We start from the raw sequence: 144,179 nt of genomic DNA, 5'->3' as shown, positions 1-144,179 counted from the left end.
CAGGGCTGGATTGGCCATATACAGTACTGAGTCACCGAATGAATTGTGACCAGTAGTACATGAGGTCTTTCCACTGAGATGTCATATTCCTCATATCATGCAGTATTTATCTATTTTTCTTGTACTGAGTTTAACTGTTGAACTTGAAATGCCTACATTCCTGCACCATTTATTTTCATGTACTGGACTGTACCTGTGGAGCTCGTCACTACTTTCAGCCCAGAGGTTAGTCTTGTTACTTATTGAGTTGGTTGTACTCATACTACACTCTACACCTCGTGTGCAGATCTAGGTGCTTTCGGACATGGCGACTGTTAGACCTCAGTGTGTTACCAGTTGGAGACTATAAAGGTAGTTGCTTGGAGTTCGCTGACCTTGTCTCTCTTTCCTTCAGTTATTGTACTGTTCTATACTTTCAGACAGTGTTTGATCAGTCAGACTTTGTATTCATATTAGATGCCCATATACTCAGTAACACCAGGTTTTGGGAGTGTTTATATCTGTATTTGTGAGATTTTTTTCGCTGAATTTAAATATTATGTTTCAAACTTAAAAGACATGGTGATGTATTGAGATTGTCGGCTTGCCTAGTATTGATATAGGTGCCATCACGACAGGTGAGATTTTGGGTCGTGATACTTTGTGTGGGGGAACTTCCCCTTAGGATTGGTGTTACTTGTGATAATTGTGATGTGTAAGAGCCGTGTACGCAAGGTGACGAGTATGTACACTGGATAAATGCAGAAAATTACCCATTTTTAGCTATGTAAAATTCCTTCCATGCCTTAATTGAGTTACTTTAACATGTTATAGTCTTCATTTTTACTCTAATTTCACATGTCTAATTGTCTTATCTCTTACTTGCTAATTTCTCTACATGTTTAGTTGAAATCCTTGTTTCTCTTATTCCATATTCATTATTTAATGGTGGTATAAGGTCTGGGTGTTGAAACGTATGTGGTGAGATAAGGTAGGATTGATACGCATGGCTAGTAGGGGAACTACTAGAAGCCATGCAGTATGATAAGGTGGATAAAACGCGGAGTGCTATTTTGGGAAAAATAATTTTTCAAAACTAAATGTAAAGGCTCTTGTTGATTTTTCTCTATTTGATGTATTTGTCTTGGTTGCCTGTTTCTTTAACATGTAAATCCTTATTTCCCTCCGTGTTGTATTAACTGTCTTGACTATGCATTGTTAGCTTTCTTTAAATTCCTTATTGTTTCATTCCATTGTCATTATCATTATATCGTTATATATTTCATCTTGTTTCTTATTATCTCTAGTAGGGCTTTGACCTGACCTCGTCACTACTCTACTGAGGTTAGGCTTGGCACTTACTGGGTACCGTTGTGGTGTACTCATCTGCCCTCGTCTGCAGGCCTCAGAGTCCCATTCTATCATGTTCTTCCTTATTTCATTACACTATTATAGATAGTGATGTACAGGATTGTTCAGAACTGTTACTTAGAGCTTGTAACTTATATTTCACCATGTTTTGGGAGTTGTACGTATTGAGTTACAGATTTTATTTATGAAATTGCTGAAGTTTTGAGATTCTAAGTTGTATTTCAATTACTTCGCATGTTGTTAGGCTTACCAAGTATTAGAGATTAGGTGTCGTCACGACATCCTACGGAGGGACTTGGAGTGGTGACGAGTTGGTATCAGAGCTCTAAGTTCATAGGTATTATGAGTCACAAGCAGGTTTAGTAGAGTCTCGCGAATCGATACAGAGATGTTTGTACTTATCTTCGAAAGCATATGGAAGTTTGGATGGAACTTGGCGTCGTGACACCGGGCCCCAAACCCGGACTACATATGATTTATCTGGACCATAAAAAATAATCTAAGGAACATTGGCCACCGCCCTGCCATGACCGTTACTCGTTTTTAGTATTTTAGGCCTATAAATCGAAAATTCAAACCGATATTCATATGTTTGTGTGCTCTAGCCCACATCTTTCGTGTGGGCCCGGCCCCCCGACCCGAACCACATAAAATTTATCTAGACCATCGAAAACAACCTACGAAACACTGGTCACCGCCCCGCCATGGCCGTTCTGCATATTTTGGCATTTTAGGGCCGTAAAACGAGAATTCGGCCCGATTCCCATATTTTCGTGTGCTATAGCCCAGGCCTTCCGCATGAGCCTGGGCCCCCGGACTCGAACCGGATAAAATTTATTCGGACCATTAAAAATTACCTAAGGAATATTGGTAACCCCCCCCCCAATGATCGTTCCTTGTGTTTTGGCATTTTAGGGCTGTAAAGCAAGAATTTGGCCCAATCCCTATATTTTTGTGTGCTATAGCCCACGCCTTTTGCGTGGGCCCGGGCCCCTGGACCCGGACAACCCTAAATTTATCCGGACCATCGAAAATGGCCTAAGGAATATTGGTCACTGCTATACCGTTCCTCATTCTTTGCGGTTTTAGGGCCATAAAACGAGAATTATGCTCGATTCTCGTATTTGTGTGCTATACGATCGAAATGACCTAAGGATCATTGGTCACCGCCTCGCCATGACCGTTCCTTATTTTTGGCATTTTAGGGCGATAAAAGAAGAATTCAGCCCGATTCATATATTTTAGTGTTATAGCCCACGCCTTCACGTGTGACCGGACCCCCGATCTAGACCGCCTAATATTTTTCTGGACCATCCAAAACGACCTAAGGAACATATCGCCCCACCATGACCGTTCCTCTTTTTTTGGCATTTTAGGGTTATTCCCATATTTTTGTGCGGTATAGCTCATGCCTTTCGAGAGGTACTGGACCACCTATATTTTTTCTAGACCATCAAAAATGACCTAAGGAACATTAGTCACCGCCCCGCCATGAATGTTCCTCATTTTTAGCGTTTTAGAGCCATAGAACGAGAATTCGATCTGATTCTCTTATTTCCGTGTGCTATAGCCCACGCCTTATGCGTGGGCCCGAACCCCCGAACCCAGACCACCTAAATACTTTTCGTACCATAAAAACCGACCTAAGGAACATTGGTCACCTCCCCGTCATGATCGTTCCTCATATTTTGGCATTTTAAGGTCATAAAATGAGAATCTAGTCTCATTCTCATATTTTTGTGTGCTATAGGCCACACCTTCCTCGTAGGCTCGGGCCACTCAATACGAACCACATAAATTTTATCTGGGCCATCAAAAATTACCTAAGGAATAATGGCCACCGCCCCACCATGATCGTTCCGGATGTTTTTGTGTTTTAGGGCCATAAAACGAGAATTTGACCTGATTCCCATAACTTAGTATGTAATAGCCCATGCTTTCCGCGCGGTCCATTGCCCACGAATCCGGATCGCCTAAAATATTTTCAGACCATAAAAAATGCCTACAGAGCATTGGTCACCACCCTTCCATGATCGTTCCTTATTTTTTGGCATTTTAGGGTCATAAAACGTGAATTCGGCTCGATTCCCATATTTTCGTGTGCTATAGACCACGCCTTTTGTGTGGGCCCGGGCCCCCAGACCAGGACCGCCTATAATTTTTCCTCACCATCGCAAATGACCTAAGGAACATTGGTCACCACCCCTCCATGATCGTTCCTACGTTTTTGGCGTTTCAGAGCCATAAAACGAGAATTCAGCATGATTCCCATATATTCGCGTGGGCCAGGGCCACCAAACCCATATCGCCTAAAAATATTTCTGACCATCACAAATTACCTAAAGAACATTTTTCATCTCCCCGTCATGACCGTTCCTAAAGTTTTGGCGTCTTAGGGCCATAAAATGAGAATTCTGCCCGATATCCATATTTTCGTGTGTTATAGCCCACGCCTTCCTCATAGGCCCGGGCCCCTGGACCCGGATCTCCTAATATTTTAACATGCCATAAAAATGACCTAAGGAATAATAGTCTCTACCACGCCATGATTGTTCCTCGTTATTTTACGTTTTAGGGCCAAAACACTGGAATTCTTCTCGATTCTTAGAATTTTGTGTGTTATAGCCCAAGCCTTCCGCATGGTCCTAGGGGCCCGGGCTACTGGAACAGGACCGCCTAAAAATTTTCCGATCATAAAAAACAACCTGAGGAACAATAATCGCCGCCCCGCCGTGACCGTTCCTTATTGTTTTGCATTTTAGGGACATAGATCTGGAATTCCGTTCGATTCCCAGATTTTTGTGTGCTATAGCCCACGCCTCCCGCATGGGCTCGGGCCCCTAGACCAGAATCTCCTAAAAGTTTTCCATACCATCAAAAATAACCTAAGGAACAATAGTCATCGCCGCGCTATGACCGTTTCTCCTTTTTTACATTTTAGGGCCATAAATTTTGAATTTCGCTTGATTCCTAGCTTTTCGTGTGCTAGCCCATTCCTTCCGCATGGGCCCAGGCCCCCGGACCAAGATCACCTAAAATTTTCCTGGAACATCAAAAGCGACCTGATGAACAATAGTCACCACCCCGCCATGACCGTTCCTCATTTTTGATATTTTAGGAACATAAAACTGGAATTTTTTTCGATTCCCAAATCTTCGTGTGCTATAACCCACTCCTTCCATATTGGCCCGGGCCCCCAGACCTGGGTTGCCTAAAACTTTTCTGGGCCATCAAAAATAACTTAAGGAACAATAGTCATTGCCCGGCCATGATCGTTCCTCATGTTTTGGCATTTTAGGACCATAAAACTAGAATTTCGCCTAATTCCTGGATTTTCGTATGTTATAGCCCACTCTTTCTGCATGGGCTTAGTCCCCCGACCTAGATCGCCTAAATTTTTTCTTGGGCCAATTAAAATGACCTAAGGAACAATAGTCACCTCCCCTCCATGACTGTTCCTCATTTTTTTGCGTTTGAAGGCCATAAAACGAGAATTCTTCCTGATTCCCAGATATTCGTGTGCTATAGCCCACGCCTTCCGTGTAGGCCCGGGCCAATGGACCCGAACCGTATAAAATGTATCCGGACCATGAAAATCGACTTATGTAATATTGGTCACTGCCCCTCGATGACCGTTCCTTGTGTTTGGCGTTTTGGGGCCATAAAATGATAATTCGACCCAATTGCCATATTTACGTGTGCTATAGCGCACGCCTTCCGCGTGGTCCCTGGCTCATGGACCCGGATCTCCTAAAATTTTTTCAGACCATCAAAAATGACCTAAGAAATATTGGTCATCGCCTTGCCAGGATCGTTCCTTATTTTTTGGCAATATAGGGCCGTAAAATGAGAATTCGGCCCGATTCTCATATTTTACCTGTGCTATAGCCCACGCCTTCCACGTGGGCCCGAGCCCCCAGACCAGGACCGCCTAAAAAAGCTTCAAACTATCAAAAATGTCCTTAGAAACAAGAGACACCTCCCCCTGTGACCGTTTCTCGTTTATTGACAATTTAGGGTCATATATTTGGAATTTCGCCCGATTCTTAGATTTTCGTGTGCTATAGCCCACTCCTTCCGCATGGACTCGGGCACCCAGACCTGGATCACCTAAAAATTTTCTTGCCCATCAAAAGTGACCTAAGGAACAATTAACACCACCACGCCATGACCATTCCTCGTTTTTTAGCGTTTTAGAGCTACAAAACAAGAATTCAGCCTGAATCCCATATTTTCGTGTTCTATAGCCTACGCCTTCCGCGTGGGCCCAAGCCGTCGAACCCGGACCATATAATATTTTTCTATCCATCAAAAATAACCTAAGGAACAATAATAAAAGCCCTGCCACAATCGTTCCTAGTTGTTTGGCATTTTAGGGCCATAAAATTAGAATTTCGCCTGATTCCCAGATTTTCGTGTACTATAGCCTGCGCCTTCTGCATGGGTCCGGGCCCCTAGAACAGGATCGCCTAAAATTTTTCCAAACCATCAAAAACAACCTAAGGAATAATAGTCATCGACCCGCTATAACCGTTCCTAGTTGTTTGGCATTTTAGGGCTATAAATTTGGAATTTCACCTGATTCCTAGATTTTCGTGTGCTATAGCTCACTCCTTCCGCATGGGCCCGGGCCCCCGGACCAGGATCGCCTAACATTTCCCTAGACCATCAAAAGCGACTTAAGGAACAATAGTCACTACTGCACCATGACCGTTTCTCGTTTTTTGGCCTTTTAGGGCCATAAAACTGGATTAACGCCTAATTCCTAGATTTTCATATGTTATGCTTATGACTTCCGCATGGGCTCGAGCCCCCAGACCTGGATCATCTAAAAAATTTCGGACAATAAAAAAGTCCTAAGGAATAATAGTAACTTCCTCGCAATGACCGTTCCTCGTGTTTTGGCAGTTTAGGGCCATACAACTGGAATTTTGCCCGATTCTCAAATTTTTGTGTACTATAGCCCACTCCTTCCGCATGTTCCCGGTCACCCAAACCTGTATAGCCTAAAATTTTCCTAGGTCATCAAAAATGACTTAAGGAGCAATAGCCATTGCACCGCTATGATGATTTCTCGTTTTTTGGTATTTTAGGGCCATAAAGCTAAAATTTTGCCTCATTCCTAGATTTACGTGTGCTATAACCCACTCCTTCTGCATGGGACCAATCCCCCTTGACTCAGAACGCCTAAAATTTTCCAATGCCAACAAAAATGACTTAAGGAACAATAGTCACCTTCCCTCCATGACTGTTCCTCATTTATTGGCGTTTTAAAGCCTTAAAATGAGAATACGGCCTGTTTCCCATATTTCGATGTGCTATAGCTCACACCTTCTGTGTGGACTCTGAACAATGGACCCGGACTGCATAAAATTTATCTAGACCATGAAAATCAACCTATGAAATATTGGTCACAGTCCTGCCATAATAGTTCCTCCTTCTTTTGAATTTTTGGGGCCATAAATTGAGAATTCGACCTAATTCCCATATTTTCGTGTGTTATAGCCCACGCCTTCCGCGTGGGCCCTGACCCTGGATTCGGACCACCTAAACAATTTTCGGACCATCAAAAAAGATCTAAGGAATATTGATCACCTCCGTCCCATGATCATTCCTCGTGTTTTTGCGTATTAGGGCCATTAAACGAGAATTCGGTCTCATTCTCATATTTTCGTGTGCTATAGCCCACGCCTTTTGGCGTGTGCACGGGCCCCCGGACTATGACCGCCTAAAAGTTTTTCGTACCATCAAAAACTATCTTAGGAACAATAGTCACCGCCCCACTGTGACCGTTCCTTATTTTTGGCATTTTAGGGCCATAAATTTTGAATTTCGCCTGATTCCAAGATTTTCATGTGCTATCCACTCCTTCCGCATGGACTCGGGCCCCCGAATAAGGATTGCCTAAAATATTCCCGGACCATCAAAAGTGACATAAGGAACAATTGTCACCGTTGCGCCATGAGCGTTCCTCGTTTTTTGGCGTTTTAAGGCCATAAAATTAGAATTTTGCGTGATTCCTAGATTTTCGTGTGCAATAGCTTATGCCTTCCGCATGGGCCCGGGATCCCAAACCCGGATCACCTAAAATTTCTCTGGACCATGAAAATTACCTAATGAATAATAGTCACTACCTCGCTATGATCGTTCCTCGATTTTAGCATTTTAGAGCCATAAAACTATCATTCCACCTAATTTTCAGATTTTCGTCTGATATAGCTTGTGCCTCTGCATGGGCCCGGCCCCTAGATCCGGATCGCCTAACAAGATTTCGGACCATAAAAATGACCTAAGAAATATTAGTCACCGTCCTGCCATGACCGTTCCTCATATTTTGGCAATTTTGTGCCATAAAATTTGAATTTCGCCTGATTCCCAGATATACGTGTGATATAGCCCACTCCTTTCGTATAGCCTTGGGCCCCCGGATCCGGATCGCCTAAACATTTTTCCGGGCCATCAAAAATGACTATCGGAACAATAGTCACTACCTCACCATGAATGTTTAGAACCATAAAACTTAAATTTCACCCGATTTCCAGAATTTCATGTGTTATAGCCCACACCTTCTGTATGGGCCCGGGCCCCCAGACCAGGATTGGATAAAAAAAATTCGGACCATCAAAAACAACCTAAGAAACTATAATCACCACCCCGCCATGATCGTTCCTCATATTTTGGCATTGTTTGGCAATAAAATTGGAATTTTGTCCGATTCCAAGATTTTTGTGTGATATAGCCCACTCCTTCCGCATGGGCCCGGGTCACCGACCCGAATCGCCTAAAATTTTCTAGGGCCAACAAAAACAAACTAAGGAATAATAGTCACCTCCCCCCACGACCGTTCCTAGTTTGTTTTGTCTTTTAGGTTCATAAAATCAAAATTCTGCCCGATTTCCAGATTTTTGTGGGTTATAGCCCAGGCCTTCCGCATTGGCCTGGGCACCTGAACCGGATCGCCAACAATTTTCCCGAGCCATCAAAACCGACCTAAGGAACAATAGTCACCGCCCTGCCATGACCGTTCCTCATTTTTGGCCTTTTAGAGCCATAAATTAGAATTCCATTCAATTCCCAGATTTTCGTATGCTATAGCCCACTCCTCCCACATGGGCTCAAGCCTCCGGACCCGAAACGCCTAAAATATTTCGTGCATTCAAAAAAAAAACTTAAGGAACAATTGTCACCACCATGCCATGACTGTTCCTCGTTTTTAGTATTTTAGTGTCATAAAACTGTAATTTTGCCCGATTCTCAAAATTTTGTGTGTTATAACCCACTCCTTCCAGATAAACCTGGACCCGCCGACCCTTATCACCTAAAATTTTCCAAGCCAACAAAAACAACCTAAGGAATAACATTCACCTCCCCGCCATGACTGTTCCTATTTTTTTGGCATTTTAGTGCCCTAAAATTGGAATTCCGTGTGATTCACAAATTTTTGTGTGCTATAGCACATGCCTTTCGCATGGGCCCGAGCCCCCAGACCTGGATCGCCTAAAATTTTTTCGGACCATCAAATACGATCTAAGAAACAATAGTCACCGACCCTCCATGACCGTTCCTCATTTTTTGACGTTTTAGTTCCATAAAAATGGAATTCCGTTCATTTCTCATTTTTTTCGTGTGCTATAGCCCACCTCTCCCGCATGGCCCCAGGCCCCCGTACCCGGATCATCTACTATTTTACCGTGCCATAAGAAATCACCTATGGGACTGTCACGACCCAAACTGATGGGCCGCGACGGGCACCCGGTGCCTTACTCAACCGAGTACCAACATTACATATCCTTCTTATCGTACTATCATTGGCAAATGGGCCAAACGGGCTATCATGGGCTAGCCAGAATAAACATAAGGGAATACTCAATATAAGACGACCCAATATGATATAAAAACTTATACATTTGACATACGGGCCTATAAGGCCACAATGAGCACTCGTACACTGAAAATAGGCTGACAAGGCCATACAACCTTTCATATACATGACATCTGTCTATAAGCCTCTAAGAATACATAATTTTCATAAAGGTCGGGACAAAGCCCCGCCATACCAATCAATACATATCTTAATCATACTGGCCAAATAGCAACTCCGGAGCAATTGGAGCGCACCAACACCTTCCGCTGAGCTGATAGCCTACCTGGAGGACTCTCGACCTAGCTATCGGGACCTGCGGGCATGAAACGCAGCGTCCCCAGCAAAAGGGATGACAGTACAAATAATGTACCGAGTATGTAAGAAATAAAAATCAGTAAACAATAGATATGAGAGAAACATGGAGTAAAAGACATGTAAATCTGAATAACTCTATGAATCATTAATATTTACAATGCCATGCATATGCGTATAAATGTCATACCATTCATAGGTATATGCGTACAAAATATCATCAAGCCTCTGAGGGCATCCCATCATATCATCTCGGCCACTGTGGGCAAATCATCAACGTATACCAGCTGATCAGGTGGTGATGCGTATATAACACCGTAACCTTTTTCCATATCCCATATACATATAATATACGCGTATATAACGCCATCTGGTCATGGGTCAATGTATATGTATAAATACATAAAATGCATAAGAAGTGTGTTAATAAGATTTCTCAAAATGTCATAAAATCAATATGCCTTTCAGATAAACTTTATCAAATACGTATTTTTCTGAGACCCACGAACAGAAGATATAATAATAATTCACATGGGAAATCAATAACATAGGCACCCCTAGTACTTCTATGAATAGAGTCATTTATGACAGTTGTGTGTTTGCCCATTTCGTTTGTATCATATGAATCATGCCAAAAAGAAAGAAGGGATAGCCTTAACATACCTGAGTCGATTCTCTTGACAATCCCTCTAACACACGTTAATTGCGACAAAATACGTGACGGCAAGATCGGAGTAGGGAAAAATCGTATGATATTCTTGAGAAAGATTATACCGTGCTCTCTTAGAATTAAAAATCCCGTTGCTATTACGCAATATAACTTCGTATGAATTCCTTAATGAAGTAAAGAGAAAGAGATCTTTAAAAGTGGTGAGCTTCATCCATTCTTAGCAAGCTTAGCATCTTAATGAGATAAGGAACCTCTAAATTTGTTGGTTTTTTGTGGGCCCCACATTAGGAAATGATTTGGCCACCAAATTCTTTAGATGTGCCACATATTTTTAATAACTAATGAGTCATTGCTTGGGCTGCCACATTAGGCACCTTAAGCTTATCCAAAATTATCATCAATTAACCACTAATCTCTTGATTAACTTGATAATCTCCCACTAACTAATAATTAACCAATTACCCATATAATTAAGAATTATCTCAACTTACTTATAATACTACTCATTTTTAACACACTTTATATATCTTATTATCATGGTCATGTGGTACCTTGTATGACACTAGTCCATATATACAGGGTATTGTAGCTTGGACCGTATTTTATCTCAAAATGTCAAACTTCGACGAAATTCATTTTCCTCGATTCGCTTACCCTTTCACCTTCACGAATTTACTTATCACTTATTTGAAATAGCATAATACTTATAACTTCAAAATAATCTCATTCCCGAGCTTACGTCGATTAACTTACGACGAAACATTAACGTACGAAAATGCGGGATGTAACATCTCATTTTCAAGCTTTCATCAATTTACTTATGGCATACTTTCACGTACGAAATTATGGGGTGTAACAGGAATAATAGTTACCTCCACACCATGACTGTTTCTCGATTTTTTACGATTTAGGGATATAAAGTTGGAATTCCGCTCGATTCCTAGATTTTCGTGTGTTGTACGTCTTTCGCACAAGCCCGAGGGCACTGACTCCTGGATCCGGATTGCCTAAATATATTTTGGCCATCAAAAATAACCTAGGGAATAATAGTCACTGCCCTGCCACGATCGTTCCTCATTTTTGGCGTTTTAGGGCCATAAGACTAGATTCCGCCTGATTCCCAGATTTTCGTGTGCTATAGCCCATGCCTTTCGCATGGGCCCGAGCCTCCGACCTGGATCGCCTAAAAATATTCTAACCATCAAAAACGATCTAAGGAACAATAGTCACTGCTCCGCCATGACCGTTCCTCGTTTATTGGCATTTTAGAGCCATAAAACTGGAATTCTACGCAATTCTCATATTTTTGTATGTTATACCCCATGCCTTCTGCATGGGCCCGGGCCCCCAGATTAAGATTGTCTAAAATTTTTTCGGGCCATAAAAACGAGCTCAGTAGCAATATTCACCGCGCCGCCATGACTGTTCCTCGGTTTTTGGCGTTTTAGGGCCATAAAACTGGAATTCCGCCCGATTCCAAGATTTTCGCGTGCTATAGCACACGACTTCCGCATAGGCCCCGGCCCCCAGACCAGTATCGCCTAAAATATTCTCTGGCCATTAAAAATGACCTAAGAAAATATAGTCACTGTCCCGCCATGACCGTTCTTCATTTTTTGGCGTTTTAGGGCCATAAATTATGAATTTCGCCTAATTACTAGATTTTCATGTGCTATAACCCACTCCTTCCGCATACGCCCGGGCTCCCAGACCAGGATCGCTTGAAATTCGTACCATCAAAAATAACCTAAGGAACAATAGTTACCGCCGCTCCATGACCGTTGCTTATTTTTTGGCGTTTTAAGGCTATAAAACTAAAATTCCGAACCCGGATCGCCAGAAACAATTCTCAATTTTTTGTGTGTTATAGCTCACTCCTTCGCCCGAGCCTCCGAACCCGGATTGCCTATGAAATTTTTGTTCTATAAAAAATAACCTAAGGATTAATAGTCACCACCCTACCATGATCGTTCCTCGTTTTTGGAAATTTAAAGCCATAAAACTGTAATTTTGTCCAATTCTGAAATTTTCGTGTGTTATAGCTCACTCCTTCCGTATGAACCCGGACCCCCTCGCCTGGATCACCTAAAAGTTTCCAGGGCCTTCAAAAATGACCTAAGGAGTAATATTCACCTCTCCTCCATGACCGTTCCTTATTTTTGAACGTTTTAGGGTCATAAAACTAGAATTTCGTTTGATTTCCCGGACAATAAAAAACGATCTAAAGAACAATAGTCACTACCCTGCCATGACCGTTCCTCGTATTTTTGGCATTTTAGGTCCATAAAAATGGAATTCCGCCTGATTCTTAAATTTTCGTGTGCTATATAGCCCACCCCTCTCGCATGGCCCCGGTCCCCCGGACCCGGATCGTCTAATATTTTTTCGTGCCATCAAAAACGACCTAAGTAACAATAGTTACCACCCCACCATGATCGTTCATCATTTTTTGGCGTTTTAGGTCTATAAAAATGAAATTCCGCCTGATTCTCATATTTTTCGTGTGCTATAGCCCATGCCTCCTGCATGGGCTCGGGCCCTCGGATCCAGATCATCTAATATTTTCCCGTGCTTTCAAAAATGACCTAAGAAATAATAGTTATCGCCCCACCATGACTGTTCCTCGGTTTTCTACGATTTAGGGCCATAAAACTGGAAATTCGCTCGATTCCCAAATTTTCGTGTGTTATATCTTACACCTTCCGCAAGGCCCGGGGGCACTAGCTCCCGGATCCGGATCGCCTTAATATATTTTTTTCATCAAAAACGACCTAAGGAATAATAGTCACCGCCCTGCCACGATCGTTCCTCATGTTTTGACATTTTAGGGCTATAAAACTAGATTTTTCGTATGATTCCCAAATTTTTATGTGCTACAGCCCATGCATTTCGCATGGGCCCGAGTCCCCGGACCTGCATCGCCTAAAAATTTTCCGGTCCATCAAAACCTATCTAAGAAATAATAGTCACTGCCCCGTCATGACCATTCCTCGTTTATTGGTGTTTTAGGACCATTAAAACTGAAATTCTACTCGATTATAACATGTTCGTATACCATAGCCCACGCCTTTCGCATGGGCACGGGCCCTCGAAATCGGATTGTCTAAAAATTTTCTAGGCCATATAAATGACCTAAGGAATAATAGTCCCCGCCCTGCCATGACTGTTCCTCGTTTTTTGGCGTTTTAGGGCGAGAAAACTGGAATTCTGCCCGATTCATAGATTTTCGTGTGCACACGCCTTCTACATGGGCTCGGGCCTCCGAATCTATATCGCCTAATTTTTTTTTTGGGCCATCAAAAATGATCTAAGGAACAATAGCCACCGCCCTGCCCTGACCATTCCTTGTTTTTGGACATTTTAGTGCCATAAAACTGGAATTCCGCTCAATTTTTAGATTTTCATGTGTTGTAGCCCACGTCTTCCGCATAGGCACGGGCTCCCGGACCAAGATCACCTAGAATTTTTCTGGACTATCAAAAACGACCTAAGGAACAATAGTCACCGCCCCTCCATGATCGTTTCTCATTTTTTGCGTTTTAGGGCCTTAAAACTGGAATTTCGCCTGATTTTCTAAATTTTCGTGTGCTATAGCCAAGGCCTTTCGCATGGGACTGGGCCTCCGGACCCGGATAGCCTATAATTTTCACGGATCATCAAAAGCGACCTAAGGAATAATAGTCACCATCCCGCCATGACTATTCCTCGTTTTTAGATATTTTAGGACCATAAAACTGGAATTTTGCTTGATTTCTAAATTTTCGTGTGCTATAGCACACACCTTTTGCATGGGCCAGGACCCCCAGATACAGATTGCTCAAAAACTTTCGGGCCATAAAAACGACCTAAGGAACAATAGTCACTGCCCTACTATGATCGTTCCTCATTTTTGGCATTTTAAGGCCATAAAACTGAAATTCAACCCGATTTTCAGATTTTCGTGTGCTAGAGCCCATGCCTTCCGCATGGGCTTAAGCTCCCGGACCCAGATGATCACCAAACAAATTTCGGTCCATCAAAGACAACCTAAGGAACAATAGTCACCGCCCCCACATGACCATTTCTCGTTTTATTTTGGGCATTTTAGGGCCATAAAACTGGAATTTTATCTGATTCCCAAATTTTCGTATGCTATGGCCCACACCTCCGCATGGACCCGGGCCTCCGGATGAGGATCGCCTAAAAAGTTTTCGGGCTATCAAAAACGACCTAAGGAACAATAGTCACTGCCCTGCCATGGCCGTTCCTCGTTTTTTGGCGTTTTAGGGTTATAAAACTTGAATTCCGCCCGATTCGCAAATTTTCGTGTGCTATGGCCCACGCTTTCTGCATGGGCCCGTGCTCCCGGACCTGGATCGCCTAAAATTTTTCCGGACCATCAAAAATGACCTATGGAAGAATAGTCACCACCCCGCCATGACTATTCCTCGTTTTTTGGCGTTTTAGGGCCATAAAACTGGAATTTCGCTCGATTTCTAGATTTTCGTGTGCTATACGCCTTCCGCATGGACCCAGGCCCCCGTATCTGGATCGCCTAAAAATTTCTCGTACCATCAAAAACGACCTTAGGAACAATAGTTACCGCCCCGCCATGACTGCTCCTCATTTTTTGGTATTTTAGGGCCATAAAATTGGGATTCCGCCCGATTTTCAGATTTTCGTGTGCTATATATAGCCCACGCCTTCCGCATGGATCCGGTCCCACAAACCGGGTCGCCTATAATTTTTCCGGGCCATCAAATACGACTATGGATCTCTCTTTCAATAGATTTTGTGGGAAACTACCAGCAGTCTTGTTGAAAATTTTCAAGTCATGAAAATAATTGATGAGAACATGAGAACCCTAAGGTACGTTGGAGATCAATATATTGGTAATTTTAATTATGATGTATTTCTGTCAATTAAGACAAAGGGATCGGATCTTGAATATCATCAAGTTTTGATTGAAAACAAGATTATCAATCTCAGAGAATAGATTTAAAGGTTATATTCCAAGTACTATTGGAGATCTCACTGCACTTCATGCGTTGAAATTATCTCATAATAACTTAGAAGGTCTTATACCAGCCACTTCGTGCGTTGAAATTACCTCATACTAGCTTAGAAGGTCTTATACCAGCGCCAGTGCAACATTTATCAGTACTTGAATTATTGGATCTCTCATGTAACGAAAATTGCCGAGTTCTGCAACAACTTGCATCCGTCACATCGCTTGAAGTCAGAAGACAAGCAAATCCAAGAAAATGTTGTAACTGCTATTCTTAACCTTTCTATATATGACGACAACAAAGGGATTATAATGCTTAATTGCTGTCACAACGAAACCAAACAAATTATTATAATGCAACCTCCGAGAAGGATAGAAGCCAAGAAACAATATAGTCTTTTGTAGTGAATTTAGGTAATGTTAGTACAATGATTATTTGGTTTACGTATTTCAGACATGATTATTTGGTTTACGTATGTCAGACTCCAATTTAGAAACAACTAGAACCTACAATATCTCAGACTTATGAGATACCAGAAAATGTATGATGGAGTCGTGTTATATCGTATGTATTTCAAGCTATTTACTAGACCGTATCTGGAAAGGCTTCCATTAAGTATCTTCACCTTCTTCCTAAAAAGTGATCTCTGGAGCATAGACTCATAAACTAGTGCAACAATACCATGCATCTGCAAATTTATTCCAGATATATACCATGGATTTGCAAGTGTTATATTAATATATAATAGCAGTATGTAAGGATCGGAAACCCGGGTAGTACGGAATTTAGTCAAACAATGTTATAATGACAATAACAAAGACAATGCAAGTTGATAATAATGGTAATTAAAGCATATAAAGAAGGCATCAATTTAACGTGGTTCGGTCATTGTGACCTACATCCACAAGCGGAAAGAAATAATTTCACTATAGCAACAAGAGTACAAAAGAGAGCATAAAATTAGAGTAAATACTCTAATTAATTCCAAATATCCCAAGATAATAACCACACAAGATCACTCCAAAGAAAAGGTTCACGCAAGTATTTTTCAGCACTCAACTCTCTTATAAAACCTCTATAATGAAAGAAAGAAAAGGCAAGAGACGTTTGTCTCAAACTTAGGTGTATTTGATATGGACATTTGCTAGCCTATTTATAAGAAAATAGATGGTCATTGTATGGAATATGATTGGCCAGCAAGGCCTTTAATGAATGGACATAAAATGTCCAACAAGTGACCAATGAAAGACCATAGAAAAGCCAACAAGGCTTATAGTCTATGGCCAAAAGTAGGCCACGTATATCACAAATCTCCACCTTGGACTAGTTTTGGCTGATATAATAAAATTGCTCTTCGTTCTCCGCAAAAGCCCCAGTGGGCGAAATCATTCTTCATAAATGCCAATCAAGTTCACACAAAGTTTGAACTTGAAAACTGGAAGAGGCTTCGTAAACATGTCAGCAGGATTGTCTCTAGTGTTGATCTTCTGAACAAAGACTTTTCCTTCAGTAATGGTTTCTCGGATGAAGTGATATTTGATATCAATGTGTTGCGTCCTCTCATGATACATCTGATTTTTAGTCAAGTGAATTGGCACATTGACTATCACAAAAAATGGTAATACCACCTTGGTGTGAACTGAGTTCAGCAAATAGACCCTTCAACCATAAGGCTTCTTTGATCGCCTCGGTCACTGCCATATATTCTGCTTCGGTAGTAGATAAAGCTACTACATGTTGTAATGTAGTTTTTCAACTAATAGCGCAACCACCAATGCAAACTACATAGCATGTCAGTGATCTTCTTTTGTCAAGATCACCTGCATAATCTGAGTCTACAAAACCAACCAAAGTATTAGTATTTCTTCCAAACTCCAAACATGTGTTTGAAGTACCTTGCAAGTATCTGAGAATCTATTTCATAGCCTGTCAATGTGCTTTACCAGGGCAAGCCATATATCGTCTTACCACGCTCACTACTTCTGAAATGTCTAGACGTGTACAAACCATTGCATACATAATACTGCCGACTGCACTGGAATAAGGTACATGTGACATATACCTCTCTTCTTCCTCTGACTGCGGGGACTGAGCAGCTGATAACTTAAAATAAGTAGCAAGAGGGGTACTCACTGGTTTAGCATCTTTCATGCCAAACCTCCCCAAGACTTTTTCCAAGTACTTCTTCTGGGTCAGGAATAGCTTGTTGGCTCCTCGATCTCTTTTGATCTCCATGCCAAGGATTTTCTTAGCTGCTCCCAAATCTTTCATCTCAAATTTACTTTTCAACTGACTTTTCAAATTGTGAATTTCTATTAAATCCTTAGCAAAAATGATCATGTCATCAACATATAATAATAGGTACACAAATGAACCATCATTTAACTTTCGGAAGTAAACACAACTATCATACATGCTCCTTGAATAACCATGACCCAAAATAAAGGAATCAAACCTTTTATACCATTGTCTTGGAGACTGCTTTAATCCGTAAAAGAATTTCTTCAACAAGAAAACATGATCTTCTTTTCCTTGAATTTTAAATCCTTCGGGTTGATGCATGTATATTTGTTTCTCAAGTTCGCCATTTAAGAAAGCTGTCTTAACGTCAAGTTGTTCTAATTCCAAATCATACATGGCAACGATGGCAAACAAGATACTAATAGAGCTATGTTTAACAACAGGTGAGAAAAAATTATTAAAATCAACTCCTTGTACCTGACTATAACTCTTTGCAACTAATCGTGCCTTATACTTTGCATCTTAAACCCCTGGAATTCCATTTTTTTCTTGAATACCCATTTGCAACCAACAATTTTTTTTTCCTGAAGGCGGCTTCACAAGAGACCAAGTACCATTCATGTGGAGAGACTCAATTTCTTCATTCATTGCAATCAGCCACTTGGCTGAGTCGGCACCAGAAACTGCTTCTGAATATTTTGATGGTTCTCCAATTTCTTCAGTTTCCTCTGCAACTGAAAAAGCAAATGCAACATAATCTCTAAACCCTAATGGTTGTTTACCTTCTCTTCTTGGTCTATATTTGGCTATAGAATACTCCTCTTCTTCTGGTTCAACTTCAGGAATTTCAGCTTCTGGCTCAACTTTAGGAATTTCAGCTTCTGGCTCAACTTCAGGAGTTTCAACTGTATTTAGCTCCACAGTTGATGAGCTTGGCTCAGAAGAAATGCTAATCTCAACCTTCACCTCTTTTTGTGTACTCTTTCCTTTATCTATATTACAAGAACTAGAAGACTCTTTTCTAGGATGTAATATAGAGGATTCATTAAAGGTTACATCTCTGCTAATTATAAATTTTGGTGTCGTGGATCAGGATACCATAATCGGTATCCTTTCACCCCAGATGCATACCCAAAGAAAATATACTTTTTAGCCCTTGGCTCTAATTTTTCATCATTTACATGCATGTATGGAGGGCAACCAAATATCTTTAAATTAGAATAATTAGCAGGAATACCTGACCACATTTCCTCTGGAGTCTTAAAGCTCAAAGGTGCAGAAGGAGCTCGGTTGACAATATAACAGGCTGTAGAGATAGCTTCTGCCCAAAAGGCGTTTGTCAACCCAGCATTTGAAATCATGCAACGAGCCCTTTCCAAAAGATTTCTATTCATCCTTTCTGCCACACCATTTTGCTGAGGTGTTATTCTCACAGTACGATGTCGAGCAATTCCTTCATTCTTGCAAAATTCGTTGAATTCATCATTACAAAATTTCAATCCATTATTTGTTCTAAGCCGCTTAACCTGTTTTCCTGTTTGCTTCTCAATCAAAACTTTCCATGTTTTGAAATTTAAGAAAACATTACTTTTATTTTTTAGAAAATAAATCCAAACTTTCCTTGAATAATCATCAATGAAAGTTAACATATACCTGGCACCATCTTTTGATGGGGTACATGAAGGACCCCAAAGATCTGAATGAATGTAATCCAAAGTACCTTTTGTTCTATGAATCGCTGGAGATTTGAAGCTGACTCTTTACTGCTTCCCGAACACACAATGTTCACAGAACTCTATATTTCTGGTACTTTGATCATATAAGAGACCTCTTTTGCTGAGGATGGAAAGATTTTTTTTCTCCCATATGCCTCAATTGCATATGCCACAATTTGGTGATGTCAAAATCTGATTTATCTGATATTGAATCTACAGCAGCACCTGTAACAGTAGATACCAAAAGAGTATACAATGTACCAGATTTGCGTGATTTCATGATCACAAGAGCACCATGAGAAATTTTCAGAACTTCACCTTCACCTGTGTACTTACACCCAAGAGATTCTAGAGTGCCCAAAGAGATAAGATTTTTCTTCAAGTCAAGAACATGTCTAACATCGGTGAGAGTTCTCACCACACCATCATGCATTTTGATTCGGACTGTACCTTTTTCAATAACTTTACAGGCAATATTGTTGTTGCCCATCAAGACAACTCCACCTCCAATAGATTCATATGTGGTAAATATATCCCGATTGGGACACATATGATAAGAACAACTCGAATTTAAAATTCACTCATTGTTAGATTTGAAACTATTATTAGTTGCTAAAAAAATAGTTCCCTTAGTCTAATCAGCAGCTACACTTGCTTTGGCAGTGTCAGTATTTTTGTGCTCATTTTTCTTGTTTGTATGCTTTTCTTTGTTTTTCAATTTAAAGCATTCAAAAATAATGTGACCTTTCTTATGACAATATTTGCACATGACATTTCTGTATCTAGATTTTGACCTTGATTTATGTTTTTCACTACTTGAATCTTTTTTATTAGATCTACCTCTTATGAATAAGCATTTCCCTTGGTTCCTACTAGTTTTCCCAGTAATATCTCTATCTATTTGTTCTTTTGATTTCAAAATAGATTTGATATTTTTATAAGAGATATTACCCTTTCCATAAATCATAATATCTCTTATATGTTTAAACGACTGGGTAGGAAACAAGTAATAACACAGCTTGATCCTCATCTTTGATTTCAGCATCTATGTTACTTAAATCCATAAGAAGAGAATCAAAAGTATCAAGATCTGTAAGTATAGAGGTACCTTCAGCCATACGAAAAGTGAAGAGTTGTTGCTTTAGGTAAAGCCTGTTTTCTACTGTTCTTTTCATATATATGGTTTTAAGCTTTTCCCGTATGCCTTTGGCTGAGATTTCTATTGCAACTTCACGCAAAACCTCATTTGAAAGATTTAAAATAATACCTGTTTTTGTCTTTTTGTCTATGACGGCAAACTCCTCGTCCGTCATTTTATCCGGCATCTTCTCCTTTCCTTGCAATGCCAAATCTAAGCCATCGTGAATTAGGATAGCTTCCATCTTTAATTTTCACATTCCAAAGTTTGCATTTCTGTCAAATTTCTCAACATAAGACTTTGTTAGAGTCATTTTGGCTATTTAAACTAACCCAGTTAGATCTGGCACTAATACCAATTTGTTAGGATCGGGAACCCGGATAGTGCGAAATTTAGCCAAACAATGTTATAATGACAATAACAAAGACAATGCAAGTTAATAATAATGGTAATTAAAGCATATAAAGAAGGCACCAATTTAACATGGTTCGGTCAGTGTGACCTACGTCCACAAGCGGAGAGGAACAATTTTACTATAGTAACAAGAGTACAAAAAAGAGTATAAAATTAGAGTAAATACTCTAATTAATCCCAAATACCCCAAGATAATAACCTCACAAGATCACTCCAAAGAAAAGGTTCACGCAAGTATTTCCCAACACTCAACTCTCTTATAAAACCTCTATAATGAAAGAAAGAAAAGGCAAGAGACGTTTGTCTCAAACTTAGGTGTATTTGATATGGACATTTGCTAGCCTATTTATAAGAAAATAGATGGTCATTGTATGGAATATGATTGGCCAGCAAGGCCTTTAATGAATGGACATAAAATGTCTAACAAGTGACCAGTGAAAGACCATAGAAAAGCCAACAAGGCTTATAGTCTATGGCCAAAAGTAGGCCAGGTATATCACACAGTAGAACAAAAAGGCTAGCGCGGTGCACAAAACATCTCGCATTTTCGGAAACGGCCGGACCCCAAAAGTTGTGATATAGATAGTCTACCCTAACGCAAGTATTAGTGATTACTTCCACGGCTTGAATTCCTGACCTATAAGTCACAACCAGTGGCGGATGCAAAAATTCCGTTAAGGGGGTTCAAAAAAGAAAAGACGTTAAGAAAGATTGTAGCTTGTGGGAATTGAATCAATGAACTTACAATGGTTTTAAACCCCCTTGACCACTAAACTATGTTTTTGGGTTGTTACAAGGGGATTCAAAACATAATATATAAAGGTAAAAACCAGATTTTGTCTTATATATAAAATATAATTTTTCAGCGCCCCTTCCGCCCCCTAAATCTGCCCCTCGTCACAAAGAGACAAGTTTACTATTGCTCCAAGGCTCCCCTTAAAATATAATAGCAGTAGAATATATCAATATAAAACTTTAATGAGGAAGAAGGGAATAAAAACGGATCCCTAATTTAGCGGAACCTAATCTCTTAAAAAACATTATTAACAGTACGGAATTCCCTAATTATGCCAAAAATGTAAAATAAAATGCTATATTTAAAAAAGTCCAATAATTATGTGTATATATATTTAAACGAGTAGATTATGGGCTCAAACAAATTTCTACAACTCAACTAAGCGAAAAGAAAATGATATCACTTGGGGTGAATCATTAAACTAGACAAATGGAGGGGCGAAATCCTTTATTTTTATTTTTTTGTTTTATTGTTATGTAAATGGAAACAATACATAATTAACAAATCAAGCTCTTGTCATATATAAATATGTGTAAAATCCCTCCCCTCATATGCCTACTATTACATCTATGGCTTGTATGGAGAAGGCATGGGCATACTCTTAACAATACCGCAAAGAGGGTGGTTGTCAGGGAGGTTGTACTCATCCCTCAAGGAGCGAGCTGGTGAGAGAACACTAAAGTAGAGTTGTTGCCCTAAGTAGTACCTCTCCCACATCTCTGATCTCAAGTTCCATAGTCCAGCGTTGTCTAGGGTTGTCATCACCGCGGCCCATGAGTTTGGATAGACTTGGATGCTGTGCCTGCTTACTGCATCCACCAAGTTGTAGTTCTTTCTTTTCTCGGCACTCCACTTCCCTGGCTCGATGGCCACTGCGAAAAAGGAATATCCGTCCAAGTGATAGGTTTGGATGGTCTTCTCACGGTTCTCAAAGATGATCTCTACAAAGTTACGGAAGGTGGCATTCTTGATATTGGGGGCGACGGTCACCTTGTTCAGGTCGTCAGTTTGGGGTTCATCAGCCATGAGATCATACTTGAACATCTTCTCGGTGACTCCGAAGTATTCAGCAAGCTTGAATGGGGTTTCTGCAGCATTAGTGTGGGAGATGCCGTTCAAGGCAAATCGAAGCTTTCCATCTACTTCGCTCCTAGAGTTGACAATCTTGAAAGTACGGGTGATGTTGATCTGTCCGTAGTGGTAGGATCCTTGAGGGTTGGGGCGGGCAGCACTAGCAGTAAGGTTCCATCTGAAGGAGCGAAACTGGTTAATGGACCAAGCAATGCCTTGGGTGTTTTCTGGTGGAGGTGCTGGGAGGTCAGAAGATGCTGGTCCCTTACCATTGGCATATCGAATGATAGCCACGGAAGAGAGTTGCGCTTGCTTCAGGAACCTACTAGAAACAATCATGTAATAGTCCTTGGGCTCTTGATCAGCAGTGACCAACACCGAAAGGCATTGACCAACATGGAGGTCAAGGGACTCATACACGTTCTGCACAGTGTGGGATCCCTCCATTTCCACCAACTTCATGGGGTGGCCTTGAATCCTGAAGTTGACTGATGTCCTCATGCCAGCATTGCACACCCTGTACCTATAGGTCTTGCCAGCCTCCATGGTGAAGAGTGGCTCAGCAACCTTGTCACCGACCTTGACGGATTTTCCATTGATGTGGATGCCATCGGGTCTGCCAATTGTGCGTCCCCCATCTAAGATCTTCTTCAACGACTTGTAACCCTTGTTGTACCAATCACCCACAAATACGTTATATTCATCGGCAGGGTTATCAAAAGGAACGGGAATAAGGGCACGGCTATGGACATTGATGGCACCAAAACCACCAGCAGCACGATGCAAGTCTGTTGTGGGGAAGTAGAAGAAGCTACCGATCTGGTCCTTGACTTGGAAGCGGTAGGTGAAGTTTGTACCGGGCATGATCGGGCACATGGTTCCTGGGGTACCATCTTGCCACGAGTTCTTCCTTTGTTGGACACCGTTCCAGGTCAAGAGCAAGGGCTCATCTAGATTGTTGAAGACATTGACAACTATGTTGTTATTAGAGGTGCAGTTGATCCTGGGCCCTGGAAGTTGCCCGTTTATGAGGATGCCCTGTAGTGGCACACCCAATGGAGCAATTGTCCCGTAGGTGACATTCCACTCAAAGAAGAGGTAAGGGTCCTCAGCTTTCACCACCACAACAGAGAGGCAAACTAGCAAAGCAACAACTATCAAACTAGTTCTCTCCATGTTCCCTTATCCCTAATCTCACACCTTTTTCTTTTCTTTTCTTTTTTTGGAAATTTTATTTTGATTTTTTTTGGGGGGAATTTCTTTTTATTCTGACAAAGAAGAAGAGGGAATATTTCCTTGTTCTTCTTCCTTGTTTTAGTTGCTAGAGCTTGCATATTGTACATTCTCCTTGACGCCTTTTATACAAGTGATTTCCATCTTGGGACCATTCATTCAATTAACTACCGCGATGATCTCTGTGGCTCTCCTTATATTCTTGACTCCATTTTCGCGTTCCCTCTTGTTCGTTTACTAATACCTTATTTCTCCTTGCATTTCTCCCCTTAATTCTTTTCCTTCATATTAGTTCTTATTCTAATGTTGACTTATTCTTCTCGAAAGTTTTGCAAAATGAGTGGTACAATTCTCGTCTCGTTGCAATAGAAGTGATAGAATTAGTTACCACTCTTCTTTTTTTAAAGAAAAAGAACGTTTTCCAGTCTTTTTCTTTCTTCTGTTCCTATATGGAAGTATGAATAAATGTTTGAGTAAATTTTATGGATGGTCATTCAACTTTGTGTTCATTACGTAAAAGTCACTTTTTTCTTTTTGTTACATAAAAATCATTATACTTTGTGTTCATTACCTAAAAGTCACTTTTCTTTTTTTTTTGTTACACAAAAATTATTTTACTTTGCTATGTTTATCACAAAAGTCATCTTGACCAGATTTTATAATACTTTTACTTGAAAAGTCTATTATGCCCTTGACATTATATATCCTCTCATTTATGTAATGCCTTCTATATTATATACTGTATAATATATTTTTAACTAGGTATTTTACTTATAATTAAAATAACTTTAAATTTATTTTATTTATTATTTTTATAATATATCCATACATTTAATTCTTTTCACGACACTCAATTTGTTTAATCATAGCTAAACATGAGCATATTTTAAATATAAAAATCATAAAAAATATTTATTCTAAATATTTATTTGAAATAATAACAAACAGATTTGTTTAACAAATGATAATTTTTTTTATAGTCAATACAAATTTTTTTAAAAAAATCAAAGATAATTGTATTTAATATTAAGATTTTTAAAGCTTTATCTGTTAATATTATTTATTTGAAAGTGTTAATCTGATGTGTCATTGTGCTAAATATGGGTATTATATTTATTGGATTAATAAGTATAGCTTGGCTGATCATTAAAAATATTTCATTAAATATGGTTAAGAACGTGGACTTGAGATTTGTTCATGGTAATATTTACTAAATTATTTAATAATGCTACTTATATACCTTTAAAATTACCGTTAAGAAAAAATTAAATGTACGAATATATTATAAAAGAAATAAGTAAAATAGTATCATGTTGTTTTAATTATAAGTAAAATACTTGGGTAAAAGTATATTATATAGCATATAATATATAAGGTATTAAATAAATCGGATGATTTATAATATCAAGGGCGTAATAGACTTTTCAAGTGAAAGATTTGTAAAATCTTGTCAAAGTGATTATTGTGATAACTAGAGTATAGACAAATGATCTTTGTGTAACAAAAGAAAGAAAAGTATTTTTTGGGTAAAGAACATAAAGTTGAATGACTTTTATGTAACAAAAGAAAGAAAAGTGACTTTTGGTAATGAACACAAAGTTGAGTGACCACCCATAAAATTTACTCTAAATGTTTTCCTTCTTAAAAAAAAAGACAATCAGTAAAGACTAAATATTGGCATATGAAAATCCTAAACCAAACTCGCGCCTCTTGAGAGCTCTGGCAATAGGCGATTTGCGACGACTAGGAGTCGAAGCTCGAGCAGGCCTCACATGGTGTCTCCAGGCACAGGCCAGTCTCCCTTTGAGGCTGATCAGTCATCGTCTCCAACCCCACAGCCCCAAACAACTCCTAACAACCCTAATCCAATCCCTAACTACGCACAGTTATTACAACACAAGACAATTAATGCGCCCATGCAAACACTAGCTAAACTTCCCATAAAACCTGTCGAGTTGCTTCATGGTGAGCCAGTGGTGAAGTGGAAGAAGCAAGAGGTTAAACAATCCATCGTACAACAAGGTCTTCAATTAGCAGTTCTTGGAAAATTTTCCTATGGGAAGCCTGTCATCAGTGAATTACGCAAAGTGATTCCCATTCAATGTGAGATTAAATGAGCATGTTCGATTGGCTTAATAGAAGACAATCATGTATTGATAAGGTTGTTGTTAATGGAAGACTATGTTCATCTTCTTTGAAATCCATCTTTTTACCTAAAAACTCAAGCTGAGATGTGGCAGATGCGATGCACGAAGTAAAACCTTTGGTGGACACCTGATGAGGAGGCTCCCATTGCAGTAGCTTGGATTAGTTTTTCGGAGTTGCCACCCAATTTCTTTGGTAAGGAATGTGTATTTTTATTGGCTAGTGTTGTTGGTAATCCTTTACATGTTGATCTTGCAATACAAAATGGTACTAGACCTAGCTGTGCAAAAGTGAATGTGGAGGTTAACTTACTATCTAAATTTCCACAACATATTAAAATAGTTGAAGAAGGGGATGAATCTAGGCCAGAATAATTTAAATGGATTAAAATAAAATATGATTGCATGCCTAAGTATTGCAAGACTTGCAAGAAACAAGGTCATAATGAAGTGGAATGTTGGGTAATTCACCCAGAATTACATAGGAGATTTGATGAAGTTGCTGAGAATATTAACACTAAAAAAGATATAGTAGGTACTACAGCTAACACTTCTAAGGTGTTGTCTAGTGGCAAAGTATTGGGAAAGCCTATTCCTAATCCGGCAAACCAAGAATGGATGCAAAGGAGAAAGAATAGATATCAAATAGATAAGAATAGGCACATTATTGATGTTGCCAATGACAAGGAGGGTGATAAATTGAAAGGGAAGGCCAAGGAGGATGTAGAAGCAATCAAGAACTCTTTTGATGTACTGGAAGTTGAAGAATCAGACCAGGCTGTTTTGAGGATCATTGATGGCAAGGAAATTAAAGGTGCAACTGGAAAGAAGAAGCTGAATCAACTGGGGAATAATCAAAATCCAGTGCAAAAGAATAAGAAAATTTCAATTGTTAAGCAAGGAGAAATTAAAGAACAAAAATGTGTGAAGCAAGAAGCAGTTGAAAAAGTGCTGGATTCTGAGAAAACCAAGTCAAATATGGAGAAGAATGTGAATCCTACACCTACTAGGATTGCCAAACCTATGGGGAATGGGATTCAAAGTGTCGCTAAGGATAATGTTCCTAATCCTCCTAATGCTGGGATTGAGGAGGCTAATATGAGGGAGTCGACATTGGAGTGGGTGCATAGGCATTTTGGTACTAACAAGGAAGAGCTTAGACAACTCAATATTCCTGTGAACCATTCCTGGCAGGATATTCCATCTCAAACTCTTGAGGAATCAAATAAGAATAGGGAGATTCAGGAGGTTAACTCGGGGAAACCATTATGGAGTGATGGGGTGGAAATTATGGAGGAACAAACAGATACAAAAACAACATCAGGAAAGGAGGAAAGCATAGGCAATAGCCAAGAACAAGCAGTAGGTGTAAAAAGCTTCAATGCTACAGTAAACCCTAGTTTACTGGAAACTATGGTTGATGATTCTCAACAACCAAACACTCAAAAAAGTAATTTGCCAACTGGAGGAGATTTAGAAGAACCCAAGGAACGTAATTCAAATAGAAAGTCAACTGACGAAGCTCTAGCTAAGAGACAGGCCAATGTAATAGTAAACCCTAAGGGAGCTGTGGAGGTTTTGGCTACTGTTGAGGGTGATCCGGTGGAAATTTCAGGTGATAATCAATTGGAGAATGTTCCTACAAAGGTCCTAGATGATACAGTGAGGTCAAATCAAAAACCAGTTGATGGGAAGCTAGTTGATCTCAATGGAATAGTAATTCATGCACTGTCTGCTACTGTAAACCCTAATTTGAGTTCAGCTTCAATTTAAGGTGATGCAGGAGAATATGGGAGTCATGGAGAAGAATTCTGAGGCACTAAGGAAGGCATCAATGAATGATACACATGGAATTGAACAGGCTATAGTTTTGAAGAACACTTGAGCTATTAAAGCATTGCCAATGGCATGTGCTTCAGGTACTGGGGAGCTAATGCAGATTCAAATTAATGTACCATTGCAGCTACCTAATCAAATAATTCATGATATAATCACACACAATATGATTCCAGTTGATATTCAAAATGTAATGGTGGAGCAAAGGCAGTTTGAAGATGAAGGTGATGATGAATCAACAGCAGGTAATTTCAAAGATGTAGCTAAGGAGGCTGATTTATCACATAGGTTTAATGAAAAGAGTGGTAAGAAGGGGAGGAAGCAAGCACAGAACAAAGAGCCACTTCAACCTAAAAGAATTTTGCCCAAGAGGGCAGCCTCAACTACTAAATGATAATTAAAACCTTGATCTGGAATATAAGGTCTGTGAGAACCCAGCAGGCCTTTCAGAGGGTGATTAATATGCATAGGGAGTATGGTTTCTTCATTGTTTCTCTTATGGAACCATTTCGAAAGCTGGACATATTCAGAGGTATAAGAGAAGGTTAGGAATGGATGTTGCTTATTCAAATATTAATGGGAAAATCTGGCTATTCTTTGATAGTGTTGTGGAGTGGGAATTATTGATTGATGTTGAGCAGCAGGTGACTATCAAGGTCTATCATCAAGTTATTGGTAAGTATATTATGATGACTTTTGTTTATTCTAAATGCTCATCACTTGAGAGGTTGGAATTATGGGACAGCTTGTACTATCTTGCTAGTGACATGGAGTTACCTTGGTTGGTTAGGGGAGACTTCAATGTGGTGTTGAGTGAAGAAGAAAAGTTAGGTGGCCTTCCAATGTATCCTCCAGAATATGAGAACTTTGCATTTTGTGTGAACTCATGTGGTTTGTTTGATCTTGGTTATAAAGGAAGTCCTTTTACATGGTGGAATAGGAGACCTAATGCACAGTGTATTTTTAAGAGGTTGGACATGATCTTTGTCAATCTACCTTTCCAAAATCTTTTTTCTGATATTGATGTAGAACACCTTATAAGAACAGGCTCAGATCATGCACATCTGTTGATGAGTTGTGGAGATAATGCAAGGCAGTTTATGAAGCCTTTCAAATTTCTCAACTTTTGGTCAAAGCATGACACTTTTAAGGAGGTTATTAGATAGAATTAGGTGGATGATTTTATCGGGGATCCTTTCCTGATGTTCAAGAAGAAATTGAATAGGGTAAAGATAGCATTATCCAAATGGAGTAAATTGACATATGGTGACATATTCAAGAAGGTGGCTATTAGGGAAGATGTAGTGAGAATTAAGGAGATGTTGTTTGAGGAAGAACCAACCATAGAGAATAGAATTGTTCTTCAAAAGGCACAGGCAGAACTGAAGAAATACTTGAGCATTGAGGAACAATACTGGAAGCAAAAAGCAGGCATGACATGGTTTGCAGAAAGTGATAGAAATACTAGATTTTTCCACAACCATCTCAATGGCAAGAGGCAAAAACTACAATTGAAAAGGATCCAGGATGGTGTTGGAGGATGGATTGAATCACAGGAATTAATGGCCAATGCAACAGTGGAATTCTTTCAAAATCAGTTCACTCGGGAGAATGATCTTAATAGCTTTGAGTTGTTATATAATGTTCCTTCAATGGTGACATTGGAGAAACATTTGGAGCTATGTAGGATGCCAACTATTGAAGAGGCTAAAGGGGATGTCTTTGCTTTAAATGGTGATAGTGCAAGTGGACCTGATGGTTTCACTGGGATCTTCTACCAGGAGTGCTGGGATATCATAGGATAAGACATATACAGAATGCTGCAGGTCTTCTATGGAGGTGCTTCATTGCCTAAATCAATTACACATACCAACCTTGTATTGCTGCCTAAGAAGCCAGTGGTGAACACATTCTCAGACTTAAGGCCCATAAGTCTAAGCAATTTTATAAATAAAGTGATCTCAAGGGTGCTACATGATAGATTGGAAAAGATACTTCCTTCCTTGATCTCTTCTAATCAATCTGGATTTGTAAAGGGGAGAAGCATCTTTGAGAATATTCTATTGACACAGGAGATTGTCACTAATATTAGGTTGAGGGGAAAGCCTGCAAATTTGATGATCAAACAAGATATGGCTAAGGCTTATGATAGGGTTTCATAGAAGTATCTATTACACGTTCTGAGGAAGATAGGATTTGCTGAAAACATCATCAATATGATATGGAATTTGCTCTCAAAAAACTAGTAATCAGTACTAGTTAATGGTCAAGCTTCATGTTTCTTTAAGTCTACAAGAGGGGTCAAGCAAGGTGACCCTTTATCTCCAGCATTATTCATTCTATCAGCTGAGGTGCTATCATGATCATTGAATAAACTGGTTGAGGATAAAAGGTTCAAAGGATTTGGAATGCCAAAGTGGACAGACCCTTTGAATCACTTGGCTTATGCTGATGACACAATCATATTTGCTTTTGCTGTTCCTTACTCTCTGGGAAAGATAGTTGAGGTGTTTACTCAGTATGAGAAAACTTCTGGGCAGCTGATCAACAAGTCTAAAAGCTCTTACTATATGCATGCCAATGTGGCAGGATCCCTCTCTTCTTCTGTGGGCGCAATTACAGGTTTCCAAAAAGGTGAGTTTCCATTTATTTACCTAGGTTTTCATATTTTCTATACAAGGAGGAGGAAGGATTATTACAATGATGTTATTAAGAAGGTAAAAGCAAAATTGCATTCCTGGAAAGGAAAGTTGTTGTCTTTTGGTGGCAAGGCAACACTTATATCTAGTGTACTGCAAAGCATGCCAACTCATATCCTCTTAGTATTAGATCCTCCTGATAATGTATTGAAACATTTGCACAAGACTTTTGCTAGATTTTTCTGGTGTAATAAAGAGGAAGGAAGAAGCAGACACTGGTCCAAATGGCTTAATTTGTGTTTGCCAAAGGAAGAAAGGGGACTTGGTTTTAGATCACTCCTTGATGTATCTAAAGCTTTGTTTGCCAAGTTGTGGTAGAAGTTTAGAACATCAAAGTTATTATGGAAAAAATTTATGTGGAATGAGTACTGTAAAAAGGAAATACCTACTGTGGTACAATTTAAAGGAAATACCTAAAGTGGAATGCAAAATGTTGTCCTAAACTCAGGCCACTATTTCAAGCAGCTCCAGCTGTGATCACATGGGAGCTTTGGAAGAGGAAAAACATTATGAAGAATGGGGGCACAATATCTTGCAACAGGGTGATTCATGAGGTGAATAATACATTGCATTACCTAGCTAGAGTGAGGTATTCATGGCTCTCAAGCATTTCATTACTATGGCCAGACATGATCAGATATTTTGAAGGATACAAACCATTTGTGATAACCAAAAGAGTAATATGGCAGCTTCCTTATGAGGGTTAGTTCAAGTGTAATACTGATGGTGCATCAAGAGGTAACCCTGGTCCTAGCTCTTATAGATTTTGTGTACGTGATTGTGAGGGTGACTTGATGTTTGCCAAGGTAGTAGAGATAGGGAAAACTACTAACATTGTGGCAGAAGCTAAGGCAATAATAGCAGGCTTGATGTATTGTATTGAAAAGCAGTTGCACCCTCTTATTCTGGAGACTGATTCATTGGTATGAAGAGGATAATTGAGGGTGAATGGGAATCTCATTGGTGTATAGGGGGAGAAGTGAAGAAGATTAAGGAGATCAAGAGCACTTTCAATGTGCTCGTTTAGCATGTGCTAAGGGAGGGCAATGTTGTGGCTGACTTTTTAGCTAACCTAGTTTTTTCTTTTGCAGGTACAATCACTTTTAACTCATATCATGAATTACCTTCTGCAGGAAAGACATTGTTGAACATGGACAAAGCACAAATACCTAACCTTAGAGTTAGGGTTGCCAAGAGAAAATAACCCGATTGATGATCACACCTTATTATGCATTGCCTCATCTTGCCTCATGATTTTGTATTGTATATGTCTGGATGTTGCTAGATTGCTTCCTAGTGGTATTAGCATGTTACCATGCTTATTTTGGGGGCAGTTTAGCAGTATTCAGAAATGGTAAGGCAAACAGGTACATTATAGCATTTTACATAAGCTTACAAGGTGTTACACTATGGATTCTTAAGGATTGGGACATATTGATATATGAGGATTTGTCTACATACTGGATATTGTTTTTTATTGAAGTTGGACAGTGCATAGCTACACTGGACAGTGTCATGAATCACCAGTTGATGCTTCTACTATCTCTTTCATGTTATGTATTGTTTCATCAGTTTTCAGTGGTATTAGTGTGCCATCACACTCAACCTGGAGCTGAAAGGACAGTATGCAAAATCTATTCGATAGGCAAGCAGTTGGTTATACATAATGGAACATATGCAGCTACTGATGACTTCTTATGTTGGAAATGGAGTTCATATGGAAAGAGATCATGTTGGAACAACATATTTTCTTGGGAGTTCTGGATTGCTTCAAAACAGTGGTGTAATTATCTGGAATCCACATTAGCCTTGTCGATTGAAATCTTGTTCAATGGAATGCATACTATGGCGCATGATGAGAGCATTAGAGGTGCTACTTGGTCTTTACCCTTGGCTTTTGGATTCACTTACACTACTTGGATTTGGAAGCATATATTCTTCTACTTTGTAATAGCTAGCTCATTAGACTTAGTTTTCTTATTCATAGTCGTAGCTAGTAGTATATTGCTTCTTTTATATTGGTTAGGACATCTTGTAAGTTTTGGACCCAAGTATTGGAAATTATATATATATATATATATATATATATATATATATATATATATATATATATTAGCCGCTAGGCAAACTGCCTAGTGGTATATTTGCTAAAAAAAATATTGGCATATTACTTCCCTTTTATAACCCAAAAACACGAAACAATACTATTGTACATGGTAATATATTCATTTATATTCCTATAGTGGGGATGGATAAAACTTATCCACACCGGGTGTTTACACCTAATGTAGTTAAGTTAACCATAGAACACAATATAAGGTCTATTAGGAGTCTTATTTTAAATAAATAAAAAATAAAAAATAGAATTAAGTCATACTAACATAAATTAAAAAGAATCAGTGTTGCCATCAGTTTTTTAGTTCTCATTTCTTTTATTCATGTCTTCTTATGGCGTTCTTTTATTTCTGATCCGATCTACTTCTAAAGTTTTGCGTCATCAAGAGGAGTATGCTAAAGTAAATACTGAAACAATATAACTGTGCAAAGCAAAGTTCTATTTCGTAAAGTTTTTTCATTTGTTAATCTTCATATGTGTTCCACTGAGAGTATGCTAAAGTAAATGCTTCTTTGTTAAGTTTAAAATGTTTAATATATTTTTCAAAGTTAAAATATATATATAAATAATGATAATTACCCTAGTAGAAGAAAAATTAATTTGTGTATTTGTAGAGGCAGTGATGACACAGAAAGTGAACAAGAAATTAATGACATCATTCATTAACGTTATAGATCTAGACCGGAGCTTTGCAAGACTCTATTAAGTATTTTTAATATTATTATTTAAGATGATATGAAAAATACATGATAATTAACTATGATTAAAGACTAATACTTGTAGTTAAATAATGTGACATGTGTTATTAGTTTATTGGATGGGTGTAAATACCTGGTGCGGGTAAATATTTACCGTGGGGATGTACTAAACAAATCATTACGAATACAATTTTTCCGTTCATTTGTTTAATGTAGTATAGTTCTATTTATTGTAGTATAGTTCTATGAACTAACTATGGAAAAGGTCCAAATATACACTTATACTATGAGAAACGATTGAAATATACCTTTCATTATACTTTGGGTCCAACTATACCCCTGTCGTAATACTTATTGGTTCATATGTACCCCTCTTCCATTAAGTTTGTCCAAGGTGGACATCTAATCCTACGTAGCACTGATATTTGATGAGGTGGATGCCACGTAGCATGCTATCCCAGCGCCCCTAACCCATTAAACCCCTCTCCTCTATTTGTTTTTCTACCACTAAAATTTATTATTTTTCCACCACTAAAATTTTCTTCTCCTCCACCACCATTGCCACTATAACCGATACCATGAACTATATTGAATTTTCAGCTAATCAACTCAGACCAAATCGAAGTATCTTAACAGTATGAGACTGAATGCTGCCCATTTGTAAATGCTTTGAGCACCTGGGTCTGCAAGAAAATACTTCAATCCTCACCCCAATATCACGCACTCTAGTAATACATAAATAGATTATCTAGTTTCTCGAGGAAGAGAACTTCACCTGGAATACGAAAACCTTCGGATTGCATTGAATTCAATGCGAGCGATGAGTGGAGAAACAAACATATATAAAAGACTAAACTTAAAAATATAATATTGTTCATGGCGGTAATGGTGGCAATGGTGGTGGAGGGGAGGAAAATTTTATAAATGGTGAAAAGAAATAGAAGGGAGGGATAAAATGGGTTAAGTGGCATGTCACGTAGCATTCACCTCATCAAATGTAAGTGTCATGTAGGATTGGATATCCACTTTGACAAACTTAACGAAAAAGGGGTATATTTGAACCAATAATATAACAACAGGGGTATATTTGAAACCAAAATATTACGACGGGTATATTTAAACCAAAATATTTATAACAACGTGATAGAGCATATAATCATACGACTACAAAAGTATGAGTGGTCATTTGGTTTAAGGTATAGGGGAAAAACTCCCGGTATAAGATTCCGCTTAATTGACTATACAGTGTCTGGTCTGTAACATATAAAATTTTATATTACTAATTTAATCTTTGCATAACTAACGTAACATTTGATTTTCAGTATAACTAATGTGATTTCTGGTATTACATTCTCTGTATCTAATTGACATAACTTATGTGAGGATCTAGTTATTATTTTGTCCAACAAAGCTTGTTGATCAGAACACACTATCGCAAATAATTAATATAAAAAAAATTCTATTGGCATCGTTTATTGAATTAGTAACTATTAGGAGGTAATGAACAACCATTCTGTTCTCCTGATCAAAACTTGACATGTCTTTATTACAAAAATAACTGTGAGCATTAAACAAATAGTATCTGAAATAGTTATAAATATTAATTTACTGATTTTGCTAATTTAGTTAGACAAGATACATATATATAGTGGGAAACATTCTATAGGCTAAATTAGGACCCTCATGCAGATTCTGGACCAGCTCTTTCTTGCTCTAGTGTTTAGCTTTTCAATGAGCAAAATAGAGAAGTTTAATATAAGGGGACAGGGCAAATTTACCCTTGTACTTTGATATATTATTCACATCTATCCTTCGTTATAGTACCGGAACACATCTACCCTTGCTTTTACCAAACTTTATAAAAATACTCTCAATCTAACAAAAACCACCTGACTAAAAAATGACCCTTTTTTTATTTTTAAAAAACCCTTTAACCCATAACCATGATCCGTTAACCCGTTAATTAAACAAGTGACTGAGTGAATTGGTGATCGAATACTAAGGAATTTTTCAACTAAACGCTGTCACTTTTGCTTAGCTTATTACCAAGTCATGCAATATACTTATTCTGTGAAATTCTCAGCAAGATTCGTTCATAACTAGGCTCAGATATCTGACTTGTCGAAAAAGAATAGAAAACAAGCAATCAAATATTCTGCACCGAAGTGGGGTTAGTCTAATTTTTGATAACCATTTCTGGAACTCACTGGTTAAGCCTTTCCAGTCAACCACCAACAGATCAATTTGAAAAACTGAAGCTTACCACTTTCCAGTTTCCTCTTACTTTCTCATTTTTGTTCTGTGTCCACTATTCTTAAGGTTGATGTCAACTAGAAGATAGCAGGAAATTGCTTATGCTGCTCTAACTTTGGTTATGCAGAGCTTAGAGCAATTTCTCAAATACAATGTTTATTTGATTTCTAGCAGAAAGACAGATCGAATCAATGCATAAAAGTGTTAGTTCTTTGCAAGATTTCGTAGGGAAACACAGAGGTAATGAGTACCAAGGAAATGACCAATTTGTGAGGAAGAACTACACGGGTTTGACGGATTATGGATTTTTTTTAATAAAAAAAGGTCATTTTTTAATGTGGTGGTTTTATGTTAGATTGAGGATATTTTTATAAAGTTTGGTAACAGCGATGGTAGATGTGTCCCTTAGTATAACAGGATAGATGCGAACAATATAATAAAATAGAAGGATAATTTTGACCCTTTGCCTTAATATAATATAGTAATACAAATCACAATTCTCTAGATTCTGTGCATCTAGTTTTTTAGCCTAGCTAGAAATCCAAGACCTGGATCTGGAATTAGAGAAAAAGGATGAATATATCTGACACAAGGGCCAAAATTGTCCTTCTATTATACGAAATAAATAATTATACCCTCCTTTAAAAGTTGGTAGCATAAATGCACCAGTCATAACCATTTAGGCATATTTTTGCCCTTTCCTACTAACAGACTCAATTTTAAATTTTTTTAAATTCCAAATATAATTTTATCCCATTTTTAAATGACACCTGAAATTAATATATAGCCCCTTTTTTTCAAGATCCCACCACTCCTCTACCCTGATTTTTATACCCCATCCAACCCCCTTTTTTTACTCCTCCTCTTTCTTCTTACTCTAAATATTCTTATTTTTCCTAAAGCCACCTTTCATTATAGTATTAGCTTTTTCATTTTTAATCGACCTTTATAATTGACTGATCTAGTATAAAATACCAGTTAACTAGTAGCATTGGCAGAACGATCGGATCGGCTGAACTCTTTAAAGATTTCTTACAAAAATGATTCTTTAATGACTTTTAGTTGGTCTTCTTTTTTTACTGAATTAACCAGACTAAAGACGAGCCAAGAGTTACCATACCAGACTAAAGACGAGCATGTCCATCTCAGTTGCTACAACTGTATCTTTAGTGGAGTTTTTTTCTGTGAAGTAGTCTTTTTCCGCATTACCTTCTCCACATTTGAGCTTGCACTTCTATGATCCATGCGGTTGGCAACATGATATTTGTTAGAATAGCCAAAGAATTCTCGTTGTTGTTAAATGGTCATGCTAGGATGGTTTGTACCTCCATTGAAGTATGGATTCTCTTCATCCAACAGGATTCTACGTTGATGATCCATCCTATGAAGGGTTTGCTGATATTACTTTTTTGTTTCTTTTCTCTAGTGGAAAACAACAAGGAAGAGAGAAATTTTGTATAGAAAATTTTTTAATGGGGCCTTTGCGGAGGTCTGGTGAGGTTCTCTAATGGAAATTGAAAAGAGATGAAGGAAAAAGAGAACAAAAAAAAATTAAAAAGGGGGTTGGTGGGATATAAACGTAAGGGAGGGGTCTTGTAAAAGAAAGAGAGGAATAAGTGTGACATATGATATTTTAAATAAGATTTTAGAAAAGATTAAAATCTCAAAATTGGGTCTGTTAGTGGAAATGGGCAAGATGTGCCCAAATGGTGACATTTATGCTACCAACTTTTAACGGAGGGTATAATTGTTCCATATCTGATAATCCTAATGGTCATGGTTTTAGCTGGTTAGTAAGTTTTAAATCAACTAATCATCCCCATTAAAACATTGGATGGATGCCTATGTCGTATGTACAAGACCAAATTAAGAGCATGTAATACGTGATGAAGTCTGGAGAACAAAATGGATTGGATCTGTAGGTTTCAAATTGAATCTTTTCATATTCAGAATGCGAATCTTATAATTACAAGGGATTGACCATAGTGTAATACAATTGAGATAAACAATAAATAATCAGATAGTAATTTGATATCTCTAACTCACCTTATAAACAAAATCCAAAACGGGAGCATAGTTTGTTGCAGATCCATACCTTTTGCCTTATATGTGCATGGATCTCAAAGTAAGCTACCCGAAATCCGAATGTTGGGCTATTGGCAATTCAGTTTCAGTTTACAGACATGCTGCTGCCTCTATTTCTTGTTGAAGCCAAACAGGGACTTAATCGCATTGATGGCATTCTCGTTAATGAAAGATTCATCGAACTTCTTCATGAGAGACTCAAAATCCGCAGACGTCCTTAGATTGGCAAGATCAGGGTCTGTCCTGATTCTCTGTTAACAAGCAGCATTTGAAAATTTTTAATCAGGTACTACACCGTACAATTTCCTGCAAACTTTTTGCATGTCTCTTTTTCTCATGTACCTTAAAATCTTCAAATCCTGCATCCATTGCATCCTCCAAGGCAGATAACCCTGCTTGAAGCTATCATAGGAGGTAAAGACTAAAGAGAGTCATTTCAAGAACCAAGATCCAGTTTATAAGAGCAATTTATTATCAAAACGAATTCATGGTCAGTTAAAAGCTCAGCCTACTCAAACAAAATATGCAGGCAGCATTTTAAAATTCGAGAAAGGTCAGCTTCCAATCAAAATGGTGGGTACTACTGAATAAAATTAGCCAAAGGTTTGCAGGTGAATGTAAACCTAATAATAGAAATACGATTTTGTTGAAAGTACTAATACTTACCTGATTAAGCTTGGAATAACAACAGGCAACATTGTAACTTGCCACAGCAGCTTCATTTCCAGTTGGTCTTGATCCTAACACAGACTCAAATTTTTCTAGTGCTTCTTCATATTTGCCATTCCTTTTACCAGTCAATACAAAGAAGAAAAATCAAAACGTTATATGCATGGCATTAATATTACTATCCCAACACCTGCATATGTAATGCATACAGGAAGCCAACAATCCAGAAATATGAACCTTTTTTACATGATTGACTATAAGCCAGTGCTAGCATGAGAAACAACAACAACAACAACAACAACAACAAACTCAGTGGAATCCCACAAGTGGGGTCTAGGGAGGGTAGTGTGTACGCAAACCTTACCCCTACCTTGAGAAGGTAGAGAGGTTGTTTCCGGTAGACCCTCAGATCAAAGAAATATATGTTCTTGACAATTTTGAAAATACCCATATGGTAGGTATGTAAAAGATTGGAGAGTACAGAACCAATCAAATGATTGCTTCAGCCTTACTTAGAGAGTTGCAGTCCTTCACGAAGATCCTTTTCTCTTTGCTCCTTTTGCTCTTTCTTCCTCCGAGCATTTGTCAACTGAGAACATCAGAGTTTGAGGCATCACATGCAAAGGCAAGGCAAATGTCTAAATAGTAATTTCGGTGTAATCGTGTATACGTGGAATTTGAAACTTCTTTACTCACTTGAATCTCCCTAACTCTATCACTAATGAAACCAGCATTCCTTTCTGCTCTGATAATTTCCTTTTCTGTCAATTCACCTGCTTCTTCCACCTTCCCTGAGAAATAATGGTGGACGGTATAAAAAGGCTAAGGAAAGCGATTTATATGAGTATGAGGTGAGAGGGATATAGCTAACATATAAAGGAATAATCAGCACGAAACCAAGTGAAGCAGTGCTGGCTTAGATCAGTTCAATCAACTAACCATATCTCTTTTGCATCTTCATGAGCAAAGGTCCAATTCTCTGTCTGATAGTGTACATTGTTCTTCCATATTCAGCAGCGGGCCATATTTCTTCTCCAAACACTGCACTGAACAGATTTTGACATTGTTTCAATCACATTCTTTGGCATGCTATTTTGTGCATGCATAAATACCATCAAATGTACAAAAAACCGCACGTGAAACACAGATTAAGCCACATCCACAGTAACATAACGCATTATGAAAGTTTCCTCGGCAGCCCAGTTTTTAACTTTTTATAACACAGAAATGCTAAAAATTTCTATCTGCCCTATCCTTCTCCTTTTAATTTCTTTAACTCTTAGAATGACAACTCTACCTAAGGTAGTAGTTAGTTTTGACAAGTCATGGATAATGGATGGGTTACAACTTCATAGTAACTATTTTCCGACGCCACATAAAACAACTAGCAATCAGCAAAAAAACAAGTACTTTACTTTCATTAGAGAATTACAACAACAACAAGCCAGTAATTTCGCACAAGTGGGGTCGTCTGGGAGGGTACGCAGCCTTCCACGACGGAGAGACTATAGAGAGACTGTTTTGGACGAACATCGGCGGGACAACAGATGGAAAAAAAATTAAAAAAATAAATAAAGTAGTGGGCAACAAGTATGGATAACAACAAGATAAAAACGACCGAAGTCAAGAAATCAGTTAAACTCTAGTTCTTTCATTAGAGAATTAAAAAAACAAAAAGATAGAGAAAGGAAGAGAGAATACCTGGTGGCAAGGACTTTATCTCCGACAGAGAACATGCCAGTCTTGTCAGCAAAACCTCCAGGGGCAATGGCGTCAATGTAAGTACCCCCATCTCTGCCTTTGGTAAATTTCAGCCCGTAAGGCTGCACAATCTCTACTTCATACTCTTCGTACTTCTCTTCCTCCTCTTCTTTTCCCCCCTCTGCTTTTGCAGCCTGAGCTTTAACCACCAAGATTGAAGCTTTTCCCAAATGGCTACTGCAGAAACTCCTAAAAACTGGCAGATGATTCTTGACCTTAAGCAAAGAACAGGAAGATGGGTTTTGCTTGGTTTGATTGAGCTTGAGCAAAGAACAGAGTGAGGTGTAGCTGCTAGTGGTAGAAGCCATGAAAAAATGAATTTGATTTGCTTTTCAAATGCTGTTGTTTCAAAAGTGATCATTCAGGATTTCATTTTGTTGCAAAAGGATTACCATGGCTGTGACTAGTGGCTCTAGTAGCCTCTTCACTTTGATTCCAATTTGTGGTGCCACGTCGACGAATTGATGGGTTTGAGATTTTGGGCTGTCGGACTCAAATATCGGATCCGGACATTCTTGGAATCCCAGAATGTAACATAGCGTGAGCTGGCCATTTTTGGGCTATTTAATTAAAAACAAATAGCCAGCATTTATAAAGTAGTTTAAAAATAACTATGTATTTTTTAATACGAAAATAAATTAAAATAAAACTATCCTTAGTTAAAACAGAATAATTTGTCATGGAGTTCAAAGTTATGTATAGTTAAACTCTATAAGCTGGAATTCAAGCTTCTCCAAGCTAAACTCAAGAGTTTGTAACGTCTCGGCTGGTCGTTTTGAGTATCATAACCCCGTTTCCCATTTACTGCTCAATTTATATTTTATAGTTATTTTATGACTTACCGCGTTAGTTGGTTCGGGTCCGGAAGGAATTCGAAATGAAATGAAACACTTAGTCTCATAATTGAAAATTTTAAGTTAGAAAAGTTGACCGGATATGGACCTATGTGTAAACGATCTCGGATTTGAATTTTGATGATTCCAATAGCTCTGTATGGTGATTTTGGACTTAGGAGCGTGTCCGAAAAATTATTTGGAGGTCTGTGGTAGAATTAGGCTTGAAATGTCGAAAGTTTAATTTTTGAAAAGTTTGATCGGGGGGCTGACTTCTTGATATCGGGGTCGGAATCCGATTTTAAAAATTAAAATACCTCTGTTATGTCATTTATGACTTATGTGCAAAATTTGAGGACAATCGAACGTGATTTGATAGGTTCCGGAGTCATTTGTAGAAATTAGAAATTTCAAAGTTCATTAGGCTTGAATTGGGGTGTAATTCATATTTTTAGCGTTGTTTGAGGTGATTTGAGGGTTCGACTAAGTTCGTATGATGTTTTAGGACTTGTTGGTATATTTGGTTGAGATCCCGAGGGGCTCGGGTGAGTTTTGGATGGTTAACGGATCAAAAATTTGGACTTGAACAACTTGCAGGAATTTTATCATATCTGATGTTGTTTTCCTTCTACGCGATCGCGTGAATGCGTCTGCGATCGCATAGGCTTAGTTGGTCAGTGGGGGTTTTGTTCTACGTGATCGCATGGGGATATCTGCGATCGCGTAGGGTTAATTTGAGGCAGTGATATTTTGTGCTTCGCGTTCGCGTGAAACGGGACGCGATCGCGTAGCTATGTGAGTTTGTTATTCGCGAAAGTATGAAGAAGGTCGCGTTCACATAGAGGAAATGGGGCAGAAATGGAAATCACGCGTTTGTGCTTCGCGATCGCATGGTTAGGTCCGCGATCATGTAGGTCAGTGATGTTTTGCATCGCGATCGTGTGGAAAAGTCCGTGATCGCATAGAGTTAAATATGGGCGATGGAAATTGTTCTTCGCGATCGCGTGGGAATGTTCGCGATCGCGTAGAGCAAATGTCTGGGCAGAGAGTTTAAGTTCTGGAAATGGGACTTCGTCAGTTTTGACAGATTGGAGCTCGGGAAGAGGCGATTTTCGGGAGTTTTTCAAGAAAAATAATGGGGTAAGTGTTCTTAACTCAATATTGGTTAAATTACCCGAATTCATGGTTGTTTTTATCATTGAATTGATGAATTAAGTTGGAAAAATTTGAAAACCCTCTTGGTTTAATTTGGAGATTTGAGGGTCGAGTTGATGTCGGATTTGAGTAAAATTTATATTATTGTACTCGTGGTTGAATGCGCGTTCATATTTTATAACTTTTGTCGGGTTCCGAGACGTGGGCCCCACAGGCGATTTTTGGAGTTAAAATTAGGATTTTTATGGGAAAATTATATTTTCATATGAAATTAATTCCAATAAATTTTATTGACTGAAACGAATTATTTGTGACTAGATTCGAGACATTCGGAGGCCGATTTGCGAGGCAAAGGCATAGCAGAGTAAAGAATTTCAAGCTTTGAGGTAAGTAATAGTTTTAAATCTGGTCCTGAGGGTATGAAACCTTGGAATTTGGTATCATGTGATTACTTTGGAGGTGACGCACATGCTAGGTGACGGGCGTGTGGGCGTGCACCGAGGGATTGTGACTTGGTCCGTCCCGTGGAAACTGTAAAACTGAATAACTTGTTGATAGTTATGTGCTCTCTATGTGTTGTGGGAACTTGACTATAAGTCTTGCTAGAAACCATGTTTAGGCTATACGTTGGTATTGTTGGGACCCACAGAGGTCGTGTATATATTGAATTATCTGGTTAAATTGTTGTTTTGTACTCAGTCTCAGCTTACTTGATTATTTTATCTCAGTCTCTATTGTTTATTAATGATGTATCATATCATTGTTGTTTGGGCTAATTTTATAATTGTTGAGAGCCCGAGAGACTGGAGAGCTTTATGACTGAGTGAGGTCGAAGGCCTTATTATGAGATATTATACCACAGCATGTGAGTTTACCTTACGGTTCCTTATATTATACTATTGCACGTGAGTTGGTCGTGCAGCACGTGAGTTGGCCGTACGGATCCTTATATCATACTGTTGCACGTGAGTTGGCCAAGCAGCATGTGAGTTGGCCGTGCGGATCCTTATATTATACTATAGCACGTGAGTTGGTCGTGCAGCACGTGAGTTGGCCGTGCGAATCCAAATATTTATATTATGGCACGTGAGTTGTCTGTGCAGCACATGAGTTGTCCGCACAGATTATAGCGCTTGGGTTGTAGGAGCCTCTCCGGAGTTTGTACACCCCCAGTGAGCTCGGGTACCCATTGAGTGTGAGTGCTGAGTGCTGAGGGCTGAGAGCCGAGTAATTGAGTTGTTGTGACGAGTTTAGTGATTGTTGCCTGAGAGGCTGTACTTGCTTTCATTTGTTGTTACACTTAGTTCCTATCTGTCATTGTTGTAAAATTCTCTGAAAGATTTAATATCTGGATTACATGAACTTGAACTGTATAAATTGATTTGACTTAAACTGCTGGATTTGAAAGCATGTCTATTCTTTGCTGGAATTACTGAAAATGAATTATAATTGTATAACTCGTCACTATTTTTAGTTCCTTATTTATTATTGCTACTTGCTGAGTTGGTTGTACTCATACTACACCATGCACTTCGTGTGCAGATCCGGGTATTTCCGAACATAGCGGGTGTTGATTCTTTCGCGAAGTTGATATTCCGGAGATTCTGAGGTAGCTGTCGTGTTTCACAGACCTTTCATATCTTTCCCTATCTCTTTGTTTACTGTATTTGATCTCAGACTATTATAGACCGTATTTTCTAGACTTGTATTCATAATATATGCTCATGTACTCAGTGACACCAGGTTTTGGGAAGTGTTATATATGTATTTGTGAGTTTTTCTTCCGCTAAATTTAGATATTATGTTTTCAATCTTAAAGGAAATCGGGGGGTTATTGATGTTATCGGCTTGCCTAGTATTGAGATAGGCGACATCATGACAGGTCAGATTTTGGGTTATGACAAGTTGGTATCAGAGCCTAGATTACATAGGTCTCACGAGTCATGAACAGGTTTAGTAGAGTCTTGCGGATCGGTATAGAGACGTCTTACTTATCTTCAAGAGGCTGCAGAAGCCTTAGAAAAAAAAAATTCACTTTCTTGTATTCTGTCATGCGAATTTGTTGATTCCAGAAACTAAATTTTTGTTAGTCTATTCTCTCACAGATGGTGAGGACACATACTACCAGATCGGACAGTCAGCCACTAGTTAGAGCCGCGAGAGGCCGGGGCCGTGGTAGAGGCCGGGGTCGTAGTAGAGGCCGGGGTCGATGTAGAGGTCGAGGTGTAGTTCGTACCATAGTTGGACTAGCACCTGTAGTACCACCAGTTGCTCCAGCTCAGGAGCAGATTCCAGATATTGCCGAGACGACAGGATCAGCTCAGGCACCAGCTATGCCCATTGAGATTTTGGGCCTTCATGAGACTTTGGCCTAGATATTAGCAGCTTACACTGGTCTAGCTCAGGTGGTTTCGGCTCAGGCCGCACCTGCCACTTCTCAGGCTGGGGGAGGTACTCATACCCTTGTTGCCCGTACTCCAGATCAGGTAGTATAGGGACTTCAGATACCGGGGGCACTACTAGCCCAGCCGACTGCAGCTGCTCAGGCCCCGGTAGTTCCTGTTACGGTAGATGATGAGCAGAGGATACTTGAGAGATTTGAGAGGCTTCGACATCCATCTTTTAGAGGTGGGAAGTCAGAGAATGCTCAGGGTTTTTTGGATAGGTGTTAACGGATGCTCCGAACAGTGGGTATTCTGGAGACCAATGGGGTTGCATTCACTACTTTTCATTTTTTTTGGGTTGCACTCAGATGGTGGGAGACTTACGAGAGGCGTAGGCCTGTTGGCGCAGCACCCCTTACTTGGCAGTCGTTCTCCATGGTCATTTTGGAGAAGTTCGTGCCTTAGTCCCGCAAAGAAGAGCTGCGCAGACAGTTTGAACTGCTTCGCCAGGGTGATATGTCTGTGACACAGTACGAAATGAGATTTTCTGAGTTGGCTCGTCACGTAGTCTGGTTGGTTCCCACTGATAGGGAGAGGATTATGAGGTTTATTGATGGCCTCACATATCAGCTGCGGTTACTTATGACTAGGGAGAGAGTATTTGGTGCTACTTTTGATGAGGTAGTGGACATTGCTCGGCAGATAGAGATGGTTCGTATCCAGGAACGTACAGAGAGAGAGACTAAGAGGCCTCGTGGTCCAGGTGATTACAGCGGTATTCCTTTAGGGGGTCAGTTTTACCGCGGTAGGGGTTGCTCTTACAAACACGCTCAGACGGTCGTCTAGTTCATCGTGGTGCATCAGCTATCCACGGTTCTTACAGTGTTCACTCAGGCCAATCTTTATTCAGTGCACTATCAGCACAGAGTTCTCATCATGCCTAGTCCGCTCAAGCTTCTGCAGGTAATTCTTCGGGTTATCAGGAGCAGCAGTTCCGTCAGGGGGGGGTTGTTTCGAGTGCGGAGAATTTGGTCATTTCAAGAGAGAGTGGGGCTCCACAGCAGAGTCCTCAACTGACGGCACCAGCACCAGCAGTTCCACCACCCGCCCAGCCAGCACGGGGTGGGGGTCAAGCAGCTAGGGGTCGCCCAAGAGGGGGAGGCCGATCAGGTGGCGGGCAGGCTCGATTCTATGCTTTTCCTGCCAGGCCAGATGTTGTTACCTCAGATGCAGTGATCACAAGTATTGTTTCAGTGTTCCACAAGGAGGCTTCTATATTAATTGACCCTGGTTCCACTTATTCATATGTATCATTGTATTTTGCTCATTATCTGGACATGCCCTGTGAGTCCTTAGTTTCCCTGTTCGTGTATCTACACTGGTGGGCGATATTATTATTATGGATTGTGTGTATCGGTCGTGTGTGGTAACTATTGGGGAACTGGAGACTAGAGTTGATCTCTTATTATTCAGTATGGTTGATTTTGATATAATCCAAGGTATGGATTGGTTGTGTCCATGTCATGCTATTCTGGACTGTCACGTAAAAATTGTGACGTTGACGATGCCAGGGTTGCCAAAGGTTGAATGGAGGGGTTCTCTAGATCTTGTTCCTAGCAGGGTAATTTCTTATTTGAAGGCCCAACGTATGGTTGGAAAGAGATGCTTGTCATATTTGGCCTTTGTGAGAGATGTTGATGCAGATACTCCTATTATTGATTCAGTACCAGTCGTGCAAGACTTTTCGGATGTATTTCCTGCAGACTTGCTGGGTATGCCGCCCGACAGGGATATTGATTTCGGCATTGACTTGCTGAAGGGCACTCGGCCCATTTCTATTCCTCCGTATCGTATGGCACCAACTGAGTTAAAAGAATTAAAAGAGAAACTTCAGGAACTCCTTGAAAAAAGGTTTATTAGACCTAGTGTATCACCTTAGGGTGCACCGATTCTGTTTATGAAAAAGAAAGATGGTACTATGCGGATATGTATTGATTATAGGCAGATACAATCAAGAATAAATATCAATTGTCGCGTATTGATGACTTATTTGACCAGCTTCAGGGAGTGAGGGTGTTCTCCAAAATTGATTTGAGATCTGGGAATCACCAGTTAAAAATTCAGGATTCGGATATTCTAAAGATGGCATTCAGAACTCGTTATGGCCACTATGTATTTCTTGTGATGTCTTTTGGGCTAACCAATGCCCCAGTAACATTTATGCATTTGATGAATAGTGTGTTCCAGCCATATCTTGATTTATTTGTCATAGTATTTATTGACGATATTCTGGTGTACTCACGTAGCCAGGAGGATCATGCACAACACTTGTGTATTGTATTACAGAGGATGAGAGAGGAGAGACTTTATGCCAAATTTTCTAAGTGTGAGTTCTGACTCATTTTGGTGGCATTCTTGGGACATATAGTGTCCAGTGAAGGAATTAAGGTGGATCCGAAGAAAATAGAGGCAGTTCAGAGTTGGCCCAGGCCATCTTCAGTTACTGAGATTCGGAATTTTCTCGGCTTGGCAGGTTATTATCATCACTTCGTGGAGAGTTTCTCGTCTATTGCATCGCCTATGACTAAATTGACCCATAAAGGTGCTCCGTTCAGGTGGTCGGATGAGTGTGAAGAGAGCTTTCAAAAATGCAAGAAATTTTTTACTACAGCTCCAGTATTGGTATTGCCTATAGGTTCAGAGTCTTATACTGTGTATTGTGACGCGTCGCGTATTGATCTCGGCGTAGTGCTGATGCAAGATGGTAGGGTGATCGCCTATGCGTCCAGACAATTAAAGGTACATGAGAAGAATTATCCAGTCTATGATCTTGAGTTAGCAGCTATTGTTCATGCCTTGAAAATTTGGCGGCATTACTTGTACGGTGTCCAGTGTGAGGTATATACCGATCATCGGAGTCTACAGCATCTGTTCAAACAGAAAGATCTTAATTTGCGGTAGCAGAAGTGGTTAGAGTTGCATAAGGATTATGACATTACCATTCTCTATCATCCCGGAAAGGCCAATGTAGTGGCCGATGTCTTGAGTCGTAAGGCGGAGAGTTTGGGCAGCTTAGCATACTTACCGGTAGCAGAGAGGCCTTTAGCATTGGATGTTCAGGCCTTGGCTAATCAGTTTGTTAGATTGGATATTTTCGAGCTGAATCGAGTTTTGGCCTGTGTGGTTTCTCGGTCTTCTTTATATGATCGCATCAGAAAGCACCAGTATGATGATCCACATCTGCTTGTCCTTAAGGACACGGTTCAGCACGATGATGCCAAAGAAGTCACTATTGGGGATGACGGTGTATTACGAATGCAGGGTAGGCTATGTGTGCCTAATGTAGATGGTTTTCATGAGTTGATTCTCGAGGAAGCTCACAGTTTGCGGTACTCCATTCATCCAGGTGTCGCGAATATGTATCAGGATTTGAGCCAGCACTATTGGTGGAGGCGGATGAAGAAAGATATAGTTGGGTTTGTAGCTCGGTGTCTAAATTGTCAACAGGTAAAGTATGAACATTAGAGGTCGGGAGTATTGCTTCAGAGACTTGAAATTCCGGAGTGGAAATGGGAGCGTATTACCATGGATTGCGTAGTTGGGCTCCCACGGACCGTGAAAAAGTTTGATGATGTTTGGGTGATTATAGATCGGTTGACCAAGTCCGCACATTTTATCCCAGTTGGTACTAATTATTCTTCGGAGCGGTTATCTGGGATTTATATTCACGAGATTATTCGCTTACACGGTGTGCCGGTGTCTATCATTTCAGATCGGGGCACGCAGTATACATCACAGTTTTGGAGAGCAGTGCAGCGAGAATTGGGCACACAAGTTTAGTTGAGTACAACATTTCACCCTCAGACGGACGAACAGTCCGAGCGCACTATTCAGATATTGGAGGATATGTCGCTTGTGTCATTGATTTTGGGGGTTCTTGGGATCAATTTTTGCCACTCGCGGAGTTTGCTTACAATAATAGCTAAGAGTCAAGCATTCAGATGGCTTTGTATGAAGCTTTATATGGGAGACGGTATCGGTCCCCGGTGGGTTAGTTTGAGCTGGGTGAGGCTAGGCTATTGGGTATTGACTTGGTTCGGGATGCTTTAGAGAAGATCAAAGTAATTCAGGAACGGCACAGTCTAGACAGAAGAGTTATGCCGACAGGAAGGTTCGTGATGTTGTTCACATGGTTGGAGAGAAGGTTTTGGTCAAGATTTCACCCGTGAAGGGTGTGTTGAGGTTCAGGAAGAAATGCAAGTTGAACCCTCAGCATATTGGGCCTTTTGAGATACTTAAGAAGATTGGAAAGATGGCTTATGAACTTTCTTTCCCACCTAGTCTCTCAGGTGTTCATCCAGTGTTCCATGTATCCATGCTCCGAAAATATGTCGGGGATCTGTCTCATATTATGGATTTCAGCACAGTACAGCTGGATGGTAATTTGACTTATGATGTGGAGCCGGTGGCTATTTTAGACCGGCAGGTTCGAAAGCTTAGGTCAAAGAACATAGCATCAGTGAAGGTGCAGTGGAGAGGCCAGCCAGCCGGAGAAGCTACTTGGGAGATTGAGCAGGCGATGTGGAGCAAATATCCACACTTATTTAAGACTCTAGGTATTATTATTCTAAACCCGTTCGAGGACGAACATTTATTTAAGAGGGGGAGAATGTAACGACCCAGCCGGTTGTTTTGAGTATTATAACCTCGTTCCCCTATTTACTGCTCAATTTATGCTTTATAGTTGTTTTATGACTTATCGGTTAGTTGGTTCAGGTCCGGAAGGAATTCAGAATGAAATAAGACACTTAGTCCTATAATTGAAACATTTAAGTTAGAAAGGTTAACCGAATATGGACCTATGTGTAAACGACCTCGAATTTGAATTTTGATGATTCCAATAACTCCGTATGGTAATTTTGGACGTAGGAGCGTGCCCGAAATATTATTTGGAGGTCCGTGGTGGAATTAGGCTTCAATGCCGAAAGTTTAATTTTTGGAAAGTTTGACCGAGGGGTTGACTTCTCGATATAGGGGTCGGAATCCGATTCTAAAAATTAAAATACCTCTGTTATGTCATTTATGACTTGTGTGCAAAATTTAAGGTCAATCGGACGTGATTTGGGGTGTAAATCATGGTTTTAGCATTGTTTGAGGTGATTTAAGGGTTCGACTAAGTTCGTATCATGTTTTAGGACTTGTTGGTATATATGGTTGAGGTCCCGAGGGTCTCGGGTGAGTTTTGGATGGTTAACGCATCAAAAATTTGGGCTTGAACAACTGCTGGAATTTTATGATATCTGATGTTGTTTTCCTTCTACGTGATCGCGTGAATACGTCTGCGATCGCGTAGGCTTAGTTGGTCAGTGGGGGGTCTGTTCTATGAGATCGCGTAAGTTTAATTTGAGGCAGTGATATTTTGTGCTTCGCGTTCATGTGAAGCGGGACGCGATCGCATAGCTATGTGAGTTTGTTATTCGTGAACGTGTGAAGAAGGTCGCGTTCGCGTAGAGAAAATGGGAAAGAAATGGAAATCACGTATTTGTGCTTCGCGATCGCGTGGTTAAGTCCGCGATCACGTAGGTCAGTGATGTTGTGCATCGCGATCGTGAGGGAAAGTCCGCGATCGCGTAGAGTTAAATCTGGGTGATGGAAACTGTTCTTCGCGATCGCGTGGGAATGTTCGCGATCGCATAGAGCAAATGTCTGGGCAGAGAGTTTAAGTTCTAAAAATGGGATTTCGTCAGTTTTGGACGGATTGGAGCTCGGGAAGAGGCGATTTTCGGGTATTTTTCAAGGAAAACAATGGGGTAAGTGTTCTTAACTCAATATTGGTTAAATTACCCGAATCCATGGTTGTTTTTATCATTGAATTGATGAATTAAGTTGGAAAACTTTGAAAATCCTCTTGGTTTAATTTGGAGATTTGAGGGTCGAGTTGATGTCGGATTTGAGTAAAATTTGTATGGTTGGACTCGTGGTTGAATGGGCGTTCATATTTTGTAACTTTTGTCGGGTTCCGAGATGTGGGTTCCATGGGCGATTTTTGGAGTTAAAATTAGGATTTTTATTGAAAAATTATATTTTCATATGGAATTAATTCCAATAAATTTTATTGACTGAAACGAATTATTTGTTAGTAGATTTGAGACATTTGGAAGCCGATTTGCGAGGCAAAGGCATAGCAGAGTAAAGAATTTCACACTTTGAGGTAAGTAAGAGTTTTAAATCTGATCCTGAGGGTATGAAACCTCAGAATTTGGTATCATGTGATTACTTTGGAGGTGACGCATATGCTAGGTGATGGGCGTGTGGGCATGCACCGATGGGATTGTGACTTGGTCTGTCCCATAGAAACTGTAAAGCTGAATAACTTGTTGATAGTTATGTGCTTTCTATGTGTTGTGGAAACTTGACTATAAGTCTTGCTAGAAACCATGTTTAGGCTGTATGTTGGTATTGTTGGGACCCACAGAGGTCGTGTACATGTTGAATTATCTACTTAAATTGTTATTTCGTACTCGGTCATAGCTTACTTGATTATTTTATCTCAGTCTCTATTGTTCATTATTGATGTATTATATCATTGTTGTTTGGGCTGATTTAATGATTGTTGAGAGCCCGAGAGACTGGATAGCTTTATGACTGAGTGAGGTCGAGGGCCTTATTATGAGATATTATACCACAGCACGTGAGTTTGCCTTGCAGATCCTTATATTATACTATTGCACGTGAGTCGGTCGTGCAGCACGTGAGTTAGCCGTGCGGATCCTTATATCATACTGTTGCACATGAGTTGGCTAAGCAGCACATGAGTTGGCCGTGCGGATCCTTATATTATACTATAGCATGTGAGTTGGTCGTGCAGCACGTGAGTTGGCCATGCGAATCCTGATATTTATATTATGGCACGTGAGTTGTCTGTGCAGCACGTGAGCTGTCTGTGCAGCACGTGAATTGTCCGTGCAGATTATAGCACTTGAGCTGTAGGAGCCCCTTCGGAGTCTGTACACCCCCAGTGAGCGCGGGTACCCATTGAGTGTGAGTGCTGAGAGCCGAGTAATTGAGTTATTGTGACGAGTTGAGTGATTGTTGCCTGCGAGGTTGTTCTTGATTTTATTTGTCATTGCACTTAGTTGCTATCTGACATTGTTGTGAAATTCTCTGAAAGATTTAATATCTGGATTACATGAACTTGAACTGTATAAATTGATTTGCCTTAAACTGCAGGATTTGAAAGAATGTTTATTCTTTGCTGGAATTACTGAAAATAAATTATAATTGTATAACTCGTCACTATTTTCAGTTCCTTATTTATTATTGTTACTTGCTGAGTTGGTTGTACTCATACTACCTCCTGCACTTCATGTGCAGATCCAGGTAGTCCCGAATATAGCGGGTGTTGATTCTTTTGCGCTGTTGATTTTCCTGAGATTCTGAGGTAGCTGCCGTGTTTGACAGACCTTGCCTCTCCTTCCTTATCTCCTTGTTTACTGTATTTGGTCTCAGACTATTATAGACCGTATTTTCCAGACATGCATTCATAATAGATGCTCATGTACTCAGTGACACCAGATTTTGGGGATTGTTATATATGTATTTGTGAGTTTTTCTTCCGCTAAATTTAGATATTATATTTTCAAACTTAAAAGAAATCGGGGGTTATTGATGTTATCGGCTTGCCTAGTATTAAGATAGACGCCATCACGACAGGTCAGATTTTGGGTCGTGACAGAGTTAAATTCCAGCACGGCATGTTAGAGTTCAAGCTTCTTCAAGCTAAAATCTAGCACAATGTATTTAGAGTTTTGCCAAAATGAATAAGATGAGCTCTTTTGCAACTTAAATTGCTTTCTCATACATCGAATGTGAAAAACAAGTGAATAAGAACTATAATAAAAATATAAGGAATTATTTCAGCGGCATCACTAACTACTCCAACAAATAAAGAAAAGTAGCATTAATTATGCATAGTGGTGGTAAAATAGTTGAAAAATAGTTATCCATGCATATTATCCATTAAAAATTTAGTTGGATAATGAACTTTTTAAAAACGGGCCAAATATGGATAAGAATCATATCATCCGCTTAGAAAATGGATAACTAATGGGGGTTCCTCAAGTTTAGGAAACTAGGAATTCTCCCAAAAGTGATCATATTCAAGAAGTTAATATGGATATCCATATTGTCCGCCGAATAACCCGTTTTTTATCTGTATTAAATATGGGTTGGATCGAATAATTTATCCGTTTTGCATTACCCGTTTTCGACCCGTCCATATCCGACCCGATTCATGCATGACAGCGGTATGAATGAACCATGTTCCTGTATATAGCAAAAAGGAAAAAGGACTAATCTGTTATAAAATAAAGAGTGTAAAGTAAAGACAAGTATAGAGAAAAACTAATATATTATTCAATTTCAAACTAATGTAGATAATGAACTAAAATCTCCTCTATTTAAAGAAGAAAGGAAGTTGTTGTGTAAGCTGCTTCTCCAAGCTGCTTGTAAGCTGCTATTATACCAGATATAGATAATCTTCTACCGGGTGTAATATTTATCCATAACTGAGTACCGAAAGGATAAGCTCATTGTACCAGATATAGATAATCTTCTATCGGGGATAATATTTATCCATAACGGAGTACCAAAAGGATAAGCTTCTTTAGGAGGCTTATTTCCAATAGAGTACTAAATAGATAAATATATTTACGGTAGAGTCCCGTATGGATAAGCTTCTTCGGGAAGCTTATTTACAACGGAGTACTAAATGGACATTCATAATATTATATATTTATAACACTCCCCCTTAGATGTTCATTAAAAGATAATGTGCCCCATTAAAAACTTACTAAGAAAAACCCCGTGGGAAAAATTTCTAGTAAAGAAAAAAGAGTACACATATCTAGTAATACGCATTGCTAGCTGCCTCATTAAAAACCTTAAAAGGAAAACCCTGTAGGAAAAACCTTAGTAAGGAAAAAAGAGTGTAACGCGTATTTTACTCCCCCTGATGAAACCTTTGTTTCAAATATTGAGTTTCCGTATTCCAATCTTGTATACTATCTTCTCAAAAGTTAAAGCTGGTAAAGATTTAGTGAATAAATCTGCTAGATTGTCACTTGAACGGATTTGTTGCACAATAATATTACCATTATTCTCTAGATCATGTGTGAAAAATAACTTTGGTAAATTGTGTTTCGTTTTAGCTCTTTTTATGACTCATCCCTTTAATTGGGCTATACATGTAGTATTGGATTCGTATAATATTGTGGATTTTTTATCACATTCCAACCCATATTTTTCTCGAATAAAATGAATCACCGATCTCAAACATACGCATTCCCTACTTGCTTCATGAATAGCTATGATCTCAACATGATTTGAAAAATTAGCAGCAATAGAATGCTTTGTGATGCGCCATGATATGACAGTACCTCCACATGTAAACACATACCCAATCTGAGATCGAGCTTAATGGGGATCGGATAAATAACCTACATCTGCATAACCAATACGATCTGCACCACGTTTGTTAGCATTAGCTAGATACATAAGTGCACCAATTGCACTGAGATAGAGTATTTCATGACCAATGAGTTCAGCATCCTCTTTTGGAGGTCGGATCAGATCCTTATTCACTTCAAGTAATCGAACACTCATTGGTGTACTTAATGGGTGCGCTTTGTCCATGTAAAAGCGTTTAAAGACCCTTTCTATATAGGCAGATTGATGGATAAAGATCTCGTCTGCTAAATATTCAATTTGCAGACCAAGACAAAAATTTATTTTTCCAAGATCTTTCATCTCAAATTATTTCATAAGATATTCAAATTGCCTTTTGGAGCTCTTCTGGAGTTCCAACAAGATTTATGTCATCAACATAAACAGTAAGTATAACACATTCTGATTCCATTTTCTTTATAAAAATATATGGAGAAATAACATCATTTATGTAACCTTCTTTCAGCAAATATGCACTAAGGCGATTATATCATATGCGCCCAGATTGATTTAAACCGTACAAAGATTATTTGTAATTCGATTTAGAACATTTCACGATACTTTGAGCTATATGCTTCAGGCAGTTTAAATCCTTCATGGATCTCCATATAGACTTAATCAAATGAGTCATATAGGTTATGACATGCATTTAGATGGCATGACATCTTCAGATGTCTGGACTATAGGTCCGATCCTCACAATAGTTTACAGTATTGTGAACTATATTGTACCAAATTTATCGTTGACGATCATTTTTTATCGGTTCCTAAGCGACATAACTTATTAAGATCTCATCACTTTCTTTTTTTCAGGTACCTGAACTTTTTCTGGAGTTTCATGAAATGTTATGTCGTGGGCTCTTCTAGAGCTCATTTCCTCCTCATTATGATCATTTTAATCATTTTCTCCTATCATTTTTCAAGGATTGTTACCTTTGGAACCGATCGGTTTACTACGCTTCATGCGTGCGGTAAACTTTATCCTTCGGGGACTTTAATTTAAATAGGAGCATTTGTAGTTGAAACATGATATTTAATTTTGGATCAGCAAATGCTTCTGGCATTTGAATTGAATTATCTTCTAAGTGGGGATCATATTAATGATGATTTCGATTCATATAGCATATTTTTCAGTTGTTTATTCCATCCCCCAAATGTTAGAAAAACTAACACAAATATCCCCAATCTTTTTTGGGAAACCTATTTTTGTGCATTGTGGTAGAGAAATTAATCATATACCACACATCAAAAGTTATTAGATAGTAAAAATATTTGATTTCTGATCCTAAACCAATTGTGAGGGGAGGACTTATCATAATTTGTTGGTCTGATGCATACAAGTGTTGTTGTATGCAATTTAGAAAATCTTAGACAAACACATGAGGGTTTTTTCTCATAAGTAATCGTTTAGCCATTAATAGGAGGTATTCAATACTAAACTAGCTTATATATAAACCATCATCATCAAGATGAACTATATTGACTTTATAATCTGAAAATTATGCTCTTAATTGAGAAAAGAAATTTCAAATGCCAAACTGCAGGTTGACAATAAACACACATGTAATCATCTCATATATGCATCTATAAGTAGGGGTGTTCATAAAAACCCGAAAATAACATTCTAGTTTGATTGTTAGTTTTCTTTTGTTAAGTATAAGAATCCATTTCATATTAAAAATAATCTACCTTTAATTGAGTCCTTAAATTATTCATCATTATTTGATTCAATTATCATTAATATATCTAGGTAAATAATAGATTTCTCAAAGGCAATTGATTTGATAGTGTTACGTTGAAAATGAAGTCGCCGGAATATGTGTTTAGTAGTGTATGTCACATATTTAAGAAAAAACTGATAAATAACCAAAAAAACTGAAAAATCGACAAAACTCGATATAAATCAAAACGATAAAGAAACGACTTAATTGGTTGGGTTTAGTTCTAATATTTGAAAAACCAACTTACTTGGTTTGGTTTCTTTTTCAAGGAAAAACTTATCCAAACTGAATCATGAACACCCCTATCTATAAGTGGTTCACATGATAGGTGAATGTACCCATATTCACCTTTTATATATTCCAGAATTTAGGGATTTTAGTCCCAACTTTAGCTGGTATAATCAATTTATTATGAGAACAAGCAACACAAGAGAATTCTTGAAAAATCTTCTTGTTCTTCGGTATATGCCTATCTGAATTCTTAAATAGCTCATTTCAAAATAGCGAATGAAAACTTCAAGATTATCATAGCATGTGATCTCTTAGTAAGCTTCTAGTTTACTATGGCATAAACTTTTGCATTAGTAAACTTCTGATTTACTGTGACTACTTTTGTATCAGCGAATTTCTGATTTACTGTAGCTACTTTTGTCTTAGTAAAACTTCTTATTTACTGTGACTGCTTTTGCATTAGTAAACTTCTGGTTTTACTGTGATACATGATATAGTACAAATTAAAAAATAAGGCGGGTCACTTCTCACATACATATCATTTTACCCCCTATGATTGTGGAAACATGAAGATTTCAATCTTCTAATCATTTGTATTCTCAATATGATAGCCATTTGTATTAGTAAACTTTAGGTTTACTACAACATATGTTTTGACCATAATCATATAATATGAATGATATGTTTGTACATAAGATTTTCGAGAGCCTTCGTTTATTATCCACAATCTAATATTTATCGAACACTACTGGTGTCATGTATCTTCTAGACAAACAGCTAGCTCTTCAGGAGTTGTTGATACATTTTGTACTATCAAATATTGCCCAGACACTTCTGGTATCATGAGAGAAAATTATAATCAAATAAACAATAAAAAAAAAATTGTTTAAGCACAAGAAAACATCTATTCATAATATTTTCCTACTTCAAGAGGAAATTTCAATTGTGTTACTTCTTCAGGAGCAAATTTAAAATACGAAATATTGAGTATATATTCTCTAAACCATATTAACTCTTCTGTAGGTGAATTGTAATATATTTACATCAAGAACGCGTTCATATTTATGGCTTTATTAATAGTATCACATTCACTTCAGTGAATGGATTAATATTTATCAAATATTCTCATCATTCAGGAAATCGAACATAATAATCTGAACGCGCATTAATCACATCAAATTGTGATGATTCAACCTCTTTTAAAATATTTACTACTTCAAGAGCAAATCGAGGCGTGCATGTAATATAGAGAATATTTCTCTAGCTTATCTTTAATTGTAACCATAGAAAGCCCAAATTGTCACTTCTGGTAGACATAGGCATATACCACTTCTGGTGGTTAACAAAATTTAGTTACAATGAAATATACGAAACATAACCACTTCTGGTGGTTGTATATTTTTTACAAATTCTGCTGGAGTTTAAGTGGATCTAACAATGTTATCCAACAATGTTATCCACTCTGTAATCCTTTATTAAGATAAGGATGAAAATAAATACCAAAATAGGTAATGTATACGTAATATATAACCAATCAAGTGATGATAAAGATATTAAAATATAAGCAAAAGGCTCAAATTAATTTACGCAAATTTGGCCACTCCAGATGTAAGTGATATCTACATCACTACTGTCAAGAAGAAGAACTCACCACCTCAAGGATATAATATACCTTATGATGCTCGGAATGAACAAGATCACCACGGATATAAGAGTGTTGCCTTACATCGGAGATGAACACTCTCATACATTCAAAGTATTTGATCGAGATGGCAGAGTCTCGTGCTGATAACGTGTGATGACCCAAAGGGTCATTTTGTGAATTAAGACTCTATTTCATGCCCGTTAGCCATAATTTTACTCACCTCAATTTGCGTGTGCAGTTCGAGCATAAATCCGGAAAGCCTTTATGTGGAAATTTATGAAGTAATAATTTTTGGGATTTAAAATTAATTTTTATTTGACTTTGATCTATGTTTTGAGTGAACGGATCTGGATCCGTGTTCCAATGGTCCCGGAAGGTCCGTAGTAAAATATGAGACTTGGAGGTATGCTCAGAATCAAATTCCGAGGTCCTTAGCTCGAGAAATAAATTTTTGATGAAAATTGTAAGACTGAAATTCTATGGATTTAAAGAAATTGATTAATATTTGATCTCGTTGATATCGGGCCCGTATTTTGGTTTCGGAGCCCGGTACAGGTTTAATATAATATATAAGTCATGTTTGTGAAATTTGGTAGAAATCAGAGTTGATTTGACGTGATACGGACGTCCGGTTGAGAAGATAGTAGTTTTGAAATGTTCTTGAGGAATTCATGAGTTTTGGTGCTAAATCCATAGTTTTAGGTGTTATTTTTGTGATTTGATCGCACGAGCAAGTTCGTATGATATTTTTACACTTGCGTGCATGTTTGGTTTGGATCCTCGAGGGCTCGGGTGAGTTTCGGGTAGGCTACGGAGTGATTTTGGAACTTAGAACTTTGCTGGTTTAACTGGTGTCTCTAGCAGGACTCTGATCCCGCAATTGTGAAATTAGGCTTCGCACATATGAACCAAGCAGGTATGGCAATTGCGAGATTTTTATCGTAACTGCAAAGAAAGCCTAGGCCAACAGTTCTCGCAATTTCGAGTTTATCTTCGCAATTGCGAAGGGGGTCTGGGGAAGGGCATGTTCGCAAATGCGAACTTCTACCCGCAATTGCGATGGGCCAATTGTCACAAATACAACATACTCTTCGCGTTTGCGAAGGAAGTGGAAATATAAAGGTTCTCGCCTTTGCGATGACTCCTTCGCATTTGCGAGCTTCGCAATTGCGAAGCTCAGGTCGCAAATGCGACATCCGCAGCTGATAACTTTAGACTTAGACGGGATTTTTTATTCATTCTTCAATTTTTCAAAACCTAAACCTCAAGAGGCGATTTTCCAAAGACCAAATCTTACCCAAATCATAGGTAAGTGATTCCTAACTCTTTTCTTTCAATCTTTTATATCTTATAACAAGATTACCTAGAATCAAGAATTGTTATGGTGAAATTAGAATTTTTGGGTAGAACTTAGGAATTTCGAAATTTGGGGATTTAGACCTCGAATTAAGGTCGGATTCCAAAACAAATTGTATATCCGGGATCGGGGAAGAATGGGTAAACGGATTTTGTTCCGAACCTCGAGTTTGGACCAAGCGGGCCCGAGGTCGGTTTTTGACTTTTGTTGGGAAAACTTAGAAAACACTGTAATTATGCATTAAAGTTGATTGCTTTAGCGATAATTGATGATATTAAACTAATTATGATTAGATATGAGTGGGTTGGAGGTGAATTCTAAAGGGAAAGTGGTACTTGAGCAGTGAGTGGCCTGCGAAATTGAGGTAAGTGTTGTGTCTAACTTTGGCTTGAGGGAATAGGTATTGTGTGAGTATTTGCTACGTGTTTTGTTGTTGCATATGATGTATAGTTGAGGTGAAGAGCATCTATGCGTTGTGGTCGAGTCATAGCATGCGAGTGAAATTCCATTCTTGCAAATTTGTAGTCTTAAATCTTGTTATCCATGCTTATTGTTGTTGTTGAAATGTTGGGAGACTTGTATCCGGTTCCACCAAGGTTGATAAAATTGTGAATATTGATTAGAGGTTGAGATGTTAAATTGTGAAATTAATCATTGATAAAATATTGATTTCTTTGTGAAACTTCTCTCTATCCGTTGTTATTGATTCTGTGAATTGTGAGGAATAGTGTAAAGCACAAAGGGTGATGCCGTGCATGATTTATTTATATTGTGAGAAGAGTGTAAAGCACGAAGGGTGATGCCGTGCATGATTTATTTATATGGTGAGGAAGAGTGTAAAGCACGAAGGGTGATGTCGTGCATGAATTATTTATATTGTGAGGAAGAGAGTAAAAGAACGAAGGGTGATACCGTGCAGTCTTATTTATTATTTGGTGAGGTTGAGAGTAGAAGCACGAAGGGTGATGCCGTGCAGTTTTCCTTACGGTTTTAATTGTTTGATTTGCTTACTAATTGTTGTTTAATTATGTCTTTTCATTATTCTCACTCCTTATATTGAAATCCCCCACTGCATGTCCCCTTCCCATTATTTTATGTTTTAGTTTTGTATTGGCCGTTATTTCCACTAGCATGATTATACTGTTCAGGTTTTATGTGGGTGTCTTGTCCTAGCCTCGTCACTACTTCGCCGAGGTTAGGCTCGACACTTACCGGTACATGGGGTCGGTTGTACTGATACTGCACTCTGCACTTTCTGTGCAGATTTTGATGCCGGTTCGGGTTGATCGAGATTTTGCTATTGGCCTGCTGTCCGGAGACTCAAGGTAGATTTGTCGGCGTTCACAAACCTTGAAGTCCCCGTCTATCTTTTCTGTTATACTATTTCTTTCATTCAGACAGTTGTATTTCTTTCAGACTATTACTTGTAGTAAATTCTAGAATGCTCGTGAATTGTGACTCCAGATCCGGGTGGTAGTAATTAATACAGTTTTATGATATTTCGCACTTATTATATTTCATTTTAGTTAATTATTGTTAATTACTGAATGGAAATATGGAATTTGTTAATGATTCTCTAATGTTGGCTTGCCTAACAAGTGAAATGTGAGGCACCATCACGGTCTTGTCGGTGGAAAATTTCGGGTCGTGACAAGTTGATATCAGAGCACTAGGTTGCCTAGGTCTCACGATTCACGAGCGAACTTAGTAGAGTCTGGAGGATCGGTACGGAGACGTCTGTGCTTATCTTCCAGAGGCTATGAAGTTTGGGAACAAGTTTCACTTCTATTCTTCTCCGTCGTGCGATTTTGATTTCTCAAAACTGATTGAACTCTTATACCCATATTCTCTAGCAGATGGCGAGAACACGTACCGCTTCCTCAGCTGAGCAGCAGCCAGAGCCTCTAGTGGAAGCTCCTACACGAGGCAGAGGTCGAGGCCGAGGTCATGCTAGAGGCCGAGGCAGGGGAAAGGCTCAGCCTAGAGCCCGAGCAGCAGCCCCAACAGTGGAGCCTCAGATAGAGATTGACGAGGAGGTTCCAGCCCAGACTGTTCCTGCCGGACCAGCTCAGGTTCCGTAGGGGTTCATTGCTACCCCAGTACTTAAGGACGCTTTGGTCCGTTTGGTGGGCCTTATGGAGAGTATGGCCCAGACTGGCGCATTTCCCATGGCACCAGCAGACTCTCATGCTGGAGGAGGAGCTCTGACTCCTACCACTCCTGCTCCAGAGCAGATAGATCCCCAGTATCAGGCTCCAACAGCTTAGCTAGTCGGATTAGTTCAGCCGGTTATTGCGGCACAGGTCGAAGATGGGCCAGCTATGTCTTCTGAGGCTTTATGGAGATTAGACAGGTTTATCAACCTCTTTCCTGTTCACTTTAGTGGTGCTCCTTCAGAGGATCCCCAAGAGTATCTTGACAGCTTTCACGAGGTTTTACGAAACATGGGTATAGTGGAGACCAATGGGGTCGATTTTGCTGCATTTCAGATGACTGGTTCTGCCAAGAAATGGTGGAGAGATTACTTGTTGACCAGACCAGCTGGGTCGCTTGCTCTTACTTGGGACTAGTTCTCTCAGCTCTTCATAGAGAAGTTTCTGCCTATCACATTGAGAGAGGAGCGTCGTCGTCAGTTTGAGCGTCTCCAGCAAGGCAGTATGACTGTTACTCAGTATGAGAGCCGTTTTGTGGATTTGGCCCGTCATGCTATTCTTCTGCTTCCCACCTAGAGAGAGAGGGTGAGGAGGTTTATTGATGGACTTGCTCAGCCTATCAGATTGTAGATGGCTAAGGAGACTGGGAGTGAGATTTATTTTCAGGCGGCTGCTAATGTCTCTAGACGAGTCGAAATGGTTCTTACTCAGGGAGGTCAAGGGTCTGACAAGAGACCTCGTCATTTCGGTGAGTTCAGTGGTGCCTCATCTAGAGGTAGGAGTACTTTTTGTAGAGGCCATCCTCCCAGGCCATTTCATTCAGCGCTCCAGGCATCCCACGGTGCCTCAGGTAGTCGTGGCCCTCAGATGTATTATTCCGACCAGCTAGCCTACAGTGCACCACCAGCTCCTATTAGTGCACCTCCACTCTAGAGTTATCAGGGTGGTTATTCAGATCGACAGGTTCAGTTTCAGGGCCAGCAGTCACAGCAGCCAAGGTTATGTTATACTTGTGGTGATCCGAGGCACATTGCTAGATTTTGCCCTCAGGAAATGGGCAGCTCACAGCATCAGAGTTCACGTGCCATAGTCCCGGCACCAGTTGCTGCACCACCTGCTCAGCCAGCCAGAGGCAGGGGTCAGGCAACCAGAGGTAGAGGCCACACTGTTAGAGGTGGAGGTCAGGCCGTTAGAGGTGAAGACCAACCAGTTAGAGGTCATCCCAGGGACGTAGTTTAGGGTGGTGGGGCCTAGCCCCGGTGTTATGCTTTCCCAACCAGGCCTGAGGCTGAGTCATCTAACACTGTTATCACAGGTACTATTTCAGTTTGCAGTAGAGATGCTTCAGTTCTATTTGATCCGGGATCTACTTACTCCTATATGTCATCCTATTTTGCTTACTATTTGGTTGTGCCCCGTGATTTTTAAGTGCTCCTGTGTATGTGTCCACACCAGTGGGAGATGCTATTATGGTAGATCATGTTTATCATTCGTGTGTGGTCACCATTGGGAGTCTTGAGACTCGTGTAGATATTCTACTTCTCGACATGGTTGATTTTAATATCATACTGGGGATGCATTGGCTGTCACCTTATCATGCTATATTAGATTGTCACGCCAAGACGGTGACCTTAGCCTTGCAGGGGTTGCCTCGATTAGAGTGGAGAGGGAATCTTGTTCATTCTACCAGCAGGGTTATCTCTTATGTGAAGGCTCGGCATATGGTCGAGAAGGGGTATCTAGCTTATTTGGCTTATGTCCGCGATTCTAGTGCGGAGGTTCTTTCCATAGATTTGGTGCCGGTTGTTCGTGAGTTTCTAGAGGTATTTCCTGCAAACCTGTCGGGGGTGCCACCCGACAGGGATATTGATTTTTGCATTGATTTGGCTCCGGGCACTCAGCCTATTTCCATTTCGCCATATCGCATGGCCCCACCAGAGTTAAAAGAATTGAAGGAGCAGTTGCAAGATTTGCTTGATAAGGGCTTCATTAGACCTAGTGTCTCGCCCTAGGGTGCACTTGTGTTGTTTTTGAAGAAGAAAGATGGATCGATGAGGATGTGTATAGATTATCGGCAGTTGAACAAAGTCACCATCAAGAACAAGTATCCATTGCCCAGGATTGATGCTTTATTTGATCATCTTCGGGGTGCCAAGGCGTTTTCAAAGATTGAATTGAGATCTGGCTACCATAAGTTGAGAATTAGGGCATCCGATGTTCTTAAGACAGCTTTTCGGACTCGGTATACGCATTATGAGTTTCTAGTGATGTCATTTGGGCTGACAAATGCCCCGGCAACATTCATGGGTATGTGAACCGGGTGTTCAAACCCTACTTGGATTCCTTTGTGGTTGTTTTTTTGATGATATCTTGATCGACTCCCACAGTCGATAGGAGCATGAACAGCACCTTCGGATCGTTTTTCAGACTCTAAAAGATAGCCAGTTATATGCTAAGTTCTCAAAATGCGAGTTTTGGTTGAGTTCAGTTGCTTTCTTAGGTCACGTTGTATCAGCGAAGGGTATTCAGGTGGATCCTAAGAAGGTTGAGGCAGTTTAGAACTGGCCTAGACCCACATCAGCTATAGAGATCCATAGTTTCCTAGGTTTAGCGGGCTATTAACGTTGATTTGTGGAGGGGTTTTCATCCATAGCAGCCCCGTTGACCAGATTGACCCAGAAGGATGCCCCGTTCAGGTGGTCAGACGAGTGTGAAGCGAGCTTTCAAAAGCTCAAGACTGCTTTGACCACGGCACCGGTATTGGTGTTACCCACAGGTTCAGGATCTTATACAGTATATTGTGACGCATCTCATATTGGTTTGGGTACGGTATTGATACAGGGTGGCAAGGTTATTGCATATGCTTTATGGTAGCAGAAGGTTCACGAGAAGAATCACCATGTTCATGATCTAGAGATGGCAGCCATTGTTCACGCGCTGAAGATTTGGAGGCACTATCTTTACGGCATGCCATGTGAGGTATTCACTGATCATCGTAGCTTGCAGTATTTGTTCAAGCAGAAGGAACTCAATTTGAGGTAGAGAAGGTGGTTGGAGCTATTGAAAGACTATGATATCACCATATTGTATCGTCCCGGGAAGGCCAATGTTGTGGCCGATGCTTTGAGTAGAAAATCAGCTAGTATGGGTAGCCTTGCATATATTCCAGTTAGTGAGAGACCGCTTGCATTGGATGTTCAGTACTTGGCCAACCAGTTCGTGAGGTTGGATATTTCTGAGCCCAGTCGTGTTCTACCTTGTACAGTTGCTCGGTCTTCTATGTTTGAGCGCATTAGAGATCGGCACGATGACGATCCTCATTTACTTGTACTTAGAGACACTGTGTGGCACGGTGGTGCCAAGAAGGTTACTGTTGAAGATGACGGAGTTTTGAGGATGCAGGGTCGTATTTGTGTGCCTAATGTGGATGGGCTTCGTGAGTTGATCCTTGAGGAGGCTCACAGTTCTCGGTATTCTATTCACCCAGGCGCTGCCAAGATGTACCAGGACCTGCGGCAGCATTATTGGTGGAGGAGGATAAAGAAAGACATAGTTGCCTATGTAGCTCAGTGCCTAAATTGCCAGTAGGTAAAGTGTGAGCATCAGAGACCTGGTGGTTTACTTTAGAGGTTTGAGATTCCTGAGTGAAAGTGGGAGCGTATCACTATGGATTTTGTTGTTGGACTCCCACGGACTCAGAGGAAGTTCGATGCAGTTTGGGTCATTGTGGACATGCTGACTAAGTCAGCGCGTTTTATTCCTATGGCAGTTACCTATTCCTCGGAGCGGTTGGCAGAGATTTACATTCGTGAGATCGTACGTATTCACGGTGTGCCCGTGTCTATCATTTTTGATCGAGGTATGCAGTTTACCTCGCACTTTTGGAGGGCAGTACAGCGTGAGTTGGGTATGTGGGTTGAGTTGAGCACAGCATTCCATCCTCAGACGGACGGGCAGTCCGAACGTACTATTAAGATCTTGGAGAATATGCTCCACGCTTGTGTCATAGACTTTGGAGTTTCTTGGGATCAGTTCTTGCCCCTCGCAGAGTTCGCCTACAATAATAGCTACCAGTCAAGCATTCAGATGGCTCCCTATGAGGCCTTATATGGTAGACGGTGCAGGTCACCAGTTGGGTGGTTTGAGCCGAGGGAGGCTCGGTTATTGGGTACAAATTTAGTTCAGGAGGCCTTGGACAAGGTCAAGATTATACAGGATCGACTTTGTACAGCTCAGTCCAGGTAAAAGAGTTATGCCGACCGTAGAGTTCGTGATGTGGCATTCATGGTCGAGGAGAGGTATTACTCTAGGTATCGCCCATGAAGGGTGTTATGAGATTTGGGAAGAAGGGCAAGTTGAGCCCTAGGTACATCGGGCCATTCGAGATCCTCGAGAGAGTGGGGGAGGTAGCTTATAGACTTGTGTTGCCTCCAGGGTTATCCTCAGTTCATCCGGTATTCTATGTGTCTATGCTCCGAAAATATCATGGTGACCCGTCCCACGTGTTAGATTTCAGATCTGTCCAATTGGACAAGGATTTGACTTGTGAGGAGGAGCCGATAGCCATTCTAGACTGGCAGGTTCGTCAGTAGACGTCAAAGAGTCACCCTTCAATTCGAGTGCATTGGAGAGGTCAGCCTATTGAGGCAGCTACTTGGGAGTTCGAGTCGGACATGCGGAGTAGATATCCCCACTTGTTCGCCAGTTCAAGTACTTTTCTATGTCCGTTCGAGGACGAACGTTTATTTTAGAGGTGGAGATTGTGATGACCCAAAAGGTCATCTTGTCAATTAAGACTCTATTCTGTGCCCGTTAGCCTTAAAAACCTTACTTTTACTCACCTCAATTTGTGTGTGCAGTCCGAGAATAAATCCGGAAAGCCTTTATGTGGAAATTTATGAAGTAATAATTTTTGGAATTTAAAAATGATTTTTAGTTGACTTTGGTCAATGTTTTGAGTGAACGGACCCGGATCTGTGTTCCGGCGGTCCTGGAAGGTCCGTAGTAAAATATGGGACTTAGGGGTATGCTCGGAATCGAATTCCGAGGTCCCTAGCTCGAGAAATAAATTTTTGATGAAAATTGTAAGACTGAAATTCTATGGATTTAAAGAAATTGATTAATGTTTGATCTCGTTGATATCGGGCCTGTATTTTAGTTTCGGAGCCTGGTATAGGTTTAATATAATATATAAGTCATGTCTGTGAAATTTGGTAGAAATCGGAGTTGATTTGACGTGATTCGGACATCCGGTTGAGAAGATAGTAGTTTTGAAATGTTCTAGAAAAATTCATGAGTTTTGGTGCTAAATCCATAGTTTTAGGTGTTATTTTATTGATTTGATCGCACGAGCAAGTTCGTATGATATTTTTAGACTTGCGTGCATATTTGGTTTGGAGCCCCGAGGGCTCGAGTGAGTTTCGGGTAGGCTACAAAGTGATTTTGGAACTTAGAACTTTTCTGGTGTAACTAGTGTCTGTAGCAGGCCTCTGATCTCGCAATTGCGAGATCAGGCTTCGCAAATGCGAACCAAGCAAGTATGGCAATTGCGAGGTTTTTATCGCAATTACGAAGAAAGCCTAGGCCAGCACTTCTCGCAATTTCGAGTTTATCTTCGCAATTACGAAGGGGGTCTGGGAAGGGCATGTTCGCAAATGCGAACTTCTACCCGCAATTGCGATGGGCCAATTGTAGCAAATGCGACATACCCTTCGCATTTGCGAAGGCAGTGAAAATGTGAAGGTTCTCGCATTTGCGATGACTCCTTCGTATTTGTGAGCTTCGCAATTGCGAAGCTCAGGTCGCAAATGCGACATCCACAGCTGATAACTTTAGACTAAGACGGGATTTTTCATTCATTCTTAAATTTTTCAAATCCTAAACCTCAAGAGGCGATTTTCCAAAGACCAAATCTTCCCCAAATCATAGGTAAGTGATTCCTAACTCTTTACTTTCAATCTTTTACATCTTATAACAAGATTTCAACCTAGAATCTAGAATTTTTATGGTGAAATTAGGATTTTGGGGTAGAACTTAGGAATTTCAAAATTTGGGGATTTAGACCTCGAATTGAAGTCGGATTCCAAAATCAATTGTATATCCGGGCTCGGGGGAGAATGGGTAAATGAATTTTGGTCCGTACCTCGATTTAGACCAAGCGGGCCCGGGGGCGATTTTTGACTTTTGTTGGGAAAACTTAGAAAATACTGTAATTATGCATTAAAGTTGATTCCTTTAGAGATAATTAATGATATTAAACTAATTATGATTAGATACGAGTGGGCTGGAGGTGAATTCTAAAGGGAAAGCGGTACTTGAGCAGTGAGTGGCCTGCGAAATTGAGGTAAGTGATGTGTCTAACTTTGGCTTGAGGGAATAGGTATTGTGTGAGTATTTGCTATGTGTTTTGTTGTTGAATACGATGTATAGTTGAGGTGACGAGCATCTATGCGTTGTGGTCGAGTCATAGCATGCGAATGAAATTCCATTCTTGCAAATTTGTAGTCTTAAATCTTGTTATCCATGCTTATTGTTGTTGTTGAAATGTTGGGAGACTTGTATCCAGTTCCACCAAGGTTGATAAAATTGCAAATATTGATTCGATGTTGAGATGTTAAATTGTGAAAGTAATCATTGATGAAATATTGATTTGTGAGGAAGAGTGTAAAGCACGAAGGGTGTAAAGCACGAAGGGTGATGTCGTGCATGATTTATTTATATTGTGAGGAAGAGTGTAAAGCATGAAGGGTGATGTCGTGCATGATTTATTTATATGGTGAGGAAGAATGTAAAGCACGAAGGGTGATGTCGTGCATGAATTATTTATATTGTGAGGAAGAGAGTAAAAGCACGAAGGGTGATGTCGTGCAGTCTTATTTATTATTTGGTGAGGTTGAGAGTAGAAGCACGAAGGGTGATGCCGTGCAGTTTTCCTTACGGTTTTAATTGTTTGATTTGCTTACTGATTGCTGTTTAATTCTATCTTTTCGTTATTCTCACTCCTTATATTGAAATCCCCCACTGCATGTCCCTTTCCCATTATTTTATGTTTTAGTTCTGTATTGGTGGTTATTTCCACTGGCATGATTATACTGTTCAGGTTTTTTGTGGGTGTCTTGTCCTAGCCTCGTCACTACTTCGCCGAGGTTAGGCTCGACACTTACCAGTACATGGGGTCGGTTGTACTGATACTGCACTCTGTACTTTCTGTGCAGATTTTGATACCGGTTCGGGTTGATCGAGATTTTGCTATTGGTCCGCTGTCCGGAGACTCAAGGTAGATCTGTCGGCGTTCACAGACCTTGAAGTCCCCGTCTATCTTTTCTGTTATATTGTTTCTTTCATTTAGACAGTTGTATTTCTTTCAAACTATTACTTGTAGTAAATTCTAGAACACTCGTGAATTGTGACTCCAGATCCAGGTGGTAGTAATTAATACAGTTTTATGATATTCTGCACTTATTATATTTTATCTTAGTTCATTATTGTTAATTATTGAATAGAAATAAGAAATTGGTTAATGATTCTCTAATATTGGCTTGCCTAACAAGTGAAATGTTAGGCGCTATCACAGTCCCGTCTGTGAAAAATTTCGGGTCGTGACATAACATATTATAAAATAAAGACTGTAAAGTAAAGACAAGTATAGAGAAAACTGATATATTATTCAATTTCAAACTGATGTATATAATGAACTGAAATCTCCTCTATTTATAGAAGAAAGGAAGTTGTTGTGTAAGCTGCTACTGTAAGCTGCTATTGTACCATATATAGAAACTCTTTTACCAGGGATAATATTTATCCATAACGGAGTACCGAAAGGATAAGCTCATTGTACCAGATATAGATAATCTTCTACCGGAGGTAATATTTATCCATAACGGAGTACCGAAAGGATAAGATTCTTCATGAGGCTTATTTCCAATAGAGTACTAAATAGATAAACATATTTACGACTGAGCCCCATATGTATAAACTTTTTCAGGAAGCTTATTTACAACGAAATATTAAATGGACATCCATAATATAATATATTTATAACATAATCCTTTTTGTTTTGTTTTCTTTCCGTTGTTCCTTGAAAGTCGTTGTATAAAAAAGTCAAATTGGCGCAGACAGTTCCATCTTGTCTTGATCATGTTTAGTTCTAATTTTTTGCTAAATAAAAAATAAAGGTCAAGTACAAATAGGCATAGTTCGTATGTTCTTCAACTTCAAACTATGGCTGTCCAACGGGACGGGACGGGACAAAATTAACGGGACGGAACGAGACGATATTTAGTCGTGACGGTGGCGGGACGGGACAAACGGGACGAAACGGTAGGCCCATCTCGTCCCGCTAACAAACGGGATGGGACGGGACGGGACGGACGGTAGGCCCATCCCGTCCCGCTAACAAACGGGACGGGACGGGTTCGCGGGCCTTAAGTGTCGTTTTAAAAAAAAAAATATTTAAGCATTGAGTTTGGCAATGACTATTCTTTCGACAATGACTAAGTTTTTAAAGTTTGCAACAACTATTTTTTTGACTTATTTAATAAACTTAAAAAATTAAACGAAAATTAGAAAACTAAGTAAAGAATTATAAAATATTAAAACAAAAGACTTGTAATGAAATATTCTAGAAATTATAAATTTATAATAGAGTTATAATTTATTTATTATAATTTTAAGCCATTAAGTAATTAAGTAAGAGTGTAAGACAATTCATAAAAACAATTCAACGCTTAGAGCCTTTTATTTTATTAATAGAACTTTCAAATCTCACGTACAAATATAATTCTTTTGAAGAGCACCTAATCTACGGCTCTACGCAGCCACCTTCTAGGAAGGGTTCTATTTGAACTAGGCCTCTTAGTAGCCAATTACAAATTATCATACTAATATTTGTAAACTCCTATATAACTTCGTTGTAACTTATTTATAATTTCTCTCGGACATTGTTCTGGAATTGGCAATGTTGATTGATGTTCCATGAGTTCAATATCGTCATCTCTCCCAGTGCTAAGTATCTTATTGTATTCTTCTTCTTCCCTAGTGGTTAATTTTTCAAAACCAAAATTTCTTCTTTCTAAATTAATCCAATCTCTTAATAATACGGAAATCTCTAGGTTGTACTCCGCTAATGAATGTCTATGATCTCTGATTTGAAATCTTGTCGCGCTAAAAGCACTCTCTGATGCTACTGATGATGCTTGAATAGCAAGGATATCTCGGGCCATTATTGAAAGTGTTGGAAAAGTCTTGCCACGCTCCCTCCACCATGCCAAAAGTTGTTCGTTGTCTTCTTCGTCTTTAATACTTTCCAATCCTTGATTAAGATAAGAATCAAGTTCATCATCAATAGAGGAATCAAAACCTGTTATATCATCCATATCTTCCCATATAACTTCTACTCTAGACTTAGAAGTAGAAGAAGCAGTTTCACCACATGTTGTTTCCATAGATTTATATTTATCAAATATTGATCTAAATTCTAACATAAGAATATATGTTAGCTTGGCAGTCTTCAAGAGATGGTTGTTTATTTTCTTGAATTGCTAAATTCTCATAAATTTTACGAAGAAGTCCCTTTGCACCTCTTAATTTTAAAGATGTGTTAAGTATAGTAGAAATTAAATAAACTTGGGGAATAGGGAAAAAATACTTTTAAAATTTTGCAATCATTTCATTAATGGCCGGTGCATTAGTTGGATTAGTTTTATACTTACCAAATACAACAGAAATTCCATAAATATACCATAATATTTGTGTAACAGTAGGATAATATATACCAGAAAATTATTTTGTAGCATAATAAAAGTTTTCTAAAATTTTGTAAGCAACTGGAGCCGTTGCCCAACGACTAGAATTCAAAAAAAAAAAAAAGGACGCGGGACAGGCGGGACGGGACGGGACAAACGGGACGAAATGTACATCCCGTGTCCCGTTTAACATGGCCCCATCCCGTTTAGAATTAAGTGGGATGGGACGCGGGACGGGACCGGGATGGGACCGGGACGGGACAGTCCCGTCACGTTGGACAGCTCCGTCCCGTCCCGTCACGTTGGACAGCCTTACTTCTAACACAAAAGGATGTATATGCCACTTTCTCAAATCTCAAGGGACTAACTGCTAGTTTCTGGAACCTCAAGGGGTCTGTGAAAGTTACACCTATAAAATACCCAAAATATTAGAATGATGTAAATTTTTCTAACGTCCATGGAAATTCCCAATGCTGAGAGATAACCAGTCAAAATTGCTCACCAAAAGCAAGCCAAACGATCTTCACTTGTTTATATTCTATTTTCAGACCAAAAACACTAGTGCCACATTGACTTTAATCACTACAATGACTAGCTACCACCCTATAGTCAACCACAAAGAACGATTTGTCACTGTAATACTCAATTCATTTGACTTCACCTAACCACTAGAATGACTTGACTCCTATTCTAATCAACTAGAAAGGCAACTGATTTGTGATTTCCGTACACAATCCATTGACTCAACTAGTATGGGCAAAATTATCTTCCTATAAAACCATATTGTGCTCATTAATGCCTTACTTGAAGAAAAAGAACTGATAGTTTGACAAAAGAATATTTCAAAGAGTATTCGAACCAACCATGACTAAACTATGCCTACTGCTTCTTTCACTGGGATTTCTTAGTTTCTTTAGAGCTGCTTTTTGCTGTCCAATTGATCAAAAACAAGCCCTTCTCAAGTTTAAATCTGCATTCCTCAAGAATGCTGCTGTTAATTCATCTTCTTCAGATGGTTTCTTCAGCTTTGCACTAGAGGACTGGAATTCCACCTCCGATTGTTGTACTTGGGATAGAGTCATTTGTGACTCTAAATCAAATTCTAAAGCTGTGATTGCTCTCTATCTGGATTCCCTTGTTTCTCTTCAATCTCTTGAACCTGTTGCGGTCAGTTCTTCTGTTTTGGCACCCCTTTTCGGAATAAAATCTTTGATGATGCTTATCTTGTCCTCAAATCACATAAAAGGCCAAATACCGGGTGAATGGATCGCCAGTCTTGGAAACTTAGTTCATCTTGAGTTGATGCAGAATAACTTTACTGGCTCTATTCCTCCACAAGTTTTTCACTTAAGGCACCTCCAATATCTAGACTTGAGTGAGAATTTGCTTACTGGTGTTTTGGTTCCTGAAGTAGGATTTCTTCAAAAGTTGAGAACATTGAAGCTTGATGACAACTTTCTTGGTGGAAACATTCCCGTGGAGATTGGAAACCTCAGCAAGATTCAAGAATTGTCCCTCAGAAACAACCACTTTTCTGGTGGATTCCCACTTTCTATATTGAACTTGAAGGGATTGCAAGTGTTGGATTTAAGGGAAAATCTATTTTCACAGCAGATTCCAACTGAGATGGGGAGCTTGTCAAATCTGTCTACTTTGGCCTTGAGCAAGAACAAGCTGACTGGTGTCATTCCAAGTTCAATAAAGAACATGACCAAATTGGAGACTCTTAAATTGGATAACAATATGCTTACTGGAGAGATTCCATCTTGGTTATTCCACATGAAGGCTCTGAAAAATCTGTTTCTTGGAAAAAATGCATTGAAATGGAACAACAATGCCAAGATAGTGCCTCAATGCATGTTATCTGGACTGTCCCTTCAGTCTTGCGGCCTTGTAGGACCGATCCCAGAATGGATTTCTTCACAAAGAAGTATTGATTACTTGGATTTGAGTGACAACAAGCTCGTAGGAACTTTCCCTCAGTGGCTTGCAGAAATGGAACTTGGAACTATTATTCTGTCAGATAACAATCTAACAGGTTCTCTCCTTCCTAGTCTCTTCCATTCCAGAAGTCTATCTCTTCTTGACCTTTCAAGAAACAGGTTTTCGGGGGAGCTGCCAGAAAACATGGGTAATGCTACCACGATTATGGTTCTCATATTGGCTGAGAATAGTTTCTCTGGAAAAATTCCGAGCTCCATCACCAATATTTATCGCTTGTTACTGTTGGACTTGTCAAAGAACAGACTTTCTGGCACAATTCCATTTTTTGATCCAACTTCTTTTGTTGCGTATGTTGACTTATCCTTTAATGACTTCTCCGGTGATGTTCCTCTAACCTTTTCACAAGAAACCAGAATTTTAGCCTTAGGGGGAAACAATTTTTCAGGGAGTTTGAAGAGGAACCTGACCAATTTTTACATGCTTGAGCATCTTGATCTTCATGACAACAGAATCACAGGAGAATTCCCAAATTTTATCTCAGAAATGTCCACACTTAGAAGCTTGAATTTGAGGAATAATTTCCTACAAGGTTCAGTTCCTTGTAGCATTTCCAACTTAAGTAAGCTTCAAATACTTGACTTGTCACACAACAGCTTCACTGGAAGTATCCCTTCAGAGGTCGGAAATCTAGTTGGAATGATTGAAACGCCAAGTACGTTCTCATCAATTTCATTCATTTTCACCTTCTCAATTGAATACACTGACCTGATAGTGAACTGGAAGAGGTCAGTACAAGGTCTGTCATCGGGTGCCAGCATCGACATCTACTCTTGGCTGGACTTGTCAAAAAACCATCTTTCTGGTGAAATCCCATCTTCTATAGGCAAACTTAGAGGCCTAAAGATGCTTAACATCTCTTACAATGGCCTTAAAGGCAAAATTCCAGCAACTGTTGGGAATTTAGAGAATCTTGAGAGTTTAGATTTGTCTCACAACAGTCTCTCTGGTCCAATACCGCAATCCTTTACAAAGCTTCAACAACTCACCACTCTGGATGTCAGCAATAACCATCTAAAGGGTAAAATCCCAGTTGGTGGCCAAATGGATACAATGGATGATCCAACTTATTATGCTAATAATAGTGGTCTTTGTGGCTTCCAAATTCAACTGCAGTGTCCTGAAAACAAGTCACCACAAGCAATGGAACCAGAGAATGAGAGCAAAGAGCCATGGTTTGCATGGGAAGCAGTGTGGATAGGATTCCCAGTTGGTTTCCTTGTATCAATTTTAGTCATATTTCTTACTGGACTTTTCACCCCCAAGAAGCCTACACAACAGCGTAGCCTCCTAAGAAGGCACGCTCGGAACTGAAGCAGTTGCACTTTAAATTGGTGATTCCCTTGAAGATACATAGTACAGATCAAGAAGCAGCAGAGAATTAGGATAGTATAGATAATGACGAGAAGAGTAATTGCCTCAGTTCTCTTACACAGCTGCAGTGGAACCTTTCCTGCATAATTTTACTAATAAATATTTCCATTATGAGAGTACATTCTTTTTCCTTTTTGGGGTACCTTGAGATGGCTATGAGGTTGCATTTGAGTGCTAAAAACAATAGACTTGAGTGCTAATTCGAAACCAAAAACTCTCCTAACCCACTAAGATTTTAATGGCCTATCCAGGTCAGTAAAATTGCCTTTTTCTTTTCCTAATATGGTTCTAGTATATGTGTCTACTGAAGCAAGGCTTATGTCTACCACTATGTTTAATTATCCTAAATATCATTCTAACTGCTTACAAAAATGGAAGAGTTGTAAAATCTCAACTGAAAAAGAAAGGAATGATATGCCGCGAGAAGCAGATCAGCCAAACATGAAATTGAAATGAGCAATCTAAAGCATTTGCAGCTTTAGAAATCTCCAAATTCTTGACTTTCCAGGAAACAATACAAAACAACCCGTCAGAGATAAGAAATCTTACTCTGAAGAAAAACCAGCAAGATCTTCATATACTTCTCCGCCGACAAAAGATGTACTTCTTAGCTTATAATACAATAGAAAAATATATATCGCAGCCTAAGCTCTTTTTTGAAAGAAAAAAAAAATTACTACATGAACTATTTGATTTTACTGATAAAGCTGATCATTGGCGGCAATCTGTTTGTGAGAATGAAGAGGAATTATAACTTGTTACATCTTCAAAGTTAAGCTTGTTTATCCCTCTAATATTCCTTTCATGATCAAAAGCAGTTTCACTGATGCACAATATATTATTGGTCTACAAAGCTGAAACTCATTCAAAGTTTATTATTTGGAGAAAACAACAGAAACAATACATGCTGCTTGTTCTTTATAGTTCAACATTTGTGCGCACAGCTTTTTCAGTAGCCTTCAGATGCTAGAACCAGAAAACTTACTGCAGGAGAAAACAGTTAGTTTGTGTGTGGTTTTATTGCTCAGAAGAATCAAGCAAGAATAAAAGCTTCACGTGTTTACAACAGGGAACAATTGTCAGTTGACATGAATTCTCACATAAGAAGCTTGAAGTGATCACGATCCGCAATGGCAGGAAAGTGATACATGAACAACCTTCATTCCCGTGTAGGATGTTCCCCGGATAATGAAATGTACTCAAATGAGGAGTCTAGCTTTGAAATGACAGCATCAACTCCGCTTCTACTAAAGCACGGCATGGAAGAAATTCTCGATGTAAATGCAATAAGAATAGCAATTCTGATGGAAGCATGCTTAGATGAGTGACTTTAGCGCCTGTAACTTTTCTAATCATGAACAAAGTTCCCGTGCACATGAAGTCAATTCCTCATTGTCTTCTGTTAGGTTAAACTGCAGCCCTACTTTGGAAGTAGTTTCAGGAAGAAGCTGGTTGAGCAGCATCAAAGAATAATGCATAGACAATGTCTTGTCTCCTCTTCAGTGTCAGTATCCCCCGTTTCACTGCAGATAACATCATCTTAACAGTTAGCTTACTATTAAAGGAACAACCCAAGAGGGAATTAAACTGAAATAGGATTTAGACAGAACACAACTACAAAAGTGAAAAGGAAATTACTAATGGAGTATTAATTCATCTAATTTATTTTCATAAAAGAAGCAACGAAATCTTTCAGGCTCCTAATTTCTCTAGCATGATGTAAAGAAAATCCATCCACCAGGAAAGCAGACAGACAGAATTTTGGTACTAAATGTGACATCACATCATGCTTCTCTAAGTCTAGTCTGTAACAGAAGGAATGCAGCCACTAATTTTATGTTTCTGAATGGTTAGATCGTTATGTGTTTCACTATATTCCTGGAGAAGTAAGCATTCCCTCTTTCATATGATTAGAATGCATTTGTACCAATGCCTGTACATGCCATTTCCATCTTCATGTCCAATCAACTAATTGCACAAGATCAATTCACTTAAGGATAGCTCAATAAATAGCTTTTAAATTCTAAGCCGTAAATCCTGTTCTACAAAACTGCACTAAACGGGCTTTAAATAGCTCAGAACTTGACACCATCTCCACTTATCATTAATGAGGCAGGCAGTTAATAGTTTTAAATGGCTAGAAAGCTGTTTGTACTTTCTAGAAAATCTCGCCAACAGCTTACTCGACAAATACTTTATATTAGCATAAAATATAACCTAAAATTGAGTCAAACGCGCTTCAGTTGGGTCATAGCTTGACTGAGTACCATCGTGAGCCAATTCGAAGGCACACATCTTCCAGTTCGACATTATGACCTGTAGAATCTTATCACATCTTCCAGTTCAACATTATGATCCATAGAATCTTAGTCATGGCAATCAATGCAACTTTCTAATCACACCCTTTTAACTCTCCCCAGCCCAGATTCAAAAAGCCTCATACTCGTTTAGTATAGGCAAAGAAAGTAACAAAAATCCTAGACTGCAAAACACAGGCATTGCACATTAGTACTGTACTTATCATTGTTCACTCACGTCCCATGTCCAACTAGAAATTGTTCTGCGCAGAACTTCATATTCCTATCACATGCCTAATTTCTATTTGGTCTTTATTTTGTTCAGAAATCAAAGATGTTCAAACTTCAAGCAGATAGATCTCAATAATATATCTAAGTAAATCCAACAACCTGGATCTATATTCTCCAAATTTTGTCATATTTACCCCTTAATTTAAACCCCAATAACAGAATTAACAACTCACCTCAATTGAGCAGAAACATTTTTTGTGCAAAAAAGCTGATCAAAGTAGAGCCAAATGTAATGCTGTTCTCAGCAAGAACATACCTGGATTCAAACTCCTTGATCTCAGCAAGTTCTTTCCCTATGTTATCCATCCATTGAACTCTCTTCTTGCCAATCTCCTTAGAAGAATTAGGGCTTTTCCTAATACAGCTTTTAAGATCATTTTCAGGAAGTTGGTTTCCATCTAAAGGACTCTCTTCTTTGACCTCAGCAGCAACAGATTGTTGATCAGAAACAAGTGTTGGAGTGACATGTGGGCCACTTTCCAGTTTCAATGGACCTGAAGTGTAAAGATGAGCAGCAGAGGGTTTACAGAAGCAAATAAATGGACAATGGATTTTGCAGAACAAAACCCTCATCAAACTGCTTTCCTTCATCAATAATTCATCTCAAGAATGACCAGTAGCAGCCCATTGCAAACAACCCCACCTAGTAGAATTCAAAAAAGATCCAATCTTTGACTTCATAAAGCAATTGAAACAACCAATTTTTCATAACAGAAACAATTAATTAATCCAATTACACTTTGAACTGACACTTTGTACACAGGAAATAATGATGTCCCAAATTCCAAAATCCAGCAGAAAATTCTTGTGCTTCATCCAAGTGAAGAAAAAAAAACTACTGAGCAGAAGAAAATAAAATAGAAAACAAAACTAGTGTATATATTTAAAGAAAGAAGCAGAACCAAGAAGCAATAGTTTTGGAATTTGGAAGGGTTCTGATTGTAAAATGAACACCTCTCAATCAATCATCATAATGTCCAGAAATTCTGCTTCTGTATTTGTTTTTTATTCTTGAGACTTATTTTAATGAAAAGAAAGGGACGTGTCTTGTAGTTACATACTACTTTTTAAGAGAGAGAAAACAAAGGTGCTTCCATCTAATGGTGAAATGACTGTCCTACCCTCTGATGATTCATTGATGTGATTCATTCACTTCACAAAACATCCACTTCCTCCCAAAGAAAAACCAAATCCAAATAATGGAAGGCAGAAGAATTCTATCTGAAGCTTGAGTTAAGTATCAGAAGGAACAAAAAGTAAGGTAAAGCTTAGCTGGAAGAAACTACCGGCTGATTTATGAAGAAGATGCATACCAAATTTCATAACACTCCAAAACATGGCAACTGTACCCTTCCCTGTTTATTTAAACTACCACACAAAAAATACTGAGATGTCCCTTTTGAAATTGAAAGCTGCTTTCTTTGTGGTGTTAGTAAGTCTTTTCTTATTTCTTTTTTCTATAAAATTGTCACCAACCACCATGATAATAATATTTATTGTGAACATCCACTCATGTGTGATTTATAAATAACTTGGAACTTTGTACAAAGTACAAACAAACAAAGCTTATAAATAAAGAAATGAATAGGGATCTTCAACAAGGTCTTGGGAAGATTAGGTCAACAAGACAAGATATTGTACAAGAAAAAGAAGAATATATGCAAACAACCAAAGACAATGTTAGAGTTTTACTAAAAAAGATACATAGTGGTTTGCATGATGTAACCCCACTTTAAAAGTAAGCGTAACCAACTTTATTATTAAGTTATATATTTATTTAAGGGTAATAAGATAATGAGATTTGTGACTTAAAACAATACAAGAAGTCTTCAGATTGATATCCAAGGTCTTGCATATATATATATATATATATATATATATATATATATATATATAGTCCTTACTTTAACTTTCGTGTTTCCTCTTTTTAGTTTTCCTTTCTTTTCTTGGTCATATTGACTTCATTTAAAATGTTTTTCGACAGAACCTTTTTTTTCTTACATTTTATAATATCTATATTTACTTGAGTGTTGATGAATATATAGCATATCAAGGCATTCGAATTCGATTGGTGGGTTATGCAACCTTGTGTGAAGCCAGTGAACAAAAGAAAAGAATCTAAGTATTACTTTGAAAGGCAAACTATTTTATAGAGCATAACCTTGAGGGGAAGTGTTAAGGAAAGTATCATAAAAAATTATTTTTTAAAAAAATATTTTCTACTCTCTAAATAAATACTAAAAAAAAATTTTTGAAAAAAGTTCTTCACTCACCAACGAAACAAGAGAAAATAAATGATAAAATCACTCATTTTTCAGGATCGTACCAAACACACAAAAATAAAAATGAAAAGCAATTAAGGATATTGCACTGGTTTCTTCTCCTTAATTAATGGACGGGCAAATAACCTTTTAACGGTTCTTGGGGCCAAAACTTTTTCATTGCCTCCATTGCTCTCACTTTAGAAAGGCAGACAATAGTTTATCAATACACTTTTTCCTGTCCTGGCAATATTTCAAAGTAGACTACTTGATTAATCTTTGGTTTTCTTGGATTCATTTCCCATATAGCTTTTTATTATTTTCTTTTTCCTTTTGGCAATAGATATCATTTTCATACAATATATAGCCATTTATTACGCCCTTGTTTACTTTTGGCTTTTCTCTAAATTTAGATTCATTTCTCATGTTGTTACCATTTGGGGATTAATATCATTTCGTGCAAGCTAGAGCTACTGATCACGCTATTTATACTAGACAATATTGATTTCTTTCTCTTATGACAAAAAAGCTAAAAGAAGTTATTTAGTTGAAACTAGTAAGGTGTACAATTTCTGATGAGAGAATGGCTAGTGGGGTTGTAGTCTTCTTCTTCTTCTTTTTCTTTTTTTCCTTGGTTGACATGAGCAGAATTGTGGTCTTTTATTAAGCTGCGAAGAGCAAAAAAAAAAAAAAAAAAAGGAAATTGTAGTCCGATGCTTATGAGATTAGTGACCAAATTTATCTCTCTTTTTACATTTTCTTTGTACTTCATATGAAAATCTTCCCCACTGGTAATGGTATTATATTCAGTAGTTACACAAATATTATGACTATGCATGAATAATTAAAGCAGGCCACTTGTTTATATAGCATTGCGATGAAGGTGGGGGCCAGTTTAGGATATGAAATGAAAATAGAACCAACCAAATGATTAAGAAAAGCCTATAAAGTTGAGAGCTTTTAAGGACAGAAGTGAAAATATTTCAATCTTTAGACACCAACTTCTTTTTAAAAAAAAATTTTAACTTTTACCCCCAAAATTGGGACAAACGCATGGGGTAATGTATTTGATTGCGGAAGCAAAGTCTCAGGCTTCTTGTCCTACCTAAAGCCCTACAACCCTAGCCATCAATGATACGGTTCCAAAATCAAAAGCACCTCACGCTGATTTTAGTTGGGTATACTTTAGATTATAGCCTATGCATTATATATCGAGATTGCTCGTGGCAGTAATTATTACGAAAAGCTTAAAAGGAAAAAGGTAAGAAACAATTCATTAGTATGTGGCTTTTCAAAAGTTAAAGAGGAAGTTGTGTAATTACGACAATTACTAGGAAAGCGAGTGTAATTCTATCTTACACTGATATCCTAAAAGAATTCCATGCCCTGCCTCAGTATCATACAAAATAGTGTTAGATGTCAATTTTTATTGGTTTTTACCCGAATATTTTTATTTTATTTTATTTGGGGGGGAGAAGAGGGGTAGTTTGTTTAAGACTTCGTCTTTCATTCATAGTATCATACTATGAATGAAAAGACACGCGCGAAATTAGTATCTTTTTTATTGTTATTACACTAAGCAGCTGCTTGTGGAAAGGAGCAAGCCAGCACCCTCAAAAATATAAGAAGGAACTAATTAATAGTACTAGCATTTATTATCTTTTTTCGTCGATCAGATATGGTGTACCTGGTACAAGAATGGCCAAGGTAAATATAATAAAACCACGCACACTTGTCAAGTTACAGTTGACCAAACCTTTTAAACGACAATGTCCTATTATTAGAACAGTAAGGATCTTAAAGGGGGGGAATTTTGAGTAAACATAAAAAACCCCGACTATTAGACATGAAAAAGCTGAAAACCCCAACTTTTCTTCTAAATGATGGGAAGAACACTTACAACTTTCACGGAAAAAATGATTTATTATCGACGTTTTTGCTCAAATTCAACTTTCTCAGGCAAAGGCAACAATCCTGGCTCAAAATTGGCGAACTTTGTGTAATAATCAACTCAACCACTCTTCATGAAACTATTGTTGAATCTTGAGGACTGGGAAAGCAATAACATCGCGGATGCTTGCAGAGTTTGTCAGAAGCATTACTAGCCTGTCAATGCCAAGTCCCTGAAAATGGATGTCATCCTTTAGTTTAAATGATTCAAATAATAAACAAGTTTATGAGATACTTAGTTTTTTGCTGATCCAAAATTTTGAATCATACAGTGTATAACCAGAATATCGAGCAAACTGTATCAAAACATGGTGCATTTGACAGAATGTTTCAATTGTCCTGTCTTGTAAATCACCAAAAACTAGAAGTTTCATTTGTGGGCAAAACTATGCATTTAAGGAGAAAATTTAGTTACTATCACATAGACATAGTTGTCCATTTTGCTGGATATTTTATAATATGGTTACAAAAGGATATAATCTGTGTAAGACGAAATACAGGTAAGCGGAACACCAAAGGTAGCTGCACCATTTAGTAACTATGAATTCCATGAAAGAGATTGGCTCAACATACCATTCCAGAAGCTGGAGGCATTCCATATTCCAAAGCTGTGAGGAAGTCTTCGTCAAGAGTTACTTCATACGAGTCATCATCATCATCTTTGTTCTCTTGTCCCTCTGAACCAGCCTTATTTAAAACTGATGCCGCTTTCTTCTCATTATGCTGCTTCACTTGCTCTTCCAAGCGTCTTCTCTGCAGCAAGTTACAACAGAACAGTAAATCTTGTTCTGCATATATAAGCAAGTTACAAGGCTTGAATGTATTACAGCATTGATATGTTTTCATATGTAAATGAGCTTCCTAGTATATATATAGGAATTTCAATAGATTATAGTGGGTTTCAAATGGTTCAGCTTTCCTGCGTTATTGGAAATCCCACCTAATATGGCTATATGAGAAGATGTTCATTGATTCAAATCATAGAAGCCCCAGATTTTGCCCACCAACAATTCATGCCAAGCACGGGTATAAGTATTGGTAAGCAAATTTGCAACCGGAAGGCCTAAAAGAAGCGCAACAAAATGATATATTCGATCCAAGCAATTCTCACAAACCAACTAGCAGAGATTCTTAGAACAGCTGGAGTAACTCCAAGTAAGAAGCATGATAGGATGTAACAGGAATTGTGTCTGGGATAGAGTGGTTTCCCTGTCCTATCGGTGGTATAAGGCCATATGCTCTTTCATGATATTCTATTGTACCCATCTTGAGCTATCTTTAAAGAGATTGGAAAGCCCTAATAAAACATTCTGTTTAGCTTGAAGGACATAACCACTTCTTTCTACTCTTCTTCCTTGAGAATAAAGCCTTCATCTTTCTATCGCCAAAACATAAGTTCCGAAGCAGGGAACTCAAATCTAGTAGATTTTGCTAGCTTGAAGAACCCAGACTTCTTTATAAAACTCTTCTTCCATGTTTAAAAGAAAATTCTTCATCTTTTAACCCCAACACAAAAGGTTTTATGCACAGAAATTCAGACCCAAGGAATTGCTCAATGTAAACTTGAAATGCATCCTAAGTATGAACTCTTCAGCAAGAGAAAGCACATGTGCCTGCCTTTTTCCAATGATATCAGCTTACACTCCTCTGCACGTCTAGAAACACAAAAGTGAATCAGGAAAGGACATTTCACAACCAAAAAGATTGTCATTGTCCGCTGTCATTGCCTTGATTAAAGCCAGTATCCGTCTCTCAAAGAATTGGTGAAAATTCTAAAAAGAAAAATCATCCACCCGTTGTATAGGAATTGACAATCCATCATTTTGATAATATGGTGGCAAGAGATTCTTTCGCTTTATCAAATTAAAACATACAGACAAGCAAGCAGTTTCAAGATTTCAACACCAGAATACCTGGTCCAGAGGATCAGTTAATTCTGAGAAGGCATTCGCTAGCTCGCGACCACAAATGAATAGCTCGAATCTCTCAGTTAAGCCTGAATGCCTGAAAAAACAAACATCATGTAACAAGAAAGTCGATGTGTATAATAGAAGTGAAAAATAGAAGCAGCTTCCTTTTGTAATATATTACACAATCCAATATTCATTTGAAACAAAACATTACAAGATCCAATCTTAACTTCAGGAAACTGACAGCGGAAAAGCTCTAACGACATCAAGAATCAGCATAAAGAGTGCTTATACCAGAATCCATATCATTTAAACAACCTAAGAAACTGAATAGCAGAAAGGACAGCAGAGCATCTTTTGACAAAGGAAGATCGCATTGAGTTGAAGCAAATGATACATGGAAGCCAAAACTACTAGACATGACCTCAAAAATTGTGTTCTGCCAAATATAATGTATTGGAGATTTCAGTATCAAACTCAAATATTTAGAAACATCTCAGAAAGCAAAAGCCAGTAACTTTTACTTGTAACAGAAGTACAAGAGTGAGTGATAATTCAGAAATTGATCATGACGTCAGAACTTTCATGTAATAAAGAAGTGATTAAAGACTGACATTCACACAAAGCAGCGAGGGACTAGTCATCTAATCCTAGGAAAATGCAGCATTAACTCGAGAAACGAAGGTGATCTGAAACGAGCTTCATGTATTATTTCAGATGAATGTACTTTACCTCGTGTAAATGTTCTTTCCACAACCATAAAGATGTCCAGGAAAGAAGGTTTCAGACAAAACACCCCCCCCCCCCACACCACCACCACCACCACCACCCCCAACACACACACCCCACCCCAAAATGAAAATGTGAGTTGTGTAGTATATGTTGGTGGGAACATGTGGAATCATTTATTGACTTATGTGTATTTGGAGCACAAAAAAAAAAGGAGCTTACCCAGTGCACTCCAAGTGTGAGGGTAAGGGGAGAGTGGTGTATACCCTATGCCTCCTTCCATCTAGAACTAGTGACCTAGAGATCTCCATTTTGGAACTGTCTGAAGAAGGAACTAGGTAATATTTTGAGACATAAAGAGTATCTCCTTTTTTTGCTACATCCTTTCGTTTTCGTTCTTATTTGGTAGACAATTTATCATTTTCTTCAACTATTAAGCACATGCTGCCTTAGAAAGATCCTTGATGTTTAAAAAAAGATATCTGAAGAGAGCACCCCCAGGTAAGTTGTTTCAACATTCAAAAGAGAGCCAAAAGAAAGGTCCATTTGACTGCTAGTGTGAGAATTCAATTGATGGTTCAGTACCTTCTATGTGGTTTGGCCAGTGGAGATATTTCAATAGGATAGTCCAAGACAAAAGTCGGTTGTAGAAGCTTTGGTTCTACTATCATCTCAAAGACCTGAAAATGGTTACAACACAAAGCAAATTCACATTAACAAACCAGCTTAACCAATAAGGTGCTCTCGCATTGACATGTGGTTTAAAGCTGCTAATTCTATGTATCTGCAGAAGGGAACATCAAAGATTCTAAAGAACACTATTCAACCTCATTAAGCAAATGGCCAACAGAAGAGCATGCTTCAATTGAACCCTTATCCAGATCATCACCAAGAATATCAATCGCTTTACGAGTATGTTCTTTAGCAGCTTTAAGATCATCACCAAAGTTATTAAAATCAATCCCGGTAGCTTCTCTCACAAGATTATGCATTGTCTCCCTCCTCCAAGGTCTTTCCAAGCAGATCTCCACACCCTGCAAGAAAGCATGAAGTTTGATTCCTTAGATTAAAGTTTAACAGGTAATAGGGGGAAGAAAAGAAATACCAAAAGTGAGAACCAAAACCTATTAAGCATCAAACTAATGATTCACTAAAAAGTTAGTTCAACCCAGTAAATATATGTAACTGGACCATGTATCCATAACCAGTGCTAAATCATTTTACACATTCTCCAAGTAAACATATGCAGCACATCAAAAGACATGACGTGGGATCCCCAGAAAAGATCAAATAAGACAAGATGCTTTGCTACAACTCAAGGAAACAGGTCAGACATGTGGAGAGCTGTCAACCCCAAAGAGTAACTAAAAATGTTTAACCGGCCATCTTTGGGCCAAAATTATTCTGCCGTTCAAAATTATTTTGTTATGATGAGAGAATATTATATCACGGCGCACAAGATGGTCGAATACGGAAGATCAGCACTAGGAATGGAAACTCAACAGGTGCCACACAAAAGCATGTAATTCCATTGAGAAAGATGAAGTTCACATGATCCCTCCTATTTCTCAAGCGCATCCTTATAGCCAGATCAAGGAAGAACTAGGTTGGCTTCCAAGGAATCTAAAAGAACAACAAAGCCAGATGCTTGCACGCTCAATCAATTCTCAATATTAGGTCCACAATATAAGAATGGTTGCCACACCTATTCCTGTAAATGACTAGTTAATAGAAATCATCATGACAGAGAAGATACATGAATGTGCAAAGAAGAATCACCAATTTCAAACACTACTGAAGAAGATTATCCAGAGGAAATGGTACTCACCTGATAATCAATTAAAAGTTTCCCATTAACTGCTAGGGCACATCGTGTCACCATCTCTTCTGTCATATTCATCATGCTTTCATAGTCCGAGTATGCTTCATACATCTAAAACCAACAATTGAAATGATTAATGATCAATTTGCAGGACAATAATTTGATTATACATTCTACGAATGGATTTGTAAATTCGCTTTAATGCCCCATAAACCAAAAATAAGAAGTCTTTTGACAAAGAGCTGTTACCTCTATGGTGGTGAATTCAGGATTATGTCGAGTTGAAATGCCTTCATTGCGGAATATACGGCCAATTTCATAAACTTTTTCGAATCCCCCAACCTACAGTTACGTAAGAAATATGGACTGTTACAAAGAAATCAGAAGAAGCACAGCTCTTCCAGTAAGGGGGAAGGAAAATACAACAGAATCCTTTCCCTTCTTTGTCCTATGTGCACATATGCACACGACTAATCATGGTTCCAGCATCTACTCATACTTTTACATTTAGCTCCAGGAAGAACTAAATAGTTAAAGTAGTCTCATGTGAACATCTTCTGCAAAAGAAATTATAATGGCAAGTTGGCAACTACAGGGAAAGCTCACCAGCATTCTCTTCAAATGAAGCTCTGTTGCAATTCTCAAATAAAGATCCCTTCCAAGAGAATTATGATATGTAATAAATGGCCTAGCTTCTGCACCACCAGCTGCTCCCTAGTAAATGAAACTGATTAAACAAATGAGAAATAATGTGATCTTAGAAACAATAGAAGTCCAAATCCCCCAAAAGGGGAGGAAAAGAACATAGATGCTAAAGTTACAAATAATACAGTTTTGTGTATGTATATATCAATGCTTTTTTATTTTTATTTTCCTATCTTTCCTCTCTAAATTCATCCTTAATTAATCAGAGTACCTGGAGAGGGGTTTTTTTTTTTTTGGGGGGGGGGGGGGATGTACAGAAGAAAGATGAGGACCAATAGATAGAGACAAATAGGAATAACCGAATTTCTAGTTTTTACACTAACAATTTCTAGTTATTCCCTTAATTTCGAACACTTTCAAAAAATGTAATCACTTCATATTTCAACAATGCACCACTTAAAATTTGATCAACTTGTAACTACAACTGTCCATGGCTACAACAATGCACTTCCCCCAGGTTTTCATTCAAACTAGTGGTTTTCCTGCTAAACAACAATATTTGTTTACTCATTGAGAAGGTGGATGATGATTGTTTCATTTTGCTCTGCCCATTAACCTATTTTCTAATTAATCCAATCATGTAATTCTACATCTTATCTCAAAAAGAAAGAAGATTAATGAGTGATAGAGAGGAAGATCTGGATGTAAAATAAGAGCAGCTGTTTAACTTGGGCCAATCCTTACAGGAATGACCTATTGACCTACAATTAGCTCAACAGGAGCTTGGAACAGCTTCAAAGGCTTGCACTGAATAAGTGCAAGGCAGAAATAGCAAGGGAAAAAGCTAACACAAGAAGAGATGACTAAGCACAAACAACATCCCAACCAAGGGCTTCAACAAGCTAGAGAACCGAATAACAACCAATGTGCGCTTGGTTAAGCACTAGGTACTGAAGTAGTTATTGGTCATATGCAAGTATACAGTAGCTTAATTTATACAGGTAACTACAAAAGGAGCTTCTGGGATTTTTGATTGTGCACACACTGCAGCTTAATTCTTAAAGTATTTACAGTATTAAAAAAGTGCCTCTAAGGTAATCATGAGGATGCAGTGCACAAAGGATAATAAAGTGCTTATGCGAGAGTAGATGTGATTTTGAGGACTCTAGGAGGGATTCCTAGAATTCCAAAGTTCTCCTACCTTCTTGCCCACAACTATTACTATTGTGTGATCTAAATCTAGGACCCAGTTTGCAAATCTCATTTGCATGCATATTGCACTAACAAAGTGACTTGTAACATTAAGACGCTAAACCCTAACACAATAGCCTTGTCATAGGCTCATGGCCCACTAGTAAGGGAAGAGATTAATAAGGAGAGAGGATACAGCTTTCCCCTACTCTTCAGTATGGTCCCTAAAGCTCCAAGTTTGGCTGGAAGCACCAAGGTTTATCCTTACAGCTGAGAACTTGAGAGAAAGAAGTATGACACACACAATCTGCTCATATGCGTACAAGAGATTGGGAGGAGTCGTGGATCTCTCGCTGGTGCAGTGTCCGGGTAGCGTACCACCAGAAAAGATTTGCTAATCAGCTCGGCTTTGAGAAGGAGAAGTGGAGCTTAGCAAGTAGTTCCTCTAACTCTTATGTGGACAATCTGGATAAAGAAATAGAAGGGCTTTCGAAGGGATGGAGAACTCTTCTTTACAAACTAGGGGGTCCTTATTTTCTATAAATTTTTGGTGCACATATATGATTTCAGATAGTACATATGACTAGGTGCAATTCCCACAGAATCACATTTTTGTTTAGATTCTCTACTTTTTGCATGCCACTTGTATAGGGAGAGTTCTTGCCACTAAATCAATTCAATAGTTACTTTATTGAAAAAGGAAGAGATTAACCTAGGTCTCATCTAACTCCTTCCATTAAAAGATATTTATGGGGATTGGTCAGTACCTCTTTCTCGTATCAAGCAATACCAGTTAAAAAACCTATATTCCCTGAACAACAGGAGCAACCATTCTGCTGCATCTAACACTTGGAAGCAGTGGTGGAGCCACATGTATTCAAGGGTGTCAATTGACACCCCTTTGCCGAAAAATTACACTGTATATGTAGGTAAAAATTCTTGATTATGCATATATACTATATATTGACTCCCTTTGGCTTCTTCATTGGTTTACTTCTTTATATTTTGACACCCCTTAATAAAAATTCTGGCTCCGCCACTGCTTGGAAATTTACAAAAGCAAATATTATAACACTGAGAGCATAATATACTATTTCATGGAAGAGTAGCTCACAAGCTTCATGAGAAAAAAAACACTAAAAAGGAAAAATAAATCACAACTAAATAGGAGATAACATTTGCCCATACAACCAAAAGGAAATTCACAAACCTGGAGAACAGGTGTTTCAACTTCCACAAAGCCAAAAGATTCCACTGTCTTGCGTATTTCTGATACAATCTACTGAAGGAAGGATTAAATCAGCACGGAATCTAGTGCATATTTTCAATAAGAAAAGAAGAAAAAATATTATGCATTTACAACATTCATTGTACTTAACCTTATCAAAAAAAAAACATTCATTACTGCCCATTGCAACAGAAGTTCTAGAGAAAGTAGCACTATTAGTCTACTACACAAGTCTCCACCATAGGTAATTCAAGAAAGACAAAACAATATAGCATTAATCAGCAAAAGGCTATCTGAGGTTAACTTCATGCGAGAGATTATCACAAATTACTTAAGGGAAGATTCAAACAAACAATGCCAAGACAATATGAACTGAAAGCATTTTCCTTTATACTACAAAATTCCAAGTATAGTCTTGTAGATTTGTGCTTTATTTGTTAACTGTGGTTATAAGTGCATTATTTGAAAGATGACAACTTTGCTATGAAAATATATAAATATCATGAAAGCTACAATAATAAGCTGAAAGTAGCTTAAAAGTTAGAGCTTGAACTGAGCTCTTTATAGCTCATGATCTCTTTATAGCTCATGATCTGTAATATTTAGACACGTCGATCCTCAACAAAGCAGAGGCTTTAAAAAATCAAAAGAAGAGACAAAAGAAAAGAACCCCGTTCACTGATGACGAAAAAAATACCTTATCTATATCATTCTTTTAATAAGTCAGATCTCATTTATATGATTTACTACATGCATTTCTGAAATCATCAATCACCAGCGGGGAAAATAAATGCATGTTTAAAAGGAATGTTTAAAGTTCCAGCCTGCAATATTACCCATAATAACAAAATTACATTATGATCTAGTCACCAATTGTTAAGAAATAATGAGATAAAACAGGAAGAGGATGTCGACCATCAGAGAACTAGAGACCAAAGTAATAACACAAAACTTTATGCGCAACTTAACTCCCAAAACTGATGGAGACTCCAGTCATTTTATTCTGCAAGGAGAAAATAGAAGGAAAATTTGCAGACTAACGATCACAAATTATTAACTCAGTAAATCTCCATACTGCTGGGAAAAAATAATTTACTGAAAGGTTTTTACAGTTCAAGAGGTAACCAAATGATGATAAGAGAAAGATAGTATTGTACTTTTGACATAACAGTCAGAAGAAATAAATAGCTAACTAACCTTTGCCCTCTTGCGAAAAGTATCAGCCACCTCAGGATTTGCAATCATGTCTACATACCTAACACAAGCAGCAAGGAGAATGAACACACCCTGATTTTGGAATACCAGCTATCACAATTTGCTCCATGTTATAATAGCACGTGCCTCAATAACTTTTTTAAGCAGCAGTAAAGAAAATTAGACATTTTACTGGTTTCCTCCTTGTATGCATAAGACTCACGAGAAGAAAGGCAGAGAAATGTTTGTAATAGAAGATATTCTCTCCCGAAACCCAATATTGAAAAAAGTTGTAAGATATGCCAAAGGCCCAAACCTAAGGTAGATTGCATATTTTCCTTTGCTTTAGCTACTTTAAACGATCAACTTATGTGAAAGTAAAAAAGCAAAGGCCCCACGGCTTCGGTTTAGCGGTAAAAGCGCAGCGTGTGATGTGTGGATGAGGAGCATGTCACAGGTTTGAAACCTGTCGCAAACAAAAGGCCTGGTTGTTAATTGGAGAGGAATAAAGGGTCAGGCCCTATCGATCAAGTTTCGATCCGTTCGCCACTGGCCCTCATGAATTTCTCGGCTATCAAAAAGGAAAGTGAAAAGCAAAATACAAGCAGAACTGATAGCAAGAATAAGAGGCAATGGCACCAGCCACAGATGCAGAGAACACCTGGAGAGCAACTTATAAGAGTCGCTCATGTACCATCTGCCATTATTGACCAGAGTATCTAAAGTTACTCTGGCTAAAAAACCTGTGACAATCATATTATGTATTCTAACTGAAAAGATACAAATTTAATTGCCAAATAACCCACTCTACAGAATTGCTATGATAGTTGTGCAGTTACCCTTCCAATAATGAGTCAGAAGTTGCAACTAGAAGCTTCAATCACAAACTTGTGCAAGAAAGGAAACTCACCTCTGTCGATAGCGCTTGTCTACATCTGTTAAGCCATGATATTTGTCCGGCAATGGAAGCAATGACTTTGTGAGAATCGAGAATGAGTTCACACATACAGATAGCTCCCCTAGAAAGAAAACAGTAAGAGATACTTCAATGAAAAAGGCTTCAAGACTTCATGACAACAGCTCAAAAAATAACAGAAACAAAGTTTAAGAAGATATGATTTATGTATTTGCAAAAACTAATTACTCAAAATAATGCAGGTCATTTTCAGGATTTTGGAATCATAAACCAAATCAAACAGAAGTTGCAAGCGTATACAGAATCTGAAGAACGAATTGATGCTAGTGACTAGAAGGAAGTGAATATTAAGAGCATGCTACGCCAACTACAGATTTCCATCTTAGGCCTGTATAGGATACCATAACTGTCTCATTGCTCATGTATATATCTTCTGCTTCCTTAAAAGTGAAAATGCAAGCACTGGAGATAGGATGACATCCACGGATGAGTCGGTAACAAGTGTCTAACGAACCATACACGTGGTCAAAAATATGTGTTTTGCCGAAAAATTGTCAACTTCCCTTAAATCAGGGTTGTGAAAAGCAATCGCTTCCTCACTTAAAGCGAGAAGCGAAGCGAAGCGACCCTTTACCCGCTTCTACTATATGAAGCGACTCAGGTGGACAAAAGCATGCGCTTCCCACTAAAAAGCGAGAAGCGGCGAAGCGAAGCGACCGCTTCTCTGTTTTAAAACAGCTGCCAGCCTATTTAATTAAAAAAGAAGGGTGTACAGTGTTCTTTTATTAAAACACGACCAGCAGCAACAGAGATTCTAAGTAGGGTTCCCTTTTCAACTTCAACAGAGATTCAGCAGCAACAGGTATGTGATGATTTCCTCCTCCTCCTCCTCCTCCTCCTTTCATTGTTTCAGCGTCCAAATAGCAGCGAAATGCTGGCGAATATTTTTTTTTTTACCTTCGGTTCTTCTTTCTTAGTCTTCTCCTCTTCGTTGAAATGCTGCCCAGTTCTTCTTTCATTGTTTTTATGCTGCCCAGTTTTTAACAGAATGGTATACTGCCCTTCCTCTTATTTTTATATCCTTTATTCTTAGTTCTTATTGCCTTTCTTATGTGTTATGTAGTTGTTCTTTTAATGACAATCTTGTAGAAGAATAGGATGCTCATTTTGTGCTTTAATTAATGCTACTCTTTAGTTTTTACATTGAAGTATTGAACATTTGCTTACAGTTACATGTGTTGTCTATGTAGTATTTATTTTAATATTTTTTTTTTAAATTCCGCTTCACTTCAAAAAAGCGAGCGCTTCGCTTCTCGCTTTAAGCGAAATGGGGGTTGTCGTTTTTCCTCGCTTCACGCTCTTCACAACACTGCCTTAAATAAATAAAAAATTGATACATTAAATACCAGAGAAAAGAAAATTTAACTAGACCTGCATTATTCTTCTAGACACAACTTTCTCTTCTATTTTATTCTTTTAGAACACAAAAATTAAATATGACCTTACATGTTTCTTAACAAATACTCTATTAAGCAACTCATATTTTAACTCCTCTTAATATTGATGCCAAGTCGAAAGGGATAAACAAATTGGACAGAGTGTACCAAAGTACGTATGTAAAACCTGCAAAGAAGTAGTCTTTATTCCTAGCTTAAATTTGACATGTTCTTTGATGTAGGGCAGCACTTAATCTAATAGATCTCTCATATATGTTCATCTCTAGGGTTGTAAGCAGCCTACTAAGTGGTCTCCTATGTACTGGGCTTTTTAACGTTCTTGTAACTGTCTTTTGTCTCGAAGCCCATGTTTATTCAACTTGTGCTTTTTCTTCACCTGAGCAAAGATATTGCCAAAAGAAGAAAAAAGACAGGAAATAAAAGAAAATTCCTCTCTTGATTGCAGCCAGAGAGATAGCAAAGAAGATGGGCATAAATCAAACTTTTGCTACACATATACCCCTGATGTGTCCTCCACTCCACATGCCTTCAGCATGTCAAGAAGAAGGCAACATTTTCTTATCGGGTTGCAAGCTCTAGTAGGATTTTAACCACTTATTTCTTCATTGCTCCTTCACGTCACAGATCTGGAGCCTCTTTTTGAATGTTCGTGGAGTTGCATGAACTATGCCTAAGACTGCAAAAGAGCTGCTGTTGGGCTGGAATTTACAAGGTCTGGGGAACGAAAACAGGAAATTTGGACCACCATTCCATCAGTAATTTGGTGGCTCATTTGAAAAGAAAGAACAAAGTGGAATCTGTAGTTAGCACTAAAAACAGATGTATAGCTTTGTTATTTTTTTTTGGTGCAATTGGTCTACTGCAAATGACATAGATGACATGGTTGATTTCTTGAGCTCATTACACAATCTGTAGTGTAGCTATCTCTTGTAAACAGTGTTATCAAAGGCTTAAGCCCTAAAGCGAGGCTCAAAACATGTTGAGTTTCAGTGTTGTCATCAAGGCTCTAAGGCATATTTTTCCTGGCCAACGAGCGTAATCCTGAAGAGGCGACACTAAACAATTGATATTTCACTTTATCATAAAAAAAAATTCAATTTCTTTGTCCATATATTTGGTAATGCTTACAGATATTAATCTTGGACGACACATACATATTTGTTGTTTTTCTCCATTTGCGGCTTTCTTCATTAAAGCCCACGCTTTATTTGAGCTTTACGCTTAAAGCCCCAACAGACCTTAGAGCTTTTTTTCACTTTTCGCCTTTGATAACACTGCTTGTAAATATTTTACAGCACTTGTTGCTGTATTTCAATGAATTACTTTTACCAATCAAAAAAAAAACTCTAGTAGGATTTTAAAATTTTCAGCGGATAATGGGCAAAGCCTGCTCTTATTTTACGACAGTAGGGACGATTGCTTCCATTACTTATCAGAAAGACTCCAAATTCTCCTTTTGGTGCTTCAACTTTGTAATCTTTCCTATCCTTTAGGCGGGGTTAGGTTTTTAGGAGGACTTGGTTACATAGGAAGGAGATCCAAACAAACAATAAGATGAAAATGAAGAGGCGGAGAAGGATTCACATATTTCGCAACACTACCAAAAGCAACAAAAAAAAAGGTGCACAAATGTCTTTATCAACCAAATATGTGATAGGTATAAATTGTTCAAGGATCTAAACTGTTGAATACAGAAGCAAGTGAACCTATTCATAGAAGAAATAAGAATGGATGTCAAAAGTAGAACCCTGATGGGCATAGACATGAAATTACCTTTCTCTGTGCGCTTGATTGAACCATTTGCCCCCAATATATCACCAACATCAACAAGCGTCTTCAATTGCTCAAACTGATCATTTACAAGCCTTTCCTTCTCACAATAAAGCTAAAACCAACATTAACTTATTTCAGTAGAATGCAACATTTTTCTATTTGAAGATTGCTAAATTTAAAGGTAAAATATCAATGCTAATTCAGAAATACAAGAAAATCTCTTATAACAGGATCTAGCAATATATCCCAAAGAGGTTTCTAACATGTAAAATGTTAACTGAACCTGAAAAATTCAAGCAATTGCAATCTCAGTTTCTTGAGCACAAAAATGCTAAGAGCTAGATAAGAAGCACATGAGATGTGCTGTTTAAAATGAATAAGCAGTTGAAAACTTCGCACATCAAACAGACGATAGAAACTATGAAGGACTGAAAGTATCCCTGAGACATGTCCGTAATCCATATCAAGCACTCACTCAGGCGATTTCAACAAATCTAGAAAAGAAACCAATTACTAGAACCATCAAACATATTTAAATAGATGTCTTAAAAATTTGTATATTTATAGTAATGCAGCACTATGTTGTTTGTATAGTAATGCGGCACTACAGCTATTGACTCTCTACCTCCATTAGGTAAGGGTAAGGTCTGCGTTCAGACTACCCTCCCCAAACCCCACCTGTTGGGAACATACTGGGTTTGTTGTTGTTTGTATAGTAATGCGGCACTACAGCTATTGCAGGCTTGCAGCAAGTAGACAGCAAGCAACGTAAAGTATCCCAAAAGCAAAAAACAGATAAAGTAGCCTATGGCAATATTTTATTTTATTTTGAAAAGGTAATGTAAGAATATGGCAAATATAAAAACCTGAATCATGCCAGAATCATCTCTTAAAGTTAAAAAGGCGAGCTTTCCAAAAGCTCTGCGAGCGACTATTCTTCCTGAGACAGAAACATAATCATTTTCACTATTCGACTCTTCACCATTTCCTAAATTCTTATAAATCTCTTGCAGTTGACCAGCAGTGTGAGTCCGGTCCCACTTGTAAGCATAGGGCTCCAAGCCATTGCTTCTCAGCTCTTCCACCTGCGAGTAAGCAGAAGACATTAGATTTGAAGATGAAATTGAAAGTTTACATTGGACATGGAATAAAGCCAGTCGAAAACGAAAAATGAAAAGATCAAGTAGTTGCTGGCTTTTGCTGGTACTAAACCACCATTAGTGGGAAAGATTAATGCAAAAATATTTTAATCCTTATTAAGTCTTAGGTAAAGAATGTAAGATAACTTCCATTACTCAGGGTGCTTGCCTTTACATGCTCTGAACTATGATGATGCATAAAATCTCAAGCTACGTTCGACAAGCGTGCTTTCATAAGACATAGTTACATCAATACAAGCTTAGATCTACCATGCATCTTGGTGTCCAAAGTCAGTTAGAAACTAGCATACGTGCTCATAATAAAACCAATATTCATAAAGACTTTGACGTCAAGATATCCACCAGGTATTGAGGTCCAAATGTTTTCTTTCCAGAGAAACTAGCATACGTGCTCATAATAAAATCAAGATTCATACCCAGAAATTTAAATAGGTTCACAAGTGATCCTTTTACCCCAATAAAAAGAATAGTTACAGATGGAAACTCTATAGCTAAGTACTCCCACCATCCCAATTTATATCACTTCTTTCAATTTATAACGTCCCAAAATGTTTTGACACCATTCCTTTTCTATAAAACAGGTATAAATTTTCAAAAATTCAATTTAATTAGACCATTCAACATTTTCTATAACCTTTCATATCAAACTAACTTTTAAACCATTGCTTCAATATTTTCCACCATCATTATTATTATAATATATGACTTGAACTTTGTACCCAATCAAACACCGTCAAATGGAATGGAGAGAGTGACTAGTTGTGAGAGGGTGTTTTACTGGTAAAATATAACTTTTAAATGGCCCCAAGTACGTCAAGAAAGCATTTCTTCTTATTCAACTTAGGATTATTTTTCTTGATAAGATAAGTTAACAAGACTCAGATTGATTATCCCCTCCTCAGGAGGTGTGATAAGGGGTTATGCGAGGATTGTAAGGTGATCCCGAGTGAGAACCTCGCGACACAACATAGACTTCTGGTGATGGACGTCGGTATCTAGATAAAGAGGAAGAAGAGGTTTGTACTGGGTCAACCGAGGATCGGGTGGGGAGTTTTGACTAAGGACAATGCGCAGGAGTTGGAGAGGCGGTTAACGGCTATGGGGGCCTGGAAGAGTAGTGAGGATGCTAGCATTATGTGGACGGCAACGGCGGAATGTATAAGGGAGGCGGCGAGGGAGGTGTTAGAGATCTCGAAGGGCTACTCTAACGGGCACCGAGGCGACTGGTGGTGGAATGACGTGGTCCAGGGTAAAGCGGAAGCAAAGAAAGCTGCATACCTTAAGTTAGTGGAGAGCACCGACGAGGAGCAGAGGAGAGCGAACAGAGAAAGATATAAGGAAGTTAGGAGGGAGGCAAAACTAGCGGTCACGGAGGCTAAGACAGTTGCATTTGGTCAGCTGTAAGAGGAACTGGGGGCCAAAGGCGAGTACAAGAAGTTATTTCGGCTGGCCAGAACGAGAGAGAGAAAGGCTCGTGACCTGGATCAAGTTAGGTGCCTCAAAGACGAGGAAGGTCGTGTATTGATGTAAGAGGCCCAGATTAAGCAAATATGGCAGTCGTACTTTTATAAACTGTTGAACGAAAAGGGGGACAGAAGCATCGTGTTAGGGGGATTGGGGCACTCTGAGAGTCGCCGAAACTTTAGGTACTGTAGGCGTATTAGGGTTGAGAAGGTCGTGGAAGAGATGCGTAAGATGAGTCGGGGCAAAGCGACCGGACCAGACGAGATCCCAGTAGAATTTTGGAGGTATGCGGGTAGAGCACGCTTGGAGTGGCTGACTAGGCTGTTTAATGTTATTCTCAGGACGAAGAGGATGCCAGATGAGTGGAGGTGGAGTACGCTGATTCCGTTGTACAAGAACAAAGGTGATATCCAAAATTGTAAAACTATAGGGGTATCAAGTTACTGAGTCATACCATGAAAGTTTGGGAAAGGGTGGTAGAAGGGAGGGTAAGGAGGGCGGTGTCTATATCAGAGAACCAGTTCGGGTTCATGCCGGGTTGTTCTAATACGGAAGCTATCCATCTTATTAGGAGGTTGGTGTAACAGTACAGAGATAGGATAAGGGATTTGCACATGGTGTTTATTGACCTAGAGAAGGCGTATGACAAGGTCCCTAGGGACGTTCTTTGGAAATGCATGTAGGTGAAAGGTGTACCGATAGCTTATATTAGGGCGATAAAAGATATGTATGATGGAGCTAAGACCCGGATTAGGACAGTGGGAGGTGAGTCAGAGCCTTTTCCGGTGGTTATCGGGTTACACCAAGGATCTGCGCTCAACCCGTTCTTATTTGCCCTGGCGATGGACGCACTGACACACCATATTCAAGGGGAGGTGCCTTGGTGTATGTTGCTCGATGATGATATAGTTCTGATTGATGAGACGCGAGGCGGCGTTAACGAGAGACTGGAAGAATAGAGGCAGGCCCTGGAGTCTAAAGGTTTCAAATTTAGTAGGACCAAGACGGAATATTTGGAATGCAAGTTCAGCGACGTGTCGGGGGAAGCGGATGTGGATGTGAGGCTTGACTCACAAGTCATCCCTAAGAGAGAGTTTCAAGTACTTAGGGTCTATTATCCACGGAGATGGGGAGATCGACGGGATGTCACGCACCGTATCGGGGTGGGGTGGATGAAATGGAGGTTAGCGTCTGGAGTCCTGTGTGACAAGAATGTACCACCGAAACTTAAAGGTAAGTTCTACAGAGCGGTGGTTAGACCGGCCATGTTGTATGGGGCTGAGTGTTAGCCAGTCAAGATTTCACATATCCACAAGATGAAAGTAGCATAAATGAGGATGTTGAGATGGATGTGCGGGCACACTAGGATGGATAAGATTAGAAATGAGGATATTCGGGAAAGGGTGGGCGTGGCTCTCATGGATGACAAGATGCGGGAAGCGAGTCTTAGGTGGTTCGGGCTTGTGCGGAGGAGGAGCCTAGATGCTCCGGTTAGGAGGTGTGAGCGTTTGGCTCTGGCAATTACGAGAAGAGGTAGAGGGCGGCCTAAGAAGTAATGGGGCGAGGTGATCAGGCAGGACATGGCGCAGCTTCAGATTTTCGAGGACATAGCCCTTGATAGGAAGGTGTGGAGGTCGAGCATTAGGGTCGTAGGTTAGGGGGTAGTCGAGCATTTCTCCTCGCTGCATCAACTAGTCTAATAGTGTTTCGTATAGGACTGCTAGCGGTTTTTGTTGTGTTTAACATTTTATTTTATTTTATTTTATTTATTTTTATTTTTTATTTTTTATTTTTTTGTCTTTCACATTTTGGCCTTTCCATTTATTTGTTGTATTTTACGATGTTGATACTATTTTTTTGGTTTCAGTTGTGGTTACGGATCTATTGTCTTTGAGCCGAGGGTCTCCCGGAAACAGTTGAGTAAGGTTTGCGTACATTTTACCCTCCCCAACCCCCACTAGTGGGATTCTACTGGGTTGGGTTGTTGTTGTTGTTGTATAAGATAAGTTAACATAAACTGCACCAAGTAGGTGCTGATACATACCTCAGCACACTTATAATTGCAGGGCACTGAGGAAAACCATATTTGCCTAATCATATGAATTTAGCAATTTACACCAAAAAGCCAAAAAATACAAGCATTTGTATTTGATCTTCTATACTGGTTCTGCTTTTCTTTCAAAACACCTTGAATTCTGTTCACTCAAGAAATGCATAGTGGGATGATAGACCCATATGCTTCTGAGCTCTTCGTCAAGCTCCTGAGAGAGCAGCACCAGAGTACTTCTTTAACTGACTTTGGAATGACCCATGTAAGCCTAAGTAAGCTTCGGAACATGTCCCAGATTCTTAGGCCAAGCATGGGAGATAGGACTATAGTGTAAATGCAGTTCCAGAAAACACAAAGGAATCTGCCTTGTTGACATTAATCAACAAGAATTACAAGTCAATACAGAATAATTGAAGCATGCAGTAATACAATGTACAACTACTAATCTGAATTCTTAAAGGTAATGGAAGTCCAATGAACCTCAAGCTAAAAAGAGCGGACAAGTTTCCACAGCTGTACTTCTGTCTAAATTAACTTATCACCTCAAGATTATATGAGGAAACCACAATAAAGATATGATCAAAAAGTGAAAGCAATGACAAGTTAAGCATAAAGGGAAATCAATGTTATCTGATCCATATGGCAGTTATTGTTATGTCAAAAATTCTTGTTAGAAAACATTTTATTATTGATCGAATAGTGTAGAAAAAGTTACAGAGGATTGCATAGCTTACCCCCAAGTATATTGGTAATGAGGCCTAGTTAATTGGATTGATTGATTACAATATAATCGATTGTAATGACGCCAATAGTATTAGAAAGCACTCCGGTGTATAATTTCCATAACTACTAAACAAGACCATTGTGATAAAGATACAATTTTTACACTGACCATAGTCACAATTTTTACACTAGTTTTTCACCTAAATTCTAGTCGTAATTGGAATGGCCATAAATTGACAAAAATTAATAACAAAAAGTGAACTTTACAAGAAACCAGTAATAGTTTCAGTAACCTTGTTGATGCGTATGGCACGAATAGCCTCTTTATCGGAAGTGGAAGTAGAAGTGCCGGAATTGGACCTACGGTTGCGGCCGCCGGCTCTACCGGTAACTGCAGCTGCAGTGGCGGCAGAAGAAGAAGAAGAAGAGCAGCAACGAACAATGAAGAAAGGAGAAGGGGGTCGAAATCTATGAGACCTAAAAGAAGCAAAGTGGATAAGTTGCTTCAACGGCTGCAGGGCTTCCATTGTTGCACTTCTCTTCTTGTTCCCCCCAGAAAGCACTATTTATAATTTCTTCCCTGATTTTTTCATTTAAATCGAAAATACGTCTTGAAATAATTTTAATTCAATAGTATCTAAAATTGTTTTTTGAGAATATAAATTTCTTATCATGATAGGCAACTAAATACTACATCTTCAACAGAAAAAGAGAAGTTTGAAGTTTGTACATTTTTCTATTATTTGTTTTTAACAGTATATTTTTTATCGAAATAGAAATATGAACAATCTCGAATGGACAAATTAAAAAGATTACTTTTGAATTTTCAGTTTTAGTTAGCGTAGGGTATCCACTGCATTATGTTAGTCACATGAGCTAATTAACTACGATTGATGGCGAAGAAAATTATCCTTTTTAATGTTAAAATAAAATCCTTTATAACACATGTCCTTAATTTTCGTGATATATTTGTTTGATTACACACTCCCTCACCTTACTCAAGCTCGAGATGAGCAACAATGGAGGTGAGAGATATAGAGAGAGTGCATAACGAGGAGAGAGAAGAAAAATATTTGGAATGAGACAACCGACTTTATTTGATATCTGTATTAACAATATATACAAAATTGCCTAACTAAAAATGAATAGCTAAAATAGCCTCTTTACAAATTAACTAACTAGCCATTTTACAAGTATATAGCCACTGGTTACATAATTAACCATCTCAACACCCCCTCCCCCAAGTTGGTGGTGTGAAAAATACTGTCAACTTGTGCAAAACTGCTGAATGTTTAACGCCTGTTAGTGCCTTAGTTAGAACATATGCAAGCTGGTCTGTAGTTCCTACATGATGCAGTGAAATCAGCCCCTCTTGTAGCTTACTTCTCACAAAGTGACAATCCACCTCTATTTGTTAGGTTCTTTCATAGAACACTGGGTTCCTTGCTATGTGCATGGCAGGCCCGCTATCACAGAACACTGCAATGGGCTTGAGGAAAGGAACTATAAGTTCTTCAAACAATCTACTAAGCCACAACAATTCCCCCCACTACCTTTCTTAGAGCTCTATATTCAGTTTCTGCAGAAGACGATGAAATGGTATCCTGCTTCTTGGATTTCCAGCTAACAGGACTGCTTCCCAATAGTAAAAGGTAGCCACTTACAGATTTTCGGGAATCTGAGCATGTTGCCCAGTCAGAATCATAGTAGGCCCTGATAGTATAATTTGTATCTCTAGACATGAATATCCCCAGGGTTGGATCTCCTTTCAAATATCTAAGTAGATGAAAGGCTGCTTTCAAGTGAGGTTGTCTGGGGTCATCCATGAACTGGCTCAGATTTTGTACAATGTAAGTTATGTCCAGACTAGTATTGGTGAGGAAATTGAGCTTCCCCACTAGTTTCCTATAGTAAGTAGGATCAGTCACAGCCTCTCGTTCTTTTGCCTTGAGCTTGGCTATTAGGTCTAGTGGTGAAGTAAAGCTATTGTAATCTGTACACTGATATTCTTTGAGCAAGTCAAGTGTGAACTTCCTTTGAGATATTATCACACCATCATCTTTGTAAAGAACCTCTAAACCTAGGAAGTAGTGTAGTCTGCCCAGATCTTTTATCATGAAGTTGTTATTCAGAAAAATCTTTAAGTCTTCAAACTCCATTATGTCAGTTCTTATCACCACAATGTCATCTACATACAATGCTATATAGACAGTTGAGTTTTCAGTTTTATTGTAAAACAAAGAATAGTCATACATAGAGTGTGCATAACTCCTTGAACATAAGGCTTCAGTGAGCTTAGCATACCACCGCCTATTCGCTTGTTTCAGCCCATAAAGGGATTTGTTGAGCTTGCAGACCAACTCTGAACTATCTACAGTCATGCCCTGAGGAATCTCCATGTAGACTTCATCATTTAAGTCCCCATGTAGGAATGCATTGTTTACATCCAATTGGGACATATGCCACACCTTCTTCACAACAACAGCTATCAGAGACCTCACATTTTTCATATTGACTATAGGGGAGAATGTCTCTATATAGTCATTGCATGCTTGTTTGGTATATCATTTCACAACCAGCCTAGCTTTGAGTCTTTCTACACCCTCGTCTGCTTTTTGTTTTATCTTATACACCCATTTGCACCCTATAGTTTACTTCCCAACAGGTAAGGGCACTAGGTCCCAGGTATGGTTGGCATGTAATGCTTCAAACTCTTGGTTCATAGTTGTTTGCCATGCAGGATTCATAGATGCCTCCTCATATGATGAAGGCTCACTATCACTGCAAAATGTCTCTTACAAGACTTTGGCTCTCGGGATTTAGAGCATCAGTGGAGACATGATGATATTTAGAAAATGAAGCATTGAGAGAAAATGGTATAGGTGAGTTACTGAGAGCAACATGTGATGATTATTTCAATTTTGGAAGTGGGTGTAGATAGTCTTGTAAGTATAGTGGTATTCTGTAAGGTCTTTGTGATTTTCTTGAGGCAATGGATGTGGGGTCTGGTTGATGCCCAACTGGTGATGTGCTTTGGCTTGAAGACTGTGGTGTATTAGATTGTGGTGAGGGGGTGGAAGATTCAATTAATCCGGAGGATCTCATAGGTATTAAAGGAGTATCATGCTCTGAAAGCTGAATGTGTGTAACACTTGTGCCATCATCACTATCACAAAGATGTTTATCATTCTTAGGAGTGTGATCAAAGAAATGGGCAGGATTAAAAACAGAAGGAAAATGTGTGTTTTCATATGATAGAGTGAAGGGAAACACACTTTCAATGAAGACAACATCCCTGGAGACATGTATCTTTTTAGTGGCAAGACTTAGGACTTTGTACCCCTTGACTCCATAAGGATAACCAATGAATATGTGTGATGTTCTAGGTTCAAATTTGTCCTTATGCACCTTTGGTACAAAAGGATAACACATGCATCCAAAGCTCTTTATGTGAGAGTATATTGGTTTTCTTTTGTAAAGTAATTCAAATAGGGATTTAGGGTGACTATGGGAAGAAGGTAGTTTATTTATGATGTAAGTTGCATACAGAATGCATCCACCCCAGTACTTCACAAGCAATTTAGATTGAAACAAGAGTGCCCTAGCAGTTTCTAGGAGATATTTGTATTTTCTTTCCACTGTCCCATCTTGTTGTGGTGTGTAGGGGCAGCTCATTTGATAGGTGATGACTTTGGATTGGAAAAATACGTTGTCAGATCTGATAGTTTTGATTTTGGTGTTGAATTGGGTTTCAACCATGGAAACAAAGGTTTTTATAACTTGTAGGATATTACTTTTACAAGTTAGAAGATTGGTCTAGGTGCACCTACTATAGTCATATATCATTGTAAGAAAATATTTGTAATTATCATGTGTTGTCACATGATAAGGTCCCCATATATCTATGTGGAGTAATTGAAAATTTTCAGTTGTGAATTTGATTTTCTAGGGAAATGGTAGTCTTCCTTGTCTAGCCATTTGACAAATGGAACAAAGGAAAGGTTGTTTGGATGGAAAATAGACAAGGATAGAGGAGATCCCTCTCATTTTGACAAAGGGTACATGCTCTAGCCTATTATACCACAAAATATTCATATCATAATCAGTGGATGCACAAGAACTCAGATTAGAACTCTTATTGTTATTACTTGAATTTGAACTATTTACAAAGGGGAAAGGTATACACTTATTTGTAGAAATTGAGCTATGTACAGATGAATGACTAAGACAGGGTGAATTGTGTGTGCAGTGAGTCCTATTATCAAGGCAAGAAACTGAATTGCTGGCTACAGAACCTGAGTACTTGTTCCTCAGACACTTTGGGCAAAGAAAGTACAAACCATCACATGCCTTACCAATCTCCAAAGGCCTCTTCATTAAAAGAGGCATGCAGAATGCAAAGATGATCAGTGAAGGCTACCATACTCTTGGGGTTGGAACTGGCTAGACAGTGAATAGAAATTAGATTGTATTTGAAGGAGGGTATAAATATTACTTTATGTAAGGTGATGTCAGGCACAAGTGTTGCACTACCAATTTCTGTTACTTTTACTTTCTAGCCATTTGGGAGGACAACTAGGAGTGGATAAGGTAATGTCACAATGTTAGTAAGTAGGTATTTATTAAATGTTATGTGGTTTGAATCTCCTGAGTCTAATATCCAGGAATCAGTCTTGTTTTTGAAACACTTATAGGACAATTTACCAAAATCTATAGAGGAAGTGCAAACTACTATACCTGCAAAGTTCATAGCTCAATTGATGAGATTGCCAGCATTTATATGTTCTCCTCCATTCCCAGCTTGAAAGTGTTGCAACGAAGTCATGATCTGTCCATATTGCTCCTTTGATAAACTAATATTTTGATCTTCATTCGGGTCATTAGCTTCCCCTACCTTGTTGCAAGATGTGTCAGGATGGACATTAGCCACTACCCTTTTTTCTTTGCTAAAACTCTGATTTCAGTTGAAACCTTGATTTTGATTGAAGCTTTGATTGGGATTTTAATTTTGATCGCGTGAATATCCAGAATTATCAGGGTAGCTATGTAGTTTATATCACTTATCCTTAGTCTGCCCTCGCTTCTTGTAGTAGTCACACATAGGCCTTCCCCTTCCATAACCACTGTAGTTGCCATTGTTGGGTGAGTAATTGGTCTTGTAGGTATTGGACCTATAGCTGGTGGCATTCAATGATGTGGACTCAATGAACAATTGAGTATTTGGTTTGATTTCTCTTTGTTTCTCGTCTTGTATCAGCAAGGAAAAGGCTTGAGCCAATGTTGGTAATTAATTCATCATGAGAATGCTTCCTCGAATTACAGTATATGTCTCGTTCAAACCCATAAGGAATTGTGTTAGCCGCCTATCCTGTCCAGCTTTGTAGAAGTTTTCCTTGGCACCACAAGTACAATTACAGTTGTAGTGGGACCTTTTACTCAAACTGCTCAATTCTTCCCAAAGTTTTTTCAATTTAGTGTAGTAACTAGTGATATCAAGGGTTCCATGAGATGTATCATTATTTCCTTTTGGATTTGATACAATCTAGCTCCATTTGTTTGCTCATATCGATCTTCTAACTCAATCCATAACTCCACAACATCATTCGCGTATTCAACACTGTCTGCAATGTCCTTCGAGAGAGAATTGAGGATCCGGGAGGTCACCATATCATCACATCGCTCCCACTGACGGAATGTGGGCGAGTGGGCACTACAAGAAAGTATGAAATTTGCAACAACGTTTTAGCAACAACTGAAATATTATTGGCTAAAATAAATAAATGGCAACAACTTAATAAAATTGTTGCTATAGCATAGATTTTTTGGTAACAAAATTATCTTATTGGCAAACATGTTAATTTTGTTGCCATATTCTATTATTTAGATAATAAACTTTAAATTTTAAAAATGGCAACAACGTTCTAGCAATAATTATAGTGTTGTTGTTGAATTTTAATAAATGGCAATAACTAATTTTAGTTGTTACAAAAAATATAATTTTTAACATAATAAAATTAAATTATAAAGAGAATTGGCAACAATAAAGTTTTTTTGTTGGCAATACACATTAAATTGCCAATGAGATGCATGGGTTGTTGTGGCCTAAAACTTTTCAATGTTCCGCCAAAATTAAACGCGGCAAACATTTTGTATTTTAATTATTTTTTTCGGACTTTTAGCCCACTCTCTAATAACCATTCTTGCTAGGGTTTTTCTTATCATTTTTACTTGAAAGAGCCCTTCTTCTTCTGCGTCCTCCTTGTTGTGTCCTATTGCTGCTGATCGGAGAAGAACCGGTAAGAACTCTATCTTCAATTTCTTTACCTGATTGCTTGTCTTTTATTAGAGAAGTACTTAATTGGATATGGCTATCTTAATTTCTTCTATGCCAGATTAGGATTTGCACTTTTTCTTCTCTAATTCCTTATGCTTTAGAAAGCAACTTTGCATAAGTTTTTCTTTTATTATTGTTCAGTTTCTTGTTCCTTTTTTAATGGACCTTTTTCTATTGTTGTCATAACATGAATGTGAATTATTGTTTCCTCGAAGGATTCTGGATAAGATACTAGATTGAAGGTTAGCAATTCTACACTTCTAGTTTTAAATACTAATTTCATGAAAAGTTTATCAATTACTTGTTATTTGTGATATTGGAACGGACGACTATGGAAAATTTTCTTGATTGTATGATGTTGATATGTTAATCCAATATATAGTTTTGTTTTTCTTTACGAGTTTTTACACGTTTTCTGTTATGGCGAAATATTTCGGATATGTCATTGGTTTTGCCGTAACTCCATGTTTGCTAATTAATTTGAAGGTGAAATCTTTTTGGTGAGGTTGCTGGTTGTTTCTGATCTCTTCTTTTGAAATTCATCCTAGACTTTATGTAGTTGTGAACTTATGAGAAAAAGTTAATTATATAGTTTTACATCTATTGTTTTATATTTTATTGTAGGTAAGTATATGATAGATAAGAATTGGCTACTTATTAAGAATAGGACATTACTAGAATAGTTGAATGGTGCGGAATATTTTTTGAACTTTGCATTTTCTAATCCTGATGTTGGTGTAAGAATTCAGTGTCCGTGCATTAAATATAATAATGTTCTTAGAAAATCACGCGATGAGGTTAAGACAGATTTACTTAGGTGGGGAATAGATCCGACCTATGATAGGTGGATTTATCATGGTGACCCGGATTCATCTTCAGATGATGAAACAAATTCCGATATAGATTCAAATTTAGGGAATGATGATGCTCGCATTTTTGAAATGTTGCATGACATGTATCGTGGTGTTCCCTCTAATAGTCGTGAGTTTGATGAGACCACTGAGTCTAGGTACGAAGAGCCAAATACAAAAGCTAAAAGTTTCTATAGGTTATTAAAGGATGCAGAGCAAAAGTTATATCTAGATTGTGAAAAGTTTTCCAAACTCTCGTTTGTAATGTATCTTTTTCAGATGAAGTGTTTACATGGCTGGACCAATACTTCTTTTGAATCTTTGTTAAAATTATTAAGTGATGCTCTTCCCAAAGAAAATGTGCTCCCTAATTCTATCTATGAAATTCAAAAGATCATAAAAGATTTGAGTCTAGATTATGTTAAGATAGATGCATGTGTTAATAATTACATTTTATATAGAAAGGAATACGCTGATCTTGAGCAATGCCCTAGATGTAGTGAATAAAGATGGATAGTAAGAAAAGGAGAAGATATTGATAATGAAGTTGCTTTAAGAAAATTGAATAAGAGAAATAAAAAAATTCCTAGAAAGATTCTTAGATGCTTTCCTTTGATACCAAGGTTAAAACGATTATTTATGACAAAACAAACCGCTGAAGATATGACATCGCATAAAAATAAGAGAGTTGATGATGGAGTATTAAGGCATCCAGCTGACTCATTGGCATGGAAAACTTTTGATGAAAAACATTCAAGTTTTGCTTCAGATCCACGTAATGTAAGATTTGGACTTGCTTCATATGGTTTTAATCCTTTTGGTTCAATGAGTAATGTCTATAGCATGTGGCCAGTAGTTTTAATTCCATATAATCTCCCCCATGGATATGCATGAAACAATCTAATATTTTGTTATCCTTACTTATTCCTGGACCAAAAGGTCCTGGTATGAATATTGACGTATATTTCCAACCCTTGATTGATGATTTAAAAACCTTATGGGAGAGTAGAATTGAGACTTATGATGCTTTTAAGAAACAAAATTTTTACTTGTATGCTGCTTTGTTGTGGACGATTAATGACTTTCCAGGTTATGGTATGTTATCCGGTTGGATCACCAAAGGTAAATTAGCTTGTCCAATTTGCCATGTACATACTGAGTTAAATTAGCCTTAAATGACTTTAGGTTTCGAACAATGGAATCTGAGTTATATTTGAAAATCCAAAATAGTGGTATAGTTATAAAGAGTGATGAGCATACAGAAAATGTTGATTATTATGAAAAGATAAGAGAGATTTTAGAGATCCAATATATGGGTAATTCAGTCATATTATTTAAGTGTGATTGGTTTGAAGTTCCTCCCCAAGGTCGAAGTCAAAGCAGAGGTTACGAAAGTGATGAATATGGATTCATATGTGTAGATGTGACACGAATCCATTACACAAATGATCCATACATTTTAGGCTCGCAGGATAAATCTGTGTATTATGTTAAACATGGTCAAAGTGAGAAATGGCATGATGTGGTAAGGGTAAGACCACCAAATTTGTATGATATTCTCGAACAAGAAGATGAAGCAGAGCCATATCAATTAATTGACTTGGTTGAAAGGGAAGAAGCAAGCCTTCAAGCAGAATTGAACAATGATGTCATAATAATTCAAAGAGAAGATATTGATGGAGTGAGTGTTGAAGCACCTTCTATTAATAATGAGGAAGAAGTAGATTTAGAAGTTGGGGAAGAATCTGATCATGAAAATGGGGATGCCTATAATAATTCTGTAACATATGAAGAATACCTTTCTGAGGAAAAATATCTTTTTGAGGAAGAATATAATGAACACGATGATGATGATTGGTTGTGATCTTCAACTAGTCTTCAAAACTACTTTGCTTATTTCAATCGGTTTCTTCACATGACTTATGTTCATCCATCAACGTACCGAAATGGTTAATTTCTACTTTATACTACTCCTTTTATTTTTTAATTTTTAAATTTTTGTGATTTTTGCTTTGTAACTTTATTTGTTTCTCATTACTTCTGAACATATTTTGTCTTTTTCTTATCATTTTGCTGCCTTCACTTCTATATTCGATGTCACAACCCAAAAACCTAATCTGTCGTGATGGCGCCTATCGTGGAACTAGGCAAGCCGACTCATTTTCAAACAAATCGATATTTTCATTTCAAAGATAATTTCAATACTATTTAACATAAAACCTTCATTTAAGGAGTTCAAATCAAGGAAAATAGAAGTGCGGAAAAGAAAAGCCCGACATCGGGGTGTCACTAGTCATGAGCATCTACTATAATCTCTCTAACAATATCAAGGCTAACTCAGCCTGAAAAATAGCTAAATACTACTAGAGGAAGATAAGAGGGAGAAGATCAGGGGCTGCGATCGCCAAACAGCTACCTTGCTATCTCCAAGAAAATCTGCAACCAGAACACTCAATAACCGCTACCGTGTCCAGCTACACCTGAATCTGCACATAAGGTGCAGGGAGTAACTTGAGTACGCCAACTCAGTAAGTAACAACAATAAATAAAGACTGAGCAGTAGTGACGAGCAATAAAGCATATAACGTTCATATCATGAAATCTCAGTAAAGTACAGCATGCTTTAAAAATTAGTGTTTGAATCAAATCATCTCGTTTAAATCCAGTTTCAGTAAAAATCATTTAAAGATATTTTTCCAACAGTTTTTCAAACAAAGGCTCAATACAAAGGTGAGCAAAAATGATGAAATCATAAACAGCCCCTCGGGCAAAATATCACTCATATACAGCCCCTCGGGCAAACCTCACAGTCACTCTTGCCACTCGGGCATACCTCATAATAACTCTTGCCACTCGGGCATACCTCACAATCACTCATGCCACTCGGGCAAACCTCACAATCACTCATGCCTCCCAGTCACTCAGCACTCGGCACTCACACTCAGTAGGTACCTACGCTCACTGGGGGTGTGTACAGACTCCGGAGGGGCTCCTTCAGCCCAAGCGTTATAATCTACACGGATAACTCACGTGCTGTAATAATAAAGTACGCTGCAGCGGGCAGCCCCGATCCACACTCATCCTCACAAATTAGGCCCTCAGCCTCACTCAGTCATAAATATGCTGCAGGCGGGCAGCCCCGATCCACACTCATCCTCACAAATTAGGCCCTCGGCCTCACTCAGTCATAAACCTCTCAAGCCACTCGGGTATTTCAGTAAAATAGGGCATTCAACCCAAAATATTTATATGCATCAAAATAGAGTCATAAAATTGAGTTATACGGTAAACAAATATAAGCATGACTGAGTATAGATTTTCAATCGAAAACAATGAGAGGATGGTAAGAAACAGCCCCTAAGGGTCCAAACAGCTTTGGTGCAAGGCCCAAACATGGCATTCAGCCCAATTTACAAAAATTCTTTCTAAAACATATAAGTATCATATAATTTCCATAAAATATGCAACTTTACAGTTGCTACGGGACGGACCAAGTCACAAATCCCAAACAGTGCACGCCCACACGCCGGTCACCTAGCACGTGCGTCACTAAAAATAGTACAATGATATAAAATCTGGGGTTTCATACCCTCAGGACTAGATTTGCAATCGTTACTTACCTCAAACCAGTCAAATCTCTAACCCGCAATGGTCTTGCCTCTGGACTCGGCCTCCAAATGCTCCGAATCTATTCACAATCAGTACAATACCATCAATACGCGCTAATGGGATGAATTACACAAGAAAAACTACAAAATTAGACCAAAACTCAAAATTGGCTCAAACCCGGCCCCGGGTCCACGTCTCGAAATCCGACAAAATTTACAAAACTAGAAATCTCATTCACTCATGAGTCTAACCATACCAAATTCATCAAAACACGATATCGTTTGGTCCCTCAAATCCTTAAATTACTTTCCAAAAATTCCAAACCCTAACCCCTCATTTTCACTAATTACAATGATTGAACAACGCAAAATCACCATGTATACAAGTATTAGGGCTCAAGCAACTTACCTCACTGATATCCCTTGAATCACTCTTCAAACATCACTCCAAAAGCTCCAAAAATCGACTTGAAAATGGTGGAAATGAACCAAAATCGCTAAGGGTTCTATTTATGGTTTCTGCCCAGGTTTTTTGCACCTGTGAAAAATTGCACGCTTTTGCGCCACCGCACCTGTGGAACAATCCATCGCAGGTGCGGAACTCACTTAGGAGCCCAGCTTCCGTATCAGCGGTCCAAAACCCCGCGCCGGCGAAGACGCACCTGCGCGTCTACTCCGCTTCTGTGAAGCCTGCCCAGCATCCCCCTTTCCGCATCTGCGCCCCAGGTTTCGCACCTGCGGGCTCGCAGATGCGACCTCTAACTCGCACCTGCACATCCTGCCTAGCCCAGCATTGCCCACACCTGCGCACTCCCTACGCGCACCAGCGGCCTCGCACCTGCGACTCTTTCTTCCACAGGTGCGAAAATAGCAGTAGTAGCAGCTTCAGCTACATTTTCCAACTTCGACAAATCCGTTAACTACCTCAGAATCACCCTGAGGCCCTCGGGACCTCAACCAAAAATACCAACAAGTCATATATCAACATACCAACTTAGTCGAACCTTCGAATCACTCAAAACAACATCAAATCATCAAATTACCCTCGGATTCAAGCCTAAGAACTTCTAAATTTCTAAATTCGGCAACCGATGCCAAAACCAACCAAACCACATCTGAATGACCTCAAAGTTTGCACACACGTCACAAATGACACTACGAACCTACTCCAACTTCCGGAATTTCATTCCGACCCCGATATCAAATTTTCCACTGCCGACCGAAATCTCCAAATTTTCAATTTCGCCAATTCAAGCCTAATTCTACCACGGACCTCCAAATCACATTCCGCATGCACTCCTAAGTCCAAAATCACCTAACGGAGCTAACAGAACCATCAGAATTCAAATCCGAGATTGTTTACATATAGATCCATATCCGGTTGACTTTTCCAACTTAAGTTTCTACTTAAGAGACTAAGTGTCTCAATTCACTCTGAAACCACTCCGGTCCCGAACCAACTAACCCGATATAACATAATATAGCTGAATAACACAAAAATAAGTTGAAATAGTGAAAACTGGGTTATAACTCTCGAAACAACCGGCTGGGTCGTTACATTTGACTAATGTCCAATAATATATTTTTTTAACATATTACAGCCTATCATGACAATATATGTGCATGTTTCTAATAATACTGAACCTACAGCTGATGTAGTTTCAAGTTCGCATCCAGGTAAGTTATTTCATTCGTTAAAATTTTAGCCCTTTAAAATCTCTTGCTTGTATAGGTTTAATTTGCTATATACCTAAATATTTTCCTATGTGGCTGAAGGAAAAAAGATAAAGGGAAGGGGGAAGACAACATGGTTTTCAGTTCAAAAGAAACAGAAAGACATTGACAATGAAAAGTTGAAGGTGATTATTCCACCGGATAGAACAGTAGCAGTAGGCCCTGGAGCTAAAGATTTTGTTACCGAGCTCTCAGTCAAAGTTCTCCTCCATGCTAGGCATGATGTCAAGAAATGGAAGGATGTCCCTAATCTAGCAAAAGATAGAATTGTTGCTCATATGCTGGTAATTCTCGATCACCTGTTAAATTCTAAAAAAATGGTCCCTTTCTTGATCAGCTTATCAAATTCTTATTTATAAACTTCCTTTTTGTAACGTCTCATTTGATTAATTCAACTCATACTTATTTGTTAAGGTAGCTAAGATAATATACAAGCAAATTCTGAATACAAGATTATTGTTGAACTTGAACAATTCACTAGAACAATGATGTAAGTATACAAATAAAGTATACTAATAATTTATCAGTGGTAAACCAGATTTAGATATGTTGACCTGAAAGGTCCTCAATACAAAAGCAGACAATGAAAGTTCTATTCTAAGTAAGCTCACTTAAGTTTTTTTTTTTTTGAGTGCATGACACCTTTCAACTTCCAGACACACAACACAATCGAGATACTATCCTTGAAACAGCTAATAATTTATATCGATATCGTCGTAGTAGGCTCCACGATCATTTCAATAAATTTGCTACGAAGGAGGAAAGCTTGCATAACATGCCAGCAGAGGTTAATGAAGCTGAATGGAATTTCTTAGGGGACTTTTTCAGTTCTGATGCTTTTAAGGTAATTAGGAGTACATCAAAATTAAATGGATTTAACTTTATAATATTTCTTAGTTTCTTCTTATACTTTCTTACTTAAATTATAACATATTCATGCAGCAAATGAGTTGCACGAAATAAAACTAATAAGGAAAAATAAGAAATGAATCATATTTGTGGCAGAAAGTCCTTCCAAGCAGTATCTTATGATGCGGTAAGATGTCTTTGTTTTTACTAATTTTGATTATTTTTATTTAATAACATAATATAATTTGTTTTGCTAGAGAGATTCATGTCATGACCCAAAATTCCAATCTGTCGTGATGGCGCCTATCTCGATACTAGGCAAGACTATAATCTCAATAAACCAAAACTTCTCTTTAAGGTTGAAAATATAATATTTAAATACAATACAAACACTCCTCAAAACCTGGTGTCACTGAGTACATGAGCATCTAATATGAATACAAGTTTGAAAAATATAGTCTATAATAGTCTGAGACCAAATACAGTGAACAAAGAGATAGAGAAGGAGAGACAAGGTCTTTGAAATGCGACAGCTGCCTCAAAATCTCCGGAAAATCAACAGCGCAAAAGGATCAATACCCGCTATATCCGGAAATACCTGGATCTGCACACAAAGTGCAGGGTGTAGTATGAGTACAACCAACTCAGCAAGTAACAATAATAAATAAGGAACTGAAGATAGTAACGAGCTACATAGTTGTGGTTCATTTCCAGTAATTCCAGCAAAGAATAGACATGCTATCAAATCTGGCAGTTTAATGTCAAATAAATTTTTATACAGTTCTCGTTCATGTAATCCGTATATCAACAATCTTTCAGAGATTTCACAACAATGATAGATAGCAACTAAGTGCAACAACAAATGAAAATCAAGTACAACTTATTAGGACAACAACCACTCACTAGGCTCCCAGCCCTCATCACTCACTCTCAATGGGTACCCGCGCTCACTGGGGGTGTACAGACTCCGGAGGGGCTCCTACAGCCCAAGCGCTATAATCTGCACGGACAACTTACGTACCATAATATAAATATCTGGATCCGCACAGCCAACTCACGTGACGCACGGCCAACTCACGTGCTATAGTATAATATAAGGATCCGCATGGCCAACTCACGTGTTGCACGACCAACTCACGTGCTATAGTATAATATAAGGATCCACACGGCCAACTCACATACTATAGTATAATATAAGGATCTGCACAGCCAACTCACGTGCTATAGTACAATATAAGGATCCGCACGGCCAACTCACGTGCTATAGTATACAATAAGGATCTTCACGGCCAACTCACGTGCTGCACGGACAACTCACATGCTATAGTATCAATATCTCACCATCAGGCCCTCGGCCTCACTCAGTCATAAATCTCTCCAGTCTCTCAGGCTCTCAATAATCATGAAATCAGCCCAAACAACAATGATATGATGTATCAATAATAATAACAAAGACTGAGATAAAATGTGCAAGCAAAAACTGAGACTGAGTACATATAGCATTTAGCAGGCAATTCAACAAGTACGTGACCTCTGTGGGTCCCAACAGTACTATCACATAGCCTAAGCATGATTTCTAACATGATTTACAGTCAAAATTTATCAACACATAGAGAGCATATAGCTAACAACAAATTATTCAACTTTACAGTTTTTCCGGGACGATCCAAGTCACAATCCCCTTGGTGCATGCCCACACGCCCGTCACCTAGCATATGTGTCACTTCCAAAATAATCGCATGATACCAAAACCCGGGGTTTCATACCCTCAGGACCAGATTTAAAACTGTTACTTACCTCAAGCCATGAAATTCTTTACTCTGCTATGCCCTTGTCTCGTCAATTGGTCTCCAAACGCCTCGAATCTAGCCATAAATAATTCGTTTCAGTCAATAAAATTCATTGGAATTAATTCCATAAGAAAATAATAATTTTCCATAAAAAATCCGAAAATTAGCTCAAAAATCGCCCGTAGGGCCCACGCCTCGGAACTCGACAAAAGTTACAAAATCCGGAAGCCCATGCAACCACGAGTCTAACCATACCAACTTTACTAAAATCCGACCCCAACTCGACTCTCAAATCTTCAATTTAAATCAAGAGGGTTTTCAAACTTTTCCAACTCAATTCACCAATTAAATGATAAAAATAACCATGGATTCAGGTAATTTAACCAACAATGAGTTAAAAATACTTACCCCATTGTTTCCTTTTAAAATCACCCAAATATCGCCTCAATCCGAGCTCCAAATCGTTAAAAATGGAAAATGGGACGAAGTCCCATTTTTTGAACTTAAACTTTCTAAACTGACCTCTCTTCTTCGCGAATGCGTGTAACGACCCGACAGGTCGTTTTGAACATTTGCACTTCGTTCGGTTGTTTGAGAGTATGAGTAGCTCCGTATGATGTACTTTGACTTGTGTGAATCATCGCTTTTGGGTTGCAGGTATTTCGGAATCGAATTGGAAGAAAGAATTTCATTGTTGAAGCTTTGAATTGGGAGAGTTGACCAAAATTTGACACTTTATCATTTGACCTTGGATTGGAATTCTGATGGTTACATTAGCTTCGTTAGGTGATTTTGGACTTAGGAGCGCGACTGGAATGTAATTTGGAGGCTCGTGGTAGAATTAGGCTTGAATTGGCGAAAGTTGGAAATTTGACGATTTCGGTCGGCAGTGAAAAATTTGATATCGGGGTCGCAATGTAATTCTGGAAGTTGGAGTAGGTTCGTATTGTCATTTTTGAGGTGAGTGCAAAATTTGAGGTCATTCGGACGTGGTTTCGTTAGTTTCGGCATTGATTGCCGAATTTGGAAATTTAGAAGTTCTTAGGCTTGGATCCGAGGGTAATTTGATGATTTGATGTTGTTTTGAGTGATTCGAAGGTTCGATTAAGTTGGTATGTTGATATATGACTTTTTGGTATTTTTGGTTGAGGTCCCGAGGGTCTCGGGGTGATTCCGGGTGGTTAGCGGATTTGTCAAAGTTGGAAAATGCAGCTGAAGCTGCTGCTACAGCTATTTCCGCACCTGCAGAAGGAGGAGTCGCAAGTGCGAGGTCGCTGGTGTGTTTGGGGAAGCCGCATATGCGGAAATGGAAAGCCAAGGCTGGGAACGTAGGTGCGAAGAATTGGTCGCATCTGCGAGCCCGTAGGTGCCTTGAGCGCAGATGCGGAAAGGAAGAGTTGGGATGGTTCCCCAGAAGCGGAAGTGTTACGCAGGTGTGCGCCCGCAGGTGAGGAACCTAGGGTCGCAGGTGTGGAATTTGTGCTTAAGAACGGTGGAATGGTTTTGTGATGAGTATGATGTAACTGCGGGATGTGTTAAGACGATTTGAATGTGACGAGAAGTGTTTCCTTGAAATGTAAAGGAAGGCCATTGGGTGCTTGATTTTCGTTTTGATGTGATGTACGGTCTCGAGTGTGAATGTTTTGAAGGATCTTTCACGTTGTTAAATTTTGAGGCAAATTAAATTCTCATATCTTGTCAAAGAGTTTGGACTCAAGAAGAGTAAGTGATTGTGTAGTAATTGTGGTTGTGAATGGGTATTTTTGATGTTGATCGCTCGAGAAAGATGATCTTCGAAGAGACTTAGCGTCGGTAACATTTTATTGGTTCAGGTGCGACAGAGATACATTTCGATTTGATGCAGCAGTTGGGTAGCAAAGTATGAGGGAAGACATGGCGGGAAGTGTTTCGCGGTGGTTGAAGTACTAGCAGGTCAAGTAGGAGAAGTAGAGGTTGAGAAGTTTCTTAAAGGAGATGATTTAACCGAAGTAAGAGTGGCAAATTAGCATATGAATTCACTAGTAGGGTAGTCGTGCGCCTTGAGAAAGTGTAGAATGGTTTGGAATCGTGTTAGTATGTGAATCGGCCTGCAAACTCTATTTGGAGTAATGGTTAGTGTACAAAGGAAAATTGAATATGGCAGAAAGGAGTGTGTTTGAAATGAATAGAGGCGTAAAGATCTGATTATCGTGTCAGGTGCAATATGACTTGAGTTCGAAAGGTATTGTTGACGTACAGTTGAGGTCAATAGGGAAAGTGCAGACTTATACAAATGGTGGGCGAGCATGAATTCAGGAGAATTTACGGATTTAGTGGTCGTTGCACTCAGTGCAGTGTCATTGGAAGATGTCGGTAAGAAATTCCACATGTGGGTTATCTCTTGTGTGCAGCTAGCGGTGGCGTAATGTTGATGAAGCTTTTGCGAGGAATATTACTTGCTACCCGGTAGGAGGCCGCGTGTGTGATTTTGGCTGGAGATTCAGAATGTTCATGAAAGGCTTAATAAAAGACTTCGAGAAGTCTGGCAGGTTAACAGTGCGAGACCTTGGTAATTGAGAAGGAGAAATCCTTACGGGTTCTAATTTTATATAATTGTAGCTTAAGGCTAAGTGAGGGAGTCTACTATCGATGAGTCGATTGCACGGTTATAGGTCATATTAGTTTCGGTTCAGGGTATACCGGTGAATCAGTTATGACTTGTAGAGTTCGAAATCAGGGATGACTCGGGTGAAGGTATTTCTGGACACAAGTTGTATTACACTCTATGGTTATAGGAGGACCATACAATAATTGAGTGGTTATTCACAGAGAATGTAGTGTACATGGAGCGGGAATTTGCTTGGTTGCGTAGGAGTGTGGGTTACTCTTTATTCCCTTGGGTGTTGGTGTGCTAAAGGGGCACATGTCATTTCGTTCCGTTTGGTCGGTTAATTCGAGATTTGAGTAGAGTGGATGACTCTCGAGAATGGTTCCAATGGATTCAAGATTTATAAATATGGCTAGAAAATTGGGAGTTGCATTGAACGGTGTTGAGACTCGTGGCATCTTATATCATTGTGAATTATGCATTTCAATATCAAAAAGGTGAAGGAAACAGTTTTAGGTTCACATAAAATCTCTTCGGAGTAAGATTTTTGGTTGTGGAACCTTTGGAATACATAAAAAGGGAATTCGGCGGCTTATAAGCCTTAGCGCGGCGTGATTCTATGCTAGAGTTCGTGGGGTAAGTTTTAGTTAAGGATAGTAGGGTTCTAATAAGGAAAAAGTAGCAATTTGTAGGCAATTTAGAAAGAACTTGGAGAAATAGGACAGCTTGGTAGTAGGTTGGGTTAGAACAGTAATGGGTATGATCGGTTCTTTGGGTACTTATGATATGGCTAGTATCTATAGGTGTTTCGTGGCAATGCTCTCGAATTTGGCAACCTGTGTGGCTTGGTGGAGTTAGAGGAATTCAGTTCAGATAGCTTGGTTATGTGCAAATGGATTTCAAAGTGTTCATGATGGGTTCTACCATGGTTTGAACCGGATATTTTCTATCGATGTACGGAACATGTTGTGTGTTATGATTTTCCCCTAGAAAGAAGCAAGAAAGAGGTTTATGACTAATAAGGTATGTAATTTGCTAGTGACTCAGAGTTGATAATGGAATTCTTATGCTTGTCACATAATGGCATAATAGATGTGGTGTGTTGTGGGGAGAATAGGAATTACATGTACAAGGTCACAGTTCAGTTTTGAAGGGAAGGACATAAATTCTTAGGCAACATGAACAATTTCCGATGACTAGGTAAATGATATTACTATCTGGTATAACTTGATGAGAGTGTACATTTCAGAAGGGGCAGTGTGTTTTGATTTATGGGTACTTCGCTAGTATTGCGGTACTCTCCTGGTTGATCGACTGTTGATATTCAAATTTTTGTCAGGTGGCACGGAAGAAATTTTTTTAAAGTATTTCTCGTGGGATAATTTTGTATGAGAGAGGTGTTAGGCATTCAAGCGGTAGAGGTGGATTCAAATATGGTGATTCATGTGTTCTATGGAATTGGAGATTGGGAGTTCTCAGGAGCAGATTATTTCATAGTTGTGGACTGTGAAGTTGTGGCCGGAGCTAACCAGATGATATAAAGTGTTATGATTCCGTCATTGTGGACTTTCGGAGGTTGTTTATCTATTGGTGGATGACCATAGTTGATTTGGGGCCAATTGGTAGGCCCAATTAGGATGTGTATTCTACACCGAGCCGGATTGATTGGCTCTATACTGCTATTCTTGAAGGATGTGCCATTCAGTTGATGTGAAGCTTATTCGTGTTCTGAAATAATCTGTGAGTTACTCTTCTATGCTACGAGGAGTTGTGATTCGTTGGTTATATGCACATATGGTGCGGTTCTATTGTGGCCTTATAGTGGAATTTGAGCAAGAATAATATTGAATATTGCTTGGTTGATGACGTATTAGTTATGTTCTTTCGGGTTTTATGTGGCATGGTGTCGTTTGCTTCTCTGTGGTTATGGTAATGCACTTTGGGTATTTGATGTTGAATTGCGCATGGTTATTGATTTTAGCAGGGCGGCTAGAGGTGTTTCATATGGACCACTATTTGGATAGGGTCGCATATTGCAGCAGAGCTATGTGGAAATATGATCCCTTGTGTAAGATTCGTGTATTATGGTTATGTGGTGTGTGATGGGTTCTTAGCATTGCGTCGGGGTGGTACTCGTCGAGCTTGCAGAACGGTTCTCCTGTTTGGGTCATTGTTACGATTAGGTACACTTGGAATGTTGCTATCTGGTGCACGGATTTCACGGGTTGTGGCTTTAGATTGTATTGATGTGTCATGTCACTAGAGTGGTCATGTGGGATGAGTCGAGGTCATTGGGCCTAGAATGGATGCTATCGGATTTGATTATGGTATAATTGGGAGGATAATATCGGAAGTCGGCTTTGAAATTAGCTATAGTTCTTGTAGAAGGAACGAGAGCTCCATGACCCGTTGGTCTGATGAATGGTTATGAATTTGGTATGTTTCTTTCATCATCGGCAGTGTACGAAGGTTTTGAAATGAGGTTTTGTCTGATATAAGGCTATTACCGGCACTGGATTGATTTGAGTCGATACTGTGATTGAAAATCATTGCTTTGAGCATTCGAGCTATGCGGTATTTGAATTTTAGTATTTGAGTTATGGTTACGGCTTTTGGTACAGATTGTTCAGACTTATACGATATGTAGATGCAAACTTCTCATCTTATAGGAAATTTCGGATGTTGGAAATTTGATACGAAGGCTTGTGGGCTAGGTTGAATATAGAAATTTCAGTTATGCTGTGCTATCGGACCTGTATGGGATAGGGTGACGTGGGATCACCCCCGAGTATGTGCATGGGAAAGTTAAACAGCGATTTGATGGCTTTTGGAACAATTCTAGGCACGTTCGAGGACGAACGTATGTTTAAGTAGGGGAGGATGTAACGAGCCGACCGGTCGTTTTGAACATTTGCACTTCGTTCGGTTGATTGAGGGCATGAGTAGCTCCGTATGATGTACTTTGACTTATGTGAATCGTCGGTTTTGGGTTGCAGGTATTTCAGAATCGAATTGGAAGAAAGAATTTTATTGTTGAAGCTTTAAATTGGGAGAGTTGACCAAAATTTGACTCTTTATCATTTGACCTTGGATTGGAATACTGATGGTTCCATTAGCTTCGTTAGGTGATTTTGGACTTAGGAGTGCGACCAGAATATAATTTGGAGGCTCGTGGTATAATTAGGCTTGAATTGGTGAAAGTTGGAAATTTGGCAATTTCGGTCGGCAGTGAAAAATTTGATATCGGGGTCGGAATGTAATTCCGAAAGTTGGAGTAGGTTCGTAGTGTCATTTGTGATGTGTGTGCAAAATTTGCGGTCATTCGGACGTGGTTTGGTTGGTTTCGGCGTCGGTTGTCTAATTTGGAAATTCAGAAGTTCTTAGGCTTGAATCTGAGGGTAATTTGATGATTTGATGTTGTTTTGAGTGATTCGAAGGTTTGACTAAGTTGGTATGTTGATATATGACTTGTTGGTATTTTTGATTGAGGTCCCGAGGGCCTCGGGGTGATTCCGGGTGGTTAGTGGATTTGTCAAAGTTGGAAAATGCAGCTGAAGCTGCTACTACTCCTATTTCTGCACCTGCAGAAGGAGGAATCACAGGTGCGAGGTCGCTGGTGTGTTTGGGGAAGCCGCATATGCGGAAATGGAAAGCCAAGGCTGGGAACACAGGTGCGAAGAATTGGCCGCATCTGCGAGCCTGCAGGTGCAAGGCCTTGAGCGCAGATGCGGAAAGGAAGAGTTGGGTCGGTTCCGCAGAAGCGGAAGTGTTACGCAGGTGCGCGCCCACAGGTGCGGAACCTGGGGTCGCAGGAGCAGAATTGAGGGCTTAAATGGTTTTCGCAGGTGCGAGGATTTGACCGCAGGTGCGGTTCTGCAGGAGCGGACATATGGCCGCAAGTGCGACTATGCTGGGCAGAAAAGCCCCAGCTCGTGTGTTTTGTCTTCATTTTCCATTTTTGGGTTTGAGAAACTCGGGAGAGAGGCGATTTTTCGAAGGTTTTCAAGGAGCAACGTTGGGGTAAGTGATTCTAACCCATAATGGTATAAATTTCGTGAATCTATGGCCTTGCTCATCATTAATTAGTAGGATTTTGGAGTGAAAGTAGGGGTTAAGGCTTAGAATTCTTAATAGTTTAATTTAAGGATTTGAGGGACCAAACGATGTCAGATTTTGATGAATTTGGTATGGTTAGACTCGTGAGTGAATGAGATTTCTAGTTTTGTAAATTTTGTCGGATTTCGAGACGTGGGCCCGGGGGCCGGGTTTGAGCCAATTTCGGATTTTGATCTAATTTGATAGTTTTTCTTGTGGAATTCATTCCATTAGCGTATATTGATGGTATTGTACTGATTGTAAATAGATTTGGAGCATTTGGAGGCCGAGTACAGAGGCAAGAGCATTGCGGGGTAGAGATTTGACCGGTTTGAGGTAAGTAACGATTGTAAATCTAGTCCTGAGGGTACGAAACCCCGAATTTTGTATCATTCTACTATTTTTAGTGACGCACATGCTAGGTGACGGGCGTGTGGGCGTGCACTATTGGGGATTGTGACTTGGTCCGTCCCGTAGCATTTGTAAAATTGCATACTTTGTTGAAACCATATGATACTTATATATTTTAGAAAGAGTTTCTGTAAATTGGGCTGAATGCCATATTTGGGCCTTGTGCCAGTGTTGTTTGGATCCTTAGAGGCCTTTTCTTACTATCCTCTCATTGCTTTCGATTGAAAATCTATACTCAGTCATGTTTATACTTGTTTACCGCATAACTCAGTTTTATGACTATATTTTGATGCATATAAATATTTTGGGCCGAATGCCATATTTTACTGAAATGACCGAGTGGCTTGAGAGGTATATGACTGAGTGCGGCCGAGGGCTTGATTGTGAGGATGAGTGTGGATCGGGGGCTGCCCGCCTGCAGCATACTTTATTATTATAGCACGTGAGTTGTTCGTGCAACACGTGAGTTGTCCGTGCAGATTATAGCGCTTGGGCTGAAGGAGCCCCTCCGGAGTCTGTACACACCCTAGTGAGCACATGTACCTACTGCGTGCGAGTGCCGAGTGCCGAGTGCTGAGTGACTGGGAAGCATGAGTGATTGTGAGGTATGTCCGAGTGGCAAGAATGATTGTGAGGTATGCCTGAGTGGCACGAGTGACTGTGAGGTTTGCCCGGGGGGCTGTATATGAGTGATGTTTTGCCCGAGGGGATGTTTATGATTTCATCATTTTGCTCACCTTTGCATTTTTCTTCTGTCTGAAAACTGTTGAAAAATATCGTTAAATAATTTTTACTGGAACTGGGTTAAACGAGATGTTTTGATTCAAAACCTGATTTTAAAAGCATGTGGTATTTTACTGAGATTTTCTGATATGAATGTTATATGTTTTATTGCTCGTCACTACTGCTCAGTCTTCATTTATTATTGTTACTTACTAAGTTGGCGTACTCGCGTTACTCCCTGCACCTTGTGTGCAGATTTAGGTGTAGCTGGACACGGTAGTAGTTATTGAGTGTTCTGGTTGTAGATTTTCTTGGAGATAGCAAGATAGTTGTTTGGCGAATGCAACCCCTGCTCTTCTCCCTCTTATCTTCCTCTAGTTGTATTTAGCTATTTTCGAGGCTGAGTTAACCTTGATATTGTTAGACAGATTGCAGTAGATGCTCATGACTAGTGACACACCGATATCGGACTTTTCCTTCCGCACTTTTATTTTGATTTGAACTCCTTTACGAAGGTTTTTATGTTAAATAACATTGAAATTATCTTTGAAATGAAAATATCGTTTTGTTTTGGAAATGAGTCGGCTTGCCTAGTTCCACGATAGGCGCCATCACGACAGGGGTTAGTTTGGGTCGTGACAATGCGACATGTCCCTCGCGTTCGCGAAGCACAAAATGTGCTGCCCAACATTTGCTCTTCGCGAACGCGATGCTTTAGAGAGCCCTTCTTCTCGAACGCGAGCTCCCCGTCGCGAACGCGAAGGCAAAAAACCATGCCCACTATTTTTTCCCTTCACGAACGCGATACCCAAATGCGAACGCGATGTACAACCCAACTCCTCTTCGCGAATGCGAGACCCCATCGCGAACGCGAAGAGTAAATCCTGCCTGCCTCAAATTCCTCTTCGCGAACGCGAAAGAGAAAATCCGAAAAATGCAGCAACAGATATCAGCAATCCCACCAAGGCCACAAATGATCCGTTAACCATCTCAAACTCACCCGAGCCCCTCGGAACCTCAACCAAATATATCAACAAGTCCTAAAATATTATACAGACTTAGTCGAACCCTCAAATTACCTCAAATAACGCTAAAACTATGAATTACACCCCAATTCAAGCCTAATGAACTTTGAAATTTCTAATTTCTTCAAACGACTCAGGATCCTACCAAATCACGTCCGATTTACCTCAAATTTTGCGCATAATTCATAAATGACATAACAGAGGTACTCAAATTTTAAGAATCGAATTTTGACCCCAATATCAAAAAGTCAACCCCCCGGTCAAACTTCCCAAAAATTCAACTTTCGGCATTTTAAGCCTAATTTCTTTAGACTTAGTGTCTTATTTCACTCTGAATTCCTTTCGGACCCGAACTCACTAACACGATAAGTCATAAAACAACTATAAAGTATAAATTAAGCAGTAAATGGGGGAACGGGGCCATGATACTCAATGACCGGTCGGGTCGTTACAATTCAAGAACTGGCAAAGAGCCAAATCTTCAAAAACTTTGGGAAATGACTCACATACATCAGGACATTGGGTTAATGATGCCTCTGCTGAATTTAATGTATATACGAAGATCTTATCTTTATCCTAGAATATGAGCCGATTGAAACAAATATTACAAGTTTAAACTTGTACAATATTTTGTAGGATAAGCTGATAGAAATTGTGGATGAACAAATTCAAGAAGTGGAAGAGGGTACTGATATGGACCCAATTGTTAATGCTGCTTTCGTGAAACTTGTTGGAGAAAAGTCAGGATATTGCCGCGGTCAAGGATCGGGAGTCAAGCCAGCTAGTAGGAGAACTATGCATGTAACTCAAGAGCAACTGCAAGCACAACAGAGAGAGGTGGAAGAAGAACGCCATAAATGAGAGAGTGTAGAGTGCAAACTAATAGAAGTGGAAAATCAACTCTAGGAGGAGCGGAAAAAATGAGAAGTTATGGAAGCTCGTCTACTGAGTGATCAAAAAATATTAAAACAAGGCATGATGGCACTAGTATCCCATATTCAAAGTTCCAAGGTATTTAGTTTGTTTAAGGCGTTAAAGTTTCAATTACTTGCTTTTGATCCTACGAACAATTTTATTAAAATACTTAAGAATAAATGAGATAACATCACTATTCATGTTAGTCATTATCACACACATATATTACTTTCTTCGACTATAGACATGCCACAATTTTACATTTGAAATGCAATAGAACAGAACACTAAGCACTAAATGGTCCTGAAGTACATGAAAATGAATTTGCTATTTTCAGCTCTAATAGAAACTGAAGGAGCAGTAAGTTAGATGTTATCTTTGGCGAGGAGCTATTTTGTTGGGGTCTTGGAATACAATTTTTCAAGTAAACAATGACTTTCTACTAATTGGTTATAATTTACTACAACTTCAATACTTGTTTTAAATACTATGATAAAGATACTACTAAGTCTAATACATGATGTTCTGTTTTATATCCTATGGTACTAGCTTTGAAGAATGGACGTTCTCATACACTAATTTGTTTGTCATTTCTACATGATATATTAGATATTCAAGTTATAAAATGCTCTATGTGGATGTTGTCTGTTTATTTGAATCTCTAGAAATATTGTGTTCTACTGAAAGGAAACTTGTTCTAGATTTTTTTGATGTTATAAATTTGCTTCTTCGAGGTTCTATCATGTTTAAGTTTAGTTGTACAATGTTTAAACAGACTGGACTTCCTGCTGCAATTTTTGACATGATTGCTAATTTAAATGATTCGGATGAGACAAGTCCTACAAATCTTATGGATGATACCATGGTAAGTAAACTTATTTTAGTTCATATGAAAGGAAGTTTCTTGGCTGTATATGCAAATGAGTCTATTTGAATAAATCAATCTTTGTCTAGTATTTTGTTTCGACTATAGTATTGTATCTCTGGGAGTATTAATAGGTTCTGATGCAACTTTATTTTGGGGAGTACTTTAATCAAGCTTGCACTGCTAGCTTACATATCTATTTTTTTTAAGTTCATATATGATGTGATTAATGTAAATTCTTGATAAGTCTTCGTATGGAATAGCATATTCAACTATTTACTGTTGTTGTCAGGTTATTTATTTGAGATATTAAAATGGAATAGTATTACTATTAATCTGGCTGAAAAGAGAACCAGTTTGCTCAGATGAGGAGATATATAGAAACGCAAGACTGGTGCGATGGTTTGTTCTCTGCAAACAATGGTTTTTTACTTCTAGTGAGATGGAAAGTATTCTACTCGTTTCTTTCCTTTTGGAATTGTTTTCTTTGACTGAGTTGACACAGTTATTTCCCGTGTTTGTGCTCTTTTTAAGTTCTTGTATCGAGAGTCTATCGGAAATAACCTATCTACACCAGGGTAGGGGTAAGATCTGCCTACACACTACCCTCCCCAGACCCCACTTGTGAGATTATACTGGATTGTTGTTATTGTTTCAGTTATTTCTCATTAAAATATGTTATTGATTTTTCTTAAGTCTTTGGTTTCAATAAGACTTAGAGAAATTTTGGTATGAATGCCCATGGGAGGATGACTTGAAATATGCTAGGCTGTTTGTGACCAGGATTATATAATTTCTTGCCTGGTTGTGGAAAAAGAAAAAAGGAAAAAGGATAACCATACCAAATAGTTTGAAATAAGCATTAAATCAAGAGTGCTTTGAGGCATGATGCACTTTACTCTATTGCTTCTTTTTATCAACAGCTAATTATTGCTTCTTTGCAGTTAAATAAGCTTCCACTGGTTTCATTATGCACTTTTGTACTTTATTGCTTCTTTTTATCAACAACTAATTATATTTATTTTCTTTTTAGGATGAGCATGCGTAAACACGAACAATCCTGACATCCGGTTCATGTAGTGCACAAGCTGTTGGGAGAAGATTTATTTTTGGGTTACTATTAGAATAGAACTTAAGGACCTTGGATATATGATGCTTTTACTCGTTTTGTAAGTAAAAATATACTTTTAGGACTATTTAGTTTTTGAAAGTTAGTGTATCCACTGCATCAATTTTACGTATAGACGCTTTATTTATATCTATATAAAATATAATTTATTATTTCTACTTGTATTTGTGAAAATTTAAAGAATATATGAATTGTGTATTTAGTAAAAACACATAAATTGTTGCCAAAGTAGTACTAGAGAATCTGTTGGCAAAAAAGTATTATTGCCACAATAATAGTTGTTGCTAAAAGTCTTGATAACAGATTATTAACTTTACCGCCAATTTGTTTTAGCAACAACTGATATTGTTGACAAGAAAGCTAATTTTGTCGCAACAATAATTTTTATTGCTACATGTCTTCATAATCCACGACTTTATTGACCTTTTACCAACAAAAAATAACTTATGACAACGATATATATTGTTGCGCTAAGTTACCTTTGGCAACAATATTTTCTGTTGTTGCATATACTTTTCCCATCGGTGTTTACTGCAACGGAGTGCAACGACTTCTTTGTCGTTGCCAAAACTATTTTTGGCAACAACATTGAATATATGACAACAAAAATGTTGTCGAGAAAGGCCTTCTTTCTTGTAGTGGGGGGTCTGGGCGCTTGCATTCACTATTTATAAACCCTAGTTTATTTTTGACCGACAGTCCTCGCAATACACTGCGTCTCCATGATCGATAACCAACTACACTAAAAGGAGTTGATACAAGTATAGCACCTGGACTATCCGACGGGTGCAAATACAAAGGATCGCTTGGATCGATTCCGAAATTTCTTTGAACTCCCACATTCACTGCTGTTAGGGGTATTCATGGTTCGATTTGGGTCGGTTTTTACCTTAAAAAAAAACAAACCAAATACGTCGGTTATTCAAATTGTTGAACCAAACCAAACCAAATTAATAGAAATTAATAAATTTCGGGTTTTGTCGGGTTTTTTTTTCGGTTTTTTGATTTTTTCGGTTTTTATCGGTTTTTTTAAGAATACATGAGTTGTGGCCTTTATGATTCCTTTTGGAAAGGGGTTTGCTTTCGGTTGAATGACTAGTAATGAGAAACTCAATAATGAAATGACTGGATAAAGAAACAAGATGTCCCAACTTTACACAAAAAACACATAACAAATTTTTGGCTCCTTTAGAACTCTAGCCAAAGAGTACAGCTAAAAGAGAGAAGTTATATGACCTTTCTAGCCACATAGAAAAATTAGACAAGCATGTCCAATTTCTATATCACTCACTACTCATACCTATGCACTTAAAACTTCATTACACAAATAAATACACATCTACAATCCCTCATGAAAAAAGAAATGCAAACTTGTAGTTGAAGATGGAGCTAATCACCAAAGACACACATTAATGCTATTTTATCACCCCAATTTTAGAAAGTTAACTGATGATTGCAAAGTCACAAAGATTATATTACAATAATTAAATTATAATAGGATATTGTAAAACAGTTTTTCATATGGTAAAGTAAATCATCAACATCAAAAAATACATCCAAATTCCAAGCAACAAGAATATAGTTGAAGCCAGTTCCATCATCCGATCTAATCAATGCTCAAAACATTGTCGGGATATTCTGAAAAATAAAAAAAATAAAAATATTAAGCATTAAGTAATTCACAAATATAAATATATTCATAATGAGTTAAATGTATAAAATTACCTTTTTCAACTATTTTAAATTTTTGGATTTCTTCTAAAATATCTTCAATGTTGCATTCTTTGGGAGTTGACCTGAGCCATTGTTGCGTGCAAATTAGAGCTTCTACCGTCTTTGGCGATAAAGAGCTTCGATATGAATCAAGAATCCTTCCACTAGTACTAAAAGCCAATTCAGATACAACAGTAGAAACAGGAATTGCAAGAACATCTCTTGCAATCCTAGAAACAATTGGATACCTTTTACTTGCATCTTTCCACCAAGACAAGATATTAAAATCTTTGGCCAACTCCAAATCATCTATCAAATACCTCTCAAGATCAGTCTTACTTAGGGGTGTTCGCCAAAAACCGAAAAATCGAACCAAACCGAAAATCAAACCAAACCGAGAAAAAAAACCGACATTTTTTTGGTTTAACTTGGTTTGGTTTTTAATTTTAAAAAACCGACAATATTTGGTTTGGTTTTGGTTTTATACAAAAAAAATCCGAAAAAAACCGAACCAAACCGATCATATAGATACCTATTTTAAAATTTATTTTTATATAGGTATATTATTTCTAATTTTTTTTTATACAGTATATGTAATATTTTACACTGTTGGGCCTAACCTTTGAAATATTTCTTTAATTGCAATGGGCCTAAGTCAATTTAGCATGTTCACACAAAAGGTCTTTAATTCCTTAGGGTTTATTTGATTCTCTTTCACCCCTTCACAACACAATATACGCAGCTTCCAGGCCAAACAAAATTCTCTCCTCTTTCCCTCTAAAATTCTTGATAGCGACCGATGGCAACCACAATTATGAGAAATGAGCAGGTTTTTGCCTTTCTTTTTGGTCTTAACCCCAACTAGTTATCTTTTTTTAATGGATAATTTAAAAATAATTTAAATGAAATTATAAAGTATTTTTGTATCTCTTATGTAGTTCTTTTTGTTCTTGACCATTGTTTGCATGTTTCGTCTCTCTTAGCAGTTGGATTCAGAAGCCGAGGTTCAGGAAATTCCTTAACTTGAAGGCAACAATACTCCAGTTATTGATTCAAGTGTTCCTACTTCTCCTAAAAAGCATAAAAGATCAGCACTTTCTGAAAATGATTTTGGCCTTGGGAGGGAAACATCAGACATTTGGAAATACTTTTCCAAATTTTTTGATAAAGATGGTAAGCATAAGTCAAAATGTAGTTTCTGTACTAAAACTTTTGCTTCCGATACTAAGAAAAATGGAACTACTACATTATGGAACTATTTGAATATTGTTTGTAAGAAATCCTCTTTTAGATTCATTGACACAACACAGACGACACTTAGGTCTTACCCAATTAAAGGAAGCGGACAAGAAGGTAATGTTGGTACTTGTAAACTGGAAAGAGTTGTGTATAATGCCAATGAAGTAAGAAGGGCTATTGCTGAATTTATGATCATTGATGAACAACTATTTAAAGTCGTCGATGGGGAAGCTTTTAAAAGATTAATGTCAATTGTTGTGCCTAATTTTGAGTTACCCTCTCGTTTGACTATTGCTACGCAATGTTTAAAAATTTATCATGAGGAAAAAGAAAAGCTTAAAAAGCATATTCAAAATCAACATGTATGTCTCACTAGTGATACGTGGACATCGCTCCAAAACCTAACTTACATGGTTATAACTGCCCACTGGATTGATGATAATTGGAACTTGCAAAAAATAATTCTAAACTTTTTTCAAGTTCCAGATCATAAGGGTGAAATAATTACAAATGGTATTGAGGTTTGTTTGTTAGAGTGGGGAATTGAAAATCTATTCATTGTGACCCTAGATAATGCAACTGCTAATGATGCAGCAATTAGACACTTGAAAGGGAGGATTGAGGATTGGAAAGGAATCGTCTTGGAAAATGACTTTCTACATGTTAGATGTAATGCTCACATTTTGAATTTAATTGTAAAAGAAGGATTAAGTGATCATATTGAGTCTATTTCTCGGGTTAGAAATTCTGTGAAGTATGTTAAGTCCTCTTCTGCAAGATTAGCTTCCTTTAAATCAATTGTTGAAAAGGTAAAGATTGATAGCCATGGCCTTTTGAGTTTAGACGTTGAAACCAGATGGAACTCAACTTATATGATGTTAAGTACATCTATAAAATTTAAGAAGGCCTTTTCAAGAATGTATATTGAGATCACAAGTACCAAAAGTATTGTCTAGATATGATTGGAAAAGCAGCGCACCCAAGTGGGGATGATTGGAAGAAGGTAAAGGTTTTTACAAAGTTTCTTGACATTTTCTACCAGATTACTTTGAAATTTTCAGGAACTTTGTATGTTACTTCAAATTCTTTCTTCCATGAGCTTTTTAATCTTCTTAACTTTATTGTCAAAAATTCTCAAGGTGATGATCAAGTTCTGATTGATATGGTTGTTTAGATAAAACTCAAGTTTGATAAATATTGGGGTGACTTTAATAATATGAATATTTTATTATTTGTCGCTATTGTGTTGGATCCTCGGTATAAGATAAGGTATGTGAAGTTCATTTTTGCTAAATTTTATAGTTCTGTGGCTGGAGATTTGAGATCAAACAAAGTGATAGATACTCTATCTCGCTTGTATAATTGCTATAAAGATTCTTCTGCTGAAAATTCTGATGAAATTTTGGGAGGTCAAGCTAGTACGATGAGTGAAGGTGATACTGGAGAGATATGGAAATCACAATGGAAAAAATATTTGCAAGAACAAGATAATGAAGGAAGAAAGACTGATCTTGAGAGGTATTTGATAGATGATTTGGAGTTGGCCAATGATTTTAATATCTTGTCTTGGTGGAAAGATGCAAGTAAAAGGTATCCAATTGTTTCTAGGATTGCAAGAGATGTTCTTGCAATTCCTGTTTCTACTGTTGCATCTGAATCGGCTTTTAGTACTAGTGGGAGGATTCTTGATTCATATCGAAGTTCTTTATCGCCAAAGACGGTAGAAGCTCTAATTTGCACTCAACAATGGCTCAGGTCAACTCCCAAAGAATGCAACATTGAAGATATTTTAGAAGAAATCTAAAAACTTGAAATAGTTTAAAAAGGTAATTTTATACATTTAACTCATTATGAATATATTTGTATTTGTGAATTACTTAATGCTTAATATTTTATTTTTTTTATCTTTCAGAATATCTCGACAATGTTTTGAGCATTGATTAGATCGGATGATGGAACTGACTTCAACCATATTCTTGTTGCTTAGAATTTGGATGTATTTTTTGATGTGGATGATTTACTTTACCATATGAAAAACTTTTTTATAATATCCTATTATAATTTAATTATTGTAATATAAACTTTGTGACTTTGCAATCATCAGTTAACTTTCTAAAATTGGGGTGATTAAATAACATTAATGTGTGTCTTTGGTGATTAGCTACATCTTCAACTACAAGTTTGCATTTCTTTTTTCACGAGAGATTGTAGATGTGTATTTATTTGGGTAATGAAGTTTTAAGTGCACATGTCTGAGTAGTGAGTGATATAGAAATTGGACATGCTTGTCTAATTTTTCTATGTGGCTAGAAAGGTCATATAACTTCTCTCTTTTAGCTGTACTTTTTGGCTAGAGTTCTAAAGGAGCCAAAAATTTGTTATGTGTTTTTTGTGTAAAGTTGGGACATCTTGTTTCTTTATCCAGTCATTTCATTATTGAGTTTCTCATTACTAGTCATTCAACTGAAAGCAAACTCCTTTCCAAAAGGAATCATAAAGGCCACAACTCATGTATTCTTAAAAAAACCCCGACAAAACCCGAAAAAAAACCAAAAAATCAAAAAAAAACCGACAAAAACCGAAATCTATTAATTTCTATTAATTTGGTTTGGTTTGGTTCAACAATTTGAATAACCGACATATTTGGTTTGGTTTTTTTAAGGTAAAAACTGACCCAAACCGAACCATGAACACGTTAGTCTTACTTCCTTCATTATCTTGTTCTTGCAAATATTTTTTCCATTGTGATTTCCATACCTCTCTAGTATCACCTTCACTCATCGTACTAACTTGACCTCCCAAAATCTCATCAGAATTTTCAGCAGAAGAATCTTTATAGCAATTATACAAGCGAGATAGAGTATCTATCACTTTGTTTGATCTCAAATCTCCAGCCACAGAACCATAAGATTTAGCAAAAATAAACTTCACATACCTTATCTTATACCGAGGATCCAACACAACAGCGACAAATAATAATATATTCATATTATCAAAGTCACCCCAATATTTATCAAACTTGAGTTTCATCTTAACAACCATATCAATCAGAACTTGATCATCACCTTGAGAATTTTTGACGATAAAGTTAAGAAGATAAAAAAGCTCATGAAAGAAAGAATTTGAAGTAATATACAAAGTTCCTGAAAATTTCAAAGTAATCTGGTAGAAAATGTCAAGAAACTTTGTAAAAACCTTTACCTTCTTCCAATCATCCCCACTTGGGTGCGCTGCTTTTCTAATCATATCTAGACAATACTTTTGGTACTTGTGATCAGCAATATACATTCTTGAAAAGGCCTTCTCAAATTTTATAGATGTACTTAACATCATATAAGTTGAGTTCCATCTGGTTTCAACGTCTAAACTCAAAAGGCCATGGCTATCAATCTTTACCTTTTCAACAATTGATTTAAAGGAAGCTAATCTTGCAGAAGAGGACTTAACATACTTCACAGAATTTCTAACCCGAGAAATAGACTCAATATGATCACTTAATCCTTCTTTTACAATTAAATTCAAAATGTGAGCATTACATCTAACATGTAGAAAGTCATTTCCCATGACGATTCCTTTCCAATCCTCTATTCTCCCTTTCAAGTGTCTAATTGCTACATCATTAGCAGTTGCATTATCTAGGGTCACAGTGAATAAATTTTCAATTCCCCAATCTAACAAATAAATATCAATACCCTTTGCAATTATTTCACCCTTATGATCTGGAACTTGAAAAAAGTTCAGAATTTCTTTTTGCAAGTTTCGATTATCATCAATCCAGTGGGCAGTTATAACCATGTAAGTTAGGTTTTGGAGCGATGTCCACGTATCACTAGTGAGACATACATGTTGATTTTGAATATGCTTTTTAAGCTTTTCTTTTTCCTCATGATAAATTTTTAAACATTGCCCAGCAATAGTCAAACGAGAGGGTAAATCAAAATTAGGCACAACAATTGACATTAATCTTTTAAAAGCTTCCCCATCGATGACTTTAAATGGTTGTTCATCAATGATCACAAATTCAGCAATAGCCCTTCTTACTTCATTGACATTATACACAACTCTTTCCAGTTTACAAGTACCAACACTACCTTCTTGTCCGCTTCCTTTAATTGGGTAAGACCTAAGTGTCGTTTGTGTTCAGTCAATGAATCTAAAAAGGGATTTCTTACAAACAATATTCAAATGGTTCCATAATGTAGTAGTTCCATTTTTCTTAGTATCAGAAGTAAAAGTTTTAGTACAGAAATTACATTTTGACTTATGCTTACCATCTTTATCAAAAAATTTGGAAAAGTATTTTCAAATGTCTGATGTTTCCCTTCCAAGGCCAAAATCATTTTCAGAAGGTGCTGCTCTTTTATGCTTTTTAGGAGGAGTAGGAACACTTGAATCAATAACTAGAGTATTGTTACCTTCAAGTTGAGGAATTTCCTGAACCTCGGCTTCTGAATCCATCTGCTAAGAGAGACGAAACAGGCAAACAATGGTCAAGAATAAAAAGAACTACATAAGAGATACAAAAATACTTTACAATTTCATGTAAATTATTTTCAAATTATCCATTTAAAAAAATAACTAGTTGGGGTTAAGACCAAAAAGAAAGGCAAAAACCTGCTCATTTCTCATAATTGTGGTTGCCATCGGTCGCTATCAAGAATTTTAGAGGGAAAGATGAGAGAATTTTGTTTGGCCTGGAAGCTGCGTATGTTTTGTTGTGAAGGGGTGAAAGAGAATCAAATAAACCCTAAGGAATTAAAGACCTTTTGTGTGAACATGCTAAATTAACTTAGGCCTATTGTAGTTAAAGAAATATTTCAAAGGTTAGGCCCAACAGTGTAAAATATTACATATACTGTAAAAAAAAAAATAGAAATAATATACCTATATAAAAATAATTTTTAAAATAGGTATCTATATGATCGGTTTGGTTCGATTTTTTTTATTTTTTATTTTGTATAAAACCAAAACCAAACCATATATTGTCGATTTTTTAAAATTAAAAACCAACCAAGTTAAACCAAAAAGATGTCAGTTTTTTTTCTCGGTTTGGTTTGGTTTTCGGTTTTTGGCGAACACCCCTAACTGCTGTACTAGATACAACGCTCAAATCGTCCACAACCATGAGTAATTGAAACTAGTTATGCTAGTATTACATTGTTAGAAGAAGAAGCCCTTATTTAGGCACTTAAATTAGGGTAAATAAAACTGACCTTAGGAATCGAACAAATTAGGGCAAAATCGAACGGATGATGAACAGAAGAGAGATAACGAATCAGAAGAGATAATCGTGATGGAATGGCCGGACTCTGATACCATGTTGATTACACACTCCCTCACCTTACTCAAGCTCGAGATGAGCAACAATGGAGGCACGAGAGATAGAGAGAGTGCATAACGAAGAGAGAGAAGGAAAATATCTGGAATGAGCCAACCGACTTTATTTGATATATCTGTATTAACAATATATACAAAATTGCCTAACTAAAAATGAATAGCTAAAATAGCTTCTTTACAAATTAAATAACTAGCCACTTTACAAGTATATAGCCACTGGTTACATAATTAACCATCTCAACAATATTTTAAAAAATTTATGAAGATTTTAATAAGTACTTTAACTTTTTAACCATCAACTGAAATAGAGTTGTCAAAATAAATATAGCAGTTTCTTAAAAGCCCACCTCTTTTATTTCAAAGGGAAATGGATTAAAAGATTATTTTTTTTAAAAAAAAACAAGTACTTGCGATCATTCCAACAAAGTAGCAGGTTGATGGGCCTTATATAGGTTGCAGGTCAAGAGGTAATGGTAACTGTCCAAACCTCCTCACTTCACTCTACACTTCTCCCATGGAACGGATTTGAACAATATCCAAAGCAATATTGCCATCACACAATCAGGAAGAAATTAACACCCAAAGTTTACATGAAAAGTTTCCTAGGGAGACATTCAGAAAAACACAAGAAATTAAGGAAGAATGGGATACTTATGGTATGTGTTGGGGATCCAAATAATATACACCATGTATATATCGACATCACCATCAATTGCAATGGAAAGTAATGATTCATCAATGGCATTGTCAGGTCAAGATGATCACATCGTGTTCTGCGTTAGAGATTGCATGCGCATTTGCATGAAGTTGGATGGTGCCACCTCCGGTGAGTGCGAGCATGCTTGTCGCAACGGATGTCGACCATTGCTTGCTCGCAAAGAAATAGGAACCCTTAAAAATTTTAACAGTTCTGATATGACTCTCCCTGAGTAGAATAACCCTATTGACAAACCTGAAAATTTTATAGTATATAACCATAATAATTAGGGTATTTGCGTGATTCATCTATTTTTGCAAGATAGCTAATATTAATAGTATGATGCTTTTTTTTAATTCTAGATCATTTTCAAAAGGTTGAATTCTGTACTCCGTCTTCATATGATACGTTAATCCGTAATCTCATTCATCACGCTAATTATCTGCATTTTTAGCTTTCCCGTTGATAAATTCTCTTGACTTCATATTCTTAATTTCCATGATATTATACTATCCGTCCCATTTGTAGTGTGGCACGCCTTCGCTCAACTGTTGCCTTTAGGCTGTAGACTTCATGAGGGCGACAATATTTATTGTTTGCAACGCCGCCGTTGATCATTTACACGGACTTACAATTTACGATTTAAGTTTTAGATACTTAAATTGCTCGTGGTAGAATAATTAAGCATATATTGAAAAAAACATGCAGTTAAAAGGTTAATTTGATAGAAAGCAAGTTTGACTAACATAACTGCCACCTTTCAAATAATACTTGACTAAGCGACCATGCAAATTCATCTCTGTTTATCTTTTTTCTTTTGTTTTGTTTCTTGAATTGTTCTTGTTTATCATGATGATCTAAGAAAACTAAATCAGTTTGCTTGTTGAGAGGGCAAAGATCGAGAGATATCCCATATTTTGAAGAACTTAATTCTTGTACATGATATATGAGTTTTGCCTTGAAGGCCCAACTGGTATGCAAGAGGAACAAAAGAACTAACAGGGGTTTAGGGCATTTTGGTTGAAGTAAAGTGGGCTTGTACTTTGTATTGTTTTTGCGGGTGAAATTCAAAAATAGGATTTATAAGTGATAATTGAAAAATAGTACAGTTTCAAAAGTAATCGAAATTTAGCCACTTTTCATGTAAAGATAAATCTGAACGAAAATATTGTTCAAAATCCGAAAAATATTCCAGCATAATATACTGGAGTTCGAATTTTTTACATGTAAACTTCCAATACAATATAATGGTCGAGCATAATATGCTGGAAGTTTATACACATGTGCATCAATCTCCAGTATATTATGTTGGAACTTTTCGTGTGTTGGAGTTCTAACATAATATGTTGTAAGTTCATACACAGGTGCATCAATCTCGAGTATATTATGCTGGAACTTTCCGTGTTGCAATAAAATAGTGGCTATTTGTCGATAACTTTGCAAACGCTGGCTATTTTTCAACTATCAGTCCAAAAACTGACTAGCCCGTGTTATTTTTATTGTTTTTTGTTGAACAAGGAATCACACAAGAATCGAATGCTGACATCTTTGCTCGTCGATTCCTTCCTAAAGAATATTCATCTATTAATATTTAAGGCCCAAGAGAAGTTCTATTATTAATGAACTAATTTGAATTCGCATAATAAAAGGTTCACTTTGACTCAAACTCAAGATATCAATTTTTTGTAATTCCTTCACACCCCTATATATTTCTAATAAATGGGGTGTTCTAGGCCCGTGCTATAGTGCAACGCATGAGCGGCCCTTAAGAGCTCCTGTAGCAATCTCTTGTGATGAGCTCTCCCCCCAAAAAATGAGCTAATATCTCGTGCCCGAATGACCACGTAACACACAATACAAAATTGAGAAGAACAAATAATACACTTGAACTTATGTGCTTGGTGCTTGAAATGTCTTGAAGTGCGTGACCCTATTTGGAATGTCTTTGAAATTCGAAACCTAAGATTGAGGAATGAAACAATCCATCGAAGGTGTGGATTTAGTTTATGAGAGATAAAAAAAAGTAAAGGTAAGAAGTCAATTTAATCGGATGTGCAAGGTAAGAAGTCAAGAATGCGACTAATTCTTGACAAAAATTGGATTTAGGAGACATTCATTTTTCCACCGCACCAATCACGGAATAATACATTCTTCCAATATATTATGGGGCCAATCAAAGAAAAGTCAAAACTTTAACAAAATATATTCATGGCGCAATCATGTCGTCTCATGCAAGAAAAATAAAAAAAAGTCTTCAAACGCTAGTGATATAGTTACGTATAAGTAGGAGGCAACTTTACATATATATCCACACTTTTCTCTCTTACATACATGTCTTCACTATAAATTTCATTTTTATGTAGAACATTTCCATGCTTTTTCAGTTCTAATTAGTTGCTCCATTTTCACGAGTGGTTGTGAAAAATACTAATTAGTGAGATCCTTAAAAGAGTTGCCCATGCCCTTTCTTTTTTATTTTCTTTATAGTTTCTCATTCATAGGGTTTCCATACTAGATGTTCAATTAAGCAAGCTGTTCGAACCAAAAAAAAAAAAAAAAATTAAAATCGCATTAACTCATCTTTCTCATTTCCTCACTTTCAAATATATAAAGGATTTTAGTGCGAATCTAATGGAGGAGGAATAAACAGAAATGAAGCAGCAGGCACATAGAGAATTCATAGTTGTTTCATAAATTCATTCCTTCAATTAAGTAAGTTACTTTCAGTCATGCGAATTTGCAATCATTTTTTATGTTTATTTACCCTCAAAATCGGATAACAATTGAATTTGTAAGTAGTTTTAAGGATACGTGATTTAACTTGATACAAAACGACAAAATAGATTGCAATTGGAATAAGTAATGGAAAAGTAAATGCTAACCACACAAGTTAAACAACCTTAGCCCTAGAAGGTTGGCCACCCTCGAGCCAAAAATACTTTGATTGATATTAGAACAGAACAGCAAGAGAATAATAAGAACTTAAAAAGAATAATAATATATTGATTTGGGATGCGTGTTACAATGTGTGAAATGAATTATGATACCCTTTTTTTATAGTAGAGGAGTCCTACTCTAGGTACATTTCCATAAAAACTAAAAATCTCTTGATTTCCTGATTATCGGTTCCTTACTGATACGTGCCGAAATTCCCATCGCAATATCCGACCGGTCGCAGATATTTCGATCTTCTATTAGTCAACTCGACAATGTTTCTCCGAACTCGTTCGAGGCTAAGGTTGACAGCGGACCCACTGCTCCTCGAAGGCAGGCGTTTCGACCTCGGGTTCTAGATCGGTGGGACTTGAGGTTGATCTTCAGTCCTTGGTTGTCACGTTCCAAGCCTAATCTACCAAGTTGTAGGCGAACTCAATTTCGACCGTATTCAGATAGTACCCTCATTTTTCGGAGAGTAGATGACGAGAAACGACAAGAACTTCTGATCCTGACTTCGATATTTTATGACAGAAACGACAAAACAGTCGATACGTCTCGTCAGTCAAGTCTTGATGGCATTAAATACCCGTCAGTTGCTGGTCGGCCACTCCCTGATGTGAACAGTCGCTAAGAAACTATAAATACCCCCCCTCATTAGTTCATTCAAACTTTACTTTCAAACATTCTCACCTCGTACCTTAGAAATTTCAACACTTCCAAGCATTGATTTTCTGGTTACTCTGAAATTCTTTTATAAGAACTTCTGTTCTGTCTATATCCCAAACCATCAAGCATACTCTCTTAACTTCCTCTTTTCCCCTCATTTTTCAAGGAAATAGCAAAGACTTAAAAATCCGTTCCCTAAAAAGAATCTCCCTCTTCCTCGCGGCCGGCTACCAAGGAAACCGTCTCGCGCACTACTGTCAAGGAACCGACACCGGAGCCTCCTCTAAAAATGTTTATTCCTGAGGGATGTCCGGTCAATGCCGACTTCAAGGTTGAAAAACCTTCTTCCATACCAGGCCGATATGAGGCAGTCTCGAGGTATATCTGCTCGATCACCGAGGATGTTCTATCTAAAGTAAAAAAGATTGCAACTGGGTTGACAAACATATGGTGGTTCCAGAACCTGACGAAGACATCACCACCGACGACGAGGAATTTTTTAGTGTTTACACTTATCCCTTCACGTCGGGTCCCTTGGACCCGCTCATTAACGACTTCTGCAAGAGATATGAAGCAACCCTTGGTCAGATTCACCCTACTTTTTAGAGGATCGTAATCCTCCTTCGTTTCTTTATGAGAAAGATCGAGGGGTTCCCTTTCACTATCAACCACCTTATGCGTTTATACAGTCCCCGACTCTACCGAGGAGGACTGATCAAGCTCGCCCGTCGGGCTAGTAAAGTTGTGTTCTCGAGTATCGATAAAGATACAGATCAAGGATGGCTAAGCCGTTTCGTCTGAGTGAGGACCTCAGACTTGATCCCGTCCGAGCACATGTCGTTCCCTGAGTAGTGGAACATGAAATGTAAGTATATAATTTTGCTTTTAATGTTTTATTTATCGCCCTTTTCCTTCCTTCTTATCAGTCCTGTGATGGTGTAACTGTTGCCCGAATCCCGAACGCAGTTCCCCGACTTAAGGAGTGGGTCAAGGGCATTGTATCGCAAAGGCCTTATTCCGAGCGCTCGTGGTGCGAGATTTCAAAGGGCCGATGGGAGGCTCGTTCGTATGGTGAGATCTCTTTCATAAGTGATATTTGGTTTCCTCTTTGCATGATTGAGTCGTTACTTGTTTTATTTCTTTTTGCAGGTTTACCCAAGGATGCTTAAATGAGACCTCCATCCGGTAGTGACGATCTCCCCACTCAGTCCCCTGCTCCAAAACAAGGTAAAGAGAAGAAAAGAAAAAGGACCCCAAGTTTTTCGAGCTTGGAGAAGAAAAAGCCAAAGAGAATGCTGGTGCGTAAGCCCAAGGAAAGCACCAACGCTCGAGCACCACCTTCGGGTTCTCTCTATCAGATGAGGGATGAATCCCAAGAAGAACAAGAAAAAGAAACCTTCAATCTGGTGACCCGAGTGTAGACATGACTCGGAGGGCAAGGGGCCTCCGAACCAGAGGGAGACGATGCCAATCTTTATCGATCTAGGGAGGTGAAGGAGGAGGCCGAGATCGAAGCTTCGCGGGACGTGGGCAGTGCGCCGAAGGAAGATCTCGGTGCAATAGAGATCACCGAGTCACCTTCGTTCACTGAGTCCATGTACAATGAGGCTCAAACGGTGAAAGAATGTCCCAATGAGGGAGTCCTCGGAGCGGACGATCCCTTCCGCGGCTTATTTGATGGAGTGGACTCTACGGCCACGGATGGTGTCACCGTTTTGGGTAATTTAGAGATACCGAGGAAGAACCCATCTTCGGGAGTAACCGAACCTTCCTCGAGTCCCAAATTGGTCAATCGATTCCCTGCCCCGAGTGTGAATCCTGGCCGGAAGCGATTCATCACTTTCTCCCTTTCGGAGGACTCCCGAGTCCTCTCTGCCCCCGTAGGGGTGGCTATTTATCTTCGGTGTATGGTGATCGAGGATGATCAGGCCAAGATGAATAAGGTGGATGCATCTTGTCTGTTCAACGAAGCGTAACAGGCATTAAATTGGGTAACTTTAGATATTCCTCAATGGTTCTCAATTTGTACTTAGGCTATTTTGCAGATAACTCTAACATTTTCTCTTTGTGTTTGTAGGCCTCGGTGCTTCACCACGAGACTTTTCTTCGATACTGGGATGAACTGAGACAGCTTGAGGCAGGTTCGGAAAAGGGCTCACCGAGAAGAGATATGCCTACAAATTTCGTAGTGAGCAGTGTGAGGGAGAGGCTAAGAGCCTCTGAGCCGAGTTGGAGGTGGCTCGAAAGGAGCATGCCGACTTGGTCGAGCAGGTAAAAATATTTGAGCTTAGTGACGAAAAGTTAGGCTTGGTGACTAACGGTCGGAATCCGCAGGTCCAACAAAAAATCGATCAAATCGGTTAACTACGAGCTGAGATAGATGTTGTGAAGGTCGAGACCGATGAATGGAGGGGCAGGATGGATCGTCTAGCCTCGGAAAAAGAAGTTGCTCGGGCGCAACTGACTTCGACTGAGGTCCAGCTCCGAGTAATAAAGGAAAAGGCCAAGGCGTAGGCCGAAAAGGTTAAAAAGCTCCAGTCTCGGCTAACTTTGGCTGCCTCCGAGCAAAAAATTATTGTCAAGGAACTTGAAACGACCAAGTTAGTGGCGGCAGTGGTTAAAGCTGATGCTGACGAGATGGTGGCCCAATATAAGGTCAATGTCGAGGCGGCCCAGGACTGCTTAAAAGATATCGTTGGATACGAGAAGCGGCAGTCATGAAGAGAGGCCTCGAGGAGATCCATGCTCGGGGTTTCGATCTATCGGCCGAGATCGATACCGCCAAGGGGCTCGAAACTGAGGCCAAGAAGTTGGCCTGCCCCAAGAAAGAAGAAGACTCCGAAGGTTCCGATGGAATCGGAGGCGAAGAAGACCAGGCTGTTTAGACGCTTTTGTAAAAAAAAATGCTTTTTGTTTTTTGTACTCATGTACTTTTGTATTTTTGTTAGGGCCATTTGGCCTTTGTAAAGATTGTATATAATATATGAGGCTATTTTTCCCCTTCGATAGTTTATATATTATGTTTTCCTTTAATTTATTCTTTATGTTTGCAAATGTCAAAATTTCTTAGCATAAAATAGTTAGGTCATGTCCGGAGGTTCGAACAGGCCTTTCCTTCCACATTATTTTATTTAAGGCATTGTGGGGGTTCGACATGATCGAGAATTTTTTTCCCCTAAATACTTATGACTTTTTAGATTACAGTTTGCCGACGGTAGCCATTAGAACTGATTATGAAATTTTTTGAAGGCCTTGTTTTTGTTACGGATCTCGGACGTCGCCTAATAGGTATTATGCTCTCAGGCTTCGATAGCCTGAGCCGTTCGAGTTTGTTTTTGAACGGTAGTCCCTGGTTAGGGTGATCGTTTGAACCCAGATAAGACGGCCCTTGGGCTCGATACCTTTAGGGGATCGTATGTAGGAAATTCCTTCACTAAAAGAAAATTTTTAAGGGGCAAGATAATTATCAGCAAGGTATATACTTTCTTCTTGTGCATAATAGTTACAAATATGTACAAGCTTTATGTCAAGGCTCGAGCAGTCTATGCGATCACAGTTTATTTAACTGTTTGACCCTTACAGTAAATCTTACCGATCGAGTCGAGTAAATTGAATCATAAAGTTTCCTTCCTTGTTAAAGTCGTTATCTGAGGGTGATGCCCCCAGTGTTCGGGAACGATCAAAGAGAGGTCTCGAATATTGTTGTGGTCTTAGATACCGATTCGTAATTGGCCTTCAATTTTCAGTTAGCACGATTTACTTGTTGCCTTGTTAAAAAACTTGCCGGAAAACCCATTTGGGACAAAATCGGTTCAAGGGAAAAAGATTGCGACGCGTGCTTTCGGGCCTAAAGGTTGTATTGTTTTTGATGATTCCTTGCAAGTGTTAGTTCGGAATGTAAATAAATAAAAGGAAATGAATGGGATCGTATCTTAGTAATATTATCGTTTCAAGTGAGCTATGTTCTAGTTGTTCGGTAGTTGCTCACCGTTCATCGTTCTGAGTTTGTACGATCATTTACCAGTGATCTCGATAATTTGATAAGGGCCTTCCCAGTTCGGCCCCAACTTTCCTTTGTTCGATTTTCGGGTGTTTAGTGTAACCTTCCTTAGTACCAAGTCCCCAACATTGAAGTGTCGAAGGTCGGTTCTTCGATTGAAATATCTCTCGATCCGCTGCTTTTGGGCGGCTAACCAGACAAGGGCTACTTCACGCCTTTCATCCAATAAATCTAGGCTCGTGTTCATAGCCTCTCCGTTCGATTCCTCGGTTGCATATCAGAACCTGGTAGTTGGCTCTCCGACTTCGACCGATATTAGAGCTTCGGTGCCATAGACTAGTGAGAATAGGGTGGCCCCGGTACTGGACTTCGAGGTCGTTAGGTATGCCCATAAGACTTCGGGCAGGATTTCCTTCCATCTTCCTTTGGCGTCAATTAACCTCTTTTTGAGGTTTTGGAGTATGGTTTTGTTGGTTGATTCTACTTGCCCGTTCTCACTAGCGTGGTAGGGTATTGATAGTATCCTTTTGATGTTATGATCTTCGAGAAACTTGCTTACCTTGCTGCCGAAGAATTATTTCCCGTTGTCGCACACAATCTCGGTCGACATTCTGAATCAACATATGATATGTTCCCAAATGAAGTCGATGACTTCTTTCTCCCTAACTTTTTTGTATGCCTGGGCTTCCACCCACTTAAAAAAATAGTTAGTCATAAACAATATAAATTGAGCCTTACCGGGTGCCCATGGAAGGGGGACAAAAATATCCATTCCCTACTTCATGAACATCCATGGTGACAAACTGAATACAGTAGCTCCCCGGGCTGATGAATCATCGGTGCGTGTCTTTGACATTCATCACATTTTTGTACGAACTCCTTTGCGTCATTTTCCATATCGAACCAGTAATAGCCGGCTTTGATAACTTTTCGAACCAATGATTCGGCACCTGAATGATTTCCATTGGTGTCTTCATGGATTTCCCTCAAAACGTACTCGGTGTCCCCTGATCCTGGACATATCGTGAGTAGGCCATCGAATGTCCTTCTTAACAGGGTTTCATTTTCGGATAGGCTAAACCGGGTTGCCTTTGTACGTAGGGCCCTCAATTCATTTAGATCCGACGATAGTTTTTTGGTCTTCAGGTATTCTATATATTTATTTATCCAGTCCTAAATTAGGCTCGTTGAGTTAATCTCAGCATGACCTTCTTCCACTACCAATCTCATAAGTTGTACGGCTTCCCCCGAGTTGAACTCGTTGTCCTCGACCAATGACCCTAGGTTAGCGACGGCATCGACCTCACTGTTTTGATCCCGAGGTACATGTTGCAAAGTCCATTCTTTGAATCGACGTAGTGTTACCTGCAATTTATCCAGGTACCTTTGCATTCGTTCTTCTCTAACCTCGGACGTCCCATTAACTTGGTTTACCACAAGTAGGGAGTCGCACTTAGCTT

At 38.5% G+C, this 144,179-nt stretch overlaps 8 protein-coding genes across 20 annotated transcripts; 4 read left to right on the top strand and 4 right to left on the bottom strand.

Moving 5' to 3' along the window:
• Window positions 1-21,918: 21,918 nt before the first annotated feature.
• Window positions 21,919-23,899, bottom strand: LOC104115662 (L-ascorbate oxidase homolog). The gene has a single exon (XM_009626336.4). The coding sequence runs from the start codon at window positions 23,733-23,735 to the stop codon at window positions 22,056-22,058; it is 1,680 nt and encodes a 559-aa protein (XP_009624631.1). The 5' UTR covers window positions 23,736-23,899; the 3' UTR covers window positions 21,919-22,055.
• Window positions 23,900-28,323: 4,424 nt separating this feature from the next.
• Window positions 28,324-28,938, top strand: LOC104115667 (uncharacterized). The gene has a single exon (XM_009626341.1). It carries the CDS (start codon window positions 28,324-28,326, stop codon window positions 28,936-28,938), a length of 615 nt encoding a protein of 204 aa, XP_009624636.1.
• A 36-nt stretch (window positions 28,939-28,974) lies between these two features.
• On the top strand, window positions 28,975-29,577 carry LOC104115666 (uncharacterized). The gene has a single exon (XM_009626340.1). It carries the CDS (start codon window positions 28,975-28,977, stop codon window positions 29,575-29,577), a length of 603 nt encoding a protein of 200 aa, XP_009624635.1.
• Window positions 29,578-37,455: 7,878 nt separating this feature from the next.
• Window positions 37,456-40,467, bottom strand: LOC104115661 (protein MET1, chloroplastic). Its single transcript, XM_009626335.4, has 7 exons — window positions 39,994-40,467; window positions 39,232-39,338; window positions 38,989-39,083; window positions 38,805-38,881; window positions 38,290-38,410; window positions 37,966-38,025; window positions 37,456-37,874 (listed from the first exon to the last, which is right to left on the bottom strand). The coding sequence occupies exons 1-7, from the start codon at window positions 40,359-40,361 to the stop codon at window positions 37,734-37,736; spliced, it is 969 nt and encodes a 322-aa protein (XP_009624630.1). The 5' UTR covers window positions 40,362-40,467; the 3' UTR covers window positions 37,456-37,733.
• A 30,874-nt stretch (window positions 40,468-71,341) lies between these two features.
• On the top strand, window positions 71,342-74,272 carry LOC104115660 (receptor-like protein 46). The gene has a single exon (XM_009626334.4). It carries the CDS (start codon window positions 71,643-71,645, stop codon window positions 74,091-74,093), a length of 2,451 nt encoding a protein of 816 aa, XP_009624629.1. The 5' UTR covers window positions 71,342-71,642; the 3' UTR covers window positions 74,094-74,272.
• A 736-nt stretch (window positions 74,273-75,008) lies between these two features.
• On the bottom strand, window positions 75,009-78,207 carry LOC104115658 (uncharacterized). 2 transcript variants are annotated; one of them, XM_009626333.4, is made up of 3 exons: window positions 78,055-78,207; window positions 76,998-77,384; window positions 75,009-75,676 (listed from the first exon to the last, which is right to left on the bottom strand). In XM_009626333.4, the coding sequence occupies exons 2-3, from the start codon at window positions 77,330-77,332 to the stop codon at window positions 75,616-75,618; spliced, it is 396 nt and encodes a 131-aa protein (XP_009624628.1). In that variant the 5' UTR covers window positions 77,333-77,384; window positions 78,055-78,207; the 3' UTR covers window positions 75,009-75,615. The 2 variants fall into 2 exon arrangements, with proteins under 2 accessions (XP_009624628.1, XP_009624627.1); XM_009626332.4 differs by lacking the exon at window positions 78,055-78,207 and adding an exon at window positions 77,863-78,011.
• A 2,428-nt stretch (window positions 78,208-80,635) lies between these two features.
• On the bottom strand, window positions 80,636-99,782 carry LOC104115657 (lysine--tRNA ligase, chloroplastic/mitochondrial). Its single transcript, XM_009626330.4, has 14 exons — window positions 99,508-99,782; window positions 94,684-94,902; window positions 93,818-93,929; window positions 90,582-90,690; window positions 89,675-89,732; window positions 88,460-88,528; window positions 86,020-86,127; window positions 85,663-85,755; window positions 85,420-85,524; window positions 84,419-84,625; window positions 84,177-84,271; window positions 82,866-82,956; window positions 81,526-81,705; window positions 80,636-81,125 (listed from the first exon to the last, which is right to left on the bottom strand). The coding sequence occupies exons 1-14, from the start codon at window positions 99,739-99,741 to the stop codon at window positions 81,033-81,035; spliced, it is 1,773 nt and encodes a 590-aa protein (XP_009624625.1). The 5' UTR covers window positions 99,742-99,782; the 3' UTR covers window positions 80,636-81,032.
• A 5,575-nt stretch (window positions 99,783-105,357) lies between these two features.
• On the top strand, window positions 105,358-126,288 carry LOC104115656 (uncharacterized). 12 transcript variants are annotated; one of them, XR_011411794.1, is made up of 9 exons: window positions 105,386-105,510; window positions 105,764-105,790; window positions 111,784-112,025; window positions 112,465-112,585; window positions 112,684-112,777; window positions 121,331-121,398; window positions 123,858-124,232; window positions 124,912-125,001; window positions 126,035-126,288. XR_011411794.1 is itself a non-coding variant. In XM_070187875.1 (8 exons), the coding sequence occupies exons 1-3, from the start codon at window positions 111,615-111,617 to the stop codon at window positions 112,554-112,556; spliced, it is 495 nt and encodes a 164-aa protein (XP_070043976.1). In that variant the 5' UTR covers window positions 105,818-111,614; the 3' UTR covers window positions 112,557-112,585; window positions 112,684-112,777; window positions 122,458-123,771; window positions 123,858-124,232; window positions 124,912-125,001; window positions 126,035-126,288. The 12 variants fall into 12 exon arrangements, 6 of the variants coding, with proteins under 6 accessions (XP_070043978.1, XP_070043976.1, XP_070043977.1 ...); XR_011411795.1 differs by lacking the exon at window positions 105,764-105,790 and having other exon boundaries at window positions 105,358-105,510; XM_070187875.1 differs by lacking the exons at window positions 105,386-105,510; window positions 105,764-105,790; window positions 121,331-121,398 and adding exons at window positions 105,818-111,684; window positions 122,458-123,771 and having other exon boundaries at window positions 112,374-112,585.
• Window positions 126,289-144,179: the final 17,891 nt, after the last annotated feature.

Source organism: Nicotiana tomentosiformis, chromosome 11 (assembly GCF_000390325.3).
Source record: "Nicotiana tomentosiformis chromosome 11, ASM39032v3, whole genome shotgun sequence".
NCBI classification, from domain to species: domain Eukaryota; kingdom Viridiplantae; phylum Streptophyta; class Magnoliopsida; order Solanales; family Solanaceae; genus Nicotiana; species Nicotiana tomentosiformis.
The sequence above is the reverse complement of the archived record's forward strand: the minus strand, read 5'-3'. Positions and strand labels throughout refer to the sequence as shown.

Bases quoted from the DNA above. Each gene is read 5' to 3' on its own strand.
- LOC104115660 (XM_009626334.4), top strand. From the start codon at position 71,643: ATGACTAAACTATGCCTACTGCTTCTTTCACTGGGATTTCTTAGTTTC.
- LOC104115667 (XM_009626341.1), top strand. From the start codon at position 28,324: ATGGATGTTGCTTATTCAAATATTAATGGGAAAATCTGGCTATTCTTT.
- LOC104115661 (XM_009626335.4), bottom strand. From the start codon at position 40,361: ATGGCTTCTACCACTAGCAGCTACACCTCACTCTGTTCTTTGCTCAAG. The intron at 39,339-39,993 runs GTATTCTCTCTT...AAATCTGTTCAG, and splicing joins GATAAAGTCCTTGCCACCAG to TGCAGTGTTTGGAGAAGAAA. The intron at 37,875-37,965 runs GTACATGAGAAA...GCTTGTTAACAG, and splicing joins CAGGATTTGAAGATTTTAAG to AGAATCAGGACAGACCCTGA.
- LOC104115658 (XM_009626333.4), bottom strand. From the start codon at position 77,332: ATGAAGGAAAGCAGTTTGATGAGGGTTTTGTTCTGCAAAATCCATTGT. The intron at 75,677-76,997 runs GTATGTTCTTGC...TGTTATCTGCAG, and splicing joins ATCAAGGAGTTTGAATCCAG to TGAAACGGGGGATACTGACA.
- LOC104115657 (XM_009626330.4), bottom strand. From the start codon at position 99,741: ATGGAAGCCCTGCAGCCGTTGAAGCAACTTATCCACTTTGCTTCTTTT. The intron at 93,930-94,683 runs GTTTTTATATTT...TGTTGGTTTTAG, and splicing joins ATGATTCTGGCATGATTCAG to CTTTATTGTGAGAAGGAAAG. The intron at 90,691-93,817 runs GTAATTTCATGT...TTTTCTTTCTAG, and splicing joins AATCAAGCGCACAGAGAAAG to GGGAGCTATCTGTATGTGTG.
- LOC104115656 (XM_070187874.1), top strand. From the start codon at position 111,615: ATGACAATATATGTGCATGTTTCTAATAATACTGAACCTACAGCTGAT. The intron at 111,685-111,783 runs GTAAGTTATTTC...ATGTGGCTGAAG, and splicing joins AGTTTCAAGTTCGCATCCAG to GAAAAAAGATAAAGGGAAGG. The intron at 112,026-123,857 runs GTAATTCTCGAT...AATATTTTGTAG, and splicing joins GAATTGTTGCTCATATGCTG to GATAAGCTGATAGAAATTGT.
- LOC104115666 (XM_009626340.1), top strand. From the start codon at position 28,975: ATGTTCAAGAAGAAATTGAATAGGGTAAAGATAGCATTATCCAAATGG.
- LOC104115662 (XM_009626336.4), bottom strand. From the start codon at position 23,735: ATGGAGAGAACTAGTTTGATAGTTGTTGCTTTGCTAGTTTGCCTCTCT.